This window comes from Myotis lucifugus, unplaced genomic scaffold (assembly GCF_000147115.1).
Source record: "Myotis lucifugus unplaced genomic scaffold, Myoluc2.0 scaffold_357, whole genome shotgun sequence".
Classification (NCBI taxonomy): Eukaryota; Metazoa; Chordata; class Mammalia; order Chiroptera; family Vespertilionidae; genus Myotis; species Myotis lucifugus.
Window position 1 is genome coordinate 467900 of NW_005871405.1, and position 144179 is coordinate 612078.

At 37.7% G+C, this 144179-nt stretch overlaps 1 protein-coding gene and 1 pseudogene across 1 annotated transcript; one reads left to right on the forward strand and one right to left on the reverse strand.

Moving 5' to 3' along the window:
• Nucleotides 1–22938: 22938 nt before the first annotated feature.
• LOC102421712 lies at nucleotides 22939–26318 on the forward strand (annotated as a pseudogene).
• Nucleotides 26319–26381: 63 nt separating this feature from the next.
• PTCHD3 (patched domain containing 3) lies at nucleotides 26382–110066 on the reverse strand. The gene is made up of 8 exons (XM_006101420.3): nucleotides 109982–110066; nucleotides 108327–108397; nucleotides 104484–104683; nucleotides 98546–98794; nucleotides 39575–40814; nucleotides 36518–36639; nucleotides 30902–31047; nucleotides 26382–27886 (listed from the first exon to the last, which is right to left on the reverse strand). Exons 1-8 carry the CDS (start codon nucleotides 110064–110066, stop codon nucleotides 26382–26384), a joined length of 3618 nt encoding a protein of 1205 aa, XP_006101482.1.
• Nucleotides 110067–144179: the final 34113 nt, after the last annotated feature.

Genomic DNA, 144179 nt, shown 5'->3' on the forward strand with positions numbered 1-144179 from the left:
AAAGAAAGGCTAGTCAACATTGTTTTGATCCCCACTGACAAAAGCAGCTTCTAGGAAATTTGTAAGAACAGCACCTGGTCATTTATTTTTATTTTTTTGACATTCAAAAACAGCCACACATAGAGGGCATATAGAAGGCCACTAGGCTTGCCCAGGGAAAGATTCAGGCTCAGAAATGACCAGAGGAAGCCTTAAGCTTTCTCCTGTGTTCAGTAACAAAAAGGCTTAACAATATTTCTCAAAGTGATCTACAGACTCAACGTAATCTATATCAAAATTCTAACCACCTTATCACAGAATTGCAAAAGCCAATACTCAAATTCATAAGGAATTGCAAGAAGTCCAGACTAGCCAAAATAACCTTGAAGAAGAATAAAGTTCGAGGACTCACATTTTTTGACTTTCAAACTTATAACAAAGCTACAGTAATTAAAATAGTATGTTACTGGCTGTGGACAGACATTTAGGCCAGTGAAATAGGGATTTCAGAATGAAACCCTCACATAAATGATCACCAGAGTGTCAAGACCATTCAATAGATAAAAGATAGTTTTTTCCAATAAATAGTGCTGAGAAAACTGGATATCCACATGAAAAATAATGAAGTTAGACCTTTACCTTGCAGTGTAGGCAAAAATTCATTCACAGTAGATTAAAGAAGAGCTCAATCTAGCCCTAGCTGGTTTGGCTCAGTGGATAGAGTGTCAGCTTGTGGACTGAAGGGTCCCAGGTTCGATTCCAACCAAGGGCACATGCCCGCGTTACGGGCTTAATCCCTAGTAGGGGACATGCAGAAGGCAGCCAATCAGTGATTCTCATCATTAATGTTTCTATCTCTCTTTCCCTCTCCCTTCCCTCTGAAATCAATAAATATATATATATGAAAATGACTTAAAAAAAAGCTAAATTTGTAAATCTCTTATGAGATAGTATATTGTAAATATTTTTTAATTTGTGTTTTTTATGCTTCTTTTTTGTTGTTGTTACTACTTTTTAAAAAAATATTTTTTTATTGTTGATAGTATTACAGGTATCTGCCATCCCTCCCCCTCTAGCTCCTACCCCCTCCCCCACCCAGGTCTTCACCACCCTATTGCCCCTTTCCATTGGCTATGCATGTAAGTATATGCCGCAAACTTTTACGGCTAGGGTTCAGGATCTGAAGAAGGGGCGCGCACAAATGAAAACACTAGACGAGAAATATGAATTTAGAATGCATGGGGGGCCAGGTGGAAACCTCTCTCTAGTGGAAAAGCTCACTGAACCTGGGTCCCATCTGCTGTTATTCACTTGAATACACATTTGCCCTTTAGGAATGCATACAGGCATATCAAAGGTAAAGTTTGGCAAATAGTAAAAGGATTATCAGGTTAGGCAATTGCCTTCAGCCATTGAGCCCACAGCAGGGTAATATTATGCTGATTTTCAGCCCTGCTGAATATCAAAGTATATTGGCTTTCCAAAGGTTCTTTTGCATTAATGCTAACTACTGTTGGTTTTAGCCTCCAGCAGTATATAAGTTTTTTGGTTTACCTCTTCTTGTCCCCCTAACCCCTCATTGAGGTATATTAGTCTGTTCCCTGTTTGGGGTCTTATTTTGTTGGTCAATTCATTTTGTTCATTAAATTCTACAAATAAGTGAGATCATGTGGTATTTGTTTTTCTCAGATTGGCTTATTTCACTTAGCATAATATTTTCCAGGTCCATCCATGCTGTCCCAAAGGGTAAGAGATCCCTCTTTTTTTACAGCTGCACAGTATTCTATAGTGTAAATGTCACACAGCTTTTTTATCCATTCATCTACTAATAGGCTGTTTCCAAATCTTAGCTATTATGAACAATGCTGCTATGAACATAGGGGTGCATATATTCTTTCTGGTTGGTGTTTTGGGGTTTTTAGGATATATTCCCAGAAGAGGGATCACTGGGTTAAATAGAAGTTCCATTTTTGATTTTTTGAGGAAACTCTGTACTGTTTTCCATAGTGGCTGCACCAATCTGCATTCCCACCAGCAGTGAACTACTGTTCCCTTTTCTCCACATTCTCACCAGTACTTGTTGTTTGTTGATTTTTTGATAGCCATTCTGACAGATGTGAGGTGATATCTCATTGTGGTTTTAATCTGAATTTCTCTGATGATTAGTGACTCGGAGCATTTTTTTCATGATAGTATTCTTTGATGAAAACATTTTGATTTTAATGAATTCCATTTACCTATATTATCTCTTTAAATTTAAAAACAAAAAAAACCACCCCAAACAAACCAATTTTTAAAAAATGGGCAAAGTTCTTACATAGAAATTTCTTATGGGTAGAATTATAGGCGGCCAATAAGCACATGAAAAGATGCTCAACATCATCAGTCATTAGGGAAATGAAAATAAAAAACATAATGAAATACCTACTAAAATAGCTACCATTTAAAAAAAGTGTTGGTAAGTTTGGGAGAAACTGGATCCTTGTGTTTTGGTGGTGGGAATATAAAATGGTACAGCTGCTGTGGAAAACAGTTTGGTGGTTTCTCAGATAGTTAAACATAGGACTAACATGACTCTGCAATTTCCCTTTTAAGTATATATCCAAAGAATTGAATGCAGAGACTCAAACAGATATTTGCACACCAATGTTCATGGCCAAAAAGGTGGAGACAACCCAAGTTGTCTACCAACAGATGAATATATAAACAAAATGTGTTATATACACTGAATGGGTTATTATTCAGCCATAAAAGGGAATGCAATTTTGATTTATGCTACAATATGAATGGACCTTCAAAATATCATATTTTTGTGTATGTGTGAAAAAAGCCAGAAACAGAGGACAAATATTGTATAATTCCACTTATGGAAGGTACCTAGAATGGGTAAATTCATAGTCAAAAATTAGAATAGAGAATAATATCAGGGATTGGGGAAATGGTCCAAGGGGGAATTATTATTTAATGGATACAGAGTTTTGTTGGGGATGTAGAAAAAGTTTTGGCCATAGGTAATGGTGATGGTTACACAACATTGTGAATTTATTTAATAACTGGAGGCCTGGTGCACAAATTTGTGCATGAGTGGGGTCCCTCCTGTCTGGGTCCGGGGTGCAGGTGAACTGGATTCAGGTCTGTCAGGGCCCCAGCAGCAAGTTCTGGGTCAGTGCGCGTCATAGCTACCGGGTGGTCAGCCGGTTGTTCCAGTCATAATGGTTGCTTAGGCTTTTATATATATAGATACCAAATTATGTTATTTAAAATAGTAAAAATTAACATTATGATATATATGTATTTTACTGCAGTGATTTTTTTAAAGGAACCCATCTGAAGTTAGCATTTGTGATTTTAGAGTGACCCCAGTAAGTACGGTTAAATATTTTTCTTCAGCATTGCAGGAGATGATTGACATGCCAATGGATAATTGAGATAATTTCCATAGGAAGAATAATTTGTAATAGGAATACACTCTACTATTCATATGAAAACAAGCTTTAGGAATTTAGAAAACAAAGAAATTAGAGTGAGTTACAGTTTTTAGAAAAACCTTTTTGAAAGATACCTTTCAAAAGAATTTACTAGTTGGATATATGAAAGAAGAAAAAATGAAATCTTAAGCAAAAATGTGACATAAGTCTTGGATTTTGTAATTAGCATATTCCATTACCCTATAGTCCAGGGTAATAATGCAGGCTGAATTTAAGAAAATATGAAGTGTTATGGGATTAGGACATGCAAAGTGGTGTAAAGCTAGATTTTAAATGGTCTTGAATACTAGGGTGAAGAGTTTGAGTATTTTACTCCAAGTTGGGAGCCAGTGCTATAAAACAGAGAAGTGATATGATATAATCACTATTTTAGGAAGGCAAATGAGCAGCACTACGTTGGGTTGATTAAAGTGAAGTCAGAAAATATTAAGCAAGAATTTTGAAGACATTATTTTTCTCATTCTAAATCTTATGTGACTATCTCTGTGACTGTGGGGAAGTCACTTAACCTCTTTAAGCTTCAGACTTATCATGTGTAAAACAAAGAGATTGTTTTGTTACGATGGAATAATAAAGCCATTTAGAGTACTTAGTTCTAAAGCACAGTTTGGATCTGCTGGTACCTTTAGTAAAATATTAATTGAAGAAAAATACCCTGATATGGAAGCATGTCAAATAAAGAAGTCAGTCTGACTGAAATAAGTGAGAAGAGAAGTGAGAGGCGAAATTAGAGACAATATGTGAGAACTAGGCTGTGAGTTATCTTGTGCATGGGAGAGAACAGATGATAGAATCACATACACGCCTACCTTGTCAGGCAGTTGAACCATCACTAGAAGCCATCTAACTCAGGATTTCTTGTTATTGTGAGAGAAATAATTACCCATTTGTTTAAGCCACTAGGTGACAAAATCATTCCTGACAACAGTGTTTAGTTTAATGGCTGTCACAGGCAAGTGGTCAAAGCACGTGGGCAAATATGGTTATGTGTGGGTGGCAAGACTAAGCAATACCTTTTAGTTAGAGGATAGCAGAACTTGAAAATAACAAGAGTAAAAGTTCCAATGGACATAGTAATGAGAAAATGAAATGGGATATTTTAGGAACTTATGGGTTAGTTCACCATTACTGTGAAAATTTGTGAAATATCTTAGGAATGCACAGAATTGAGGCTGCTGTGCCCTTTACCATACAAGGTAAATAAAAGTTTAGAAAGATTGCAGCAATCCCGTTAGTATAATTTGTTTAAGTCCTTTAGAGCCCTTGTTTTTATCCCGCTAATTATCATGGATAGCTTTATGATTTAGATGACTAGATTTTGAATATGAACTTGTCTCACATCTATTAAATCTGGACATAACCGTAACCTAGGACTTTGCTCTTTTATATGTGCTATATGGCTGAAATAAATCTAGTTCTCAATATTTTTCTTTGTGGATAAGTTTTTACACCTTCCGTTTCTGCCAATAAGAGAACTTACTGGAGAAGTTCAACTAAGTTAGATAATCACATTGCAAATATATTATAGAGGGGATCTAATTGGGTAAAGCCTAGAACTTTCATAGTACATAATTTCATAGTACTTTTAGCTATAAAAATATATGGATAGCCTGGCCGGTGTGGCTTAGTGGTTGAGCACTGACCCAGGAGACCACCAGTTTGATTCCTGGTCAGGGCATATGCTGGGGTTTTAGGCTCAATCCCCAGTAGGGGGTTTGGAGGAGGCAGCCAATCATGATGTTTCTCTCTCATCGATGTTTCTATCTCTCTATCCCTCTCCATTCCTCTCTCTCTAAAAAATCAATAAAAATATTTTTAAAAATCTATGGACATCTGTATGAATATCATTTTGAAACGGGAAAATTGAACTGGAACTCATGGTGTTCCTCTGGGCAGGATGGTTTCTGGGCTCTTGTCCGGTGGAGTTGAAGAATGAAACCACGGACGAAAGATGGTATAATAAAAGGTGGAAATTTATTGAGAAACAAGTACAGACTTCTACGTGGGGAGGGGGAAGGAATCCCACTACTAGTAAGTCTCTTTTTTCCATGGTTTATAAAGGCTGCAGTTCTTTGTGTCTTGACATCCCCTCTGATTGGTCACTATCCCTCCTGATTTGGTCACTATAGCAACTTCAGAGCTCAAACCTCAGGTGCGGTAAGTGAGGTTCTCCTCTTCTTCTCCCTTATTGTTTTCCTATTCCCTTTAGGCTTTCCTCTTCCCTCTCTGAATGAGGGGATTCCTTCCCTTTATTCTGTAAATGTATACCTTCTGCAGCTCCCATCTCCCTTATTCTATGGAAATGTACCTTCTGCTATTCCCAGCTCCCTTACTCTATGGAAATGGACCTTCTACAGCTCTTTAGCTCTGTGCTTTTTCCATGGACCCCTTAATTCCTAAACTTTTCTAAACCTGCCTATTTCACCCCTAAAAAATCCTTTCAATTTCTGCCAAGTTGTTATATATAGCTTTGTTTTAAAACATTTTTATGGTGTCCTTTAATTTAATTTGATAAATATACAAGTTGAGCCCTGACCGGTTTGGCTCAGTGGATAGAGCATTGGCCTGCAGACTGAAGGGTCCCAGGTTTGATTCTGGTCAGGGGCGTGTGCCTTGGTTGTGGGCACATCTCCAGTGGGGGGTGCAGGAGGCAGCTGATCGATGTTTCTCTCTATCCCTTTCCCTTCCTCTCTGTAAAAAACCAATAAAATATATTTTTAAAAAAGATACAAGTTGATACTATTTTATGTGTGACAATGTAACAAAATATATTGAAGGCTTAATGGTAAAGAAATGGTATGTATAATTCTCATGAATATGTTCATTTCATAACATTTTATTCAGCCACACTTTATCTGTCATTATCAAATGACCATCTGTATAAAGAAAACTAAATCTGTTTGTAAAGATTATAGTGTTACATAGAAATGGGCAATTGGAACATTCAAGAACTTTTAGAGAAACAGATGAGGTTCTTAAGCCCAAAAGATAAATTGGGTCAAATGACTCTCACAGTCTCATACTACATCTTACTTAGAAGGTTAGAAATCTAGATGTTAAGATTAACTCTTTATATTTTCAAACAAGTATTGAATTTAATGTTATTTAGAGAACTAGAAGGCCCGTGCACAAAAATTTGTGCACTGGCAGGGAAGGGGGGTCCCTCAGCCCAACCTGTGCCCTCTCACGGATCACGCTGCCGCTCGCCCTGCCAGCCCCGCCCACCCCGCCCAAGACACGGCAGGCCCAGATCCCCCACTGGGGCAGACAACAGCTCAGATCACACTGTCACCCGCCCCGCCCACCCCGCCCAAGACACAGCAGGCCCGGATCCCGGGCTGGGGCAGACAGCAGCTCGGATCATGCTGCCACCCGCCCCGCCCATCCCCCCACCCCAAGACAGGGCAGGCCAGGATCTCGCCTTGGGCTGCGCAGCGGGTTCTGCCTGCAGTATGCAAATTAGCTGCCATCTTTGTTGGCGGTTAATTTGCATATCTCACTGATTAGCCAATGGGAGGCGTAGCGAAGGTACGGTCAATTTCAATCTTTGTCTATTATTAGATTAGATGTTCATTTTGTTACTCTGAACAGCTGTTTGACTCAGAGAAACATTTTGTAAAGGTAAAATCTGCACATATGATATAACCTTTCTCAAATTATCTTAACTGATTTTAACCCAGGTTAATTGAACAATATAATCTCATGTAAATGAGTTTAAGGGTCTTTTATTTGTCCAAGATTTTGTAAATTCTAGTAGAACACATTGTGTTTTCCTATAGATATTAAGATAACAGCTTTTCTGACATTTCTTATGACAGCACAAATTTTACTAAAGATCTTTCATAAAAAATGTTTAATAAGATGTATCAAGCTATGATATTTTATAATTATAGCTTAGTTGAACAGACTTTTGAAAATATGAGATGAGTTCATGAAATCAATAGAGTAAGAGGAAAAAATGAGAAAAAACCTTTAGTTTTATCAAATATCTTTTGTATAGACATTAACATATAATTTCATAGATTGATTTAAAATGGAATAAATAAATATGCTATAAATCCTTTTCATGGATATGTATTTGATTTATTGGAGTAATTAAGGACTTTTTTTTCTGTACAATTGTATTTTAATTTTGTGCAATCAGCTCTGAATGAGAAGGTAAGGGTGACTTAAATTGGACTGAAAGCAGTTCTGGTGTAGGCCCTAGTTTTGAAGAGTCAATGCAAGTTCATAAATTATATCATGAGCATTTTCATAAATTTCTTCTTAAACCATTGGTAGCTTGTTTTTAGATGAAATGAATAGGCAATTTTATAAAGCACTATTACTGGAAATATCAACTCAGCATAACTAAGACAAAAAATCTCATTGCCACATTTAAAAGCACTGAATTTCTTTTTTATGTGAGGAACAGCTGGCAAAAAAGAAAGAATTTACTCTAGTTTTCCATTTGAACCTATAATTAGTTTTAATCTTCTGAATGCACTAATAATCAGCTCAAACAACTAAAACTATTAAATTATTAAAATAAAAAATGGACTATTTTATGTTTAATAAAACCAAAACAATATTTGTGGACATTGATTAATAAAGGGATACTATCATTCCTCTACTTTTATCTACCCCCCACCAATTAAAGAACCATTTGCTTTCAAGATAAAGCCACAAAATAAATTACCTATGGGCTTATCTTTGTTACAGCTTATCCTACACACTTTAGAGTAGTACATATTACATAGTCTGAGTAGTATAGATAAATTGTCAAGTTTACAGGAAATGATGTTACATAAAAATAAAAAGAATACCATCATCACAGAAGTCATTTTTTTGTGAACAATTAGCTTTAATTATAGTCTAGTAACTCACCTTGATCCTTAGTGAATATGAATTATTAACATTAGTTATGAATGACAACAAACACTGTGAACAGGAAGAATTTTCCAAATAAAAGTAAATGTAGGTAATCCCAAATGACCAAGGTGGAGACCAAGAGGTGAGGCAGCTGAGGTCTAGTAACTCACCTTGATCCTTAGTGAATATGAATTATTAACATTAGTTATGAATGACAACAAACACTGTGAACAGGAAGAATTTTCCAAATAAAAGTAAATGTAGGTAATCCCAAATGACCAAGGTGGAGACCAAGAGGTGAGGCAGCTGAGGTCTGGCAGTTGCCATCACACTATATCAATCCAAAAAGGTCTTCTCCAAGGCCCATTATAGGAGGAGCACAAAGCCACAAACATACCAGCTGGCCTCTCCCAGCTCACCCTACCCCACTCATTGGGGGTACTGCCAGCAGTGTCTGGTTTTAGGGGACAGTGCTGGGATTCCATGGGCTCGGAACCCCATGGCCTACTACAGAGGTCGTGCCCTGAGACTAAGGTGACTTGGTCACAGATGGGACACCCACCTTCTCAGGGAATACAGGGCATTTTCAAGTGCCGCGCAGAGATCAGGGAAACCATAGCAGTGCAAGAGAAACTAAAAAACTGACGCTTGAGTGCCACCTACTGAAAAACAAAGAAAGACTTCCTATCAATTGTACTAAATAGAGAAGTGCCATTCTTAAAAAGAAAAAAAAAGCAGATTTCATTCCCATACATACATAGGCAGAGAAAGAATCCATCAAATACCATGAATGACCAATGTAGCAAGGCAGCTTAGAAAGAAAATTAAAAAAAACTCCAGAAAATAAATGTCAAGACATGTACATATGTGATTAATTAATTAATTTATTTACATTTATTTTTATTGTTGAGAGTATTACAGATGTCCCCTTATAGCTCCCTTCCACCAGCTCTTGCCTTACCCTAGAAATCAAGATTTCAATTCTGAATAAAACTCAATGAGATATGAGAAGACACAGATAAGCAGTTTAATGAACTCCAAAATAAAATCAATGAACAAATGGAATACTTTACCAAATAACTAAAAAAACTTAAAAAAGAAATGAGTAGAAATTCTGGAACTGAAGAACTCAATAAAAGAGATGAAGAATGGACTAGCAAGCTTAGGAAATAGAGCTAAGCAGATGGAAAGAAGAATAAGTGATATTGAAGATAGAAATCTAGAAATGATGCAGATGAAAGAAGAGAGAAACTTGAGAGCAAAACATAAAAAAAAACTATGAGAACGATCTGTCTCCATCAAAAAGAGCAATATAAGAATAATGAGTATACCAGGAAGAGAAAAGAGGGAGAGGAAGCAAAGAGGCTATTCAAACAAATAGTTCATGAAAACTTCCCAGACCTATGGAAAGAGCTGGATCCCTGAATCTAAGAAGCAAAAAAGCCCCACCTAATTACGATACCGAATTTTTGGACTGGAACCCGGGTTCTTTGTCCACCGGAATCGAAAAATGAGTCCATGGACAGAAAGTGGTATAGCAAAGATGGAGATTTATTGAAGAACAAGTACAGACTCCCATGTAGGGAGGGGGAAAGGGTCCCACAGAACTGACTCCCAAGTAAGGAGGGGGAAAAGGGCCCCCCACTGAGTTCTTTTTTCCCATGGCTTATAAAGGCTGCAGTTCCTGTGTCCTGATATCCCCTCTGATTGGTCAATATTCCCCTTCGAATTGGTTACTATAGTGATTCCTGAGGCCCCCCTCCCTCATAGTCCTTCCATTTCTCTGGGCTTTCTTCTTTTCCATTTGAATGGAGGGCTTCCTTCTCTTTATTTTGTAAATATAGATCTTTCCTGGCTACTTCCAGTTCCCTTGTCTTATGAAAATGCAACTGTTGCTGCTCCCTTGTCTTATGGAGATGTAAATGCACCTGGCTTCCTTGTGTTATGGAGATGTACCTTCTCCCAGGCTGCAGCCCCAAGCTTTTCCATGGACCCCAATTCTAAGCCTGCCTATGTCACCCCAAAATTCCTGCTTCAATTATATCAATCCAAAAAAGGCCTTCTCCAAAGCACATTATATTAAAACTGTAAACAATTAATGACAATGAAAGAAATCTCAAGGCAGCCAGGAAAAAAAAAAAGATAACATAAAAAAATCCCCATTAGATTATCAGCGGATTTGTCAGTAGAAACCCTGCAAGTTATGAGAAACTGAAATCAAATATAGCAACTACTGAAAGAGAAATATAACCAGCCTAGAATAACATGTACAGCGACATTATTCTTTAGATATGAAGGAGAAATAAAGACCTTTTCAGACATACAGAAGCTGAGGGAATATACCACCTCAAGGACTCCATTACAGGAAATACAAATACTGAAGGGGCTTATTCTACATGAAACAAGAAAATAAAAGGATACAAAACTGTGAGTAAGGTGACTAACAGAGAGAGGCAGGAAATTGTAACTCTTTAAAAAAAACATAAAAGGGGAAGAGTAAAGTTCTGAAAATGCAAAAGGAAATGGAGAAAAGATATATTCAGAAGAAAAAGGACTAGTGTGTACATGAAACTTTCTTTTGTATAAATCTAATGGTAACCACATACATGAAATCCAGAACTGAGACACATAATGTAAAAAAAAGGAAATAGAGGAAAAAATTATAAGACCACCAAACTAAAACAACAGACACAAACTCAAGGGTAAAGAAACAATGGAGATACACAGCTACCAAAAAAACCCCCAAAAGATAAATGGCTATAGCAAATCCTCAGACATCAATAATAACCCTAAATGTAAATGGACTGAACTCATCAATAAAAAGGCATGGGGGAATGAAAGGGTGAGGGCTATGCGCTCACCTCCATCTTGCCTGCATCCTCCATGTTGGGGCCACGTGTAGCCTTCTTCCCGGAAGCCCAGGCCTCTGCTGGCCGCGCCCGGGATTTTAAACTAACCAATGACAATCAAGGGAAGTGCGCGCCATAGATATGACCACATCCTGTGTAACAAGACCCGGCTCACGCCTGGCCAATCGGCAGGGCCCACAATCCCCTTGCGTCACCCCCCTATTTAAGCCGGATTTTCCCATGGGAGGGCACCCTCTCTTCCTGTCGCCGGGGCTGGCCGGGAGCAGGGCCGGGCCGGCCGGGAACGGGGGTCGGTCTAGCTAGCCCAAAAATAAAAGGTCCTTCTGCTGTTGCATCGAACTAGCTCCCAGTGTGGAATTTTTGGGGATCTTGGAATCTGGGCATAACAGTAACATTGGATAAAACAAAACAAACAATTAGCCAACCACCTGCTGCATTCAGAAAACACAGCTGCAAGGACCAATACAGACTCAAAATTAAAGAATGGAAAATGATTCTCCAAATAAATGGTACCCATAGAAGAGCAGTGTAACTATACTTTTATCTCACAAAATAGATTTCAAAATAAAAAAGGTAACAAGAGGTACAGATGGACATTTTATAATGACAAAGAACACAATATATCAAAACGACATAACACTTATCAATGTACATGCACCCAATCAGGGAGGACCCAAACATATAAAGCAACTCGTAACAGAATAAAAGGGAGAAACTGACAAAAACACAATTATAGTAGGATACCTAAATACCCTATTGACAACTATGGACAGATCTTCCTAACAAAAAATCAATTAGAAAATATTGACCTTTAATGGCACATTAGACTAAATGGACATAATTGACATTTACAGAGTCTTTCATCCCAGAACATCAGATTATACATTCTTCTTTCTCTAATGCACATGGAACATTTTAAAGGATAGACCATATGTTGGGACACAAAATTAGCTTCAACAAATTTAAGAAGATTGAAATTATACCAAGGATAATGCTTCGAAATTGGAAATCAACTGCAAAAAGAAAATAGGGAAAACCAAAAATATGTGGAGGTTAAATAATGTGTTTCTAAGGAACAACTGGCTCAAAGAAGAAATAAAAGGGGAGATCAAAAGATACATAAAGACTAAAGAGAATGGCAATACAACATATCAAACCTTTTGGGATGCAGCAAAAGCAGTAATAAGAGGAAAGTTTATATCATTACAGGCCTATATCAAGAAACAAGAAAAATACCAAATAAACAATCTAACATTACATTTTAAAGAACTAGAAAAACAATAACAAATGCAGTCTTAAGTAAGTAAAAGGAAGAAAATAATAAAAAATTAGAGCAGAATTAAATGAAATAGAGAACAAAAATACAATGCAAAAATTATGCAGCAAAGAGTTGGTTCTTTGAAAAGATTAATAAAGTTGACAAAACTCTGTCTAGACTCACTAGGGAAAATAGGGAAAAGACTCAAATAAAAAAAACCAGAAATGAAAGAGATGTTACAACACAAACCACATATATACAAAAGATCAAACAAGAAAACTGTAAAAGATTATATGCCCCCAAATTCAATAACCCTGAAGAAATGGTCATGTTCTTAAAATATATATAAGCTTCCTAGACAGAATCACTTAGAAATAGAAAATCTAAACAAACTGATCAACAGTGAGAACTTGAAATAAGCATCAAAACCTCCCTAAAAGTAAAAGTCTAGGACCAGATGACTTCATTAGTGAATTCTATCATACATTCAACAAGATTTAATACCTATCCCTTCACAACTGTTCTAAAAACTCAAAGAAGAGGCAACATTTTCCTAACATATTTTATGAGGCCAACATTACCCTGATACCAAAATCTGGAAAGGGTAACACATAAAAATGAAACTACAGTCCAATATCTCTAATGCACACAAATACATAACTCCTAGACAAAATACTAGAGTAAATCAAATACAACAATCAATTGAAGATAACACATTACAAAGAAGTGGGTTCATTCTAGGGGAACAAGGATGTGTTCAACATACACAAATCAGTCAATCAATGTGATATACCACATTAACAAAATAAAGTATAAAAATCATATGATCATATAAATAGATGCAGAAAAAAAATCATTTGAAAAGATACATTCACTTATGACAAAAACACTCAATTAAATATGTATAGAAGGATGGTACATCAACATAAAGGCCATACATGAGAAACCCTCGGCTAATATACTCAATGTGAAAAACTAAAAACTTCCCTGTAAGAAAGAAGACAAGAACACCCACTCTCAAGAACCAAGATTGTGCCATAGGTAAACACCTGTACTTGCTGCCTCCCACAACCAGATCAAAATTACAAATAAAATACATAACAACTATCATCTAGAACCACGGGAAACCTGAGTGGAAGAACTACAACTAGAAAAGTGAAGAAGAAAGAGCATTGAGACTGGTAGGAGGTGCGGAGGCATGGAGGTGCAGATGTGTGTAAGGGGCTGGCACCTGGGTGTGCTGCTTTTTAATCCAGAGGGAGATACAAGCTCCCACGTGCTCTGAGCTCCAGTGTTGGGCAAGACTTTGGGGGACCCAGATACATACAGGGAGAAACTGGACTGTCTGGCATCAGGGCAGGAATGTGGGGGCAGCTTTCTTCCAGACAGAGGTGCACGCAGCAGCAGTCAGACCTCTCCAGTGCAGGACTGACTGGCAGCCATTGCTGTTTGCTCCATCCTGGAGACTCCCTGAGACTCCACTCCACCCAATTTACAACCCTACCCAAGCTATGAGCAGCAGCTTTTGCATATGAATGGCCTGTCCTTTCACAACCTAAAACCTGTCAAATGGCAGCTGCATCAGGGAGCCCCAAAGCTATCTAAAGAAGGCTCAAGGCCAGCACAGCAGCAGCCTGCCTTGCCTCACAGTTGGGCCTCCTCTGGGCGCTTCCAAACTCCATACAAAGAGGAGGAATCTGCAGGTCTCTCTGTAGCTCCTGCTGGGTGGCCCCAGGAAGTGGCTGACTTTGCACTTCCCTGGAGACTCGAGCCAGTGTACCAGTGGTAAGTGTGAGACCATCCAGATTACAACTCTTCACATCCATAAGCAACACACTCAAGGGGCAGACTCAGTGAGCACCAAAGCCCCAATGAAGCAAGTCCTGCCCCATAAGGGTGTCTCCTGCACATCAGCTCTCCTACTATAATTGTAGCTGGTCCCCACAGCCAATTGGCCCTGGAGGTCAATTCCTCCCGGTGACACCAACAGCAATCAAGGCTCAATTACAACAAAACTGCGCACACAGCCCACAAAAGAGTGCACCAAGGGTGTCCACCTCAGGTGATTGGGGAGCCTAAGCCTCTGGGCCCTATAAGACTCCTACTAAAGAAGGTTACTATATCAACTCAAGGAGACTTAGTAGCTACCCAATACATAGAAACAACTTTGCACTTCCCTGGAGACCCAAGAGCCAGTGTACCAGTGGTCAGTGTGAGACCATACCAGATTACAACTCATCACATCCATAAGCAACACACTAGAGGGGCAGAGTCAGTGAGCACCAAAGCCCCACTGAAGCAAGTCCTGTCCCATATGGGTTTCTCCTGCACAGCAGCTCTTCCATTATAGACATAGCTGGTCCTCACAGTTAATTGCCCTGGAGGTAAACAAACAGGGAAGCAGCCAAAATGCAGAGACAAAGAAATGTGTCACAAATGAAAGAAATGGAAGAAAGCAAACTACTGGATATAGAGTTAAGGTTACTTAAGAATCTTCTAGAAACCCCTGAGAAACTTAGTGAGACCTTTGAGGAACTTAGTGAGACCTTCAAGGATCTTAGTGAGAATGCCAAAAAAAATGGAAAAGGATAAGTCAGAAATTAAGCATACACTGACTGAAATAAAGAATAATACACAGAGATTCAACAGTAGAGTAGAGGATCCCAAGAATCAAGTCAAAGATTTGAAATACAAGGAAGCAGAAAACACTAACCGGCAGAGCAAAAAGAAAAAAGAATCCAAAAATATGAAGATAGTGTAAGGAGCCTTTGGGACAACTTCAAGTGTACCAACATTCAAGTTATGGGTGCCAGAAGAGGAGAGAACAAGATATTGAAACCCTATTTGAAGAAATAATGACAGAAAACTTCCCTTACCTGGTGAAAGAAATAGACTTCCAAGTCCAGGAAGCAGAAAGAGTCCCAAACAAGAAGAACCCAAAGAGGACCACACCAAGACACATCATAATTAAAATGCCAAAGGCAAAAGACAAAGAGATCATCTTAAAAGCAGCAAGAGAAAAACAGGTAGTTACTTACAAGGGAGTACCTATACGACTGTCAGCTGATTTCTCAACAGAAACTATGCAGGCCAGAAGGGAGTGGCAAGAAATATTCAAAGTGATGAATAGCAAGAACCTACAACCAAGATTACTCTACCCAGCAAAGATATCACGTAGAATTGAAGGTCAGATAAAGAGCTTCACAGACAAGAGAAAACTAAAGGACTTCATCACCACCAAACCAGTATTATATGAAATGCTGAAAGGTATTCTTTAAGAAGAGGAAGAAGAAGAAAAAGATAAAGATAACAATTATGAACAACAAAGTGACAACAAATACATATCAACAAGTGAATCTGAAAATCAAATGAATAAAAAATATGACGAACATAATAAACTGGTGAATGTAATAGAATTAGGGGCATGGAAATGGAGTGGACTCACAATTCTTGGGGGGAAAGGGAAGAGGGGAGTGTGGGAAGAGATGGAACAAAGATCTTATATGCATGTATGCTGTACCTATGGACATGGACAGTGGGATGGCGAGGACCTGGGTGGGGTGGGAACCGGGTGGCAGGGAGCTATGGGGGGAAAAAAGAGGGACATCTGTAATAATCTGAACAATAAAGATTATAAAAAAAGAGAATATTCATTCTCATCACTGATATTCAACATAGTACTAAAAGTCCCAGCCAGAGAAACCAGGCAAGATAAAAAATTTTAAAAAAGCATCCAAATTGGGAATGAAATAAAACTGTCACTTTTTTTCAGTTGACATGATTCTTTATATAAAAAACCCTAAAGACTCCACCAAAAAAATAATTAGAAATAATAAATACAGCAAAGTTGTCATATATAAAATCAATGTACAAAAATCTATGGTGTTCCTATATACTAACAATGAAATTTCAGGGAAGGAAATGAAAAACAAAACAATTCCTTTTGAAATTGCAACAAAAAGAATAAAATACTTGGGAATAAAAGCAACAAAAAATGTGAAGGACCTATACTGAGAACTTCAAGAAATTATTAAAAGAAAGTGAAGAAGACACAAAAATATGGAAAGATACTCTATGTTCATGGATTGGAAAAATCAACATAGTTAAAATGGACATATTATTGAAAGCAACATACAGATTTAAAGCAGTTAAAATCCCAGTGGCATTTTAAAGAAGAAATAGAACAAAGATTATATTTGTATGGAACTACAAAAGACTCTGAATAGCCAAAGGAATTCTGATAAAAAAGAACAAAGCTGAAAGTATCACACTCCTTAACTTCAAATTATACTGCAATGCAACAATCATCAAAACAGCATGGCATTGGCAGAAAATCAGACTCAGACTAATGGAAGAGAAATGAACCCACAAGTATGTGAGAAAATGATTTTCAACAAAGAAACCAAGTACATACAACAGGAAAAAAGAAAGCTTCTTAAATAAAGAGGGGAAATTGGAAAGCCATATGCAAAAATATGAAACTAGACTGCCATTTGTAACCATACACAAAAACTAAGTAAAAATGGATCTAACTATAAGACCTGAAACAATAAATTACATAGAAGAAAACACAGGTACTAAACTTATGGACTTTGGTCTTAGAGGGGATTTTATAAATTTAACCTCAAAGGCAAGGGAAATAAAGGCTAAATTAATGAATAGGACTATCTCAAGCTAAAAGGCTTCTGCACAGCAAATGAAACTGGCAGCAAAACAAAAATGCAGCAAATGGAATGGGAAAATATATTTGCAAATAACAGTTTTGACAAGGGTTAATATCCAAAATATATAAAGAACTCATACAACTCAACAACAACATAAACAAACATCCCATTAAAAAATGAGCAGAGGACATGAACAGACACATACAAATGGCCAAAAGATGTATGAAAAGATGCTAAACTTTACTAGCTATTACAGAAATACAAATCAAAACTACAATGAGATGCCACTTCACACCTGTTAGAATGTCTATTATCAACAAGACAAATAATAACAAATGCTGGAGAGGGTGTGGAGAAGAAGGAACCTTCATTTGCTGCTCCTGGGAATGTAAAGTGTTATAGCCACTATGAAAAACAGTATGGAGTTTCCTCAAAAATTAGTACCCAGCAATCCCTCTTGTGGATATCTACCTAAAAATTTAAAAAAATATATTTTTATTAATTTCAGAGAGGAAGTAAGAGGGAGAGAGAGATAGAAACATCAATGATGAGAGAGAATCATTGATTGGCTGCCTCCTGCATGCTCCCCACTGGGGATTGAGCCCGCAACCTGGGCATGTGCTCTTGACCAGAATTTAACCTGGAACCCTTTAGTCTGCAGGTCGACGCTCTATCTGCTGAGCCAAACTGGCTAGGGCTAACTAAAAATTTTTAAAGCATTAATTTGTAAAGATATATGTATTCCTATGTTCAATGTAGCATTATTCACAGTGTCCATGACATGGAAACAACTAAAGTGTCTTTTGATAGATGGTTGAATAATGTGGTACAAACAGGGTGTCCCAAAAAATGTATATACAGTTTAACAGCTGATAGCTCAATGGATGTTTTTTTCTTTTAAGATTTAACCCATTGGGATTAATAATTATTTAAAGTGTGCATATATTTTTGGACACCGTGAAATCCTGCCATTTGAGACAATATGAATGGAACTTGAGAATACCATGTTAAACAAAATAAGTCAGATGGAGGAAGTCAAGAACCATATGATTTCACTCATATGTGGGAAATAAAACAAAGCAACAAATGAACAAACAAAATAAACAAAAACATATAGGCACAAAAAACAGTATTATGGTTACGAAGGAAGAAGGTTTTGGAGGAGGTATTAAATGGTAAAAGGGGGTCACATATATGGTGATGGAAATAGATTTGACTTTCAGTGGAGAACATACAATGTAATTACATACAATGATCCTATATAATAAAGAGGTAATATGCAAATTGACCATCACTCCAACACACAAGATGGCCACCACAAGATGGCCAGCAGGGGAGGGCAGTTGTGGGCAGTCAGGCCAGCAGGAGAGGGCAGTTGGGGGCAATCGGGCATGCAGGGGAGGGCAGTTGTGGGGGACCAGGCCTGCAGGGGAGGACAGTTAGGGGTGACCAGGCCAGCAGAGGAGGGCAGTTAGGGGCAATCGGGCCAGCAGGGGAGCAGTTAGGCGTCAATCAGGCTGGCAGGGGAGTGGTTAGGGGGCTGGCAGGCAGAAGCAGTTAGGGGCAATCAGGCAATCAGGCAGGCGAGCAGTTGGGAGCCAGCAGTCCTGGATTGTGAGAGGGATGTCCAACTGCCCACTTAGGCCCTATCCCACTAAACCGGCAGTCGACATCCCTCAAGGGGTCCCAGATTGGAGAGGGTTCAGGCTGGGCTGAGGGACACACACACCCCTCCCCCCACCCCACCCCCCGCATGAATTTTGTGCACTGGGCCTCTAGTGTATTACATAATTGTGCACTTGAAACCTGTATTATCTTATTAACCAATGTCACTCTAACAAATTTAAATAAAAATAATTTAAATGTTAATAAGTGGGTGATCTCTTGGTGGAGGAATTATATGCAATTTTTATTTTGTGCTTTCTTCAATCCATATATTCTAAAAATTCTAGAATAGCCTGTTTGGCTTAGTGGATAGAGCATCAACCTGTGGTCTGAAGAGGCCCAGGTTTGATTCTAGTTAAGGGCACATGCCTGGGTTGCGGGCTTAATTTCCAGTAGGGGGCATGCCGGAGGCAGCCAATCAATGATTCTCTCTCTCTCCCCCTCTCCCTTCCTCTCTGAAATCAATAAAAATATATTTAAAAATTCTAAAATATACAGGTATTACTTTCAAATAAATAATTTAAGCCCAATAGGTATGCACAGTCTTGGAATACACATTTTATTATGAACAGAAATCACAACAGAAATACATTTGCCCTTCTCACAATCACCAACTCGATTTCATTTATCAATAAATGCTTTGAAATTTTACACTCCATTCTCTCTGATGGTGATTCTGTTTTCTTATTCACCTCTCCAGAAATTGTATGTCTCTTTAATAGGCATCCTAATAAAAGTGTGTAAACACATACTCATAAATACATACATTATTTCTCCTTAGCTTTTCTTTTAGTCTCTGATCCCACAAATTTTAATCATTTCTTTAAAGCTTCCTTTAATTACATTGTCCATAATTACAAGACATCAGATATTCCTTCCTTTTTAAGTTTCAGTAAATTGAATTACATTCTGTTAGGTTTGGTTCAAAAAATGGAATAGGTTCTATAACTATAATACTATAAACAAAAAGGTACTATAAAATTTCCAGATTATTTATCAGGTCAACTATTTTAATTTTCAAATTATATTATTTAAAATAAATGTGTTTTTCTTCAATATTATTAGCTAACCCATTTAAAACCTCCAAAATAGTTAATGATAATTCAGTGCAGAAATAAAATAAAGATCACACTTTTCCACCTCCCCTTTTATTCAAAATCCCTAGGAATGACAGGGAAAAAATTAAAATGTATAATTGTGCTGGAAAGCAAGAGAGGATACCATTGATGAACAAATACTTCTAATAAAGCCCTTAAGAGACAGAAAGCAGATAGAACTGGCGGAGGAAAAAGCCATACCAGAAATAACACAGAAAAGAGATGCTGTGAAAATTGAATGCTCTGAAACGATGGATACTAGGTGAACTGACCCTCCTCCTTCCCCAAAGATCCTCTCCCCCATTTGTCAAATAGAGGACAGCAGAGGCCTTTGCTCCAGGTTGTAAAAGTGAGGTTGGACAGGTAAGCCGGAGAGACAGGGCAGTGCCCTTTGCAAATGACGTCAACCAGTAACACATCTTGCTCCCAGTCCCCAACTTTGGAGAGTAACCTCAAAATCAGGACCCAAACCAAGAATTGCCAAATATGTGAGGAAATCCAGTATCACAAAACAGGTGTACTAAAGTCATCAACAGAACCTAAAACCTGAGAAAAAATGCTTAATGGAACAAATAAAAGGAGGCTTTAATAAAAATGAAATTAATATTCTCGATGATATAACAAATAAAAAAGAACAGCAATTACAACAAAGCAATTTTAGATCTTAGAAATAAAAAATACTACTATTAAAATAAAACTCAATACGTGGGCTGAATGATAGAATGGACACAATTGAAGAGTATGTTAATAAGCTGGAAATCACACTGACTAACTTACTCTAAATGCAGTGCAATAGACTACATGGGTTGGAAAATGAAATAAAAGTTAAGGCTAGAGAGAAAGTCCCAGAAAGTCTTGCATCCATGAAATGGAGTTCCAAGGAGAAAAAAGAGAGAGGCAGGGCTGGAAAAAACAAACAAATAAAAGTAATGATAGGAGAATTTTTCAAAAACATAAAAAAAAACAATTCTTCAGATTTAAAAGATTACTGAAAATTGAGCAATATGAAAAACAACCATAGATATCTATAATAATAAAAGAATAACATGCTAATTAGATTGGACAGCCGAAGACCTTTCAGACATGAGACTGTGGCAGGGGCCGAGGTAGAGGCGGTTAGAGGCAATCAGGCAGACAGGCAAGCAGTTAGGGATGATCAGGCAGGCAGGTGAGCAGTTAGGAGCAATGATGCAGGTAGGCAAAGTGGTTAGGGGTGATTAGGCAGGCAGGTGAGCTGTTAGGGGTGATCAGGCAGGTATGTGAGCAGGTTTGAGAGAGGGTGCAGGCCCCCTTCCGCTGTGCAGAATTTCATGCACTGGGCCTCTAGTGTTATTATAAATTATTAAAGAAGGATAATATCACAAAAGTTTTCAGAGAAGAAAATATCTGCCAAGGAAAAAGAATCTGATTGATATTAGATTTTATTATTGCAATGCTAGATGCAGGAAGTCAATAAAGCAAATTTTTAAAGTAGCAAGTAAAAATAAATCTAATCTAATTTAAATTTGAATTAATCTAAAAAAAACCTAAAATATTCACTAATAGCAGGACAATTATATGAAACATAGTATATCCATATTATATTATTCAGCAGATAAATATAATGCCATCTCTAAGACATATTGATGGGAAAAAAGTTACAGAAATATATACATATATATGTTATACTGAGATATACATATATATTAGTCATGCCTCAACCAGAGAAACGAAATCACTAGGAAATATACATTAAGAGCTTTATTGCAAAGAGTTGGTTTATACAATTGTCAGAATTGGCTAGGCAAGTCTGAAAATCATAGGGCAGACCATCAGGAAGGGAACTGTTTAAAACAGACACAAACAGAATTTACTATCCTCCAACAGACTTTTTTAAAAAATAATTTTTGTTTTTCAATTATAGTTAATATACAATAATATTGTAGTTTCAGATGTACAATGCAGTGATTAGACATTTCTATAACATAGTGATCACCCCAATAAACTTAGTACCTGCTGATACCATACATAGTTATTACAGTATTATAGACTATATTCTCTATGCTATACTTTACATCCCCATGACTATTTTGTAACTACCAATTTGTGCTCCTTAATCCTTTCCTCCTTTTCACCCATCCCCTTAACATCCCTCTTATCTGGCAAACTATCAAAATGTCCTCTGAATTTATGAGTTTGTTTCTGCTTTGTTTGCTCATTTGTTGTTTTGTGTGTGTGTGTTTTTTTTTAGATTCAGCATACAAAAGAAATCATGTGGTATTTGTCTTTTGTATGATTTATTTCACTTAACATAGTACCCTCCAGGTCCATGTTATTGCAAATGCAAGATTTCATTCTTTTTTTATGGCTAAGTCATATTCCATTGTATATATTCACCACTGCATTATTCATCTATTGATGGACACTTAAGTTGCTTCCATATCTTGGTTATTGTAAATAATATTGCAGTGAACATATGGATGCATATGTCTTTTTGAATTAATGTTTTGGGTTTTATCAGAAAACACCCAAAAGTGGAATTGCTGGGTCGTTCTTTGTCTCTTATTATAGCCTTTATTTCAAAGTCTATTTTTTCTAGTATAAGTAATCCTATCCCCGTTTCCATTTTCATATCTTTTTCTATCCCTTTACTTTCAGTCAGTGTATGTTTTTTAATCTGAAGTGAGTCTATTGTAAACAGCATATATGTAAGAATCTTGTTTTCTTATAAATTCATTTATCATACATAATTTGATAGGAGTATTTAATCCATTTAACATAACCTTTCAGCGAGTATTTTACCCTCCGGCCTCACGCAGAGTGTGCTATGGTTGCTGGGCGCCAGGGTGGAGCGTTATAGATCTAAAGGAATTATAGATCCTCAAAGATGATAATACTGGAGAAGACGAAGAAATGAAGGAAATGGTTTTCTCAGGAACAGAGAAAACAAAACCACAGGTAACAAAAAGTACTTGTCCTCCACAAGGACGATTGAAGAACTGTATTACCAATGGAGTTTTACTTTTTATCCTATGGTTTGCAATCTGGTCAATCTCAAGCCCTGACCATTACCCTGATGAAAATTAATTTGGACTATTCATTGTCTTTTTTTGTTCCCTAATTGGGGGCAAACTTTTGGAAGTCATTAGAATACCTTCAATGCCTCCACTTCCATCTCTTCTTGGGATGTTATTGTCTGGTTTTACCATTAGGAATGCTCCATATTCAGTGAGTGCATCCATATTAGTAACAAGTGGTCTTCAACTTTAAGAAATACTGCCCTTACCCTTTCCTAATAAAAGCTGGACTTGGACTCGATCCGCAGGCTTTGAAGTGTTTGAAGAGAGTTTGTTTAAGATTGTCTCATGGAGGCATGTTCGACTGCTGTTATTTTCCACTTCCTTATGAATTTTCCCTGGGAATGGGGATTTCTTTTAGGTTTTGTGGTAGGTGCTGTCTCTCCAGCTGTTGTTGTTCCTTCCATGCTACATTTGCAAGAAGAAGGATATGGCATTGAGAAAGGCATTCCAACCTTACTAGTGGCTGCTAGCAGTGTGGATGACATCGTCGCTATCACTGGATTTAGTACATTCATGAGCATATCTTCTCCACGGGTGGCATACTTCATAACAGGGGTCCTCAAACTTTTTAAACAGCAGGCCAGTTCACTGTCCCTCAGACCATTGGAGGGCCAGACTATAGTTTAAAAAAAAAACTAGTCGGCTGCTAAGCAACAGGCAGCGGCGGCAAAAACACCCGGAGGGCTGGATAAATGTTTTTGGCGGGCTGCATGTGGCCCGCGGTCCATAGTTTGAGGACCCCTGCTTCATAATTTCCTAACTTCTTTTCAGAATGTAATTATTGGTGCGCTACTAGGAACATTTTTGGGAATTTTTCTTTGATATTTTCCAAATGAAGATCAAACAAATCTTCCAATGAAGAGAGCATGCCTTATTTTGGGTTTGTGTGTTTCTGCCGTCTTAGTCAGCAATAGCATCAGTATACTCGGAGCTGGAGGATTATGTATACTAATGTTGACTTTCATTGGAGGAATGACCAAAGATAAGATTGGAGTCCAAAAAATTATTGCATTTGATTAGGATATTTTTCAACCCCTTCTTTTTGGTTTGGTTGGATTGGAAGTATCTATTGGAGCTCTTAAATCAGATGCTCTTGGTATTTCTATTGCTAGTATGAGTTTGGCATTATTGGTTCAAATTTCTTTTACATTTTTCTTGATGTCTTTTGCTGGTTTTAATTTTAAGAAAATATTTATTGCTCATTTTGGCCGCCTCTCTGCTTTTTTTTGTTTCTATGTATGAGGTAGAGCTGCTACATCTCCTAGGCTTAGCAGCATGGCCTAATGTAGTAGATGTCCTGTAGGGTCCTCCCTGATCACCCCAGCTGGGAATATGAGGTGTGCCCCTCTTGTGGGCTGTGTACCCTTCTGTTGTAATTGAGTCTTGATTGCTCTTGGCCCATCAAGGACTGGCTTTGATCACTGACCACCTACCTGTGACCACCTTGGAGGATCAGCTGTGCAGGGGCCCACCACACAAAGCAAGACTTACTGCAGTAGGGCTCTGGTAACCACTGAGTCCACCCCTTGAATGTGTCAGAGGTGGTTGAATGATGGTGCTTCAACATGGTCTGAAGTTTTCCACTGGTTGTACTGGCTCTGGGGCCTCCCAGAAGGTGCAGGCCAACATCAGTCACTGCCTGTGTTCTGCCTGGGGCCACCAGGCCTAAGTTACAAAGTGGTCTGTGGATGGCTACTTCTTGTGCTGGGCTTAGAGGTACCCAGGCAAGGCCAAGCTGTGAACCAAGGCTGGCTGCTGCTAGTGCCAGGCCTGGGACCACTTAATGAGAGGTATGGGGTTTGCTGAGGCCAGATGCTACTTGTCTGAGAGATTTTAGAAAAATCTGAAGCCTGAGCCAGGGTATTCCTATGATAAAGCCACTGGAAATAGCTTGGGTGGGCCTGAAAATTGGGTGGGGCAGGGTCTCAAAATTACTGGGGGGGGGGGAGATGGGTTGCAAACAGTATGAGCCATATTAATAGAGTCTCAGACATGGCACCCATCTGCTGGCTCTGAGGGTAAAGGGCTCAGAAAAAATAGCCTCTACAAGCACTCCTGTCTGGGAGAAGGCTGCCCCTCTAGCTTTCACCCTGATGCCAAACAATTCACTTCCTTCCCATATGTCTCTCATGCCTTTTAAGCTGCTGCCTTTGAGCTGGAGCTCAGAGGGAGTGAGTCCAAATAAGTCCATATGTGGACCCTTTAAGAGGAACTGCCTGGGATCCCAGCAGTCTCAGCCTCCCTCAGCTTCAATCCATGCTGGTTTTTACAACCACAAGTTATGGGACTTCTGTTCTTGGCACTGAAACCCTGTACTGAAACCCTGAGCTGTGGGGGGGGGGGGGGGCTTTACCCTCAGCAGGGACCTTCAGCAGGGACCTTCACAGCCAAGATATCCCTCAAGGTTATTACCTACCATGTGTGGGAGTGGGACCAGCCCGTCCGCGTCTCCGCCCCACCTACCAGATTTGATGTGGCTTCTTCTTTAATTTCATAGTTGTAGGACTTCCATTCAGCTTGATTTCAGGAGATTCTGAATGATGGTTGTTGTATAGTGTAGTTGTAATTTTGATGTGGTTGTGGGAGGAGGTGGAGCACCACCTTTACCTACGCCAGACAGATGAATATTTTCTAATCTTGGAATAAACAAACATTTCTTAGAGAGGACACTGAAAACACTAATCAAAAACATAAAAGAAGATAAATTGGATTTCAAAACTTTAAAAACTTCAGTTCATTATAATACCATTAAGAAAACACATAGAATAGCCCCAGACTTGGAGAATACGTAAATTAAACTTTTACATAATGATACATATAGGAAGTACAATAAAAATAATATTTCCCCAGCCGGTTTGGCTCAGTGGATAGAATGTCAGCCTGTGGACTGAGGGGTCCCGGGTTCCATTCCAGTCAAGGGCACATACCTAGGTTGCAGGCTCAATCCCTGGTCCTAGTCAGGACACATGTGGGAGGCAACCAATTGATGTGTCTCTTTCACATCAGTATTTCTCTCTTTCTGTCTCTCCCCCTCCCCCCCTTTCACTCTCTCTAAAAGTCAATGGAAAAAATATCCTCGGGTGAGGATTAAAAAAAAATTCCATTTATGATACAATATATAAAACACTTGAATTCCAAGCATGAACTTGTAATGATGAATAAATGGGAAAAAAAACCCTGGAAATTTATACTTTATACTTCATTGTGCATAGATTATAATAAAGATGACAACAATTTCTAATTTAGTAAAGATATTTTAATGAAAGACTAATGAATTTTTCTCAGGATATTTTAAATAACATTTTTAAATGGGATTTTCAATTCAAGGAAATGTGTCTTTGTTTTTAGTTTGTTGACTTTTGTTACTAGTGCATTTTATCAGATTGAGTTGGGGCAATCAGGAATTCTATAATTGGTCTTTAATTTGCTAGTGGATATTCAAACAAACCTTCAAATAAAGGTTAAGAATACTGGAATGAAAATTAGACCATGAGCAGCCCCAAATACCATAACAAGAAACATAATCTTAAAAAATGTCCTGAAGATGTATGCTTTGGCTGCAGATAAGACAGACACCCCTATTACTGTTGAAATTGCACTTTGTAACACAGGGTAGCCTAGCATATACAATGCCTCAATTGTTCTTAGATTTACTGAGGGCTGAGAACTGGAAACAAATGCATAGGAAATGTGTGCAGAGAAATCAAAAGAAAAGCCTATACAAATGACAAGATTAATCATGGATATGGAATCAAGATTGACCTTCCAGAATGCCATGAAACCTGTTACTCCTACAATAACAGAACCAATAGCAAAAGTTACCCACAAGGAGCACAGTGGGTGAGGAATTAACAATAAGGAAACAACAAACATAGCTGCTGATGCCACAATGACATTTCGAATAGTGTTTTCTATTATTGCAGTATACTGATCAAAATATATGAATGCTGGGTTATACACCATTAGGGGAATTTCACAATTTTTGGCCAAGTCTCGGAACTGGATTAACATCTTCTTCTTCTTGGTTGAAGTAGAAATATCCATGGTCTGAATGAAGGCACGGGAAGAAATGATTTCATGTGATGATGAAATATTAACATCATACTTAAAATGTGGAAAATCCACAAAAAAACTGGAAATACTCTTCATAAAAGTATTCTTATCATTTATATCTTGCTTTTTATCTTTCATATATTGCACATATTCTCGTAACCAAAACTCGGTAAGAGCTTTATCTACATAGCCATTGTTTTCAAAATCTACCAGACATTTTTCCAATTTTTGCCTAGCATTTTTATCCCAGTAGTCAAGAGTTTCAGTAACAATAACCATAACCTTGGGACCGTAACGTGGAAAATGACCTTCCTCTACATCAAAATATGGTGTAATGTAGGAATCGTCACTTGCCAAATTTCGAAGGTCTAAACCTTCCTGCACTTGGAAACATCCATATATACTACTTATGAGGTACGATATGTACAGAAGCACTACAAACAACTTGGTCTTAGTGCTTGTGAGAAAAGGACCAAAATAGTCTCTAAAGAACAAATTCATTGGATGAATATCAGTTTCCAGTTCATCTGGGAGAGAATCAAATGGGAGACAGCAGCATCTTTTTAATGAGGAACATTTCTTGTCAGCCATATCTGGCTTTTTTAACCAACGTAGACAGGCTACTTCTCTTTTACCATCCAGGGCCAAAACTGCTCCAAAACAGGTGATGGTATACAAATAACAAAAGAACAGGGTTGTTCCTGTATAGATGCAAAAGTACTGTATAGATCTGAAGGAGGTCATAATTCCCGTATAGAAGGCCAGGATGTTAGTGACAGTGGTGATTGTAATGGACACTGCCACTTTTGAATAGGTCCTGGACAAACGATGTCTTATGCTATTCACGAGTTTGGTCTTCTGCCAGCCGGAAATCATAATAAACATGTCATCGACCCCAACACCTGTTAATAAAAGAAACAATCATCATAAATATTAATTTCTATTAAAAAATTAAACAGATCACCCTGGCCCACGTGGCTTAGTTGGTTGAGTGTAATCCCGTGCACCTACAGGTCACTGGTTCGATTCCCTGTCAGGGCACATGCCTAGGTTACAGGCTGATCCCCAGTAGGAGGTGTGCAGGAGGTGATGGATCAATGTTGTGCTCTCACATCTCTCTCTCTCTCTCTCTCTCTCTCTCTCCCCCCTTCTCCTTTACTCTCTCTTTGAAGTCAATGAAAACTTATTTTAAAAATTCAAATAGATCAATAGATCAATTCAAACCATCTTATTTTTCCATTTCTTTCAGGTCTTATTTACCTTGCCCAATCTGTGCTTTGATGCTACTTTCTCTCATTGCCTCTGAATCCACAACAGAATTCATCACTCCTTCTTCTGTAATAACTCTGTGCTTTGTACATACTCCTATTCTTTGGACATAGCACAATATATTCTACTCCTAATCTTCATTTAAGGAGTTTCAATGATGAGTCAGGAAACCTGGTTGACTGGTTGTTAGTGGAAGCAGGGTTAGCAATGAATCTTTGATTTTGATAGATTACTTGAGAAACCATTTTCTCTCATAAGTCGTTTCAAACTAATGCACAAACACAATGAGCAATCATTCTGTTGCTTAAAATATAAGTTGGATTTACCTGTTCTACAGTAAGCATCTAGCTATCAATGTGGTATCATTTGAGAGGCACCACATAGTTTATAGACACACACACACAAACACACACACACAGTTTTCCTGCTGGTCTGTTTTTGATGGTCTGTTTTTGATAGACAGAATGCTATCATTCAAACTTCACTTGCCCAGTTTAAGGTCTTCTCTCATTAAAATGAAAGTACTGTCCCAAAATAAATATCAAGGATCCTTTACATATTAACGCCTACTAGGTGATTAGTTCTTTTCTACACTGACATTTCATGATTGGTTTGAAATAAAGGAGACTTTGAAATTGTCATTAAAGACTGGGAAAGCAGGACTATAAAGAAGAAAGGGGATTAGAAAGAAAGCATGAGCATGCTGCAGATACATTTTACTTCCTCACACTTTCTACTAGAGCAATCATACAGTCAGTTCTTGGAAGTAAAATGCTGATCTTAATTTAAATTTTGGGGGATCATCTCTATGGATTGCATGGATTGCAATGGAGATTGCAAGTCTGCCTCTAATTCAGATGTTCTATGGGTATAATCGAGGTAGAAGTACCTACATTAAAATAACCAAGAATGAACTCATTGATATTTATTAGGTATCTAAAATCTGGTTTTTGCCCAGCCACCATGGCTCAATGGTTGAGCGTCGACCTCTGAAACAGGAGGTCACAGTTTGATTCCCGGTCAGGGCACTTGCCTGGGTTGCAGGCCTGATCCCCCATGGGGAGTGTGCAGGAGGCAGCCAATCAATGATTCTCTCTCATTATTGATGTTTCTATCTCATTCTCCCTTCCTCTCTGAAATCAATAAAAAAAATAAAAGACAAAAACCAACAAACTAGTTTTATTATTTGTAGGACACTGTTAAGAAATTGTCCATATACAGTTTTTGAGTTGCTGCAATCACAAACACACTCACATACAAACACTCCTATGTACACACAGACTATACAAAAAATGGTTTATATTAAGTCAGTTATACACACTTTACTTATTTATGGCTGTGGGGAAGATTGAGAGATTAAATGTGGGTCTATAGGAAGAAGGTATGCACTGAAGAGCTAGAATAAATAAGCTGAATTCCGGTGTATAGCTAATCCACTATCTCCCCCAGGAAACCAAATATCATTTCTTTCAAGTTGCTTGTTTTCCAAAATATAAATACCTTTGTTTTCTCATGCTTACTCTAAAATAAATTCTGAAATTACAGAGAAATACAAACAAAAAATTTAAGCGACTGTAATTCCATCCTTGTGATAATTCCTGCTAACATTTTGATGTTTATCCATTCAGAATTTGCTCTATACAAATGTACCACTCTATTTCAAAATTTCATTTCATAACCAGTATTTTTTCATTTAATATTTCATTAAATGAAATATTTCATTTTTCATTTAATGTGTCTACTTCTTTTTAAAGACTGAAAATGATTTCAAAATTTTAATATGCTATATTTGAATTGACCAATCCCATCTTGATATGGGATTAGGTTGTTTTCAATATTTTCCTATTCTAAATCACACCAAAATGAACATGTTCTACTTTTCAAGCAATTGTTCAATTAACAGGACAAATTCCTAGCAGTGTAATTGATAGATCAAAGGTATTTCTTCTAAAATATTTATTAAAATATATTTTTATTGATTTCAGAGAGCAAGGGAGAAGGAGAAAGACATAGAAATATCAATGATGAGAGAGAATCATTGATCAGCTGCCTCCTACATGCCCCCTACTGGGGATCGAGCCTGCAACCCAGGCATGTGCCCTGACTGGGAATTGAACCATGACCTCCTGGTTCACAGGCTGATGCTCAACTGAGCCACACTGGCAGGGCCCCCTTTAAATTTTTAAGTATTTTTTATTTGTTGCAAAGTTGCACTAAAAGAAAGTGTGTCCCAATTTAAAATTTCCCCCAGCAAAATATGCGTGCTCATTTGTACACAATTTTACCCAAAACTTCAATCTTACTAATTTTTATTAATCTAATAAGAAAACGAGGTATCTCACTCTTGGTTCAATTTGAATCCCTTGATTAATGGAGAAATCAAATATTTTTTTCTTATATTTTCAATTTTTGGTGTGTATGTGTGTGTACAGCCTGTTCATGTTCCTTGTACTTCCACTTGGGGTGCTTGCTTTTTTCAACTCTAAAAATACATAATTCAATGTTATTTTCTTGTTTCTGGTACCTTATTTTGGATCTGTAGAGCAACTTAAACATAATTATTTTGCTTAATATAAAATAAGCTCCTTTCTTAGGTATCCTATAGCCCCAAATACTCAGTGTGTAGTCTCACATTTTGTTTTACTCACCTAGAACAAGAAATGGTGCATTTTTAATTATGGTCACAAATGGCACCCCAATGAACAACATCAGGCCAAAGCCGCTCAACACTGCGAAGGCAGTAGAAATCACTCCAAAAACTGCAACAAAAATTTTGTTTCGTACACAGTCACACCTGTAAATTTGGAGGGAAAAAATCATGGAATTTGTGATGGTACTAAAATTACATCAATTCATAACAGTCTTGACTTAGACATGTATTTAGAAACCTCTTGGGCAATAATTCCTAAACCTGTCTGCTGGAGACATTTAAGTTCCTGGCACTATGCAAGGGGAAAAAAGAGGAAGCAGAAAAGTTGGAAATCTTTACTTTTATCAAACTTCCCTGGGTGATTTTTATTTATTGATTGTAGCAGGAGAGAGGAAAGGAGGGAGGGAGGGCAAGAGAAAAAGAGAGAGAGAGAGAGAGAGAGAGAGAGAGAGAGAGAGAGAGAGAGAAAGAGAGAGAGAGATGGATTTGTTATTCTACCTACTTATTATGCAGTCATTGGTAGATTTTGTATGTGCCCAGACTAGGGATGGAACCTGCAACTTTGGCGTACTGGGACAATGCTTAACCAACTGAGCTACCTGACCAGGGTCCCTGGGTGATTCTTATATAGTTAGATAAGCACTCATCTACTGGCTGGCATCTTAGAACCTTAAAGTTACACCAAAACCCTGCAGGTGGTTCATTTCACTCTGTTTTTCAAGGGATGTGGATGGAATACAATAGAAGTGGAGGGCAAGCCTCACCTGTATCAGGTCTTAAATAGCTCCTGCATTTCAAAGCTAGGTCAATATATATTGTGGTTAACAAAGATTATGCAAAGCCTCCTTCTAAAACATTTTCATGATTGTCATCTATTGGTGAAGTGGGCTGTAGAAAAGTTGCTACTAAATGCAAAAAAATTTTTTTTTGAATCACACAACCAATGTCTGTTTTTTTTGTTGTTGGACAAACATAAATGGGGAGATATACACAGCAACTTGGGTTGCGGGAAAGGAGTTAAGTCGGCTCGCGTGAATTGCGCGTACTCCGCGGGAGCCGTCTTAAACTCGGTTCATATAGATTTGCGGTGGAGTGCGGGAAACGTGTAAACTCGGGCCGATTGTAACTGCGTATTACCAAATATTTCATTTCAATCGAACCCATACTTCAAAAGATATAGGCATTTTAACGCGCCATCTTATATTTTGGCGGGAAATTCACCCGACACCGAAGTGTTAAAGTATGGATTCAATACTTTACCTCTCCAACAACCACAACAGCATATTTTAATATATTGACAACAATCTCTGGTTTTATATTTTACTTGGTTGTTAACTGCTTCAAAACAAATGACTGATAACTGCCTCTAGATATCTTTAGTAGAAGAGAGAACTTACGTTTGAAAACTAGAAATGTCATCTATAGCAGTGGTTCTCAACCTGTGAGTCACGACCCCTTTGGGGGTCGAACGACCCTTTCACAGGGGTCGCCTAAGACCATCGGAAAACACATATATAATTACATATTGTTTCTGTGATTAATCACTATGCTTTAATTATGTTCAGTTTGTAACAATGAAATTGGGGGTCACCACAACATGAGGAACTGTATTAAAGGGTCGCGACATTAGGAAGGTTGAGAACCACTGATCTATAGAAATAGAGCCACTGATTCCAAAACAGCAAGAACATGATTAAAGACCTTCTTCTGGCAATACCACATTAAAATAGCTGAAATTTCTTATATTAAAAAACATTCTACAACATGGCTGTATTTTATTTTTCATTATATTTAAAAAAATTTTAAAATATATTTGACATACAAATATATTCATTTTAGGTGTAGAACCCAAATGATTAGACATTTATATAACTTACAAAGTGATCACCCATTAAATCTAGAACTCATCTCACACCATACATACTTATTACAATGTTATTGACTATATTCTCTATACTGTACTTAACATCCCCATGACTAGACTGTAACTATAAATTTATACTTCTTAATTCATTCACCTATTCCACCCATCCCCTTCACCTCCCACCCATCTGTCAATCATCAAAATGTTCTGTATCTATGAGTCTGATTCTGCTCTGCTTGTTCGTTTATTTTGTTTTTTAGATTCTACATGTAAGTGAAATCATATGGCATTTGTCTTTTCTTTCTCTGTATGACTTATTTCACTCAGCGCAATATCTTCTATGTCCATACGCGTTGTTACAGATGTCAAGATTTCATTATTTTTTACTAGAGGCCCGGTGCACGAATTCATGCACCAGTGGGGTCCCTCAGCCTGGCCTGTGGGGATCAGGCCAAAACCAGTTCTCTGACATCCCCCAGGGGTCCTGGATTGTGAGAGGATGCAGGCCAGGCCGAGGGACTCCACCAGTGCACGATTAGGGCTGGGGAGGGACTGTGGGTGAACTCCAGGGTGTGTCCAGCCTGTCTTGCCCAGTCCCGATCGGCCAGACCCCAGCAGCAAGCTAACCTACCGGTCAGAGTGTCTTCCTCTTGGTGGTCAGTACCCAACCAGTTGCGTGTTACGAACGGTTGAATGGTCGGACACTTAGCATATTAGGCTTTTATATATATAGATGGTTGGGTCATATTCCATTGTATAGATGCACCACTTGTTCTTTATATATTCATCTATTGATAGGCCCTTAGGTTGCTTCCATATTTTGGCTATTGTAAGTAATGCTTCAATGAACATATGGATGCATGTGCTTTTTGATTTAGTGTTTTGAGGACCCAGAAATGGAATTGCTGGGTTCTTTGTTTCTTTTTATAGTCTTTGTTTTAAAATCTATTTTGTCAGATATAAGTATTGCTACCTAAGCTTTTTTTATTTTGTTTCTATTTTCTTGAAATATCTTTTCCCACTGTTTTACTTTCAATCTGTGTATGTCTTTCAATTTGAAGTGAGTCTCTGATACACAGCATATGTTTTCTTATACATTTAGCTACCATATGTATTTTGATTGGAACATTTAATCCAAAGATATCACAAGAAAACTACATAGCAATATCTTTATGAATATAGACATAAAAGACCTCAACACAATTCTAGCAAGGCCAATTCAATAGCATGTTAAAAGGGTTATACACCTTATAGACCAAGTGGGATTTATCCCAGGAATGCAAGAGTAGTTCAACATAAGAAAATCAATGTAATACACCACACTAATAGAACAAAAAATAAAAACCATATGATCATCTCAATAGATGTAGAAAAGGCATTTGACAAAATCCAACACCCAAAACCAAGGAATAGAGAGGACTTCTTGTATAACTAACATCATACTAAATTGTGAAAAACTGAATGCTTTCCCTCTAAGACCAGAAACAAGGATGCCCATTGTCACCAATGATATTTAACATTGTGGTGTTAGCCAGCAATTAGACAAAAAATAGAAATAAAAGGAATCCAAATTGAAAACGAAAAAGAGTAACTAACTTTTCCCCCAGATTACACAATTCTATATGTGAAAATTCCAAAGAATCCATAAAAAAATGCTAGAGTAAACAAATTCAGCAAAGCTACAGGATACAAAATCAACACACAAAAATCAATTCTGTTGTTATCCATGTGCAATAAACAATCCCAAAAGCCAATTACAAAAGCAGTTCCATCTAAGTAGTGCCTAAAATAATACTTAGGGTCTAGCTGGTTTGGCTCAGTGCATAGAGCGTTGACCTGAGGACTGAAGGGTCCCAGGTTTGATTCTGATTAAGGGCACATGCCTGGTTCAGGTCTTGATCCCCAGTGGTGGGTGTGCAGGAGGCAGCCAATCAATGATTCGCTCTCATCATTAATGTTTCCATTTCTCTCTCCTTCTCCCTTCCTCTCTTAAATCAATAAAAATATATTTTTAAAAAATAGAATAATACTTAGGAATAAATTTGACCCAGGAGGTAAAAGGCTTGCACACTGAAAACTATAAAACATTGGTGAAAGAAACTAAAGAAGACCCAAATCAATGAAAATATTTCCTTAGTTCATGGGGAGGTAGATTTAATATTGTTAAAATGTCAATCTCATCTAAAGCAATTACAGATACAACATAATCTCTATTAAAATTCCAATGGCCTTTTTTTCTATTCATAAATGGAAAAGTCAGCCCTCAAATTTTATATGAAATTTTAAGGGGCCTTGGATATCCAAAATAATCTTGAAAAAGAAGAAGGTTGGAGGACTGAAATTTCCTGATTTAAAAACTTTTAACAAAGCTACAATAATCAAAATTGTGTGGTATTGGCATATGGAAAGACATATAGACCAATGCAATAAAATTAAGAGTGCACAAATAAACCCATGTATATATAGCTAATTGATTTTTTCTTCATCAAATGGCTCTTCTACAAGTACAAGAAAGGAGTTGAACCCTTACTTCACACCATATACAAAAATAATTTAAAATTGATCAACAACTTAAATATAAGAGCTAAAACCATAAACTCTTAGAAGAAAACATAGGATAAATGTGCATTACCTTGGACTTGCTAATGGATTCTTAGATATAGCAGCAAAAGCACAGTAGCAAAAGAAAAAATAGATAAATTGAACTTCATAAAAATTAAAAACTTTTGGGCATTAGAGGACAGTATCAAGAAAGTGAAGAGATAATTCACAGAGTGGCAGAATCATATATCTTTCTGTTAAGGGTTTAATATCTAAAATATATAAAGTATTCATCAATAACAGGACTCAACAACAGAAGGACAAATGACCCCATTAAAAAATGAGTATAGGCTTTGAATAGACATTTCTCCAAGGAAGATATACAAATGGCCAATAAACACATCAAAAGATACTTATCATTAGTAATTAGGGAATTGTGACTCAAAACCACAATGAGATAATATTTTATATCTACTTGAATGGCTATAATCCATAAAACAGAAAATGACAAGGTTGGTGAGGAAGTGGAGATGTTGCTGGTGGGATATAAAAAGGTGTTTTCTGTGGAAAACACTTTAGCAGTTCTCAAGAACTTAACCTGGACTTATCACACACCACCAATGCTACTTCTAGGTATATAATGAAAAAGAATTGAAAACTGGGGTTCAAATGGATATTTGTATACTAATGTTCATTGCAGCATTATTCATAATAGCCAAAAGGGAGAAATATTCCCAAGTGCCCATCAAAAGACAAGTGGCTAAATAAAATGTGGTGTATACATACAATGGAATATTATTAAGCAACAAAAATAAATGAAGTTCTGATACATGCTACACTATGGATGAACACTGAAAACACTGTGCTAAGTGAGGTAAACCAGTCACAAAAGGACAACTTTTATATGATCTCACTTATATGAAATCTGTAGAATAGGCAAATTCACAGAGACAAAGTAGATTGAAGGTTTACCAGGGCTGGGAGGAGGCACTGGGGTGTTATTGCTTAATATTACAGCATTTCTGTTCGGAGTGATGGAAAATATTTGGGAACAGAGAGTTGTACCGATTGCACGGCAGTGTGAATGTCATTAATACAACTGAATTGTAAACTCAAAATGGTTAAAATGACATTTTATATTACCTATATATATGTTTTACCTCAATAAATTTAAAAAAATAGTTTACAAAAACAAATAAAATATTTTACCTGTAGCATGATGCGATTGAAAATAATATGATTAGGAAGTATGCCACATAAAACAAAGGGATCACCGTCTTAGAAGTTGTCTCAAATTCCAGTTGTCTAGAAAGTGATGTAAAGTAGACCACCTGCCACAAAAATGTACTCAGATGAATAACTCTTAGTTATAATATTTGTGAATGAGTTACAAACACTATTAAAACACTCTACGCCTTAACCGGTTTGGCTCAGTGGATAGAGCATTGGCCTGTGGACTCAAGGGTCCCAGGTTCGATTCTGGTCAAGGGCATGTACCTTGCTTGCGGGCACATCCCCAGTGGGGAGTGTGCAGGAGGCAGCTGATCGATGCTTCTCTCTCATCGATGTTTTTAACTCTCTATCCCTCTCCCTTCCTCTCTGTAAAAAATCAATAAAATATATTTAAAAAAAAAACACTCTAGCCTATTGGTGAAAAAAATGTTCAAATTCATTAAAAGATCAAAATACATGAATTATCATTTTAGAATAAAGAATATGGATTTGCTCCCCCCCCCAAATCTCTGACATGCTCTCTAAAGTTTCTTACAAAAATCCAAAGTTTAAAATGTCTGAAAATACAAAATCTAAATTTTACATAAAACTGTGAAATCCTACATAAAACCCTAATATGCAAATCGACCAAACAGAGGAACAACAGGTCGCTATGATGTGCACTGAGCACCAGGAGGCAGACACTCAAAGCAGGAGCTGCCCCCTAGTGGTCAGTGCGCTCCCACAGGGGTGCCGCTTGGCCAGAAGCTGGGCTTACGGCTGGTGAGCACAGGGGCAGTGGCGGGAGCCTCTTCCACCTCCGCTGCAGGTGGGCAGTAAGAAGCAACGGGTCCCGGACTGTGAGAGGGTGCAGGCTGGGCTGAGGGACCTCCCTCTCCTGGTGCACAAATTTCGTGCATCGGGCCTCTAGTTATTAATAATTAAAGGACGTGTGGCTTTTTTCTAAAATTTTAGTAGGTTGTTATATTTTACTATTTTAATTGCATAAATATCCTTTCAGAAAGGCCTGGTATTCAAAGGCTTTTTCCAGTGGGTGACTCACTTTCACCAGGCTATTCAGAAATATTAGTAGGTTTCCTAGCCCGAGAATTACTGAACAGTTACCATGTTTCTGGCACTATAATATAATTTACTTGAAAAAAAATGCTGAGCTAGTTATCTTTTTTCAGTAATACTATGGAACATTTGTTTGAAGTTTTTTTGTTTGTTTCTTTTTATTCCAGTGAACTTCAAACAAATTTTAGGGTGCTCCTGGAAACAGCAAAGATTAACTTAAAGTAAGAATTAAAAATTATTTGAGCACATTTTTGTGGCAGGTGGTCTACTTTACATCACGTTTTAGACAACTGGAATTTGAGACAACTTCTACAACAGTGATCCCTTTGTTTTATTTGGCATATTTTCTAATCATATTATTTTCAATTGCATCATGCTACGGGTAAAATACTTTCATTTCATTTTTTTTTATAGCATGCTATGAGGTTGGCTGAAGCAAAATAAGCCAGTCAGAGAAAGACAAATATCACATGATCTCACTTATATGTGGAATATAATGATCACAATAAACTGATGAATAAAATAGAACCACAGGCTTGGAAACATGGAACAGACTGATGAATCTCAGAGGGAATGGGGGTAAGAAGAGTGGTGGCAGGAAGAGATTAACCAAAGAACTTACATGAATGTTTTCATTGCCCACGAATACAGACAATAGGGTGGTGAAGGTCTGGTGCAGGTGCAGGGTGGGAACTGGATGGAGGGGAGTAAGGGGAAAAGAAAAGAGGGGTGTATCTGTAATACTCTCAACAATAAAGATAAAAATAATTAGTTCATCTGAGCCAGTGGAGAGGAAGAAGTTCATAAATATCGTTGTTTGCTTTGTATTTTTCTTTAAATGATAGAGTCAGCCAACTTTATAGCATGCATAAAAAACAAGACAACAAATAAAAATATTTTACCTGGGCATGATGCGATTGAAAATAATGTGATTAGAAGGTATGCCACATAAAACAAAAAGGGCACCATCTTAGCAACTGCGTCAAATTCCAGTTGTCTAGAAAGTGACCACCTGCCACAAAAATGTACTCGGATGAATAACTCTTAATTACAATATTTGCGAATGAGTTACAAACACTATTGAAGCACTCTAGCTTATTGGTAAATAAAATGTTTAAATTCTTTAAAAGATCAAAATACATGAATTATCATTTTGGAATAAAGAATATAGTTTGCTTCTTTCCCTAAATCTCCAGCATGTTCTCCAAAATTTCTTACAAAAATCTAAAGTTTACAATTTCCAAAAAATACAAAATCTAAATTTTACATAAAACTGTGAAATTATTAATAACTAAAGAAATTGTGGCTTTTTCTAAATTTTTATTAGGTTGTTATATTTCACTATTTTAATTGCATAAATATCATTTCAGAAAGGCCTGGTATTCAAAGGCTTTTTCCAGTGGGTGACTCACTTTCACCAGGCTATTCAGAAGTATTAGTAGGTTTGCTGGCACAAGAATTACTGAACAGTTACCATGTTTCTGGCACTATGATATAATTTACTTGAAAAAAAAATGCTGAGCTAGTTATCTTTTTCAGTAACACTATGGAACATTTGCTTGAAGTTTTTTTGTTTGTTGCTTTGTATTCCAGTGAACTTCAAACAAATTTTAGGGTGCTCCTGGAAACAGCAAAGACTAACTAAAAGTAAGAATTCCCACGTAATTTGGCTGGAAAACCAATCCCCAAAACTAAGCCTGAAGATCAATGTCTGTACTGAACAGACCTACCTTGAGGATGTAGGATTTGTGTTTTCCACCCAAATGTTAACAAGGACCTAAGATTTGTGGCATCCTTCTGGGTGTTAAAGAAAGTTGGATTAAGTGCCAAATACAGTAGCACACGCTCAGCTTCAAATCAAGGACTCCATCACTCAGGGAGTGCTATTGCTACCTATGGATCTATGGTCCTTGGAACAAGTCGTCCTATCCCTCCCACTTTCTCCTGGCCTCCCTATCAACCCCAGCTGCCACGTACCCGGATCATCTTCAAGGCCAAACTCTCTTTAATATTGCTAAATTCGTCCAGGAAATGTACGAGCCACCTCTTGCTATGCTCACTATTCTCTTTTTCTTGGGTTCTCAGGTAATATTGCAGCCGCATGGCTTTGGCCTGCAGGAGTAAATAGTTTGTTCCCATCTGCTTGCCTAAGATGGTTCCACCAAGGGTGCCCGCCAGGGAGACAGGCTGGCTGTTTTGGATGTAGATGGGGAAGGTGATGCTTTTCAGGTCAAGCTTCTTATTCACCTGCCAGGCGAACAGGAGGGGGTTGGAGGGCACACAGATGCCCTGGTTCTTGGCACACACCTGACTGAAGAGGATCGGGGTTCCATCTTCCTGAGTCGCATTCAGAGCCTGCACCGCACTGTCTAATCTGCTAACTTCTGACAAGATTTCTTGTTTCAGCACGGTGTCAGAGTTTGACACCACTAGAATGGAAGCGAATTGGACCTCAGAGCTCATCCTGAAGATGGAGAAGTGAAAAGAGTCATTAGTGGTGAAATGTCCCTGCACAAAGCGCCGTTCTCCCTTGGCCGGGCTCCCGACGGGGGTGTACTGCTCCTCGAGGTCCTCTTCTTCATCCTTGGGCAGGTAAATGAAGCCAGTGGTCAGAGTAGTTGTCAGCAGAATGGGCACCAGCAGGAAGACCCAGGGGTGTGAGCCCACCTCCCACCCCAACCATCGGAAGGCCCGGGAGAGCGGAGCCTCCAGGCAGTTGGTGTGGCAGCGGTGCTTCTGAGACACTTCGGTTGAGGACCGTCGTAGAGGTGAATCCCACCCCACCGAACTTGACTCCTGCGACTCCATAGCTCCTGGTGGCTCTGCATGCTGCCCCGAAGCCCAGTCCAGCTCAGGTTTCTGTTCCAAGAGCAGCTCTGCCTTCTCAGCCGGGAGTGGTGCTGCCTGCAGATCTGCCCCTTCATCCGAGTCTGGTCCAGGCCCCGATGGCTTCGGCAGGGACTCTGGTTGTTGCTTCTCTGTGGGCTCGGGCTCCATACCTGGGCCAAGCTCAGCTGTGCTCAGACTCATTTCCATGAAGGAAAGGCTAGTAGCTGCTGGGTGAGCACCTATCTCTACCGCAGCCAACGGTTTCCCAACGGATTCCCAACGGTTTCCTGGAAATTCTAAGAAGTCTGAACATGGCTGCTCCTGCCTGGATGCTGGAGCTTCCACTGGGGACCACGTGTCTTGTAGCCCGACTAGCCCCAAATGTGTCCTCTCAGGATTTCGTTAATAGAAAAAAATACTTCAGTATTTTAGCGCTGCTCCCAGGGGCCTCAAGTTTTGGCTCCTCAGAGAGAGAGGGCTGAGTGATTTTTTAAAATTGAATTTATTGGGTGACATTGGTTAATAAAATTATATAGGTTTCAGGTGTACAGATCTATAATACATTGTCTGTATATTATATTGTGTGTTCACCACCCCAAGTCAAGTCTCCTTCCATCACCTTTTATCCCCCCTTTACCTTCTTCTACCTCATCCCACCTTTTTTCCCTCTAGTAATCACCATACTATTGTCTGTGTCTATGAGGTTTTTTTCTTAATCTCTTAAATGCTATGACAGAAGAGTAAACTGGTTAGTGGTGGTGTGTATGTATGTGTGTGTGCAAGCTAAGGAATCAGGACTTCTTTTTTTAGCAGCTCACAGAAGTCTTCTTAGGGCTGTTTATATTACTTTTCATGCATGTTTTGATCTATGAATTTATCTCTACTCCCTAATCTATTGAGGAAAACCCTACCATATTTTAGACCCTTAGCTTTTAGTAGTTCTCTTGCCACTTGGTAAGGAAAATGTAGAAGGTCAAGAAAAGAAGAAAAGGTTTGAGAATTTGTGTGGTAAGTAACATCTACTCATTTTTATTCCGTTGGGAGAATGACATTCACTTAATATACGCCAGTGATTCAAAACGGGTGGACACCGTGTTAGAAAATGGTAGGAATGTTAGACATTTGATTCTGATCACAAGTTGGCCCTCTCTGTGAAGTCAGTATCGACATCTGAGGGCACAGATGCATTTCCCTAGGAACTGGCTTGAATTTGGAGTTGGGAACAGGGGTTGAAAGATCAGGGTCAGCAACAGGAGAGGAAAGCAGAGAGTTGGGCCTGGAGCGGATTCTGAGGATGGCAGTGGTGAAAGCAAAGGCAGGCAAGGTGGACTCGAGGGTCTCCTGAATTAAAAGGCAGGGTGAGTGGGAGAGAGGGCACTGCTGGGAGGAAGGTATTTAATTAAACTGAATTCTACTGAAGCCAGCCCCTGGGCAGTGCTGACACAGATCAAAGCAGGACTGGCTCGGGGATACAAACTGCTGCATAAATTATACTAAATGAGTAACACATGGGAAAGGTCTCAGACCTGTTCCCTGACACATAATGAAAATTCAATTAGTATTTTTCATCCCCTTCCTGCTCTTTTAAAAAATAAAAAAAAATAAAAAATTATATATATATATATATATATATATATATATATATATATATAATTGATTTTAGAGAGGAAGGGAGAGGGAGAGAGAGATAGGAACATCAATGATGAGAGAGAATCACCAATCGGCTGCCTCCTGCAACCCCCCACACTGGGGATTGAGCCTGCACGCATGTGCCCTCACCAGGAATTGAACAGTAACCTCCTGGTTCATAGGTCAATGCTCAACCACGAAGCCATGCCTGCAGGGCCCTTCTTGCTCTTGATGATGCTACCAGGTAGCACATAAAACACACTGTGTTTGCTTGGGCCAAAAGCATCATTTCGACAATATTGTCTCAGCAGCATTTCCAGTGCAATTAAAAGTTGAACTCAATGTGTGAAATGGTGGAGAAAAATAGCAGTCACTGATCAGGAGAGAACACTTCAGCCTTAGCTGGAGTTGAGAAAGAAATAACAGGGGTCTCATTTACCCTGGGGGAAGCAGGAGTATCTGGAGGCCCAAAGCTAAGGGGCTTAGTGACCATGACTGTGAGAGGCCTAATAAGCCTGAATTCCCAGATCTCAGCATCAGACCTGAGGCCTAGGAGCTGGGCAAGCACATTTGTTGAAAGAATGAACAAAGGGCTCAAAAGTGGTCACTTTTCTCTTCCTCCTCCTTCTCCTCCTCCACCTCCTCTTTGTTCTCTACAATTCAGCATGGAATTGCTGACAGAGCACAGGATCGCTGGGAAGGAACCTGTGTTCCCTCTCAAATGCTAACTAGTTGGGTGGCCCTGGGCAGCAGCCTGCACTACATCCATGGCTTTCAAGTTTTTACCGTAAGGAACAGTAAGAAAATACATATTACATGGCTGTCCCAGTACATACCTATTTATGAAAGATAGAACATACTCTTATTATGTGTAATGGTATTTTTTATTTTATTTCATTTAAAAAATGCAAGCTTTGACTCAATACACCAATTCTTGGACCCATTAATTAGCAACCAACCTGCAGTTCCTCCTAAAGCCCCCTTCCCAAAGAATCGGGACCAAATAAAATGCGTGGACTTTGCAATCTCTGGTTTTATCTCTGTGCTCTTCAACTGCATATAAATATCTAGTTCATTGCTCCAGTGACTTAACAATGACAATTATTTTCCCTTTCCCTGGGGAATTCTTCTTCATCCCCATCTCCTCCAGTTGAAGGCCTGTAGAAAATGGCACAGGTTCACGAAGAGCTCTCTCTATTTTTTCTTTCCCAGTTAGCATGCAAACAAACAGGACTGCCTTCTTCCTCCTCTGAAATTTAAGGGCCCTATTCGATAGATTTATGTGGGCCTCATTTTATATGTTTTTGTGTTTATTGGTGCAGACCCGTGTTACACGAGCCCCACTGCCACCACGCGGCTTAAAACTCAAGAGAGTTGGGTTCTAACCTTCTCCAGCACAGTGAAGAATAGACCCCCACTGTGCTCCCCCCGTTCCTCAACACCAAACTGCCCTTTTCCTCCTCAATGTGCCAGTGAGATCCCTCGGGGTGGAGGGGTACGAGAATGGGAGAAAGATATAAAATCTCACAGCTCTGGAGAAACTGAGGAACAAAACAGAACCAGAGGCATGGAAGTATGGAACAGCTGGGGGGGGGGGGGAGGAAAAAGCATGTAATCGAAAGGCCAGGGGGAGAGCTTGGGTGATCAAGAGCGCTCCTTTCCCAAAGACCTTCTGATAAAAAGGAACTCTTAGTGATGGGCAGAGGGAGGGGGGCGGGGGCTGGGTAGAGGTGGGTAAAGCGGGGGGATTGGGGACATCTATAATAGTGTCAACAATTAAATAAATTTTTTAAGAAAACCTTTAGATGTTGAAGGAAGGTATCTTCTGTCCCTTGAAACTTGGCTCAGCATCACGTGAACTGGAGAACTGGATGCAAGTGATGGCTTCAGAGTCAGGGAAGAGGGGTCGCCAAGCTGCCTGCGGGTCACATTACCTTTCAGAAGGGCACAGGTGTGACAGAGGAGGGCCCAACCAGGGTAGGTGCGCCTGTTTGCGCCCTGGGCAAGAGCCTGCAGTGAAAACAAGGCTGGAGAGGTGAAGGAAAAGAACACCTCTCTGCAGTTTCTTCTTCCCCCACCCCGCACACCTGAAATAGAAATAGCAACACGGGACAAAATGCTTACAACCATGTTATCTCTGCACTTACCTTGCCTCCCTCTCAAAGCATATAGTTCATAAGGCGAATGGGCGCTTCCCCCCGATCTCTTTGGAAGCAAAGTCCGGCCTGAAATGGAGTGCGCGGCCGGTTCCTATCTTTAGAAAGGCAGCTTCTGGCCCTTCCCCCCAAGGGCGGAGTTGCCCCCCCCGCTCTCGCCTTTCTTCCCCCTTTTTCAACCTCCCCTGCAGAGTCCCCGGACCCCGTCCCCAGAGAGGAGCTGCCAGAGAAGCCCCCCTTAACTCTGTAGCCAGATCTGGTACCAGGGAGACTGGGCTTTGTCCTGTCTCCCCGCATCCGCAAGATCCGGTGAGCCCACCCAGCCCTGGAGGCCCTTGGGGCTTCTAGAAAGGGGCAACGTGGAGAACCCCCGAGGCACCCCACCATAGAAGAGACGTTTCGCACCCTGAAACATTGCCGACGCCGGGGAGGGGATAAGGATGCAGGCTAGAGCACAGGGGTACGTCGGGGAGGACGGGGAGGAGATTAGCATGACCCGGCTGTTCGCCCCCTTGCCCGCTGGGCGCCTGTCCCAAATTCAGGGCTCTGGTTCCGGAGCGTTGAGCCTGTGGACGCGGGCCCGCGTTCCGCTCCCTGGCTGGCGCCTTTTCGCGAGCTCCTGGAGGCGGGGAAGGCTACTTGATAAGGAGCTTGGTTAGGGGAGGAGGGAGAGCTCAACCCCGGGGGGTGGGGGCGGGGGGGGGCTTTCTCCGGGCGGGGGTCGTGGGGGGGGGGGGCTGTCTTGTTTTCTCACATTAAGAGCGCACATATACATGCATGCACTCCCTTTTTAAAAACCAAATGTAATTAAATTGCTACAATTCCTCCAGGATACAGTCCTCTTCCATTGACCCTTTGCCCCAAGTATAAATACAGATAATGTCTTAATTCTGCTCAGCAAGACTGAGACCAGGAGGCAATGGTTTTCTGAGCAATACTGGCATTCTGAGGCATAACTGGTAGGGATTACATCATAAAACAGACAAGAAATGGCACTAAAATAGGATATTGTACATGATCTCCCAGACTTAGACAGCCCAGGTTCATATCTTAGCTCTTCCACTCATTAATGATTTGACCTTGCAAGTACCTAGGCCTCTCAAAATCTCATCTGTGAAAAGGGGATAATAATAGTACCTACCTCATAAAGTTGTTCACAGGTTTATATTAAATACATGGAAAGAGCTCAGCATCATGCTGGGCAAAAGTGAGTGTTCAGCATGTATAGTTTCTGAAAATTCACGAGGCAGGAGTCAGTAAACTTTTCAGTAAAGGCCACATAGAGAATATTTTTGGCTTTGGGAGCCACGTGGTTTCTGTCAACTACTCAACTCCGCCCTGGGAGAAGCAGCCACAGACAATATGCATAGAAACCGGCATGGCCTGATTCAATAAACCTGTATTTGTGGACACTGACTCTTAAATTTCATAAAATTTTCATGTGTCATAACATGACATTCTTTTTTACTTATTTCTCAATTATTTTAATGTAAAAATCATTCTTAGCTCCTAGGCTATACAAAACCTGGTGGTGGGCTGAATTTGGCCTACAGGCTATAGTATTCTAACAATCCCCCACCCCCTGCCCCACCACCAGCCACCCCCACCACAGGGTGTCTCTTTCTGGCTGGTTCACATCTTCACTCTGCTACTAACAACCCTGCTTCTCGCTGGCTATCACAACTTCTGTGCATCCTCTCTCGGGCATCCTCTTCTTCAGGTCCCCAACTCCCTATCTCTCCATCTTTCCTCCACAGTAGAAAGCCAAAACTCAGTACTGACCTTTCCCCTTCATTATGACACAATAACCTTTCCACAGCATTAGGCATGTTCCCTCTCTGTCTCAGGTCCTATGCTCCAGATTGAGCTCTGGCCTCACCTTTACAAGTTAAGTGACCTGGGAAAATGGCCACATGCTTTGTAGCAGGAAGCCTAGCCTCTGGGAGATATACACATGTAAATGTGTATATTTATATGTGTATATTAATTGCCTCACAGTAGTCAATTGTTTGAATCTATCAATTTGTCTAACTTGTCCCTTATTAGGGAACTAGAGGCCCGGTGCATGAATTTGTGCATGGGTGGGGTCTGGCCGACCCATCCTGATTGGGGCCTATCGGGGCCAGCTGGCCGGGGGTAGGGGACGAGGGAGGTTGGCTGCCGGCCCTGGCCCCGATTGGAGTAGGGGGGCTGATCTGGGGCTGGGTAGCCAGGGGGAGGGGCCTCGGGATGTTGGCCGGCTGCCCCGCCCCCATCAGGCCTGTTGGCTGTCCACAGTGCATGTCATAGCAACCACTTGTTCCAGTCATTCTGGTCATTCTCATTGCTTGGCTTTTATATATATAGTCTAGCGGCCTGGTGCATGAAATTCATGCACAGGAGGGAGGGGGGTCCCTCAACCTGACCTTCCCCCTCTCGCAATCCAGGACCCTTTATAAATTTTGGAAATTAAGTCCTAATCAGATGTACTGGTATACATGTTTTCCTGTTCAGTGGGGTTTTTTCATTTTATTGATGGTTTCCTTTCCTGTGCAAAAATTTTTTAGTTTAATGTAGTCCTCCTACCTTTTGTGACAGTATAGGTTGACCTGGAGTACATTATGCTAAGTGAAATAAGTCAATTAGAAAAAGACAAATACCACATGATTTTACTTATATGTGGACTCTAGTGAACAGAATAAACTGATGAAAGAAATAAAATCAGAGGCAGGGATGGGTACATGGAATAGACTGAGATATCAGAGGAGGGGTGTTGGAGGAGGATGGGTGAAAAAGGTGAAGGGATTAAGAAAAAAAACCCTCACAGATAGAAAACAGCATGGTGATTACTAAAGAGAAAGGGGCATAGGGGATTTAGAAGAGGGTAAAGGGAAATAAATAGTGATGGAACCAGACTTGACTCAGTGTGGTGAACACACAATACAATATACAGATGATGTACTATAGATTATACTTGAAACCTATATAATTGTATTAACCAATGTCACCCCAATACATTCAATAAAAAAAGATGGATTGCATTGGTTCACACAAATCTGTCCCTGTCTCTGAAATGTAGCTGTTCCAAGGAAGCACAATATACTTTTGAGCACCTTGAAATTTTTCAATTATGATATAGCTTTAAAGAAACCAGCTATCAAAATAAACATGATTCAAATGTTCAGAAACTGATGTACATTTAAATAGATTTTGTTTTAAAATGGGGAAAGAAGTAAACATTAATTCAGGTTTAATACATAATTTTGAAAAAAGTATGTAATTTTATTTATAGGATATCAGTTTGTTTTCCCTGCCACTAAATAAATGTTAAACAAGCATTTTAAAAATCGTTACTCTGTGCAGGTTATAAAACGTGTGTCAGGTTGTCCCTAATGGCATATGAGCTCCTTTATCCCCGATTGTATCTATACATCATTGGTATTAGTCAATAAGTTTTCTTAAGTGCATGGATAAGTGAATTATTGAAATGAAATGGATCTATAGAACTTTAATATGTAGAGTTCCTCTCTCTAATTTGATTGGTTTTCTTTCCTGCCTGTGTTTGTCTTGGATGATTGAGTGCGTATATCATTTGAACAAATGATCTTAATTCCTGTTATACATTGTTATTTATCTCAAAAATTCATATGTTGAAGCCCTATCCTATCATTCCACAAAATGTGACATTATTTGGAAATAGGGCTGTTTTAGATTTTAGTTAATATGAAGGTGCATTAAAATAAGGAGGGCCCCAATCTAGTACAACCGGTGTCCTTATAAAAAGAGGAAACTTGGACATAGCCATGTACACAGTGAGAGTGCAATGGGAAGACAAGGCAGAGATCAGGATGATGTCAGAAGCCATTTTTATTTTTCATCCTATATAATAAAAGCCTAATTTGCAAATCGACCAAACAGCGAAACAGCTGGTGGAATGACCGTCACTGTGATGCACACTGACCACCAGGGGGCACATACTCAATGTAGGAGCTGCCCCAAGCCTGCAGGCCCCAGGCCAGCCAAGTCAGGTGCCAGGGGGGGCCCCAATTGCCCTGCAGATCGGCCCTGATTGCCGGCTAGGGTAGGCCCAGGAACCCTACCTGTGCATGAATTTTATGCACCACACCTCTAGTATATATGTAAGAATTTAAGAGTGGTTTAAGAATCTCCTAGAGCACAGCTCTGCTCATATTATTCCCAAGATCACCAACATTTCATAGCTTACCATTGACTATTATGTAAATGCAAAGACTTCAACTTAAATATTGTGGTCCCAGACTTTCCATTCTAGCCCTATCTTCTCTATTCTTCATCCCTCCCATTATTCTGTTTGTCTACTATATCATCTAATGAAATTACACTAGTCAATTCCCAAACCATGCCTTGTTTTGCTTTGTAAAGATTTTGTTTGCGTTGTTTCCTTCATCTAGGAATAGCTCATACCTATCCTATATAATAAAGAGCTAATATGCTAATGGTCATGACGCTCTCACGCCATAATGACTATTCAGCAGGAGGCTGTGTGTGCAGTGGGGCGGAGCCCCCCCAATTGCTCCAAAGATGGGGCAAAAGCAGGGAGGGCCCCGGAGGAGGGGGGGACCCATCCCCGGGGGGGGGAGGGGGGGGGAGAAAACCCCATAGGGCCCCTTTCACCAGGCCTTCGCCATCCACCGCTCGGACTCAGGGGGCCCACTGCCCACCTGCCAGGGGAAAGGGGCGCCGCCGGGCCTCCCCGGGAAGGAGCCTTAAAAATTTGGCGGGGGGGGGTTTCCGGGTTTCCCCCCGGCCCAGAGAAGAAAAGCCCCCCTTTTCCTTTGGAAAGGGAAATGGGGGGGGGCAGAGAGGTGCCCAGAGTAGGCGGGACCAGCCCGAGGTGACTCGCAGGACCTAGGGTGGGGGCAGGACCAGGTGCACTAGAGCTCTGGGTGGAGAGGTTAGGGTGTCAAGGTGGGGCGGTGGGCGGGTGGGTGGGGCTGTGTGATTTCCGTGCTGGGTCACTAGTTTCTCCAGTGCCATGATGAGAGAAGCGCCGCATGCTCTGAGATGGGCCGCGGGCCACATGCAAATACAAATATTGTATTTGTTCCCGTTTTGTCTTTTTACTTCAAAATAAGATATGCGCAGTGTGCATAGGAATTTGTTCATAGTGTCAAGGCGGGGCAGTGGGCGGGTGGGCAGGGCCGCGTGATTTCCCATGCCGGGTCACTAGTTTAACATAATTCTACTCTTTTTCTAGACAAATGTCTTCTTTTCTGTCTGCCAGCCAAATGAAATCTTTCCCTCTTTTAGAGCTCCATAGCACTAATCTTTTTCTATCTTACAATATAAGCATGCATGTATTTATCTTATGTCCCTTTCCACTGTACTAGAATTTCCTTGAGGTAGAACTAGATTATTTTTCTTCTTTGGATCTCCTGTAACACCAAAATGTTAAATGAATTAGCACCTATAAGATAGAAGATATAAGACAGAGAATCTTCTTTAAGGTCTGCGTGTACAGATGAGCCCTCCAGAATATAAAATGAAAAATCGACTATTAATGAGTGATTCAAGCTGTAATCGGGAATAAATGATCATACCTTTGGTTTATCATAGTCTTCCAGAATAATGAATTGAAAGTTAGATTTATTTGCTTGGTTGTGTAAATAAGAGGAAGTCTATGTAAATGAGACTTTGGTCAAGATGTAAACATTTCTCCAAAGCTTGGGACTGAGTGTATTTAATCTGATTTCATCCCTTTGTTTGCAACCACTCTGTTTAAATGCACAACACTAGGTGTGGAGGATAATAAACTAACCTTTTGGGCAACATCAATCTAAAAAATGACTATTGTTCAGAATACCACCAAATTGTAGCTATTAGCTTTTGGTACTTGCGTCCATACCTTAAAAAGAAACAAAACAATATAAGACTTAAAAATAAATTGGATAGCTTTCTTTATTATCTCTCTTTCCATCCATGCCTGAAACAAAAGCGACTTTAACATGAATTGGTTTTATGAAGGCTGTGTTTCCAGATGCGTGTTATACATTTTATTGGTCTTGTCTGTTTTCTCTAGTAATTTTCCTGTGGCCTTTTACCTGAATTCTTCTAGCCATGCTCCTTAGGAGGGCTTATGATGTTGCAGGCAACCTGGTTTTGAATCTTCCATCTGCAGATTAGTTCTAGTCCACCTCAGGCTGGAAAGACAGACTCTAGCCACTATGCTTCTTAGTTTGTTTTTGTTGTTTTTTGATTACAGGATAGAGAGGTTGGAGAGAATATAAATGAATAAGTTTCTTGCAGCTGTGATCAATTTTAGAAAATGTCTTCACCATTGATGTAATTCTTTGGTTCATACTTGATAGTTACCAGAAGATACTACGTGCTGAAACTGACAAAGCTATGGTGTGAGTAGATAATAATATGCATTGCTAACGGTGACTGATTATGCAAACTGAGGAGCACAGTTTTATAACATCCAAAATCAAAGATGATATGTGGGTTTTTAATGAGAACTATTTAATTTTCTTTGAATGTTTAAATAACAACAGAAAAAATTTATTCTAATTTAAATTATAATTGCAAAATTAAAATATTGAAAATTACTCTAGAAGTTGGAGAACTAAGGTGGCTATCCTAGAAATTTGCCAGAGTATGTTCCACAACATTACCTCTATGAGAAACTGAGGGGGGAAGGGGAGTTCATGATCGAGCGTGTGGTGGGACATGCACACATTGTATTACTCCTTTGTTATGTGAGAATTAGAATATCACAGGTGCTGCCATGACCACATTAGAGAAACCTGTTTTAACCTTGTTTAATCCAACTTTCCCTAAAATCACTTGTCTGGAGAGCATTTTATATGTATGACATCAATTAACATCTGCAAAACTGTAATTCTGCAGAAAAAACCTGGGGAAATATTGCTTTAATACTTAGAAAAGCAAAGGTTTCAGTTATTTTGCAAATTTAATAAAAGATAAAACATGAATTGTCAACTCTGCTTGACTTTAGCCTATTCATTTGGCAAACATATCACTTTTTCACTGAAACACAACAAAATCTATGCTGGAAAATTAGTTATAGGTGATCACACTCATAAAAGACATTTTATTTAAATTTCTCACTAATTTGTTAAGGAATATAAATATTTAAAAGGGTAAATGTAAAGCTAATATGGAACCATAAGATAGACACATTATTAACATAGAAATACATATGAATTAGGTGCATATTAGATCATAACTTTTTTATACAGTTATCTGGGACTTTAAATTATCTTTTAAAAAACATACATAACAAAATTTACCATCTTAATAATTTAAAGCTTTTATTGTTGAAAGTATTACATTATGTCCCCTTTCCCCCCCCAACCCCCCACCTTCACCACCCTATTGTCTGTGTCCATGGGTTATGCATATATGCATACAAGTTCTTTGGTTGATCTCTTCCCACCCACCCACCAAACCCCTGCCTTCCCTCTGAGGTTCAACACTCTGTTCCATGCTTCTGTGTTTCTGAATCTATTTTGCTCATCAATTTATTTTGTTCATTGGATTCCACATATGAGTGAGATCATGTGATACTTGTCTTTCTCTGATTGGCTTATCATTTTTAAGTGTACAGTTCAGTGGTATTAAGTACATTTACATTGTTGTACTACCATCACCACCACCATCCACAGAACTCTTTTCAATTTGCAAAGCTTGAAACTACCTATTAAACAATAATCCTTGCTGCCCCTGGCAACCACTATTTTACTTTCTCCATGATTTTGACAACTATAGGTACCTAATGTAGGTGGAATCATACACATTTTCTTTCTTTTCTTTTGAGTTGGTTATCCTTTTATCCACAGTGGGAGCTTCCTTGATCACTTTTAGTTTGCATTAGTTTTTCTTGAGGACTGATGCATGTTAGTCCTGGGCTTTCATTTTACTGCAGTGCTGCCAGCACTTTATGTTCCAAAGTGTCTTCATTTTTCTCCTGCATTTTCCTATCTGGCTTCATTGGCTTCTAATGTCCAGTTTTGCTGATGCAAATATAATCAGATGGCATTGTGTACATTTTTTTTCCTTTATAGGTGGCTTGTCTTCCTTTCTGTGGAAACACTCAAGATTTTCTTTTTATGCTCAATATTCTACCACTTTACAATGATATATTTATGGCTATTTTTTTTTATGGCTGAGTATTTTTTCTAAATTGCTGTAGTTGGGACCTTTATATTTTTAGAGTCCTTTTACATTTGAGAAATTCTTTTTCCTGTGGCTGTTTTTCTTGTCTCATTGAGCTTGCTATACCCACAGTTATGTGCTCTTAGAATAATTCTTGTCTCTGCTCTTTCTTTTATAGAGACAATATTATTATAAATGTTATTATTATTACAATTATAAAATTTAGCATGTTATTTGATTTTTTAAAGTCTATTTTTTCTAATCTATCTTTTTCCTGTAGGGTCAGTTTTTAAAATTTATTTTGGTCCTGGTCTTTCATGTTGCTAGCTCTTCTCATATGCCAGGTGATCTTTGGTGTTTGTTCACATGTTAAAAAAGACTATCTATTTGGGTGCTCTTTGGGTGCACTGACATAAGTGGTACTATTCTCTCCTTCTCTTAGCATCAGTTCTGATTTGCAACTCTGTCTTATTTGGCAAAGGCAGAGATTTGTTGAAGAGTGGGCTTTGCTTTAGGATGAGTAAGTAGAGCAGCTGACTTCCTTCCCACTATAATACTCTATACTCACTTCCAGGTGCTTTTTTTTTCTTAAATGCGGGTGTGAAGGATAATAGGGAGTGATGGGCAGAAGGACATTACATTGCATCTTAAATTGCTTAGTCATCAAGGAGCAAAGATCAATCAACACAATAGAGACAAGAAGAGTTTGGAAGCAGTGTGTTTTAAGGTGTTTTCACTTTTTTTGAATTGTATTATTTTAAGAAGTGCTTTAGTAAATTTTACAATGTCTAGTCACGGGAGTGTAAACCTGAAACTAATTTAGTGTTGTATGTATTCAAGTGTAATTGAAAAACAAAAAATGATTAATAATTAATTAAAACAAGAAAAGGAAAACGCAAATTCCCAAGAATTTAAGCAACTTTGAAATGGGAAGTTCAGCAGTTTCATTTGGTATAGTTCACAGAATGCATTTATTCTAGGCTGACCACTCCCCTCTGAAGGGAGTGCCTTTGGCATAAGTGTTATCTTGTGCATTAGGAACACAGTCTGCAGTTACTGCATAACCAATTCCCCCCGTGATACTTGAGCTAAAATGGTATCTCAGGGAGAAGGATTAAAAAAAAAAGAAAGAAAGAAAATAAAAAGTACTTTAATAAAGAGCTGCAGAAATAATATCTTTTAAATTTACATATTTGTGCTTAAAAATAAAAAATAAAAACTCAGAGAACTATAACTTGATAAAGATTATAAATTATGCACCAAACATTGTGCCTAAAGGAAGGAAGACAAGGACACTCACTGTTACCATATATTTGCAAATTATATTTCCAATAAGGATATCACAGAATATGCTGTTATACAGTGTGGAAAGCATAAAAATGGGGAGAAAACCCATAATCACACCTGTAAATGTTAAATGTTCAATCTATATAAAGAACTTATATAACTCAATAGCAAAAGAAATGAGTAGAGGAATGAGTATATGCTTTTTTCTTGGCTTATAAGCAACAGAAATTTATTTCACACAGTCTGAAGGCTAGAAGAACAGAGTAGGTGGTTCACATCGATACCTAAGAATAGAGTACTTACGAACATAGGAGAAGTGGAAGGATTGAAAGAGATAAAACTCCCTTTAATTTCTGATTAAAGCATCATATAGCAAAACAAATTTTTAAATGCAGAAATTACTAAAACTAATAAAAATATTCAGCACCCTTGCTAGAATTTGTAATTTATTAGAATTTGTAAATTCTAACAATCGTCTGAATAAAAGTTAATTCAAGGCTCTTGAATGCGATTACTTCATATAATAAATACATCAACTTTCCTTATTTTAATCTATAAATGTAATGCTACTTAGAATTCTAGTTACACTTTTTGAAGAAATTGAAAGACCCACTAAAATTTATGCAAAATAAAGGTACACGAATAAATGAATAAAAAGAAAAGTAATGAGAAACTCCCATACCATTTATCAAGACATATTGCAGGGCTATATTAAAAACATCATGGGTTTTGGCACAAAAATAAGATAAATGAATAATGAAACGAACAGCTCAGATCCATGCATATATACAGACAATTTATCATAAAGATGTCACTACAAATAAGAAAAAATTTAGTAGCACATACTAGGAAAACAAATACATGAATTAAAGAAAAATAAGGTTGAATCCTTACAAAATACCACATTCAATGATGGACTCCAGATGGATTAAAGACCTGAATAAAAAGGTAAAACTACAAAGTTAATAGAAGAAAATACAGAGAAAGACTTCTTAATAAAACTTCAAAAGTAAAAGCCACAAGGCAAAAAATTGTATGAACTTGATTATATCAAAACTAAGGATTTCAGTTCAACATTGGGCACCCTAGGCAAAGTTAAGTAGATGACAGAAGGAAAAAGATATCTACAATATTAAAAACTGTCAGAGATTCAAATCTCATCTGAACAGGGAATTTATAAACTTGAGAAGAACAAAACAAGAAACCCAAAGAGAAAAATAGGTAAAGCATATGAAATTATTTTATAGTCTCTATTGATTACTGCTTACTGTATTCCTTTCCATAGAAATGTAACTTATTTCAGAAAGACTCCTGTTCCTTCTTCTTAAAACTCATTTATTTTTATGTTAATGCGGTTAGAGTATAAAATACATGTTAGTATTTTAGAACCTCAGGGAATAACAATTATTGTAACTCCCTTAAAAAGTCTGGCAATTATACAACAAACACATAGGATTCTGACTTCAATAACAAAGTTCTCTAAAAAGACTCATTGGAGTTACAATTATCAAGTCATTTCAGAGGAAAGGATAAAATGCATTTTATAAAACAAATTGGCATGGGAAGTAATGCGGTATCCGTTTCATCTCCGTGTAGAACTCACCATTTCCCCTTGAGGCTTAGACACATATTACATGAGTGAGGGCTCTTGTAAAATATTATGTTTTGGAATAGATTTCATTAATGGCTTCTCGTGATAATTTATTTTTCCCTTTATGCACAAGTCTCTTCTCATACTAATAATGGATAGCTTATTTGCATATAAATAGATTTCAGTCGTTGCTGAAGCAGAGACTAAATATGTTTTTTTTTCCCCTCCCTCCTGGATATTGTTAAATAGGAAAAAAAAATAGAGGGGAGGGGATATTGCAATAATTAGCAATCAGGATTTGTAATAATTTTCTTTGGTGTTTTGTTGGTATACTTTATGTTAAGGTTTTGAGCTCTATTAAAGTCATTATGAGATGCACAGTTTGCTCAGTGATGCTTTTGGGTATACCTAGGGTTCAAACGCAAGGAAAACAGCAAAGCAGCTTCAATTGGTTATTGAAATGTTTATGTACTATCACCCTCTGGGTATCTTCTCTTAATTAGTTTTCCTGCTTCTGATAAGGTAGCATGTTCTGTTTTAGAGAAGGTAAATGTCATTTCTGTGACTATATTGCTTAATTAAATAAACCCTTTACTTTTTGGGGGGATACAACACGTCGTGCTCATAGAGGGAGATTTTGTTCTTTTCAGTTAAAAATATACAAATGCTAGTATTTCAGTTATCAAATATTTCAAAGCACCAAATCTCAAAATATTTATGATAGAATATATGTCTTTCCCAAATATGTCTTTTATTAAGAAGGCCTTGTGAGGCTACTTTCATTTCCACTGACAATGGTAATTAATAGAGAAGAACAATTAACTCAATGTTTTTTAAAGATACCCATTTGATATTTGCCTTTTGACTTTCAGTGTTTCAAATAGGATATGTAGCTGTATCATTGTTCTTTAAGGAACAGGGGGCATCATCTTATGGCCTAAGAAGAAAGAAGAAAAAATAAAAAATAAGGTTAGAACAATTGTTGATCAGTAATTCCTTCAGGAAATTAAAAAAACAACAACAAAAAACCAGCTGCTTTCTGGTAGGTACAATGTCTGTTGATAAGTGTGTCTTTCTGACCAGCAGAGGTCACTCAATATAAAGTGAATAATGACTTCAGCTTCCAAAAAAGACAGCCAACGGATGACTCTATTTCAGCACTTCTCTTTCACTTGATTTGTTACTTGCATAAACACTACTTTCATCTGTTGTGACACATGCTTGCCTGGTGAGGGGGACAATTCCTTGGGGCCCAAAGACCTTCCCAAACATGGAGCCAAAAAGACCCTGAAAGAAGAGGTAGAAACACTGTATTTAAATCTATGTATTTTTGGGTATTACACAGATCTTTTCTACCAGTTAAAAAAAAAAGTGAGAGAGAAAATTGTCCCAAATAGAACATGGCACATTGCATTCTGCCACAGAGAGGCAGCCTACACCAAAAGATGGGAGTTAGAGCGATTGGATTTCCAGGAAAATAACATTTCACCCTATATTTTTAAAACAACATTGTCTGTAACAGGTTGAGAAAACAGTAATATATGGCAGTTTTGACAACTAGCAGTGTGAAAACACGGAGATTTGAAAACTACTTGATTTTTGAGTTTGTGACATTATGTTTTTCTTAAATGTGCATGTGGTTATAAATTTAAAAGCATAGGTGTAAAACCAAAATTACATTCATGTTTGGTATGCTAATGAATTGTTAATCCAGGAATAAAATCTTCTAAACTTATTACATAGACCTCAGTTTATTCCATGTCTTAGACCTAATTTACCTGTTAGGGAAATGTCATGTTCAGGTAAAAGCATAACATTCTCATTTAATTAACATGATACTTGTTTGTGGCAAATTTGATGCTTTTGGAAGCTGCTAGAGATAGCTAAAGAAGATTAAGAAGGCTGTGTGAAATAGTAAAAAGAGTTGTTAAAACCACCGAGCCAGTCACAGCTCAACTATTAACTCATTTGCCTATAAAATTTAAATAGTTTTATTTTTTCTTCTGTCTTCTCAGGGATGAGACACGTATTAAAAGTGGTTAAATAATTTGGTCCTTACTCCTTGTATGACTTTGTGGAGGTTGCTTAACTTTTCTGGGCAATTTTATCTCCTTTATAAAAGGAACTAAAACTTAACAAGGTTTAGAGAATTTATGAAGGTTACATGGCTAGAAAATTTGGACTTGAACTTAGGTTTAAGGTTTATTTTGGAAAATAATAGACTACAGTGAAATAGAGGTGGTAATATACTTCAAAGAATTGCAGCTACCATGACCATAAAATAAGTTTTGCACATTTGGTTCAAAATTGAAATAGCATGACATGTCTGTGACAGAATTCATAATGGTTAAAGGATATGCACGCAGAAGTAAGTCTGTTTTCTATCTTAATAATGCCAGTCTCCTGCTAATCTCTTTTCTCAGGGAATAATTGTCCTAACCTTGTTCACAAACATTTCTGTGATATATCATCTAAACATCATTTTCACATTGTAAATAGGAATATGAATTCAAGGTGTCCATTTTTCCATAGACAATTACTGAAAAAGAAAGTATAATGAGAAGAAAATGATTAAAAAGCTTAAAGGTGCAGGTGTAGATTCTATTGGACTCTTAAATTGACTGTTCCTTCCTGTTTTGGTTCAGTTTAGCTCAACAGGATTGATTGAAGTTATACCACAGGCAGGCACAGAGAGAGGCACAGTGTTTCAGATATATTCGAGGAAATGGTAGTCTCATCCATCTTTTAAGGTTTATTCTCTAGATTACTAGTTATTGAGATTATTTGAGCAAGAAATGATTTAATGTTAAACTATAGCATTTGAGAATAGCTACATACTAAATTGTTGTAGTTAAGAGGTCTAAAGCAGTGGGTTTAGTTAAAATTATGTTCTCTTGATTCCACTTTCAGAGAATGCGATTTATATTTTTTGGTATGAATCCAAGGAATCTGCATTCTAACATTAATCTGGGTTATTCTGATGCCTGTGATTCATGAATCACACTTGGAGAAAGACTAGTTTAAAATATATAATGCTAAATAGGAGTTTTTTTGCTTTTTTAGTGTTGCTATTTCAAGCCATAGAACAAGTTCAGCCAGAGGCCAGTGGAGAAACATGTCCAAAGCCACAAAATGTCTGTGAATAGGCCTAGTGGGTCATGGGTATGAAGCCAGATGAAAAAACTCTTAACTATTTGGGAAAAAACCCCACATTATTAATATAAACAAATCCCACTGTGATTCGTCTTGGTTAAAATTAATAAGTGGTAGATGAGAAGGCTTGCAAGGGAAGATCCTGATGAATTCTCATAGTAAACTATTATTCTCATGTGAAGGTGTGGGAACAGAGTTAGAGAATATTTTATGTTATATGATCACAGGAAGGGAACACTGTTAAAGTAAAGAAAATATTCTTATTTTGGCTTAAATTTTTGTATATTTAAGTTACTGAAAATGAACAAGAAGTTTTCTGAGATATTCAGTGTTTAATAATTTTTGTTTAATCTCTGATGAATGTAAACAAAACATTTGTGCAACAAAGCAAGAAATTCCATTCTGTCATTCATTTACTCTATAAAATGTTTGTTTTAAGATGCAGAATTTATTTATTTAAGTCACAAATGAAAGCATTAACCTTTGTTTAATTGGCTTGTCACTATATAAATTACGCAGACTCTTTTTTCAAAAAATGCTAAACTCTGAGTTTAGCTTTATTGTAGTAATCCTAGTCAAAGAAAGATTCAAATAGAAACTCTTCTAGGAGCCTAACCATTTTCAGCAAGCTATGAAAATGGCAAATAGTTATTTTAAAAGTTTTCTTTAAATCACATATCATTTGCTATATAGCTTTCTTAAAGAACTTAGTTTGATTAATATTAATAGAATGTTTTAGTTATTTTAGAAATACAGTTGATATAAAAATACAGTTGATATATATTTAAATAACTGTACATAACTTGATCTATTACATATGTTTTATTAAAGGCATAATCCAATTTTTACATATATAATAGTTAACAGAAATAAGTGCCAGTCTTAAGAGGGAATATCTTACTAATTTAGCCCTAATTGAGTATTAATATAATGATGGTCTTAAGAGGGAATATCTTACTAATTCAGCCCTAATTGAGTATTAATATAATGATGGTGATCTAAGAGCACTTGGAATATATGTTGAGAATTCTGCTTTTTTGCTTGGATAAATTTCTTGGCATTCTGACTCCAAATCTTTAAATATGGACAGTGGAATATAAAAGCTAAAATTAAATTATAAAAGAAAAATTTATTGCTAATATGTAAAGCCAATTGTAAGGTATTTTATTTACCTTGATGACAATTTCATACTTTATTGATGTTTTGATAACTTTGTTCATTCATCAATAAAAATCATGCGTGTGTTACATTTTTATATACTACCTACTAAAAGTGGTATTAGAGGGAAGGTGATCATCCTTCCTTCCAGTTGGTTCTTATAATTTATACAGAAAACATGTTATACCTACAATTACAAGACTGATGAAAGTCATTCAAATTTGTACAATGTACTTTTTTAATCAGAGAGTGAAAGTACTTTTATAGGAGCAGTTTAAAGACTTTATTTGATAGGGCTTATGGATGCACATCTTGCTAAGTTTATACTTAGAGATACATGGATGAACAGACATTGCTGTCTGAAGATATATATCAGTCAAGCCAAGTCCATGTGATTCTGTATTTGTGTCATAAGAGTGACAGCCCTGTTGCTTTGTCAATGCTGAGAACACACGTTTCAACAGATGGATGATTTAGGTAGACTCCAATAGGTGAATTTCTTAGTCTACTGAGATTGGAGTGCATTATAATAGTCCATTGCTTAGAGACTGTGTTGGTAATAATTCCTAGATATTCCATAGTAACTTTAAGATATCATCCTTAGCTGAAGCCGGTTTGGCTCAGTGGATAGAGCGTCGGCCTGCGGACTGAAAGGTCCCAGGTTCGATTCCGGTCAAGGGCATGTACCTGGGTTGCGGGCACATCCCCAGTAGGAGATGTGCAGGAGGCAGCTGATGGATGTTTCTCTCTCGTCGATGTTTCTAACTCTCTATCTCTCTCCCTTCCTCTCTGTAAAAAATCAATAAAATATATTTAAAAAAAAAAAGATATCCTTAAGTATTTAAGACACTAGAGGCCTGGTGCGCAAAAATCATGCACTGGTAGGGTCCCTAGGCCTGGCTGGCAATCAGGGCTGGTGGGGGCCTCCCTTCCTCAGCTGCCAGCTGCTGGCTGGGGCCTTCCTTTGTTCCACGCCGCCCCCTGGTGGTCAGCGCATGTCATAGCGAGCAATTGGTCTACTGGTGGAACTCCTGCAGGGACAACTTGCATATTAGGCTTTTATATATATAATTTCTTAAAATATATAATACCCATTTTGTTTTTGGACAGAGAAGTTAACAGGATGGTAAAAAGTACATGGAACTTTTGGTTAGAAGTTTATGCATTAGGTGGGCTCTATTTTTTCTCATCACATATACACTACATTTAATAGTCTGTGCGTTCTGTGGTCATAATCTGAAATGCCACTTAATCAAATCAAGTCTTAGAAGCAGGAGAAAAATATTAAACCTAAATATAGCCTTGACATTGATTATAATACTTCCTTGTGTACTAATCTTGTTTTTGCTATTATTTTATTGGTAGAGCTGAAGCATAAAATAAGTGTGAGGAAATGTGTTCCATAAAAATTTAAATTCTCTAAATGACATTTTAAAGCCATGTAGTCCATTTTAATGAAGAATTTCATAGATCCTTTTTAATTTTTAAAGGTGTGCTCACACATGGGATATTTACTTTTCTGTAGCTATCTGAGTATTTATAAGCACAATTGACTACATGATTTATAAATTTTAGCACATTATGAAAACAGCCATACTTTAATCTGAGGTTTTGCAGCTTTATTTATAGAAGTAGCTATTTCTGAGTCCATTCTAATGTATCAAAATGAATTTTATTTTATGCATTGCTCCTGTTCTATCCCATTTTTTTTGCCCTGTAGCATTGGTTGACATTTCATAGAGTTGGCATAGGGCTGGGAAATATGTAATTATAAGAATCACCTGCTTTTGAATTTCCCATTATGTAGTAGCCCTGATTCAAGCAGACTTTTCATAGGTGTTTGACTTGGAGTGAGAAGTTTTCTTCTTTCATGACCAGTGATTAAAATGTGGCATTTTGGTAAATAAATAAAAGATAGCTTCTGCATAATAACAGCTGTGAATCAGAGCTCGTGAAACAATGTAAATCTTTATCATATAAGCAGTAGCATATGTAATTGGAGATATATTTTAAGAATAAGACCATTAATTTTTTTTGAATGCTCTGTAGCTTAAAGCAAGCTAAGTGCTAAAATACAGACGATGCATATTTTGCTTCACTTAATGCTTCTCAAAGGAATTCTAATAAAGGGAATCCACTACAACTACATGTGAATATTTTCTTTTTTTTAATGAGTTATAACCATGAGTATAAATATTTATCAGTTACTGTAGCATGGTGGTAAAGGCAGGGTATAGACTATATTTCTTCATAATTGAAAATGAAACTTACCGTTACAATAGTATCTGGATTTTAGCCTTACCTGTTATATTAAGCTTTATAAACCTTTGTGGTTAAAGTTGCAATTTTCAATAAATTGTGGAATTATGCGCCCTGTTCCTGATTATGATTTGTATTCTTTTTTTGGATACTGAAGTAGCTGGTATAATCCCCCATACATGGTTTAGTTTGTATACTTAATTCTCTCTGTAAATATATTATGAGTGCATAGCCACATTATCTCTCTCTACTATAAATTATATTATCCGAAGTCATACATGCTCTTGTTTTACATGTCACTTAGTAGGTGAAAACACACTAGCTCCTGTCTTACTCAATTTGGGCTGCTATAACAAAAACACCACAGACTGGGAGGATGAAACAATAGAAATGCATTTTCACAGTCTGGAGTCTGGGAAGTTCCGGATCCAGGTGCCCAATGTGCTGACCAATTTGATTCCTAATGAGAGACCGCCTCCTGGTTTCCAGATAAACATCTTGTTATCCTCACATAGAGGAGGGAGGGAGTGTGTGTGGGGGGAGAGGGAGAGAGAGAGAGAGAGAGAGAGAGAGAGAGAGAGAGAGAGAGAGAGAGAGAATAAGTTCTAATGTCTCTTCTTATATGGACACTAATCTCATCATGAAGACTCCACTCTTGAGACCTAATCACAGGCACCATCTCCAATTACTATCCCTTTGGGGATTAGGGTTTGAACATACGAATTTTGGGGGAACACAAGCATTCAGCCCATAGCGACTTCCTACAAGGGCTTTATAGCTTTGGATATCTATCATATTAATTGAATTGGTATTAGAATGATTAAACTAGAGCCAAATGTCACCTTCTATTTTAATTTTGAAATGTCCTATGTGAATAAAGTGAAAGTATTAAATTATGTTAGATGAACATATCAATTCTATAATAGCTTAGATATTTTAAAAACATCAAAATTCTTCAAAGTAGATGGTTTCAAATTGTGTGTTTACTAGGGAGATAGAGGCATTGATTTTGTGTTCTTTTAATACCTTTACATTTAGTCTACTATTTCACTATTCAATATTCTTTTTTTTAATTAAATCTTTACTGTTCAGATTATTACATTGGTTCCTCTTTTTTCCCACCATAACTCCCCTCCACCTGGTTCCCACCCCACCCTCCGCCCTCACTCCACACCCACTGTCCTCATCCATAGGTGCACGATTATTGTCCAGTCTCTTCCCGCATCCTCCACACCCCTTTCCCCCCCAAGAATAGACAGTCCATTCCCTTTCTATGTCCCTGATTCTATTATAATCACCAGTTCATACTGTTCATCCGATTATTTATTCACTTGATTTTTAGATTCACTTGTTGATAGATGTGTATTTGTTGTTCATAATTTGTATCTTTACCTTTTTCTTCTTCTTCCTCTTCTTAAAGGATACCTTTCAGCATTTCATATAATACTGGTTTGGTGGTGATGAACTCCTTTAGCTTTTCCTTATCTGTGAAGCTCTTTATCTGACCTTCACTTCTGAATGATAGCTATGCTGGATAAAGTAATCTTGATTGAAGGTTCTTGCTATTCATCACTTTGAATATTTCTTGCCACTCCCTTCTGGCCTGCAAAGTTTCTGTTGAGAAATCAGCTGACAGTCATATGGGTACTCCCTTGTAGGTAATTGACTTTCTTTCTCTTGCTGCTTTTAGGATACTCTCTTTGTCTTTTGCTCTTGGCATTTTAATTATGATGTGTCTTGGTGTGGTCCTCTTTGGATTCCTTTTGTTTGGGGTTCTCTGCGCTTCCTGGACCTGTAAGTCTATTTCTTTCACCAGGTGGGGGAAGTTTTCTGTCATTATTTCTTCAAATAGGTTTTCAATATCTTGCTCTCTCTCTTCTTCTGGCACCCCTATAATTCGGATGTTGGTACGCTTGAAGCTGTCCCAGAGGCTCCTTACACTATCTTCGTATTTTCGGATTCTTTTTTCATTTTGCTTTTCCGGTTGGGTGTTTCTTGCTTCCTTGTATTTCAAATCTTTGACTTGATTCTTGTGATCCTCTGGTCTGCTGTTGGGAGTCTGTATAATATTCTTTATTTCAGTCAGTGTATGCTTAATTTCTAGTTGGTCCTTTATCACAACATCGAGGGTCTCACTAGATTTCTTGAGGATCTCACTACATTTATCGGCGGTCTCACCAGTCTTTTCGAGGATCTCACTACATTTATCGGCGGTCTCACCAGTCTTTTCGAGGGCCTTACTCAATTTATCGGCAGCTTCTAAACAGTTCTTTAAAGACCTTAAAAGTGTGGTTTTGAACTCTATATCCAGCATTTTGCTTTCCTCCATTTCTGTCATTTGTGTCCTGTTTCTTTGCGCATTTTTTATGCTTCCCTGTGTCGGTAGAGTGGTTTTGTGTGCTAAGTGTCCCAATTACCTGAGGTGGACACTCTTGGTGCACACCCTTGTGGGCTTTGTGCACAGTCTTGTTGTAGTTAAGCCTCGATTGTTGTAGGTATCACTGGGAGGAATTGACCTCCAATTGATTCTCCAATTGGCTGTGAGAATCAGCTGTGTCTGCAGTGGGAGAACTTCTGTGCTGGAGACACCCCTCTGGGGCTAGACTTGCTTCGATGGGGCTTTGGTGCTCACTGAGTCTGCCCCTGAGTGTGTCTTTTATGGTTCCATGGAGCTGCAAACTGGATGGTCCCACTCTGACCTCTGGGCTTCCTGGCTCCTGGATCTCTAGGGAGGTGCTAATCTAGCCTTTGCCTAAGGCTATCCAGCAAATGCCTCCCTGCAGGGCTTGGGCGGGGCAGGTTCCACAGGATCAACAGGGCGGGGCTAGCAGTTATAGCTGCTCTCAGTCTTGCCCTCAGAGGCTCTGCTTCTCAGTGTCCCAGTAATCGCTGCAAGCCCCTCGGAGAGAAAGCTGCCCTCGGGTTCCGACCAATGCCAGACAGTCCCGCTTCTCCCATATGAGTCTGGGTCCCTAGAGACTCACCCAGAACTGGAGCTCAGAGTCTGAGACTCCCTCCCGATCGAAAACGACAACCGCACCCTCAGCCGCCAGCCCACTCCATATGCACCTCCACACCTCAGTATTTTACTTCCGCACTGCGCCTCCTCTGAGTCTCGGTATGCTTTTCTCTTTCCTTCTAGTTGTAGAATTTCCACTCAGCCAGCCTTCCTGTGGTTCTGGATGATGTCCGTTCCGTCTTTTAGTTGTATTTTTGAAGTGGTTGTTCGAGGCAGCAAACTCCGGTGTTTACCTATGTCGCCATCTTGGTTTCTTCTGTCTCACTATTCAATATTCTATGCTCAAAGTTTTTATTTTCTTCTCTCCACATAGTGTCTCTTCAGTGCCCTCTAATTTAGTTTTATTCATCACCACTCTACTAAAGTTCTATTCTACATGCTCAACAGTAACCTCATTATAAGTCTCCTCTTGAAATAGTTGATATAGTAGACATACCTTTAACACTCTTAAAATACTAGTACAGGGCTTAGCATGTGATAGACACTCAATACGTATTGGTAAATACGTAAATAGAGAAAAAAAGTAACTCATTTTCTCTCTAAAGTGATGAGAAATAAAGTACTAGCTTTATTTCTCGAGAATAAACTTTATTTCTCGAGTACTTTTATTCACGAGACTGTCTTCTTCTTTTACTCTTCTCTTCCCTGTCTATATGCAGCCCCCCAAGTTTCAGTTCTCAGTTATTTCGTCTTCTCTCTTCATACACTTTTGCTTCGAGAAAGCTCAGCTATTGCCTCTGCATGTCTAACTCCATACTTTTTCTCGAGACCGGCTTTCTCGTGAGCTTCAGTTACCTGTCCACAGTTGTCCTCTGGACATTTCCGTTTGGATATCTTGCCACCTTTTAAAACATTACTGGCTGGAACACATGATGTTTTTCTTTAATGATATCATCTTCCTGTGTTTCCAATTCCTGTCACAGTATTACCTTTTTCATAGCTGCTCTTCATTTTTATCTTTTTCCAGTCAATGTTTGTTGCATATCTTAGAAAATATTCTGAATCGTTCTTCACTGTTAGTAAATAACTTGTTTGTTTCCTGGAAACACACCATCTCCAAGGCATTCCATCCTATAAATTACTGCTGGAGTTTATTTTCTAAGCTATCTCTGTTTTCATGAGTCTCCTTTCGTCTAAAACCTTCAAGAGTTGTCCACTGACTATGGAACTGGTTTACAAAAGATTTTTTTTTAAATTACTGGGCAGTGTTGTTCAAATAAAATTTTACATGAGACCCAAATAAATAAAACTAAATCTAGAGTTGTTTTGACTGATAAGTCATGCCTCTACTTAGGCGTTGCCTACATATTGTCCTCTAGGCACTTCTGTGGAATTTTGGGACAATTTAGAATACAATTGGAAACCCTTTGACACTAGTACAAAATCTTTATTTAGGAACTAGAGGCCTGTTGCATGAAAAGATTCGTGCAATAGGCCTTCCCTTCCCCTGGCTGCTGGCACCGGTTTTTTTCCGGCAACTGGGACCCAGGCCTTTGCTCCGGCCGGAGCCGCCTTCAAGCCTTCGCTGCCCTGCCCGGCCACCCCGGGTCGGGTCGCACACAGGACGCCCAGATGGGCTGGCCGATTGCTGCTGCCCCGCCCGGCCGCCCCGGGTCTGGTCGTACATGGGACGCCCGCTGCCCCGGGTTGCACATAGCAGGTCTGGATGGCGGCAGGGCAGGCGGGATGGCGCTGTCCCGCCCCACCGCCCTGGGTGGCAAATAGCAGGCCTGGATGGCAGCGAGGCAGGCGGGATGGCGCTGTTCCACCCTGCCTGCAGTATGCAAATTAGCAGCCATCTTTGTTGGCAGTTAATTTGCATATCATGCTGATTAGCCAATGGGAGGCGTAGCAAAGGTATGGTCAATTACCATGTTTGTCTATTATTAGATAGGATAGGCCTTGTTACATTCAACCAATCTCTTTACTACCTCAATTGATCCATGTAAATTCCATCTTTGTGTCTTGGTTTCTATCATGTTTAGTGCCCAGAATACTATTAAACCAACTTCCTGCTTCTTTAAGTCTTATTCATATCTCTAAATGCAGCTCAGTCACTACCTCGTCACTGGACATCTGAACGAATATTAGAAATTTAAAAGAGTTGAGTATCTTTTTCCTGATGTATATGTAGCTTGAAAGGTACTGTTTTCTTTTCTTTGAAATTACTTCTACATTACATTTAATTATTGGATAAACAAATGTCACTATTTTATGCTTATCATATTTCAAAGCCCTGAACTGAATGATTTTAAGCACTTAAAAAGATTGTGTCCAAGATTGTTTGATGCTAAATTTATATACTAGGAGAACAAATCTAAGAATAATATCCGTGTGACCAAAATTTTTACATTTGTTTTCTCCTAGGACCTGCAATGGCCAGTCCGCTTTATAGAAATCTTGCTCCATAACCTTATTTGTTGAAGCATCAAATTGTTTTAAGGTTTCCAAAGAAATTACTCCTGGTCCAGTGACAGAAGAGGTTTGTCAATGATATTTATTTTTATGAATAACATAAGAATAGAATAGTTTCCAGAAAGTACTGAAAATGTCTACATTAAATTCCTTTTCATATATTTTATTCATATTAGTCACTAATCAAAATATTTTCACTAAGGGAGGATTTTTAAAAGACATATTATGATATCTTTAAAGAACTATTTAAGAATTATTTAATAATTTATTTGTCTATAGGCATCCCTGCAACTTTAAGTATTTATTTGTTTATATACACAAACTAAAATTCCCATGTGTTTATTGAAATTATGAATTTATTAGAAGGCTCAGAAAAAGCCCTGTTGTGTTTAGTAAAATCAAGGTTTGATCTTTTATTTTCTTTGAATAAATGTAGACACTGTATTTATAATAAATAAAAAGTTCTTTTAAGCTATAGGCCTCCTTATTGTAAGGAGATGTTTTAGAAATGGTGTTCACTATAGGCCTTAATTCCCCATTTGGAATGAAATACTGTAACTCCCCATTCCCACCCTGCTAACTACTGAGAGTCAAATATTTTATGGTGGCTGATAGCAATTAATTTAATTAATCCTCAGTGCAAATGACAGTGAATGTTCCTTTCCTCAGTAGTTAATGACAAGTTTATTTTTATTGAATGTATGCTTTTCTACTTACTTAAAATGTTACAATCTAAATGATATTTTAGCACTGTAAAAAGCAGGTCAGCATTATAATATCAGAAAAAAAGAAAAGCAAATGAATAATGAAATAGTTGCTGACTTTACTTGTTGGCTGTTGATTCCCCCAAAAGACCACTGCTGATGCCTACTGAAAAAGCAAAGGTACTTTTCCTAGACTTACTTCAGAAAGAAAGAATCTACTAGGCAATCTTGGCAGTGTTTCAGAAGATAGAGGCAAGGGAGGATATTTACAATATTTTAGGACTTGGGCCGTGTAATGTAAGGTAAGTCTTGAAAATGGGGAACTGGTTGGGATTTGGCAAAGTTTAGAACATATCTATGTTGGATTTTTGGTTATAATGAGGAAGGGTCTTGAAGCAATTATCGAACAGTAAGCTGTTAGTCTTCATAAATTAGGTATTATAGCTGTTTATAGTCTGATCATATTAAATCTTTAGCTGAATGATTTCCCTCCTCCTTTTAAAAACTAATTTTAGTGTTGTCCACAAAAAATAAATACCAGTAAACCTAATCGTTATCCCTCTTCATTGTGATACACTTGTCATAGGATATGTACAAACTAGTCTTCCTAGTATTTAAAGATGTTCTTTTTTTTCTTTCCTTAAGATTTAAAAATTATATTTATACTAGAGGCCCAGTACATGAAATTTGTGCATGGGTCGGGGGGTCCCCTCAGCCCGCCTGCACCCTCTCCAATCTGGGACCCCTTGGGGGATGTCTGACTGCTGGTTGGACATCCCTCTCACAATCTGGGACCACAGGCTCCTAACTGCTCACCTGCCTGCCTGCCTGATCACCCCTAACTGCCCCCCCTGATGGCCTGGTCACCCCCAAATGTCCCTCCTGCTGGCCTGGTCGCCCACCCACTGGCCTGGTCGCTCCTAACTCCCCCCCCATCCAGCCTGCTCCCCCCATACTGAACCACCCCTGCCAGCCTGGTCACCCCGCACTGCCCAGCCCCCCACTGGCCTGGTCACCCCTAACTGGCCCTCCTGCCAGCCTGGTCGCCCCATGCAGCCTGCTGCTCAGTTGTTTGGTCGTCCCTCACTAACTGCCCTGCCAGCCTGGTTGCCCCACGCAGCCTGCTGCTCAGTCGTTTGGTTGGCCCTCACTAAACCCCCTGCCAGCCTGGTCGGCCCATGCAGCTTGTTTGGTCATCTGTTCGGTTGTTTTGGTTGCGACAGTCGCTTAGGCTTTTATTTATATAGATTTTATCATAGTCGTTTATTGTGGAATATTATTTTCCATGTCAGGAGAAAACATTTATGAATTAAATAATGATATTTTTAAGGTATTGCCTGAAATTGCAAACTAATGTATCCTCTGTATAATATGCTGCAAGGTAAGTTTTCTGTTGAGAACTGAGTGCAACTTTTTTGGTCTCCCAATACCATTTGTTTCCTTTAATAATTGAAAACACTTTTGAATAAATAATTTTTTAAAATAATTTTTCTTCTTTAAAGCAAAATTTACTTTTAAGCTGATAGACTTATAAATTACTAGGTCCTGTATTATAACTTGCTCTTATTTTTAAATTTAATGCTTCTTTCTTTCTTTATCATGTTTAATAAGATTAAGTTGGTCAATCTTAAGAAAATGTTTGCCTTAAACATTTTACATTTTTTTTTACAGAAAAAGACATTTGTAACATTGTTTTAAGAGTGAAATATTGTTTTCTATTTAAAAAGTACTTAGTTATGACCTCTGCCATCCAGATGGTTATTGGCTCTTTAGTGTTTCATGTTTACACCAGATTCCAAATTGTCCAATGCTGGTGGTCTTAACGCTAATACTTATAATGACTATAGCTCTTTTAATTTTCACATCTGCATTTGTGAAGTCTCCTTGACATTTTCATTCTTTTATGAACTCTTGAGTTTCATAGATAGAATTAGTTTTCCCTTTTTTTTGGTCAGTGCTGTCATTAGACCATAATTTTACTTTGCCCGTTATATTTCAACTAGAGGCCCGGTGCACGAATTCATGCACTGGTGGGGTCCAGCTGGCCTGCCCCAATGGCAGCTAGCAGGGGCGGGCTGGCTGGGGTGAGGGGCCATGGGCGGTTTTCCAGCTACCCCCACCCCCAAGCGGGGTGGAGGTGCCCGCTCCGGGGTGGGGCTGGCTGGGGTGAGGGGCCACAGACAATCCGGTTGTTCTGCTGTTCAGTCGATTTTCATATTACCCTTTTATTATATAGGATTACAAGCTAATCTGTTTCTTTTTTGTTTCTTCTAGTTGTAGATATTTATTGGGTGACTATCATGAACCCTTTAAAATGTCTATTGAAAGCTAGGGAAATTTAATTTGTGGGAAAATGCATGTATGCTTATAACAAAAACTGTGCATACAATTTTAGATGGATTATCAATCCACAAAAGTTCACTTACGGTTCTCATCAAGAACTCCCAACAGTGAATTCTGAGCTCCATGAGGGCAAGGACTCATTTAGCTTTATATGATTAGGGTTTCAACCACAGACCCTAACACATAGCAGTATACCAATAAATGTTATTGTAGAAATTAGCAAAATGAATATTTCTAGGATTTTTATCGTATGACTAAATCACTAATCTTTACCTAGAAATATTTACTCATTGATTTAGTTCTCAGTGGGAAGAATATATATGTTCTTTTAAAATAGCAGCGGGCACTGACTGGTTTGGCTTAGTGGATAGATCATTGGCCTGTGTACTAAAGGGTTCCGGATTTGATTCTGGTTAAGGACACATACCTTGGTTGCAGGCTCATTCCTGACTCTGGTTCGAGGTGCATGATGTGTCTCTTTCACATCGATGTTTCTTTCTCTCTGTCTCTCTACCTCCCTTCCACTATCTCTAGGAATCAATGGAAAAATATCCTTGGGTGAGGATTAACAACAACAACAAAAAATTAGCAGTGGATATTTTTTTAAATTTAAATTATTTATTGTTGAATGTATTACATATGTTTCCTTTTTTTCTTCATTAACCTCTCCATAGTGACTCCCACTCCTAGCACATGCCCTCACCCCCATACTGTCTGTGTCCATTGGTTATGCTTCTATACATCCATACAAGTTCTTTGGTGGATCTCTTCCTCCCCTTCGTCGCCCACCCCGCCCCACCTTCCCTCTGAGGTTTGATGGTCTGTTTATGTTTCTATGTCTCTGGATCTATTTTTGTTCATCAGTTTATTTTGTTCATTATATTCTGCAACTAGAAGCCCAGTGCACAAATATTTGTGCACTCTGGTGGGTCCCTTAGCCTGGCTATGCCCTCTTGCAGTCTGAGACCCCTCAAAGAATGTCCACCTGCTGGCTTAGGCCTGCTCCCTGGGGGATCGGGTCAAAGCTGGCAGTCAGACATCCCTCTGGCAGCCCGGAAGCCCTAGGGGGATGCCCGCTTGCCAGCAAGGAGCAGGCCTAAGCTGCAGTCGGACATCCTTAGTGCTGCTGAGGAGGTGGGAGAGGCTCCCGCCACCACCGCTGTGCTGGCAGCCATCAGCCCGGCTTGTGGCTGAGCAGAGCTCCCCCTATGGGAGCACACTGACCACCAGGGGACAGCTCCTGCATTGAGCATCTGCCCCCTGGTGGTCAGTGTGTGTCATAGTGACCAGTCATTCCCAGTTGTTCTGCTGTTAGGGTCAATTTGCATATTACCCTTTTATTTTATAGGATAGAGGCCTGGTGCACGGGTGGGGGCCGGCTGGTTTGCCCTAAAGGGTGTCCCAGATCAGGGTGGGGGTCCCGCTGGGGTGCCTGGCCAGCCTGGGTGAGGGGCTGATGGCTGCTTGCAGCTGGTCACACCCCCTTCAGGGTGGGGGTCCCCACTGGGATGCCTGGCCAGCCTGGGTGAGTGGCTGATGGAGGTTTTCAGGCTGGTCACACCCTCTTTAGTGTAGGGGTCCCCACTGGGGTGCCTGGCCAGTCTGGGTGAGGGGCTGAGGGCCGTTTTCAGGCTGGCCAAGCCCCCAGATGATGGAAGCTCCCAGCCTCTTCTTTTTTTCTTTTTTTTTTTATTCTGGGATTTATTTACCTTCTATAATTGAAACTTTGTAGCCTTGAGTGGAGCTTAGAGCTGGCCAGGGCGGGCGGGAAGCTTGACTTCCTCCATCGCCGGGGGCAACCCAAGCCTCCTGCTCGTTCCAGCTCCATGGCCACGGCCGGCTGAAAGCAGGTATCTGGGGTTTATTTATCTTCTATAATTGAAACTTTGTTGCCTTGATTGGAGCTCAGAGCTGGCCGCAGTAGGCGGGAAGCTTGGTTTCCTCCATCACTGGGGCAACCAAGCCTCCTGCTTGCTCCAGCTCCATGGCTGCCGGCCGCCATCATGGTTGGGTTAATTTGCATATAGTCACTCTGATTGGCTGGTGGGCATGGCTTAAGGCATAGTGAAGGTACGGTCAATTTGCATGTTTGTCTTTTATTAGTGTAGATGAGTGAGATCATGTTATACTTATCCTTCTCTGACTGGCTTATTTCGCTTAGCATAATGCTCTCCAGGTCCATTCATGTTGTTGCGAATGATAAGAATTCCTTTTTTTTTTTTTTACAGCAGCATAGTATTCAATTGTGTAGATGCACCATAGCTTTTTAATCCACTCATCTGCTGATGGGCACTTAGGCTGTTTCCAAATCTTAGCTATGGTGAATTGTGCTGCTATGAACATAGGGGTGCATATATCCTTTCTGATTGGTGTTTCTGGTTTCTTGGGATATATTCCTAGAAGTGGGATCACTGGGTCAACAGTGGGTTTTATTGATTGATTCACATTCTCTTGTTGAGTAAGTCTCTGACCAAAAACATGCATTTTTCAGTATTATATAAGACTGCATTTTTTCCTAGAATTTAAAATTGTTGATTATATGAGAATATTTTTTAAAATAGTTAAAGACAACTTTAATATATTTAACTTTAAAAATCCTTTTTTTAAATATTACAGAAAAATTTAAATACACTCCCTTTAATAAAGCAAATTCTACTGAAGTTGATTGAAGTTCTATAATACAATTTATTTTTAATATATTTTTATATTTTATTGAGAAGTGATTGATATATAACATTATATAAGTTTAAGGTGTATAACATGATGATTTTGTGGTCATATAGATTGTGAAATGCTTGCCTGTGGGGTGAAAGCTGGTGAGCTCTGCAAGGAAAGGATGAGTGGCTGTGCTGGACATTGGCTTCATCAGTGGTGAAATGCTGAGGCTGGCTGCAGATCAGCCTTTGTGAACTGCAGTTGCTCCTACTGCATATCCTATATAATGAAGAGGTAATATGCAAATTGACTGTCACATAAGATGGCCACCCCCATGTTGTCACAAGATGGCGCCACAAGATGGCTGGCAGGGGAGGGCAGTTGGGGGCGAACAGGCCTGCAGGGGAGTGGTTAGGGGTGATCAGGCTGGCATGCAGACGCAGTTAGGGGCAATAAGGTAGGCAGGCAGGCGAGCAGTTGGGAGCCAGTAGTCCCAGATTGTGAGAGGATGTCCGATTGCTGTTTTGTGGGATGGGGCCTAAACCAGCAGTTGGACATTCCCCCGAGGGGTCCCAGTTTGGAGAGGGTGCAGACTAGGTAGAAGGACACCCCTCCCCAGTGCATGCATTTCGTGCACCGGGCCTCTAGTCTATAATAATAAAAGTGTAATATGCTAATTAGACTGGACATCCTTCCGGATGACTTTCTGGATGAAGCCAGGGCTGCGAGCGGGAAGCCTTTGCCAACAGCTGGAGGAAGGAGGGCCTACTCTTGCATAAATTTCGTGCATTGGGCCTCTAGTTTTCTAATAATAGCTTCTGATTTTCTTCCTTGATTTTAGGCAGCTTTATACATCTCCAATTTGTCAGTCTGGGTGGGGTGAAACCAAACTTTCTGCCGAGCTGGGAGAGGCTGGAGAAGGTGGTCACGCATCCACTCTTCCTTTCCTGTGCTACTCTCTCTAGCTTGAAATTCCTTCTTGGTGCTGAACAATGCCATCTGGGTGATAGGATGATGTAGGCACCATTGTTGTCTTTTGTCTCTTCTTGTGCAATTATTCTCAGCTCTTTTGTTCCCCTGTGCTACTAAAGCTTCCTAAGTAGACGAGAGAGGTCTCCCAGAGCTGTGTTGTTGTGGGGTTTTTTTCTTGTGGATCACTGTCTCATCATTGGTTTTTGTAAGGGGGGATAGGGAAACTGGTTTTTCCCACTTTACCAGTTTTTTTTTTCTCTCCAAAATATCAGCAGGTTTTTCTTGCAGCACTTCAAATATATTATCCCACTCCCTTTGGGCCTGCAAGGTTTCTGATGAAAAATCCACTAGTACTTTTGTAATGTTTTCTTGTACATGACAAGTCACTTTTCTCTTGCTTTGTTCAAAATTCTCTCTTTGTGTCTGACTTTTGATAATTTGGTTACAATGTATCTTGGTGACTATGTTAAACAATATGCAGAGTTTTTGTTTTCTTCACTGTAGATAGACACTCAAGATTTCTGAGAAGTGTACTGTTACATATTAATAGAAATTAAGCAAATTTCAGTTCTTTTCTTTTTAAATGTATTTTTTTTTTTACTGTTGATAGTATTACAGATATCTCCTATAGTCTCCCTTTTGCCCCCCCACCTACTAGCCCCTACCCACCCCCCAGGTCTTCACTATCCTACTGCCCATGTCCATGGGCTATGCATATCAGTATATAAGTTCTTTGGTTTAGCTCTTCTCTCCCCCCACAGTTCTAAATTTTAATATTTAAAAATATTATTTTCTTTTTTGATAAATTGATAATAGAGAATTATAAGGTTGATTTAAAGTATATAGGTTTTATTGATGGTTAGTTTCTATTTTCACTTTCAAATGCTCACATTATCTTTGTAGAAAATATATGGTTGTACCTATAAAATATATTTATTTTTAAGTGTGCCTTAAAATTCTGCTTTTAAAAAATCAATTTTATGCCTTAGTTTTAAAGTTTGTGGGATAGTAATTCATATCCTTTGGAAATGTGACTTAAACTTTTCTTGCAGAAATCAGTTTTGCACTTCAATTGTAAAGGTCATGGCACATTACTTTAAAACCCCAAAGTGAGTGCTTAAAAGCTACTTGTCATTTGCCATTGCATAAAAAGGTCTTTGAGTCTCCCTGGACTACAACCTTAGTTTAATTTCCCCCTTCCTTTCTGCTTATAGAGCTCTTGATATTGCTATGAACTTCCTCAATCACTAAGTTTTGGAAGACTGTGAAGGTCTGTCCTGGAAAATCTGTTTTCAGCCTATTGTATTAGTTCTTGAGATGCCTATCAAAGGTATGCTCTGCTCTATGATGTGCCGAAAGGATTCAGGTTAATTGTGTTACTAGGTATTACATTGGAATAGAGATGAATCTCTGCACCTTAAGGACTAGTTTCAACCTAGAAAGATTTATTATGAATTATTTTCATGGTATCCATAAACCCTTTAAGAGAAAAGAAAAATATTGTTTGCTCATACATTTGTGTATTTTCCTGTCAGTAGTTTTCATAATATACTCAAAAGGAACTGTACAAATCACTGTTTTTTACCAAAAGAATAACTTTAGCTATTGATAATTTAGAGAAAGAGAAGATAATTAAAATTTATATCTTACATGAGGTAGTGCTGTCAAGGAAAAAACTAAGTTCTGCCCATGCTAGTTGTTATAACTGCAAACATTTTCATTGCTTTCCTATCTATGTATACTCAATTTAACACAGAACTTATTTATGGAATTACCTGTATTAAATATTATTTAAACACATGATATTTTACATAGACAATAGAGTACTATGATTTTTGCAGTGGCATTGGGTGATAACTTGAATGTAACAATATCAAAAATAGGGAGAGTGGAAAGGAATCAGGCTCATATCCGTTTAACCTATTTTTAATTTAAAACAGCATTATTTCAATGGGTTACATTGAAATACATTCAGTTTTTGTGTGTTTCAACATGTAGAAACTTATCTATGACATCACTATTTTTATTATGAAAAAGAGCTTTTACATAAAATATAATTTTAGTTTGAGCTATAAAGGCATGGAAAATCTTACCCACATGAAAATTGTGTTTTTCTACTCTGTTCTGATTACGATTTAGAAATTTTATTATTTGTTAAAATTAGTATTTTAACATTTTGATAAAGAATTATGCTTGCAACCAAAGAAAATATTTTTTATAAACAATTACCAAATTCTTATCTCTGGTTATTATAACTCATGTTTACTTTTTATATAAATAAATAAACATTGGTTTACCAGTCTAAAGACTCTGGTTTGTAAGTTGTGGTTTGTTGATTAGAATTGTTAGAGGAGAGTCAGTAATAATAAAGGTAATAAGGAAAATTTAAATTCCCAGCAGTAAGCTTATTAGAAATATCAACTATGTATTTTCTTCTCCAAGAAAGTCAGAGATTGTTCTTTTTTTTTAATTTAAGCCTTTTTTTATTTATTATTAAATTGTTCCCCCTTTTCCCCCCATAACTCCCCTCCACCCAGTTCCCACCCCACCCTCCGCCCTCACTCCCCACCCACTGTCCTCATTCATAGGTGCGCGATTTTTGTCCAGTCTCTTCCCGCATCGCCCACACCCCGTTCCCCCCCAAGAATAGTCAGTCCACTCCCTTTCTATGCCCCTGATTCTATTATAATCACCGGTTCATTCTGTTCATCAAATTATTTATTCACTTGATTTTTAGATTCACTCGTTGATAGATGTGTATTTGTTGTTCATAATTTGTATCTTTACCTTTTTCTTCTTCTTCCTCTTCTTAAAGGATACCTTTCAGCATTTCATATAATACTGGTTTGATGGTGATGAACTCCTTTAGCTTTTTATTATCTGTGAAGCTCTTTATCTGACCTTCAATTCTGAATGATAGCTTTGCTGGATAAAGTAATCTTGGTTGTAGGTTCTTGGCATTCATCACTTTGAATATTTCTTGCCACTCCCTTCTGGCCTGCAAAGTTTCTGTTGAGAAATCAGCTGACAGTCGTATGGGTACTTCCTTGTAGGTAACTGACTTTCTTTCTCTTGCTGCTTTTAAGATTCTCTTTGTCTTTTGCTCTTGGCATTTTAATTATGATGTGTCTTGGTGTGGTCCTCTTTGGATTCCTTTTGTTTGGGGTTCTCTGCGCTTCCTGGACCTGTAAGTCTATTTCTTTCACCAGGTGGGGGAAGTTTTCTGTCATTATTTCTTCAAATAGGTTTTCAATATCTTGCTCGCTCTTTTCTTCTGGCACCCCTATAATTTGGATGTTGGTACGCTTGAAGCTGTCCCAGAGGCTCCTTACACTATCTTCGTATTTTTGGATTCGTTTTTCATTTTGCTTTTCCAGTTGGGTGTTTTTTGCTTCTTCGTATTTCAAATCTTTGACTTGATTCTTGCGATCCTCTGGTCTGCTGTTGGGAGTCCGTTCAATATTCTTTATTTCAGTCAGTGTATGCTTAATTTCTAGTTGGTCCTTTATCACAACATCGAGGGTCTCACTAGATTTCTTGAGGATCTCACTACATTTATTGGTGGTCTCACCAGTCTTTTCGAGGGTCTTACTAAATTTATTGGCAGCTTCTAGACAGTTCTTGAAAAACCTTAAAAGTGAGGTTTTGAACTCTATATCCAGCAGTTTACTTTCCTCCATTTCTGTCATTTGTGTCCTGTTTCTTTGTCTCCGCATTTTTTATGCTTCCTTGTGTTGATAAAGTGGTTTTCTGTGCTAACTGTCCTCTAGGGTCCAGTGGTTCAGCCTCCCCAATTACCTGAGGAGGGCACTCTTGGTGCACCCCCTTGTGGTCTTTGTGCACAGACTTGTTGTAGTTAAGCCTTGATTGTTGTATATAACACTGGGAGGGATTGGCCTCCAGGCCAATTGGCTGTGAGAATCAGCTGTGTCTACGGTGGGAGAACTTCTGTCCTGAAGCTCTAGGGAGGTGCTAATCTAGCCTTTGCCTAAGGCTATCCAGAAAACGCCTCCATACAAGGCTTGGGCGGGGTGGGTCCCAGGGGATCAACAGGGCGGGCGGAGTGAGCAGTTATGGCTGCTCTCAGTCCTGCCTTCAGAAGCCCCACTTCTCAGTATCCCAGCAATTGCTGCAAGTACCTCTGAGAGAAAGCTGCCCTCGAGTTCCGACCAATGCCAGACAGTCCCGCTTCTCCCATATGAATCTGGGTCCCCAGAGACTCGCCCAGAACTGGAGCTCAGAGCCTGAGACTCCCTCCTGATTGAAAAAGACAACCGCGCCCTCAGCCGCCAGCCCGCTCCGCGTGTGCCTCTGTATCTTAGTATTTTACTTCAGCACCGCACCTCCTCTGAGTCTCGGTATGCTTTTCTCTTTCCTTCTAGTTGTAGAATTTCCACTCAGCCAGCCTTCCTGTGGTTCTGGGTGATGTCTGTTCCGTCTTTTAGTTGTATTTTTGAAGTGGTTGTGCGAGGCAGCAAACTCCAGTGTTTACCTATGCCGCCATCTTGGTTTTTTTTTTTAGAGATTGTTCTTTTTGACAATGAAAAATTTATTTCATGATAAATGCCAAAATGTACTCCCTCTGGCCCTCTCATTTTCCTGATCCTCCTGGTTCCAAGGATGATGCTTCTGAATGTTCAGTGTGTTCCTTCCCTTAGCCTTTCCTGTGCTAACACATTCTGACTAGAGATGGGCACTTTAGTGCAGTAATGTTTCATCTTCACTGATCCTGTCATTGATGTTGACCTAGTCATTCCTGAGGCTATTGATATTGACCTACTTATGTTCCTGATCAGTAAGTAGTTCCACTCTAGAAGAAGAGAGGGTATGGCTACAAAAGAATATATCTTTTCATTCACAGTTTTTAGAGTCCCAGTTATGCTATTTTCCTTGATCATTGTTTTTCCCCTAGCATCTTTGTTTAGAAGTTGGAAGAATGAAATATTGAGATCATATAAATGAATAGCCACATGTATGAACAAATGCCATAAGGGTTGTTTTAATAAGCTAGGGTGCCTTAAACTCTTTCTTCCTTCAAGTGAACTCTCTGCTCACCAGGTATTTTATGGAGAGAGATATTAAATGGTTGGTTTCTTCAACATAGGTTACAAATATTAGACCTTGGAGAAGATAATTTATATCAGTTTGTATAATCATTACACATCAAAGTTGGTCCTTTCAAAAATGGAAATGGGACTACCTATTGAGTACTCTTGGTGGTTAGTCTGATGTGCCCAAATGGATTCATATTTTTGCCCTGAGAATTAGAATAGGCCATCTTCTGTCTTTTTTTTGTATCGGTGGTGTTAAAATTTTATAATGTAGTCAATTTATGTCCTGAAAAATATTTTCTTCATAATTGACTCTGATATGGTAGGTCAAGCCTAATTATCATGAATCTGAAATATATTCTGAGTAGCTGTTGTCAGTAAAATGTAAAAAAATCAATTATTCTAATTTAGTTAGATAAAGGCAATGATCTTATTCACCTTGTAAAAGTGGTGTTACTTTTGTATTCCTAATTACTGTCTATCTACTTTTTATTTGAAAGTTACTAATTGTTTTTCTATACAAAATAGCAAGTATCACAACCACCATCAATTATTGCAACATTTCCCCTTTGCAATAATAAACATTACACTTGAGAGAGAAGAAGAGAGAGAAGTCTCCTAAATGTACTTTTCCTATATAAACAACTGTTAAATAGGATGTGTTTTTTTATGTGTGACACATACTGCTTTATATTTTATCAAAATATTTATCAGTTTCTTAATGTGATAAAAAGAAAAACAGGAATATAGTTTTCTATGAATACAAAGAATTTCATTTTTTTTTTAAAGCCCTAGCTGGTTTGGCTCAGTGGATAGAGTGTCGTCCTATGGACTGAAGGGTCCCAGGTTTGATTCCGGTCAAGGGCGCATGCCTGGGTTGCTGGCTCGATCCCCAGTGGGAGGTGTGCAAGAGGCAGCTGATCAACGATTCTCTCTCATCATTGATGTTTCTAACTCTCCCTCTCCCTTCTTCTTTGAAATCAATAAAAATATATTTAAAAAAACAACAACAAAACAAAACAAACAAAAAACACCATGTCATTTATTTTAAATTCTCAGATGCTTTGCTCTCAATCTTGTATTACTTCCTTTGTGGTGGCCAAAAAGTGGACTAGAAAAGTAAAACCAATATCCGACATATTCAATTGTGTGTAAAAGCTGTTTATTTAGCTTCTTTTGAAAGGAAAGTATAGAGCTCAGTGCTGCACAAATTAGCAGCCGAGCTTTAAAATTATGTTTTACTAGAAGTCTCTCAGCCTGGCCTGTGGACATCTCCTGAGGGGTCCCAGATTGTGAGAGAGTGCAGGCCAGGTTGAGGGACCCCACTGGTGCACAACCGGGTGTGGAGGGGGACCACGGGAGGGCTCCAGGGCATGTCTGGACCATCTTGCCCAGTCCCGATTGCCTGGACCCCAGCAGCAAGCTAACCTACCAGTCAGAGCGTCTGTCCCCTGATGGTCAGTGTGCGTCATAGTGACTGGTCGAACAGTCGAATGAACAGTCGGACACATAGCATATTAGGCTTTTATTATATAGGAGTTTTGTAGTAGAAATAGATGAATTGATAAGGTTGATGATTTATTTTTTATCAATCTCTAAATATCATATATATATATATATATATATATATACACACACACACACACACACACACACACACACACACACACACACATCTGATCTCTGTCCAGAGTGAAAGATCTTAAGATATATTTTCTGTGGTATAATAGCTAATGATTATTTGTTGAATTAGGAAATATAATGACAGGTTATTCTGTAATATTAAATCCTTATTTTCTTCACTCTTCATAAGAATATTACTCTCTTCATTTATGTATATTCAGTCATTTTAGTTGACCACTGAAAGATCAGAGACATATATGGCTTTCATTTTTAAATAATAGAATATCTCTTAGTTATAAATCAGACTTTATCTTGTCTTATGAAAAACATTGGCATCATTGTAATTTTCAAGAAAATCTGAATTGTTTTATTTTATTGGAAATCTAGCATTTTTCTATTATTTATTTATTTATTTATTTATTTATTTATTTATACAGTCCTTCAGATGTTTGAAAGAAACCTTTATCTACTTTTAGAGTAATTTCCAGGCCACACTTAAAGAATTTCAACTAAAAAGAATTTTTGTCTTTCTTTTACACCAAGCAACAGACATGGTTCTACATTTATTTTCTTAATGTGCCTTTGCCTTAATTGAACTTAATTATTTTAATATCTTTATGAATATTTATAATTCCAATTATATTTTATATAATCTACTTAATACCTTGGTACAAATAGCAAATAAACAAGCAAATTTTCAAAATGCTTAATTTCAATATTTTGGCTAACCTAACTTTTAGAAATTTATTAAAGATTTTCCTCATTTGGGTGCTCATTTGGGTGTTAAGTGAATATTTACTCAAATTATATCCTAATACTTCAATAAAGGTTACAAGTTAAATCTAGAAGTTATAGATTTCTAACGTGAACAGCTTAATGATTATGTACATATCATAAGAAGATTGCTTTTGGATCATAAAATTTGGGATTAATTTTATTAATTTTATTCTTTTATTAAACAAATATAGCACACAAAGAGTTAAGCTTGGTACTCTGTAGCATTCATGAGAAGATTAATCTCTAGGTATTCACAACTGAATTGGGGGATAAAAATACAGCACATAATTAAAAATTAATTTCAGAACATATACCAATTTTTTCTTTACCTGTGATATACATGTTATAATATATTCAAATGATCCCTTATGAATCCTGGCTTTGTTACTACAAATTTTTTAAGAGGCAGACTCACCTCCAAATTTCTTTTCCACTCCTCATACACAATTGGAAGAAAAAGGCTGAGAATCTCAAGATTCTGTGCACATACTTTAATTTTTACTCTTTTTTCTGGATTTAAATTAAAAATAATATTAAAATGTTAAATATGTAATTAGAGAGAAAATGAAAATTTTCATTTAGAAAATTAGTCATCTATAATAATAAAAGCATTTTATGCTAATTAGACCGGACATCCTTCCAGATAACTTTCTGGATGAAGCCGGGGCTGTGAGGGAAGCCTGGGTCCCAGGTGCCAGAGGGAAGCCAGTGCTGGAAGCCGGGGAAAGGAAAGCCTACTCTTGCATGAATTTCATGCATCAGACCTTTAGTCTATATATATATAAAAGCCTAAGCGAATGGTCGACTGGACGACCAGCCGACCAACTGACTGGCTGGTAGTTATGATGTGCACTGACCACCAGGGTGCAGACGCTCAATGCAGCAGCTGCCCCCTGGAGGTCACTGCGCTCCCACAGTGGGAGCGCCACTCAGCTGACAGGGCACCAGACCCTGGGCTCACGGCTGGCGAGTGCAGCAGTGGCAGTGCAAGCTTTTCCCACCTCTGTGGTAGCGCTACTGAGTGGCAGCAGGCACAGCAGGGCTGGATGAGTGAGAGTGGTGCCCTGGCCACCTGCCGCTTCACTCACTACTACATTCCTTGAGGGGTCCCGGATTGTGAGAGGGAGCAGACTGGGCTGAGGGACCACACCAGTGCATGAATCCATGCACTGGGCCTCTAGTCCTATATAATAAAGAGGTAATATGCAAATTAACCCTCATGCCATCAAAAGATGGCTGCCTACAACCAGGCCGGCAAGGGGGTTAGTGAGGGACGACCAAACGACTGAACAAGCAGGCTGCGTGGGGCAACCAGGCCAGTGGGGGGGCTGTGAAGGGTGACCAGGCCTGTGGGGGTGGCAGTTAGGGATGACCAGGCTAGCAGGGGGGGCAGTTGGGGGTGACCAGGTTGGCAGGGGGATGCTGTTAGGGGTGACCAGGCCAGCAGGGGGGGCAGTAAGAGGTGACCAGGCCGGCATGGGGGGCAGTAGGGGGGCAATTAGGCTGGCAGGAGGGGCAGTGAGGGGCGACTAGGCCAGTGAGGGGGGCAGTTAGGGGCAACCGGATAGGCAGGCAGGTGAGCAATTAGGAGCCAGTGGTCCAGGATTGTGAGAGGTATGTCTGACTGTCGGTTTAGGGCCAAATCCCCAGGATCAGTCCTAAACTGGCAGTTGGACATCCCCCAAGGGGTTCTGAATTGAAGAAGGTGCAGGCTGGGTTGAGGGAACCCCCGCCCCCCGTGCCCGAATTTTGTACACCGGGCCTCTAGTATCAAATAATTTTAGAGAAAAAGTAAATATCAATTTATAAATCTAAGTGCAATATATTACCATTCTGATATATTTCATCTAATAGGGAAAAAACAACCTTAGCTAACTAAAAAATGATTTACTGTCATGATTTAAAAATCATTAAGAAATAAAAATATTTGCCAACCACTGAATGTGTTAAAAGGGGTGGAGTCATATAATAAGTGAATAAATATTTACTGCGTCTTAAGACTAACTGCCTTCTTCTCTCAGCTTACTTCTACAAGATCGGCATCTAGGATTTGAAATTTTAGGCAGGCAATTAGAAGGTTCTTTTCTGAATTACAGATTAATATTAAAGAAACAGCAAAAACAAAAGCAACTTAAAGGTACTAACACAGGGGTGGGCAAACTTTTTGACTCGAGGGCCACAATGGGTTCTTAAACTGGACCGGAGGGCCGGAACAAAAGCATGGATGGAGTGTTTGTGTGAACTAATATAAATTCAAAGTAAACATCATTTCATAAAAGGGTACGTTCTTTTTTTTTTTTTAGTTTTATTCATTTCAAACGGGCCGGATCCGGCCCGCGGGCCGTAGTTTGCCCACGGCTGTACTAACATCAAGGTTTTGCTAAGGAAATGTCTGAGCCATATCACCATGGACACAAATTCACAAATTAGGTTGACAAGCCCCAGCTACCCCAGAGAACTTCTAATCAACTTTTAGTGCCCTAAGTATGGGTCAAAATATGAATGAGAAACAACATTTGAGTCCAATGCCTTTGATGTGATAAAGGAAAGAAAGAAATGAATGAAGGAAGGAAGGAAGGAAGGAAGGAAGGAAGGAAGGAAGGAAGGAAGGAAGGAAGGAAGGAAGGAAAGAAGGAAGGAAGGAAGGGAGGAAGGGAAAAAAAGATAAAGAAAGAGAGAAAAGAAAAAAAGAAGAACAGAAAAAGAGGAAAAGAACATCTTTGAAGAAACCCATATCTTGCAAGGAGAAGAAAACCTTAAACAATCTGACATTAATGATTTTCATACAAGACACTATATCCATGCCATGACAGCACTCAGTGGACTTTTATTTTGTCAGGAGTGCCTGTGAGGACTGTTATCTGAAATAAATAACATGCTTTTTCTTCCATTCTTTCCCCCAAACAATCTGGTCTCTGACCTCATAAACAATTCAAGTTGAACCATATTGAATTACAAATCCTGTAGGTCAACAGTGGTTGAATATTGGCAATTTCATATGGTTTGACCTAATACTATTCTTTGTTGTGTATGCCATACACTATCAGCCAGACTATTCTCCTTGCCTTTTTTTAAAATAAGGATTTTATATTTTTAGAGCAGGTTTAGATGTTTACAGGAAAATTGTGCTGTAAGTACAGAGAGTATTTATCATTTTTTTCTCATAGATTGTGCTGTAGGTGTTGTGTCTAAAATTATTGCCAAATGCATGATCACCTCAATTTTCTTCCTATATTATTTTCTAGAAGTTGTATAGTTTTTGTTTTTCACATTAAGGTCTATGATCCATTTCAAGTTAGTTTTTGTAAAAGATGTATGGTCTCTGTCTAGATTGCTTTTGTTTTTTGCATGTGGATGTCTACTTGTTCCAACATTATTTGTTGAAAAGACTATCCTTTTTCCTTGAGTTGTCTTCATTCCTTTCTCAAAGATCAGTAGTTTCTATTTGTGCCTGTCTCGCTCAGTTCTGTTCTGTTCCATTGATCTGCAAGCAAACCTACTGTTCGGAGCATCTGGCCCCGGTGGTCAGTACACATCATAGTGACTGGTCAACTGGTCAACAGCCCCCTGGTGGTCAGTGCATGTCATAATGAGCGGTTGAGCTACCTTAGCATATCATTAGCATATTACACTTTGATTGGTTGAATGGTCAACTGGATGACTGGACACTTAGCATATTAGGCTTTTATTATATAGGATACAACTTACACCATACATAATAATAAACTCAAAATGGATAAAAGACTTAAATGTAAGTCATGAAACAATAACAATCCTAGAAGAAACCATAGGCTACAAAGTCTCAGACATATCTCATATCAATATGTTTGCTGACATATCCCCTAGGCCAGTGGTCAGCAAACTGCGGCTTGTGAGCTACATGCGGCTCTTTGGCCCCTTGAGTGTGGCTCTTCCACAAAATACCACGTGCAGGCGCACACGTACAGTGCGATTGAAACTTTGTGGCCTATATGCAGAAGTCGATATTTTGTGGAAGAGCCACATTCAAGGGGCCAAAGAGCCGCATGTGGCTTGCGAGCTGCAGTTTGCCGACCACTGCCCTAGGCCAAGGGAAACAAAGGAGAAAATAAACAAATGGGACTACATCAAAATAAAAAGCCTCTGCACAGCAAAAGAAACCATCAACAAAACAAAAAGGTGACCTTCTATATGGGAGAACATATTGCCCATGCTATATCTGACAAGGGGTTAATTTCCAAAATACATAAAGAACTCATACAATTAAACAAAAGGAAGACAAAAAATCCATTTTTTAAAATGGGCATAATACCTAAACAGACACTTCTCCAAAGTGGACATACAGATGGCCAAGAGACATATGAAAAAAATGCTCAAAGTCACTGGTCATCAGAGAATTGCAAATTAAAATGACAATGAGGTATCACCTCACACCTGTCAGAATGGCTATCATCAACAAATCAATAAATGACAAGTGCTGGCGAGGATATGGAGAAAAGGGAACCCTCCTGCACTGCTGATGGGAATGTAGACTGCTGCAGCCACTGTGGAAGACAGTATCGAGTTTCCTCAAAAATTAAAAATGGGACTGCCATTTGATCCCATTTCTAGGAATATATCCTAAGAATCCCGAAACACCAATCAAAAAGAATATATGCACCCCTATGTTCATAGCAATGCCATTTACAATAGCTAAGATATAGAAACAACCCAAGTGCCTATCAGTAGATGAGTGGATAAAAAGGCTGTGGTACATTTATACAATGGAATATTATGTAGCTGTAAAAAGGATCTCTTACCCTTTGAAACAGCATGAACAGACCTGGAGAGTATTATGCTAAGCGAAATAAGCCAGTCAGAGACAGACAAGTATCACATGATCTCACTCATAAGTGGAATCTAATGAACAAAATAAATTGATGGACAAAGTAGATCAGAGACATCATAGTATGGAACAGACTGATGAAGAGATTGACCAAAGAATTTTTAAGTGTATATGCATAACCTATGGATACAGACAATAGTGTGATAAAAGCCTGGGAGAGTGGTGTGGGGTAGAAGGGGTAAATGAGGAAAAAAGGGGGGGGCATCTGTAATACTTTCAACAATAAAAATAATTTTTTAAAATTTAAGAGATTAAAACATACAACTAGTCAGAAAAAAAAGATTTAAATTCAACATATAGTGGTTCCTCAACTCATTCTTTTTTTTCTTTCAATTTTATTTTTTATTGTTTTCAGGTATACAGTTTAGTGGTTAAACAATCATATTCTTTACATACTGTTCCCATAGATATTTTCAGCATCCCCCCTGGCATTATACATAGTTATCACAATATTATTGACTATATTTCTTATGCTACACTTAACATCTCTTCTTAATCCCTTCACCTCTTTCATCCAGTCACCCAACCCCCTCCCCTCTGGCAACCACCAGTTTGCTCTTTGTATCTATAAGTCTGTTTCAATTTTGTTTGTACTGTTATTTTGTTCTTTAGATTCGACATAGAAGTGAAATCATATGGTATTTGTCTTCCTCTGACTGACTTATTTCAATGAGCATAATGCCCTCTAGGCCCATCCATTCTGTTACAAATAATAAGATTTCATAATTTTTGAATGGCAAAGTAATATTATACTGTATACATGATCCACTGCATTTTTATCCACTCATCTATTGATGGATACGTGGGTTGCTTTCATATCTTGGTTATTGAGAATAATGCTACAATGCAGATAGGGGTGCATATATTCTTTTGAATTAGTATTTTGTGTTTCTTTGGGTAAATTCCCAGTAGTGGAGTCACTGGGCCATAAGGCAGTTCCTTTTTTAATTAAAAAACACACACAAAAAAACAACCCTCCATATTGTTTTCCATAGTGGGTGCATCAGTCTTCATCCCCACCAACAGTGCATGAGTGTTCTCTTTTTTCCAAATCCCCACCAAAACTTGTTATTTGTGAATTTATTGATGCTAGCCATTTTGTGAGGTGTGAAGTGATATCTCATTGTGATTTTAATTTGCATTTCTCTGACAATTATAATTAAAGTCTGATAGCATTGTTCCTCTGACTTTGTTCTTCTTCCGTATTGTCTGGGCTATTCTGGGTCTTTTGTTTTTCCATATAAACTTTAGGATTAGTTTTTCAACATCCATAAAATACTGTTCTGAGATTGTGATTGGAAGTGCATTCAATCTTTAAATCATTTTGGAAAAATTAAAATCTTAACAATATTAAATCCTTTTATTCATTAATTTGGAATACTTCTTTATTTATTTATTAGTAGAGGCACTATGCACGAAATTCATGCAAGAGTAGGCCTTTGCAGCCCCAGCTGCCTCGACTCCTTGCAGCCCCGCCCTGGCTTCATCCAGAAGGTTATCCGGGAGGATGTCCGGAAGGTCATTCTGCTGTTTGGCCATTGGGCCTATTTTGCATATTACATTTTTATTATTATAAATAACTTTGATTTCTTTCATTATAATTTTGTACTTTCCTTTGTAGAGTTCTTGTACATATTTGTATCTAAGTAGTTCATTTTGGCAAGTAATTGTAAGTAGCATTGTGTTTTTAATTTTTAATTCAGTTGTTCACTCCTTATCTATGAGAAAGCAATAGTTTTTTTTAAAATTTAAATTCTGTATCTTGAAACCTTGCTATATTATAACTTATTAGTTTCAGAAGATTTTTATTGTTGATTCTTTGGGATATTTTACATAGGTAAGTATGTTCCAACAAAGATAATTTTATTTCCTTCATCCCAATCAGTATTCCTTTACTTACTTTTATTTTTTAATTTCCTTAGCTATGACTGTTGGTGTGCACTATTGGTGGGGATGCAGATTGGTGCACCCACTGTGGAAAACAGTATGAATGAGTGGTGAGTAGAAACGTTTATCTCTTGTTCCCGATGTTAGGGAAAAAGGTTTTAGTGTCTCACCATTACGTATGAAGTTAGCTGTAGGTATCTTTGTAGATGTTCTTTGTCAAGTTGAAGAACCTTCTGTTTATTTCTAGTATGCTGAGAGTTTTTGCCATGCATGGATATTGGGTTTTGACACATGCTTTTTCTGCATCTATTAACGTGAATATGTGATTTTCCTTCCAATTAACATGTAAACATGCTAACAGCAAACATCCTTGCATCACCTAGCAGCATTTTCCAGTGACAGAGTTCTCAGCTGTGGAGAGCTGCCACAGCAGAACCTACCTGGTCCGTCAGGGTTGCTGATCGTAAATAAGTCTGAAATTTATGGATTTATAAGGCATGACTTTCTGGAAAATGTCACTTCATTTATGCAATTTTAGGAGTACAAAGTGGAGATCTTTAATGACTGAATAGTTTCCTTTTGTATAAGTAGTTATGCATGCACCATTTAGAAACCACACATGTTAAATCTGGGCCAGGACACAACCTAATGAAACAGGAAGGGGAACTGACAAAAATATGCTAATAATTATGCTGCTTGCTGTGCCTTGAGTAATACAATTCTTTGTCTCTGACCCAGAAATCTCGCTGTATTTGCCAGAATCATGAAATACTAACTGGCTAGTTTATTAGCTTGTAAATAGGGTAAAATGACAACATTTCTATCTTACAGTTAGCTGGAGCTACTTAGCTGCTGCCCCTTTCAGTGAATTATATTTTCTCCAGTTAGCTGTGGTCCTCACTACTGTGGTTCACTGGCAGTTGCCTCATTTTATAATTGAGTTTTTATTTTCTTGTTGCAAAATTAAGAGTAGCAGTTAGCACAAGGATCCAAACTGTGGTTCCTGTATTCAAATATGAGTTTCACTACATAAACCTGTATGGCTTGAGTCAAGTTTACCCATCTGATAATGATGGTGAAGACAATACTAATGCTTATACAGTGGGGCCTTGACTTACGAGTTTAATTCGTTCTATGACGGAGCTTGTAACTCAAATTACTCGTATGTCAAATCAAAAAGTGAACGAGTGAGACACATGATGCTGGGCTGATGTTGTGGCGTTCACTGTGACGTTCGCTGCGCCAACTAGCGGTGGGGTATCTGAAGCTGGCTCGTAACCCGAATTTTAGCTCTCAACTCAAAGCAAAATATCGGCCGAGAGACGGCTCATATCTCGAAAAACTCGTTAGTCAAGGCCCCACTGTATGTTGGTTGTGAAGATCCAGTGACTTAGTTACTAAATTCTGCAAATTTAGTTCACTGAGTTAATATGCTTAAAGTACTTAGAATTGTACTGACTGTATAGTAAGTGTTAGTTGTTACTATTAAAAGCCATGTCTCTATTAAAAATGAAAAAGTTAAAGAGTGATATTTATGTCAAAAAATGAGACTAGATTATTATTCTATTGAATAGGTTATTGTATCAGTATCAGATAATTAGTTTAATAATAGTACTTGTGGTTATAGGAAGCTGGAAATATTACATGGTTGTCTTTGTGATCCACTTTTTGGTTTTATGGAAGTTTATATTAGAAATCTAAAATTTGGAAAAAAGTAAAAAGTAACAGAAACTTAGATATAATCTCAACAAGGAGAAAGGAGCATCTCATAGAACATGCTAAGCTTTCAGAGTATAAAGAGAACCTCCAAAGATTATCAGAACATCTATTGATCATTAAATGATATAAGAATAGTACTAATGCTCAGTATATTCAATTCAGATGTTAAAAACAAAAAAGCTAAATATGGTTTGATAGTTCCTCATAAATAAAGGATGCTCAAGATATTTTCCATCTGTCAATTCGTGGTTGTGATAGAGGTGGATTAATCATTCACTTTTTTGAGGCTGTAATTTCAACTCTCTTGGCCACATTCTTTTGTAAATGGCATATATTTTGAAATTACAGCTTTTTTGCCTACTTGGTAGAAAGCTTACTATGGCCTAAATAATTTGCAAAATGTGGTAAAATGAACTTTCTGCGTTTAATAGTAACCTAAAAGAAAAATCCACAGAGTAGACACATATCTTCATTATAAAGACATTGGGGATTTGATCCTGAACATTTTCTATAGCATTGTATGAACAAGTGTTTTATTATTATTTAGAACAATAGCATTTGATTTAAATGGTTCAGTTGGTTGCTTGATTCACGTTAGCAAGTTGATAATATCAGTACAACCAATACTGTCTGCAAATGTGAAATTGGCAATGACGCTACAGATTGCTATTTGATTGTATTGTTATATCACAAAAGAAATTAAACAGGTATGTAAACAGAAAAAAATACATTAAATAACATTAGAACAGCTCTGTCACACCTAGAAATCTCTAAATAATTCTCATATAAGGCTGGTTCAACACAGAGGTAGGTTTTCTAAAATGAAGATGATACCTAGTAAAGGTCTGGCTTCTGATTTAATTTAAAAAATAGTCACGCTCTTTGTAAAGTACTGAATTCATAGACAGTAAGTTTCAATTCACTAGAAACATGCAGAAAGGATGTATGTTACCATTTCCATAAAAATAGAGACTTCACAAATTCAATCCTAAACTTAGAATCCCAATTTATGGAATAACCAGGGAACCTAGTGACATCAGCCACACTTAATTTAAGAAAACAAAATTTACTGTATTCTGGGCAGCTAAAATGGTTATAAAATCAAGTTTCACTGATCCCCATCATAGCATATAATTTCTCCCATAAAAGTTATTTTTTTTGCACTGGCTAGAACACTTCCTGAAACATTTTAATAAATTTCCTTTTCTTGTTTCTATATAGAGCATAAAATGAACCCATTCCATCAGAGGTCTGAGAGGCCCTGCTCAATTCAACATTCTACACATTATCTAACTTATATTTTCTACTTAAGAATGACAATTTTCTTAGACCTTTCACTTCCTTTTTACTTCCATCAGCACTAATGGGTTTCTCTGTGGGCCCATATTTCTCCAGGAAATACAGGTGTAATAGTTACTGTGTTACTGCAAATGCAGAGGCAAGAAGAAAATAAGTAGTTTGAATTGAAATGCAGATGCCAACATCCTCACAATGGGTAATGCAAATATATATCCTTAAGCAAACTCACAAATCATAGATTTTTAAGAATTCTTACATTAATTGAAACTTTATATGGTAAATTCATTAAAGCCAAATTCCTATTATAGTTGTGATTATAGTTTCTATTTATGTATTAGTTAAGTGCAAGATGATCTTAGAGGTGGGGAAGGACTAAGAGGAAAATGATATATATTATATCTTCTTATTAACATCTTTGTTGGTAGCATAGCCTAATGATTAGGAGTTCACCTTTTCTGATAAGAGACTTAGGCGCTCCACTGGCTGTTCTGCTCCCTCCCACTTCACTTAGTCAGAGAATTTGAGAACTGAGCCCCAGATTCTTCATCTCTAAAATGGGATTATAATAGGATTTACTTGATAGGATATTTTAAGGGTGATAAAAAGAGTATGTATGCTGCCTGGCACAGAGTAACTGCTAATTATATTATTTATACTTAAAAAAAGCATTAGTAGGTACTATTTTTAAAAAAGATACTTTATATGTATAATTTAATCTATTAGTAAATATTTAATTTGAATTCTGTTATACTTAAATATAAATCATTTAAAAATGTTTGTGTATTGACTTTCTTTTAAGTGGATCTTTCTTAAATTTCTCTTCTATGTTAGCAGATAAATCTTTAGTTAAGGTTACAGTTATTACTTAGCTCTATATGTTCGTCAATGGCATAATTTTATAGTGGTTTAAATTAGAAAACTAAAAAAAGAGTTATTCACTCTAAGTATGAGTTCTAAATTATGTGTTAAATATATAGCATTAAAATGAACTGGATGTTTTTTTGTTGAAGTACATGCTTCCTGCAATACCTAGCATTTCCATTTATTAGTTTTTGCTGCCAGTATATTCCCACATAAATCATGACATCCACACAAAATTTAAAGAAACAGTTACATAGTTTTTCCAAAAGGATAATTTATAATGGTATAAATATATTGACTTTTTATGATTCTTTAAGAAATTTTATACATACAGTTAATGAGAACTAAAGCAACTTCCTAATCTTAAAAAAGTGCTTATGTTAAGACTAGGCTCAGTTGCATATACAAGAAAACTTAAAAAATAACTATAGAAATATCCTCCTTAAAGCAGTAGGCAGCTTAAGGCTCATACAGAGGCTCTGTGAAGTCATCAGGAACCTGGGCTCCAACCAGCTTACCACTGAGCAGTCCTGACCAGGTGGTCTGCACCCTCCTGGTTTAAGAGTGCTGTTCACATCCAAGTTCCAGGTACCAGAGGTAGGGAAAAGAAAGGGTCTCACCTCTCCTTTTCAAGTAAATACCCCCGAATTTGCCACCCAAATTTACTTTAGTAAATGGATAACAATTCTCTTTATGTTAATAGCCAGTACCTACAGATACATGGCCACATCTGTATATCAGAGGCCCAGCTGAAAATGGAGCTATTAAAACCAATTAGCAGTCTTTGCAACACCATCTTTTGTAGAATACAGGGGTGCACTCAAAGTGTTAGAGACACTATTAAGTCTGGTTTTGTAAAATCATAGAAAATTGGCCAGGCCACTACCACTTAGTCATTTATTTTTCATGAGTATATTGTTATAATAACTATAATTGGTTCTGCATCATCTGCTAAGAAAATGGTAGTGTTATTAAAACATGGTAAAGGCCATGTCATACTACTCAACTGTTCAGTACATCAAACCATTTCAGAATTACTTTACTAAGTAGGTAACAATCTTTAGTTGCAAAGATCATTTTATGGTTTTTGAGCAGATAGTACCTGTCTGTTAGGAGGACTGAGTTAGGATAATATTCATATTTATTAAAATGCTTCAGTAATTGACTTTCAATAATTTTTTTTTACCTTATACTTCTAATTTTTAAAAAACCTAGAAAACTACTAATCTCACTTTGTTAAGCATTTAAACAGAAATAGCTATCCTTATTCAAAGTAGCACTGCCTGTTCTTGCTTTCTAATGAACCTTCTAAGATATGAGGGAAAAAAGAAAATTTAAAGATGCAGATTTTTGTCTTTTCTGTTATAAGGAAAACAAGTCATTTGCCTTAGATTCAAAAACCGTGTGATTTAACTTTAATTAATTTCTCATGGCATAGAATTTTAGAACTTGTGGAAAACTGAGGATATATCCTTTAATGCTATCGTTTTATGTTGAGACACTAAGTCTGGAAAGTCTAAGTGACTTGGCTAAAAAATATTAATATCTTACTGACAGTGCTAAAACCAGGTCTGCAGTTTTATTGCCTTTTAATCTGTTGCATTCTATCTCCCCTCTCTTTCTTCTCCCTCCCTTCCTTTTTTTGCTTTCTATATTTTACTAGGATTAGCATTACATTCCTATATAATAAAAGGCTAATATGCAAATCGACCAAACGGTGGAACAACCAATTGCTATGATGCACACTGACCACCAGGGGGCAGATACTCAATGCTGGAGCTGCTCCCTGCTGGTCATTGCGCTCCCACAGGGGGAGTGCTGCTCAGCCAGAAGCCCTGAGCTGGACTCACAGCTGGCGAGTGCAGCAGCGGTGGCGGGAGCCTCTCCTGCCTCTGCAGCAGCACTAAGGATGTCTGACTGCTGGCTTAGGCTCACTCCTCCGGGCCTAAGCTGGCAGTTGGACATCCCCCCGAGGGCTCCTGGACTGTGAGAGGGCACAGGCCGGGCTGAGGGACCCTTGCGAGTGCAGGAATTTTGTGCACCGGGCCTCTAGTATTTATATAACAGATTCAGATGTAAAAAAAGGGAATCAATTTCGTTTGGCAAAAAATAGTTTAACACAGGGACTAAGGTGTTTATAACATTGTTGGAAAAATTGGTGGGGGGAACTCTAAGCTGGGCTTCTGGAAATGACTTGCAGAATACCTTGGGGAAGAAGGGGTCCTGCCACACATTTCTCTCCATATCCATAAAACTAGAGACTGGCATCTGGAACACTGATAAGGAAGCTGTACTAACTCCATAACTGCCACTCGACAGGCATGAAGCTATGGAATGGTCCTTGGAATATTGTAGCAGAAGACCCCATATATTAGCTATGTCTGTCCCAGAGCTAAGCACAAAATAATAGCCTTCACTTCAGTGTTCCTACCATCCCATATGTGTGCATTTCATTGCTGGGACCCAATTTACATCAGAACCCCAACTGTCTGATAGATGTTGTCTTTAGTTTTCAGGCTCTCTAGTGTGAAGAAGCCACCCCAAACGGGTACTTAGAGGGAGACTGGCTTTATGTACTAGACATAAACAAACACATCTATACACAGAGATGAGACAGAACAAAGGAGAAGGTACTGCTGTGGCTTCAGTACCTTCTCTCATTCCGGGTGTACTCATTACAGCAGCGCAAGGCAGCATGTCCCAGTGTGGGATATGCTGCTCCAAAGCCCATGGAGGCCTGAAAAGATATGAATCCTCTTTCTTAATGGCAGGGAGTACAGAGTGTTTTGTTTGTTTTTTACTTTCCTTTGACTGCATCTGTGTAGTAGCACCCAGAGCTTTCATAAAGATGGCAGGACTTTGAATTTTCAAGTTGCTCCCAGGCTTGTAAATATAGTTAATTCATGGAAACTTAGACTTCATAGAAACCTTGGAGAATGTACACTTCAATGCTATCAATATGCAGTTGGGACAGCTGAAGTCAAAAGAGGTTGAGTGACTTTACCTTAGGTCATGACGGTTAGTTAGGGGCAATACTGAGGGAAAAACTACAGATCTCTTACTATAATCTAACGCTTTCTACTGTGCTCTGTTTCCCTTAACTATATTATCAACGTTAATAAATCGAGAATTGTTGTAACATTCTAATGTTAAGATTTAGATCACAATCATTGGGAAAATAAATATTTTTAATATGAGAATGAATGAAAACCTACTTGGGTTAATTTCTTCAAAACTGGCAATAATGTCAATCAATAGCAATGCAAGATTTTGCAGCATAAAGCAGTCTGTGTTAAAAGGACAGAATTGATCACGTGAAGTTGGGGAAAACTCATTCTAGAGCTCAGGACACGTGTAGGGATTGATTGCAGAGCATTCAGCACTATCCTTTCCATTACACTACTCTCAGTTTGGACTCCAGAAAAGTGTATGTAGAACAAACATACCCATGTAAATATGATTATTGCTTTAGCAGTTTGGGCTATTTTGACCAATTTACTGCTGTATTATATCACCTTTCCAAAGTAACCAAGCACAGCCCCACTTTCCCACGCTCTGAGTATTATGATCCACATTTTGAATTTTCAGTATCCTAGAATAATACATTTTCTAGATTTCTGCATCTGCCCCTTTCCTTCTCTTTCTTCTATTTCTTTTCTTTTTTCATTATCATTGAATCTTACAAAATAACCCCCTAACCACTCAATGAACCCCTGTTATGTAAATGACCTGTTCTACCGATACGTGGGAATTTGAAAAGTTAAGACACTCTTGCCCTCAAAGCACTTCTGGTCTGGTTAGAGCAGTGGTTCTCAACCTTCCTAATGCCGCGACCCTTTAATAAAGTTCCTCATGTTGTGGTGACCCCCAACCATAAAATTATTTTTGTTGCTACTTCATAACTGTAATTTTGCTACTGTTATGAATCATAATGTAAATATCTGATATGCGGGTTGTATTTTCATTGTTACAAATTGAACATAATTAAAGCATAGTGATTAATCGCAAAAACAATATGTAATTATATATGTGTTTTCTGATGGTCTTAGGCGACCCCTGTGAAAGGGTCATTCGACCCCCAAAGGGGTCACGACCCACAGGTTGAGAACCGCTGGGTTAGAGGGACAGGACCTATCTTAGAAATTTATGGGTTAACCTTTAAAAAAATGGCATGAATGATAAGCATCAGAGAAGAGCAGAGAAGGAAGAGGTCACCAGTGAGTGGCCAAGCCAATGAACAGAAACTTCAGAGGAGAATATCTGTTTTAGACTTGAAGGATTTAATCAGGATGCATTAAAATATGCATAAATTGGGCCAGTGTTAGGACATTATGGACATTTTGAATAAATTTGTGATAAACTTACTTTATGTTTTAAATTTATGATGAACTAAATCATCTTCTCAAGTAAATTTAAATTTAAAAACACAGAATGAGAAATTTAATTTAGATGACATAAACCAATTACAAAAATTTACTTTAAAATATGCGTGTGTATATTACAAAATGCCAGAAATATTTTATAGACTGCAGATAAAGAGATAGGATGTGATAGAAACATCACATGTATTTCTACATTGTAACTTTTTGCACTACTTATGGGACCCTATCAATGTGGAAAGAAAAACAATATAAATCCTCATATTCTTTAATTTAATCCTAGTAAAAAATATTACTGAAGCCAGAGGCTAAAAGCCTCAGTTGACAGTTTAATGAAGACTCTAGAAAGAAGGGGAGGTTCTGTGTGTTTTAAGACAAGCCCTGAGCAAGTCACTACATATGTATAAACAAAAAACCAAAAAAGATTAGTGAATATTTACACATCATTACAAAAATATTTAAGTTAAATACATGTTTATTTTTTATCTACTTATCATAAATTTGCATTTTTCTTCAAATCTATTGGCTATCAAGGCCAAAGATCTTTCCAGTAATATTGAATCATTTGTTTATAAAGTCCCAAGGGCTATTGACTTGTGACTGTGAAACTATAAATATTCATTATAGAAGACCACACATTAAAATGTTTGTTGTGAAATACCTGCCCTTTCATTTAAAAGTGTAAATTATAAAATTCATTTAAAGTTGATTTTACCTACTTTACTGTAATATCAACTATGCAGTTTCTCACATTTTCCCCTGTACCTTTCCTGTATAAGTGGCTTGAGCTTGCTTGTTTAGATAGAATGCACCAGGGTCCTTTTTCCCTGCAGGCTTACTTACAATAAACCTTGGCACTATAGTCCACTTATTTCTGGAAAGCATCACAAGTGTGAATTTTTATAAGATATTAAGATGTATTGTACACAGCCTGGACAGCATGGCTCAGAGTGTCAACCTATGAACCAGGGGACCCCGGTTCATAGGTTGAGCCCAAGTTGCAGGCTCGATCCCCAGTGTGGGGCATGCAGGAGGCAAGCCAATCAATAAGTCTCTCTCAGCATTGATATTTCCACCTTTCCCTCCCTCTCTTCTCTGAAATCAATAAAAATATATTTTTAAAAAGACTTGAAACTTTACCAAAAAAGATGTATTGTATACAGTGTAAATTTTTTTTTTTTAATCAGGCTCAGGTTCTGAAACCAATGCAAATATCGAGGTAACTGGGGAAGTTAAAAAAGCAGTGGTTGCCTGCATCTGAACACCACTAGCACAGTAGAACCCAGTAACAATTTGTCTTCCCCATCCCCACCAGTGGATTTGAACATGAATTTTACAGTCGGTTAGTGTCTTACGCATATAATTCTCACATGCCTTCCTATGACAAGAGAAGATAACTCTCTTCTTGCTCCAGGCAGTTCAAATGCATACCGAACTCCTTCAGATAAACTCAGTTAGTTCTAGATCTACCTCTAAAATTGCTTTCCTTTGACTATTACGTTTATACCCCTCTTCAAACGTTTATTACATTATTACCTTATAGCTAATTGTAGACATATTTTGTATTGCTTATTCCCCTTACTGTGTTGTAACTTGCAAGAAACAGGTGTACAAGCATACCTCGGAGATCCTGTGGGTTTGGTTCCAGACCACCACAAAACAATGAATATCGGTAAAGTGAGTCACACAAATTTTTGTTTTCTCAGTGTATATAAAAGTTATGTTTACACTACACTGTAGTATATTATGTGTGCAATAGCATTACATATAAAATGCTTTAATGAAAAAAATACTTTATTACTAAAAATTCTCACCATTATCTGAGCCTTCAGAGTCATAATCTTTTCACTGGTGGAGGGTTTTGCCTCAGTGTTGATGGCTGTTGATTGATAAGGGTGGTGTTTGGTGAAGGTTGGGGTGGTTGTGACAATTTCTCAAAATAAGACAACAATGAAGTTTGTCACATTGATTGACTCTTCGTTTTAGGAACAATTCCTCTGTGGAATGTGATGCTGTTTGATAGCATTTTACCCACAGTAAAACTTTTCTTAAAATTGGAGTCAATAATCTAAACCCATACCGCTGTTTTATCAACTAAATTGTAATTTTCTAAGGCCTTTGTTGTCATTCAACAATCTTCACAGCATCTTCACCAGAAATAGACTTCATGTCAAGAAATTACTTTCTTTGCTCATCCATAAGAAGTAACTTTTCATTTGTTAAAGTTTTATCAAGAGATTGTAGCAGTTCAATCACATTTTTAGGCTCCGCTTGTAATTCTAGTTTTCTTGCTATTTCCATCACATTTGCAGTTACTTCCTCCACTGAAGTCTTTAATTCCTTAAAGTCATCCATGAAGTTCAGAATCAACTTCTTCCAAACTCCTGTTATTGTTGATATTTTGACATTTTCCCATGAATAACGAATGTCCCTAATGGCATCTAGAATGGTGAACCCTTTCAGAAGGTTTTCAACTTACTTTGCCCAGATCCATCAGAATCACTGTCCCTGGCAGTTATAGCCTTATACAGTGCGTTTCTTAAATAATAAGGCTTGGAAGTCAAAATTAGTCTTGATCCATGGGCTGCAGCATGGGTGTTGTGTTAGCAGGCATGAAAATTACATTAATCTAGTTGTACTTCTCTGTTAGAGCTTTTGTTTGACAAAGGTACATTGCAAATGAGCAGTAAATATTTTGAAATAAATCATTTTTTTCTGAGTAGTAGTCTCAAAAGTGGGCTTAAAATACTCATTAAACCAATTATAAGTAGATGTGCTGTCATCCATTTGTTGTCCTATTTATAGAGTACAGGCAGTATAGATTTAGCGTAACTCTTAAGGGTCCTAGAATTTTTGGAATGGTAAATGAGCATTGGCGTTAACTTAAAGTCACCAACTGCATTAGCCCCTAGTAAGAGAGATAGCCTATTCTTTGAGGCTTTGAAGCCAGGCATTGACTTCTCCTTTCTAGCTATGAAAGTCCTAGATGGCATATATTTCCAGTATAAGGCTATTTCATCTACATTAAAAGTCTGTTGTGTAGTGTAGCCATCTTCATTAATTACCTTGTTTCATGTAAGAAATGATTTTTTAGTAGTCTTAACATGGCTAACAGCTGCTCAAGGCCTAGCTTTTGGCCCCTCTTGGCTTTTAACATACCTTCACTTAACTTAATCATTTCTAGCTTTTGAATAAAGTGGAGACATGTGACTCTTTCCTTCACTTGAATATTTAGAGGCCATTGCACAGTTATCAACTTGCCTAATTCCAATATTGTGTCTCAAGGAATAGGGAGGTTCAAGGAGAGGGAGAGATACGGGAAAACAGCTGATCAGTGGAGTTGTTAGAATACACACATTTACCAATTAAGTATAATCAATGCCATATCTTCAAAGTGCAACACAGTGAAGTGCAATAGAAGGAGGTATGCCTGTATCAATTTTGGCATCCCCTAACATTTCTAATACTAATGTAAAGAGAAGACTTTGGAATTACTAATCATGTAAATAATTTAGCTTCTTTGAGACTCATTTTCTTATTCTGTAAAATTGAGATAACAACCAGCTACTGCTCTATATTTTGTGGCAATTAAAATAACTCCAAGTGCCTAATAGTGCCTGGCATGTAGCTACAGCAGCAGCAGTAGCAATAGAAGTAGTTACTGAATATTAGTAGAACAAAAAGTGTTATGAATATCTAGATATCTAAATTTGTATGTATGTAGTGTTAACCGAAAAATAAAAAGCCAATGCGAGAGGCAAAGAGCATTTATTTAAGATTACAGAATTGCAATCAAAGTACAGATTCAGGCAGAAACTCAAATGTGCCCCAATTACAGGGTAAAGGTAAGGGGTTTTTTATTTTATTTTTTTATGAGAAAAGAGAAAGAAAATACATGAATAAAAAAAGGGTTTTTTTATTGGTGTTAACAAATGGAGTTATTCTTTAGCTATACAAGTCTGGTTACTGATTCTATATTCAGAAAGAGAGTCCATAATCATTAGTCCTTGTGGTGGATGTCTGCTTTGCTTGTTGGCTTTGCAAGACAATTGTTTGTAAGACGATGTTGGTTTGGCTCAATCAAAAGGTTATTTTGCTCAGTTTAAAAAATTCCCAGTTTTCAGGAGCAAGATATGCAGGTACAGTGGGGCCTTGACTTATGAGTGTCCCGACTAAGGAGTTTTTTGAGATACCAGCTGTCTCTCGGCCGATTTTTTGCATTGAGTTGACAGAGTAATTTGAGCTCAGTCTCAGAACGAATTAAACTCGTAAGTCAAGGCCCCACTGTAGTTCCTCTGGAATGACTTCTCTGGCTCTATTTCAAAAGGACTCCACTTTTGTCAGGTTACTATATACTGTTGCTGTATAATCTACACAAGAAATTCAGTCCCATTACTTTTTAGTCACATTTTCCATCTGAATATTGATAGATATCTAGGCCGTGAACTACAGGAGCAAATTTAGTGAGATGGTACAAAACTATTTGCCTTTCCAGTGCTGTCTTTTGAGCTTTTTTTTGGGTCTCAATTGAGCCCATTTTCACAGAAGCTGAATATAAGGGCTTTGGATATCGTATCTATTGTTTGGTCTCATTACAGTCATTAACTGCAGTCAAGGTGCCTTTCAGGAAGAAAGGATGATGGATAGGCTGCATTCTCATGATCACATTTGCTGTCATGGGGAACAAAAGTCAGGAAGGCAGGAGGTTGCAGAAGACGGAGTGCAGGGGGATACAGGTGCACCGTTTCCAGAGAAGAGCAAGATGAATGTTCCCATTGTCACTGCTCCCCGCATTTCCTTAGTCATTAGTATGACAGGTCTGCAATTGATGACATGACATGGGACCTGTTCTGAAGCTCCTTTCCCCTCCTTTGAAACTGCTTCTGTGTCCTTTCAGCAGTATATGGTTATCTAAAGTGTCAGTGCATCTGCCTTCGTATCTCCATCTCAGCTTCCTTGGTAATGACAGAAAATCATACCACTTGTAACCAGGGAAGATGATGTTACATTTTCATAGCTGTGTTAACTGCAATTCTCGGCAGTGGTTTCTTATGTAATAATGGGCAAGGGCAAGAATAAATTTTCAGAGTAAGAGAGAATAGCATAATGTGAGCTCTCCATCTGCTTCAGAAGAATGCTTGGTAGTCTCAAGTCACTGTTTTACTTATATGCTTCTTGCTAGCACTATTTAGATGAAGAGATTTAAAGTTCTACTTCAAGGAACTTGAGTATAGATCATTTGAGTGAATTATTTAAATACTTGAGCAAAATAACTGAATGTGCAAATCATGACTAGCCACTTTAATTCCTTTTTTATGTTTGAAAATAATGGAATCTTTCAACAACTGTGGGAAAATATATTTAATTATATATTTATGCTTATTTTATAATTACTAATTAATTAAATCAATATTATCCATCTGGGGTATTACTGAGAAAATAAGTGTGAGAAAGCACAGAGTTGAAACATATGTGCTGCTATAGTAAATGCATGTTTAAATATTTTTTAAATGAATCCTTAAGATTAGAACTTCATTACTCATCAAAAAATGTTACCAACAATTTAATGAAATTTGTTTCTCTTGGATAGGGTTTGTTTTTTAATGTTATAAAAGGTATGGTTTTCCCTCTCACTTTTAAAGAATATAGCAATAATAAAAATGTACTTTTTATAAAAATTATCTATGAGATGCCCTGCAAGTGTTGGGGAAACATCCATTTTATATATTAACTGGTTATTGCACATGTGGAGTTGCTTTACTATAACTCTTAATATTTGTAACCTCATTAGCATTGTCATGACTTAAACTTCCAAATGAAAATTATAATGAAAATTAGAAGGAGCATCAGTGATGATACAAGTCAAAACTAAATTTTATTAATATATTTCTGGTTTCCTTATTATTCTCTGAACTATACTCCTAGGTCTGATTCTACAAGATTATATCTTTAACCAAAGTATTATTAGTCAGCTCCTTCAGACATATACCTTACATTTAATACATTGTACATGAGACCATAACCTACTTCATTCTGGTGACGTTGAACAGTCCATGAAACAAAATATATGAGTATACTTTTTTGGTTGACTAGCTAAGTCAGAGTATTTGAAGTATATTCTTCACTAAAAATCTACTTAGATAGCTGCCATCAAAATGTCTGGAAAGATCCTGAAAGTACATTTAGCTAGTCTCTTCTTTATTTGCTAAACAACATTTTCATTTTCTTTGTTTCTGAAATAAGACTTCCTCCGGGTTTTCTTTCACCTTTTGGATCATGATGTCTCTTCCTTCTTTGCCTGCTGTTGAAATGTCAGTCTGTAGATGTTTGCCAGAGTTCTGTCCTGCCCTATTTCCTTCTCAGGCACCATAAATTTATTCTCAATTTATAACACTTAAAAACAAAATTTTTATAATTCCCTTTTCTTATGAGGATTGAGTACATGCTTCTAGTCTTCTATGACCTGCTGATAATGCAAACTCTGCTTTCCTATCAGGTCCCACCTGTCATTTCAAAGTAGAAATCTTGATGCCATCTTGAATCATCGTTCTTCCTTCCTCATTCTTCAATTCTGTGAATTTGTAAGCTTGTAAATTTGCTCTTCATAACTGTTCCTAAATTCATGCCATTCTTTCTATTCTCGAGAGAGTCACTTATTATCTTTTACCTGAATTATTGCAATAGTTACTTAACTCTGTTACCAGCTCTTCCATGTGATAGTTACAGTTATCTTCCTAAGGCATAGATCTGATCACTTCACCCTCCTATTAAATCACTTTTCTGGTTCTCCATTTCCAACATAGTAAAGTCCAAATTCCTTAGCATAGCCATCAGAATGTTTCACAATCTGGCTACTGTCTATCTTTCCAGCCTCATTGCCTGATAATTTCTTATGGAGGACTGCTGCTTATTCCCAGAACACGGCATCCATTTCTGTGTCACGCTTCCTTTACTTTGTTTTGACCCCTGCCTTGAATGTCTTACCAAGTTTTTCCTCCTGATACCCTCTTCCTTATTTTTAAATTCAGTCACTAAATATCCATTATATATTACTCTTTTATATGTTTAATTTTTTACATGATTGATTCATACTATATATTAACTTTTGTAGCTGGTTCTTTTGACTCAGTTGTTTTTGAGATTTTTTTTTTCAAGCTTAAAACACGTAGATTTTGTTTATTACTTTTAACTGCTGATAACATCCTGTAGTATGAATACACTACTGTTTTCCATTCTTTTAGTGAGGGACAAATTGTTTTGCTTTTTCCCCTTTGCACAAAAAAATTGCCACAGAGAATAATCTTGCCTTTGTATCTCTGAGCATATGTGCACAATTCATTAAGTAAGTAATGAATTAGTTTAAAATGGCTAGTCTGGGGACCTGTGGAGAGTAATGAGAGGGTGGTGGAATGTAGACACCTGCCATCATTTTCCAAATTTTCTTCACTTGAAATGTCCTTGTATGAAGTATGACAGTGTCAGAATGCCCATGTTATGCTTGGTTTGGCATGTAGTTATATGATGCAAATAAATGTAAAGAATGGAAGGTTTGAAAATACTTATTAACCTAAGTTTTTTCTGTGCCCTGTCAAGGTGTGATCCCATTTTACCTAATAAGGCTCTCATTAATATACCTTCACTGCAGGAACAAATGCAAAATGTTGAAAGTCAATTATTATTGCATTGTTTTCTTTGACCTAAATTATGCAAATAGATCAATACTTTGGAAATCATGTATTCCTTATAAATCTAATTGCTTTATTTAACAGTGAAGTCTTATTATATACTTGCTTGAAAATTACACTAGGTCATACTGTTCCAAATACCACAGAATAAAAAAAGATAAATGATTGCATTTTTACTTAAAATATTTTTCCATTTACACTTCTATTAATATTTTGCAGCCTTAAAAATGTTTATTAATGTATTTTAATAATTGAAATACTCCCATGTAAATTGAATCACTATTGCATATTATTGTTTTAATGGTCCTTTCATTTTGCTTTGTGTAAGAATTGCCTGAGAGTGTACTGAGATATATATCTTTAGTTTCCACTATGGAATATTTGGATTAAATAGTTTTAGGGTCTGTATTTTGAATTTTAACTCCCTGTCCTTACCATACTGCCACTACTCCAATTGTACTCTGGAGACACACTTCTTCAGAAACACAGGGTGAAGCAAAACATGGGGAGGTGGTGGTCCTGGTGATAGTTGTGGTGATGGTGGCAGTAACGGCAGTGGTGGTAGTGGTGGTGGGAGTGGTGCTGGCTGTGGTGATGTTGGAGGTGGTAGTGGTGATGGTGGTGAAGGAATGGAGCTGGCACAATTCAGGCCTTTGGAATATAATGATCCAGGTTGGAATCCCAGCTCTGATACTATCTTTATCTTCATGGTCTGGTTGGTTAACGTTTCTGACCCTGAGGTTTCTAATTTATAAAACATCTAATCTAATAAAAGAGAAACATGCAAATTGACCGCACCTCCGCTACGCCCCAAGCCATGCCCACCAGCCAATCAGAGTTAGTATATGCAAATTAACCCAACCAAGATGCCGGACAGCAGCCACAGAGCTGGAGCAAGCAGGAGGCTTGGTTGCCCCGGCAATGGAGGACGCCAAGCTTTCTGCCTGCCCTGGCCAGCTGTGGCCTCCACTCAAGGCAACAAAGTTCCAATTATAGAAGATAAATAAATCCCAGATACTTGCTTCCAGCCAGCCTCCACTGGGAGCTTGGGTGGATGGGGGCCATGGCCAGCCTGCAAACAGCCATCATCCCCTCACCCAGGATGGCCACACCCTCATGGGGTGAGGGTCCCTGCTGGGGGCCTTAGCCAGCCTGCAAACAGCCATCAGCCACTCACCCAGGCTGGCCAGGCACCCCAGCGGGGACCCCCACCATGAAGGGGCTGTGGCCAGCCTGCAAATGACCCTCAGCCCCTCAACCAGGCTGGCCAGGCACCCCAGCGGGGACCCTCCTCCCTGAAGGGGGTGTAGCCAGCCTGAAAATGGCCCTCAGCCCCTCACCCAGGCTGGCCAGGCACTCCAGTGGGGACCCCCACACTGAAGGGGCTGTGGCCAGTCTGAAAACGGCCCTCAGCCCCTTACCCAGGCTGGCCAGGCACCCCAGCAGGACCCCCACCCTGATCCGGGATACCCTTCAGGGCAAACCAGCTGGCCCCCACCCGTGCACCAGGCCTCTATCCTATAAAATAAAAGGGTAATATGCAAATTGACCCTAACAGCAGAATGACTGGGAATGACTGGTCACTATGACACACACTGACCACCAGGGGGCAGATGCTCAATGCAGGAGCTCCCCCCTGGTAGTCAGTGCGCTCCCACAGGGTGAGCTCTGCTCAGCCACAAGCCAGGCTGATGGCTGCCAGTACAGCGGTGGTGGTGGGAGCCTCTACTGCCTCCTCAGCAGCACTAAGGATGTCCGACTGCAGCTTAGGCCTGCTCCCTGCTGGCAAGTGGACATTCCCCTAGGGCTCCCAGGCTGCCAGAGGGATGTCTGACTGCCAGCTTAGGCCCGATCCCCCTGGGAGCAGGCCTAAGCCAGCAGGTGGACATTCCCCCGAGGGGTCCCAGACTGCAAGAGGGCACAGGCCAGGCTGAGGGACCCCCCCGAGTGCACAAATTTTTGTGCACCGGGCCTCTAGTATATATATTTTCTTATCAACACTGTATCAACAAAATTCAGCCACATTTATGCAAAATGGTCATGGAAAATTTCAACAAAAGAGTGGGTATGTGCCAGCAAAGCCGTGGAGGCCATTTACCCCATATGCTATTCCGTACATAACCCTATACTGTATACTTTATGAATCAATAAAAAATTTACAATTTTTAATTATAAACCTGTGTTTTCTATCAAAATTACTTCTTGCGTGAATTTTGGGACATGCTTTATATGTAGAGAGTGGGGCAAAAATAGGTTTACAGTTGTTCGTATGGAAAATACAATAATAAATAATAATAAATAATAAACTCTGTGTTTCATGTAGCCACAATTGTAAAACTCCTTTTGCATATATATATATATTTAAGAGCATTACTGTATAAAACATTTTACAGAGAGGTAGAGAGGTAGAGAGAAGTGTGACAGAGGTGGTAGTTGGTGCTCTGAGAATCAATGAAAATATAAGAGAAAGAAAGAAGAGCTGAGCCCTGGTGGGTTTAGTTCAATGGATAGAGCCTCAGCCTGCAGACTGAAGGTTCCTGGGTTCGATTATGATCTAGGGTCTGTACCTCAGTTGCAGGCATGATCCCTGGCCCTGGATTAACAACAAAAACAAAGGAAGAAAGAAAGGAAGGAAGGCAGGAAGGAAGGAAAAAAAGAGCTGAAAGGTCAGCCTTAGAATGCAAGTCTCATCAAGTCCACTAGAATAAGGATGGGGAGAAGCACTATGGTCACCTGGGAAATTTAGGAATTTATGAAATTATTATAGTATTTGTCAAATACAATTTAATGATTATAACTAAAATATTACTTAAATTTATATTACTGTGTATTAATGGAATGCTGAGGAGAGAAGTAATTATTATGATGATGGGATAGTGATCAAAGTAATCAATTTAGTTCCCTAGGTGAGAGTGTAATGGGAGTTAGAAGTGACACTATGGCCATCCCTGCACATCTTGAATCTTCTTTCCTCTACTTTTTAATAAACTATTTTTTGGAGCGGTTTTAGTTTCAGAGCAAAATTGCTCTGACAGTTCAGGTATTTTCTATAGATCTTTTGCCTCAACACATACATAATCTTCCTTATTATCAGCATCCCCACCAGAGTGGTAAATTTTTATAATTGATGAACTTCCATTGACACATTGTTATCATCCAGAGTCACAATTTAAATTAGGGTTTACTCTCAGTGTTGTGCATTCTATGGGTTTGGATAAACTTATAATTGCATATACCCACCATTATAGTACCATATCGAGTATTTTCACTGCCCTAAAATCCTCTGTGCTTTCCTTGTTTATCCCTCTATCCCACCCTCCTGCCAAACTCCTGTCAGCAACATATCTTTCTACTGCCTCTAGAATTTTGATTTTTTCAGAATGTCAAATAGTTAGAATCATTCAATATATGTAGTCTTTTCACATCCCCTCTACTTTTTTTGTGTGACGTCTCATTCACAGTTCTCAACCTAAATATAAAATCCTTTCAACAAAAAGCCTTTTTAAATCCACAATTTGTTAATTTTTCACATTGTAGTCTTATTTTTTCTTTGCAGTATTTATCATAGTTTATGTAATTAATAAACTGACAAAGCTCATAATAAACTATAATATAAGTTCAAATTCCAATGGTTTAACATATTTTATACTTGCAGGGGTGGTCTAAAAATACGTAATTTTGTCTTATATTTTAGTTTTTTAAATTTATTTTTAAAGTCTTTTTATTGATTTCAGAGAAGAAGGGAAAGGGAAAGAGAGATAGAAACATCAATGATGAGAGAGAATCATTGGTAGGCTGCCTCCTGCACACCCCACATTGGGGATTGAGGCTACAACCCGGGCATGTACCTTGACCAGGAATTGAACCTTGACCTCCTGGTTCATAGGTTGAAACTCAACCCCTGAGCCAAGCTGGCTGGGCTTTATTTAATCTGGTATAGTTTATTTTATTTTTTATTTCGTTTTAAAAATACCTAAAATTGTTATGAACAAAGTTGGGTGTAATTTCTATATGCCAAATAATGTTCCAGTTTATGCAGTATATTTTGGAATAGCCTTCAAACGCTTTAGTAGCCATCTTTCACTTATCTCCTACTGAAATCTATTTGGTGACAGTTACTAAAATTAGCAGTATGTAATTAATGGGCTTCATAGCTGGAAGAAACTGGAAAATTAGTGCAAATACTCTAAGCACTCATTTTACAGAAGAATTATCTTAGAATCCATTCATTTATCTAGGATTGCAGAGCTACACAGGGTTGGAACCTCATTATCTAACCTTGAATTCAAGATTTCTTAGTCCATTACTCAGGGCCACTACTTCCAAAAGTCCTTCTTGGTCAATGAAGCCTAGAAAAAGTATCAGAGTGTTGGAAAAATTAAGTCTAGAGTGTAACCCTAGAATTGAAAAGTTCCTTTTTTCTCCTTTCTTATATATGGTCTTTCCCTCCCAGTAATAAAACTTTTCATGAAAAGTGCATATTGTGGATAGCATTTTTCTTTTAGTTATTAGTATTCTAAGAAGCACAAAAAAACTTGGACTTCAGCCCTTTCATCTACATTTTAAAGAACATTTGATAGCAGATACCACTGTCTTCTAATTCAGTGTTTCCAAATCTATTAAAATCCTGGCTTTTTCCCCTCTTACATGCATATTCTCAGCACCAGACAGTAAACACATTCTTTTGATATAATTTACTCTAGGGAATGATATAATGCATATGGATTGTGGAAGAACCACTATGGCACAATGGCCTTAGTATACAACCACTAATTCTAACACTAGCCATGCCATGCAGTTCCAGAGATTCTCATTTTATTGATGAGGACACTGATTCAAAGAGGAGAGGTTAAGTAATTTCCCAGATTTACACAGTTCATTAGCAGTAAAGCCAAGTGTGTCTAGTCTAAAGTGTATGTTTGTACTTGTTTTGTTGTGCATTCACCACACTAAATTCCCTCTATTATTGTAAACTAGAGGCTCGGTGCATGAAATTCATGCATGAGTACGGTCCCTAGGCCTGGCCAGTGATCGAAGTGTGAGCGTTTGGCATGGAAGGGCAGGTCCCAGCTGACCTCTGGGCCCTTGGCAGCACTTAGGCCCCCAGACCCCTGTGCGCCACCCTCCGCCTGAGTCACAGTGCCCGAGACCCCACGCAGAGTGTGGTGAGCACAGCTGGACACTGTGGGCCTGGGCGCAGCGTGGGCATCTGGGCCGCCTAGCAGTGCCACATGGAAGCTGGGCAGGCAGCATGCTCTCTTCCAGTCAGCCTTGCAGACCAGCTCCTGGGCAAACCCACAGGATGTCTGACCGGCCCCTGTGGTCCCGGTGGCTGCTGCCCAGCTCACACAGAAGAGGCCGTGTGGGTGTGGGGCAGGCTCCTTGTGGGCGCTCGGCACCTGAGCGCCTGCTGCCAGCACCACATCGCCGACACCTGCCATGTTCCGCGCTGCCGCCTGGTGGTCAGCACACATCATAGTGAGTGGTCAAACTCAGTCTCCCAGTCAAATTCCCAGTCGAGCCCTGACCAGTTTGGTTCAGTGGATAGAGCATCGGCCTGCGGACTGAAGGGTCCCAGGTTTGATTCCAGTCAAGGGCATGTACCTTGGTTGTGGGAACATCCCCAGTAAGGGGTGTGCAGGAGGCAGCTGATCAATGTTTCTCTCTCATCGATGTTTCTAACTCTCTATCCCTCTCCCTTCCTCTCTGTAAAAAAATCAATAAATATTAAAAAAAAAAATTCCCAGTTGAACGACCCCCTGAAGGGATGATTTGCATATTAGGCTTTTATTATACAGGATTGTTTTCCTCAACTATGAAGAATAAATCCGTATTAACCGTGGGGTTATTGCTATATTTGTGCTAGCTATAAGATTTTATCTAGGACTTCTTTCACCATTTTAACAATAATTTGTCATCTAAGTCATTTTCACCTTCATAGAAATATTTTGTGAATATCAGTTTCATAGAATAATCTTTCCATCCAAATGTGTCTGGTTTTGCTTTAAGTTGCTTCATGGTTCTTACCAGGAATGTGAACCTCTAATCCAAACAAATCTCAGTAGTCAAAATACAGTTAATGAATTAATATAGACATTGCCTAATCCATGGCATCTTCAATTGTAACTGAAAATCTTAACAACCTAACTTCATCCTTTACTCAGTTTGTGATTTAGGGAAATTATTTAACCTTTTTGAACCTCAGTTTTCTAACCTATAATACTGGGATGATGGTGTTAACCATTATAAGACATTTTGGGGATCACCAGAAAAAATGCATGTCAAACACTTGGCACCCTGCCTAAAAGAGTACGTGCTCAACACATATTTTCATCAGATCTTACTTGTCCCGTCTGAGGATTGAACAGTTAGAGAAATATCCCAGGATCCTGGAATGTTGCCACTATATAGTTGGTGTATTTCAGAAAAGCATTATGAATAAAAGACACCGTTTTTCATCCATGCTGGGAGGTGTTTAAAAGGTCCCTAATCCCATGTGTCACACCCCTCTTTAATTCTGTTAGGATCTTGGAGTGTTCTAATTCGGGCGGTTGTAATGTGATGAAGCACACAAAAGCTCTTGTTAGGATGTGGTGGGGAATCTCAGCAGCCCAATTGCTCAATAGCTACAAGGTAAAACCTAATTTAACAGATCCATCAATATGAAGCCTCATCTACAAATGTTTGGCTCCCTTCGGAGGATCGTGTCCAAATGACTGGTCAAAGGCTGAAAGGAACCAAATTATGATGAATTATTGTTGGGATATGATAGATGTTTCTGTCTCAAGTTGACAGAACATGCCCTCATGTGCAATAGTTTACTTTTCCAAGTTTTTTAAATGTGTGTTCACTAGGTCAGCTAAGCTTTTGCAACTCTCCCCCTCTCCCCTACTTACTATTTATTATGTAACAAAAGGGAGTCATGTCTAATAATCTAGAAATACTGTTCAGAAGCCAAAAATAGTCATTATTATATCACTAAACTGGCATTAAAACCCATAAGGTATTTGTAGAATGCCAAGAACTTTACTTTTTTCTCTCCTTATTGTGCAGATAAAGCTTCCTCTGAAATAACTGCTTCAAAAATAAAAAGGTCATTCACTCCATGCTTTCGTGCAAGTTTCATGAGCTGACATGAAGCCTGAGAGGGTATAAGGAATCGCTGCCATGGGAGAATCATCCTATAAAAGACAGCTTTCCTTCTTTTATGTGGTAGGTCCCTCTCCCTTCCTGTAGAGATATTTTCTTTCTGAACAGTCTACTTTTGTAAATGAAGTAATAGGCCCTAGAATTAAGCTGTAAACCTGTCTTTAAATGATTTGCAGCAGTTAGTCCTGAGCCTGAATATGTTCCATCCAAATATCAATTAAAATGTCACATGTGTGCTGAAATTATTTTGTTGTTTGTTATACACATATAAATAGTAAATAAATTTATAGTTTTTGAAGGGAGTTCTCTAACAGGCCTTCTTCAGGTCCACTTATGTAGAGAGATGGAAACAACCTGGTTCCTAGCTGTGAGTCTCAAATATTTTGATCACAGAACCACTTTACACTCTTAAAATCCATTGAGGACTTCAAAGAGCTTTTCTTTATGTGGATTATACCTTCCAATATTTACTGCAGAAATAAAAACAGATAATTTCTTTCAGTATTTATTAATTCATTGTTTTTTGCTGGTTCCTTCCTTAAGGAACACAGAATGTCAAATCAAATGAGTTGGGGAGGAGCACATGGGTCAAGGATGATAATCAGGACAGAAACTCTAGGGTTTATGTTTTTAAAGTGTTATTCTTGCAGTATTATATGTTTACTAGAGGCCCAGTGCACAAATTCATGCACCAGTGGGGTTCCTCGGCCTGGCCTGTGGGATCGGGCCGAAACCGGCTCTCTGACATCCCCTGAAGGTTCACAGATTGCGAGAGGGCCCAGGCCAGGCTGAGGGACCCAACCGGTGCAGGCTCGGGGCCGGGGAGGGACGCAGGAGGTTGGCCAGCCGGGGAGGTACCACAGGAGGGCTCCAGGGCGCGTCCAGCCCATCTCACTCAGTCCTGATCAGCCGGACTCCAGCAGCAAGCTAACCTACCAGTCGGAGTGTCTACCTCCTGGTGGTCAGTGCACACCATAGCGACTGGTCATCCAGTCGACTGTCTTCCCCCTGGTGGTCAGTGCACATCATAGCGAGCGGTTGAGCAGCCTTAGCATATCATTAGCATATTACTCTTTGATTGGTTGAACGGCCGATTGGTTGACTGGACACTTAGCATATTAGGCTTTTATTATATAGGATTTGTGGATGTTTGTATATACAGGGCGGGGCAAAAGTAGGTTTACAGTTGTTCATATGGAAAATAATACAATAATTAATGAATAATACAAGAATAAACTATGTTTCATGTACTCATGTATAAACCTACTTTTGCCCCAACATGTATTTCCTTAGTACTCCCAGTGGCGACAATAGTCTCTGCTGTTTTAGAGTTTAAATCGAGTACAGATATTCATACATAGGTATGTGTACTCAATAATATCTGATCTGGTGATTTTTTAAAGAAAATTTAATTTCTTAGAAAAAGCAATTTTCTATGCAGTCTACTGGTCAAGTGCTCCTTGCAATACAAACTATCCCATATTCTTAGTCAAGCTTGGTAGCCAGCCTCTTTGACATCTCTCTGTTTTCAGGTTATACAACTGGTCCTGAGTTACCCTTTTCTATTTCATAGTCCATAAAAGGTTAGACTTCCTTTCATGGTAACAGCTGGTACAGTTACCCTACAACTCACCCCACCATGAGCGGTGGTTCAGAGTCTATTTCCAGGGACTTACCTTTCCACCTATGCTCTATTTCCCTGCAGTTTACCTGGCCATGCTGTTTCTTACAGACATATAACACAGTATTTCCTGCATACTGGCACAAGCATGGATGATTCTGTCTGATATTGCTTTTCTCAGTAGTTTTGAGTTCAACCTAATTACTGGCACTAGTTTTGTAAAGTTATTAATTATTCATATATTTGAAGACAATGGGTGAAATTTATTATACGTTTTTCCTTGAAAACAAAATACCAAATTTAAATATGGTAGGCATATTTCATATTTAGTATTGACACAACAATCAAAGCATGTTATAGTAAATATCTTCTGTTGGTCATCATTGCAAAATATCAGCATTCTAATTGTTGAAAAAGATGTCTATGAAATGTGATAAAATCTGAACAATAGAACAATCTAGCATCATGGAATTATCTATCTTGGAAAGGAAAGAGTCATGTATGATATGTACTTTGTGTAGAATTTCATCATGTTGCACATCTCTGGAGAAGAAGCCTGTTTGACCACATTTCTTCCAAAATATAACTACCAAACATTTGTGTATTTTTAATGTAAATTACCAAGTTCATTTTACCATTAGAATTCCTATTATTTTTTTCCTTGTAGCAGAGGCTATAGAAACTCTGCCATTTCTCTGGAGACTATTCCAATGAGTGCCAGCCATCTTCCAGCTTCTGCATCTGATTCTTTGAGAGTGTTCTCCAAAGCCACAGAGGCCATGCTGACCTTCAACATAGCAGACCACAGGTGTTAGAGTTAACACTCTCAGGACAGCTTTGCACCAGTGGCTGGCAGGAATTGGTGGTAAATAACCCACCTGCCTCACCCTTGGGTTTATAACTCGGAGAATTGTTATATGCCATTTCCCTGGGTTTCCTGTAGGATTAACTATTGTCACCCACAGTGGTAGTATGATAATGCCCCTCTTCACTTCCTTGTCTCATCCCCTCTCCTGCCATTGCTTCCAGCACCTTCCACATAAATTATTCACATGTGAATTCTTTTCTTAGGATCAGCGTGGGGACAGTGAACACCATTCTCAGAAAAGACTTGTTCTACTCCTTAATTGCTGCAAGATTTAAATGATCAATAACATAAGCATTTATCAGTTACATAGCTTAGAGATAGTTTTTTAGTTTGTGTGTTTTTATAGTATTCTCAGAGAAAAAATTTCCATTTTTATTAGATAAAATGTATCCAATTGTTTTCTTTATCATTTCTGGCTTTAGAGCCACATTATTTTTTTTCTAACCTCACTCTAAAACGTAAAAAAACCCACAAAATACAAAAACCAAAAAAACCTCTTACTGTTTTTTCTTTTCACTTTTGATAGCAGATGAGAAAGGTGTAGATTAAACGTTTGTTTTTTTATGTCAGTAGCTCTTTTTCCCAATACTATTCAGATATTATATTACTTGAAATCAAAACTTGCATTTGGCTATGTTAAGTAACATTTTTTCTTCAAAAAAACTTTTCTTTCTTTTCCATTCTGTGCTTCTGTGTGGTCCCCTGACTCAAAACCTGCATTTAGGAGTGATTCTGGTAATATATATATTTATTAGAGGCCCAGTGCATGAAATTTGTGCACTGGGTGGGGGAAGTCCCTCAGCCTGGCCTCTGCTCTCTCACAGTCTGAGAGCCCTTGGGGATGTCTGACTGACGGCATAGGCCCACTCCCCACAGGGCGTGGGCCTAAGCCAGCAGTCGACATCCTTAGTGCTGCTGTGGAGGCGGGAAGGCGGGAGAGGGTCCTGCCACCGTCACTGTGCTCGCCAGCCGTGAGCCAGGCTTCTGGCACACTGACCACCAAGGGGCAGCTCCTGTGTTGAGCGCCTGCCCCCTGGTGGTCAGTGTGCATCATAGCGACTGGTGGTTCTGCCGTTTGGTCAATTTGCATATTAGCCTTTTATTATATAGGATATCACATTGTGAATTTAAGTTACCATATTAATAAGGCCACCAGTTTACATATTTAAATTTAACTCTTAGTGTGAAAAAATTTGGTCTTCTACTAAATGTGTATAAGGTATTGTATTAAATTTAGACAAAAAGCCCTCTCTTAGCACCAATCATAGAAAGTGCTGATCACTTAGTAAATCTTGAGTTTTGATTTAGGATAACCTTTGTAATATTAGTAAGATGAGTTATTGAATAATCTACTTAGTATGGCTGACCTCATCCTTGATTATTTTATTGGCTTTTAATGTGCTCATGCTCTTATGAAACTTCATTTCTTGTCTATATCATTCATTTAGTTTTAATGATATAATAATTTCTACTGTTATATTTTATTATTTTACATATGTATACATTATCTATCCATAGGTCTTCTACTATTCTTTAAGGCATAGATTTAATTTTATTTATAATTACCTCCCCAATGTACAGAGCTGCAAATGAGGTAGGGAAATTATTCTATACATGTTGGATAAAAAATGTAAATTTAAAAGATTTAAAAGCATATGTTTTATTTTATAAAATATCATACATTCCAATATAAATAGCTTATGAATAAGTGTGAAACTAGCCTTTTTTATGTAGGAATATATACTATCAACTTCCTGTATTTATCCTCTTAAAATCTTGAGTAGAGCATTCAGTGATCAGAAACAAAGAAGGTTGATGCCAAAGATGTACTCTATACAGAAAAAGACATGTTTGATTTTTGTTTATAGCTTCATCATATTTTAATTTCTCAAAAATTAAAGAATAGTTATGAAATAGAATGGTAAGAAAATTCTTTATTTTTAAAAAATATTATAATTCTATCAGAAAAAGACTGATAAATCAATGCATTTGTAGGACATGGTAGAGGATATTTGTGGAACCATGCCAGAGAGCCCGGATAGACAAGGCCCTGTTGTCAGTATGCCAGAATGGCCAAGGCTACTCTGAACATGAAAATTCTAATCAGAATGTTCAGAGCTAAGATACCATAAGCAGGTGCAAGGTCACAGCAATCTCACGGTATACGGCGCACGCGTGCCCTTCTGTAACCCAAATGATTGATGTCATTGTTGGCTAGAGGCCTATTTTGTCTAAGTGGTATAATACATGGTACTGACTAGCTAGAGTATACTGGAGAAGCTGAGGCAGGCTCAGAGGATGTAGCTCTTATGTGTGTATATCTAAGTGGTATAATACATGGTACTGACTAGCTAGGCAGTGGTTCTCAACCTTCCTAATGCCGAGACCCTTTAAAACAGTTCCTCATGTTGTAGTGACCCTCAATGTCATTGTTACAAATTGAACATAATTAAAGCATAGTGATTAATCACAAAAACAATATGTAATTATATATGTGTTTTCCGATGTTCTTAGGCGACCCCTGTGAAAGGGTCGTTCGACCCCCATAGGGGTCTCGACCCACAGGTTGAGAACCGCTGAGCTAGAGTATGCTGGAGAAGCTGAGGCAGGCTCAGAGGATGTAGCTCTTATGTGTGCAGGAAAGGCTGGAGAGGTTGGAGAAGCTGCTGAGGCAAGCGCTCAGGTGCTGCTATTATGTGAGGCTGTGAGTCTTGGGGCAGCGTGTGGCTGCTCAGATAATAACTGTGGGTATAGAGACTGATGCTGCTTGATGGGAAAGATATTTAGTTTCTCAGCTGGTGTGCAGCCACCTGTATAGGACTTTGCTGTGAAGGACTGTTTTGTCTAATGGCTATATGGCCACTGGCTTCCACAATAAAGACTCATTCTTATACACCTACAACTTCTCATGGCTTCTCTATGACCTGATGTCCAAGAAGGTCCAGTCCCTGGAGAGGGGCTTGGACCCAACAGTTAGTGCCATGGGTGGGGTTTGTTTATCACTGTATGTAAATTAAAATATTTGTCATAAATCCCATAAAACTTTTATCACAAAGAACATCTCAAAGCCTTTAGATACTCATTTGAGCTTGTGCAAACCTGTGCTAGTAATATTACTACCAGAGTATCCATTTATCTACTCAAGATTATTTGTGTTTTATTATGTTAGGCAATATATTTCATATTAATAATCATCAAATTTTTCACTCATGGTATTTTTAGCATAACTGTATTTATAAAATATGAGTCCTTTCATATGGCTAAAGTAGTTTCCCAAGAATTTACTAAGCGTCAGTGAAGAAACTTCAAATATATTTCACATTACAAATGGCCAATATTTTTTAAAATGTGAAAATTATTTTAAATAATGCGAACCTGTTTTTCTTTTCTTCTTTATTTACTTTTCAAATTCAGCTTACTCTTTCTTAGTTCATGCAGCCACCATCAATTTTCCTCTAATTATATCTCATCTATTACCCATCTTCTTTGCTTTCAAGCATTACCTATAAAATAATAAAAGAGAGGATTTGGTTTCTTAATTTTTTGCTAGTTAAAAAATGAAGAACTTACAACAAAGTCTAAAATATAAGTTTATCTGACCAAAGTATATTATCATTCTGATTTTTAATTTTTTGTTTTCAAGTATTTGTCTACATCATTTAGGATTTTATATTTAATTCAACTTCTACCTTGATTTTAATTTAAAATGTCCCAGGTAGCCTAATGACAAATACAAATATATAAAGATATAGCAACATAATTTATAAAAATGTTCTTCATGATATTAAGTTTGGAGCTATTTTATACTCTAGATTGATCTTTATAACAGTGTTCTCTAATGCTGAGCATTTATAATGCGTTCCCTTTCATTGATGAGTTTTCTTCATATTTTTAGATTTAGAAATAGTTTGTTTTATAAATAGGGAGATATAAACAATAATTTCTGCTTTTTATTGGGAAATTATGTTGTCTAAGAGGAATCATAACTATATAAGAAAGTTATTGAAATATGCAAGATTTAAAAATTGAATGGTTTTGCCCTAGCTGGTTTGGCTCAGTAGATAGAGTGTTGGCCTGCAGACTGAAGGGTCCCGGGTTCCATTCCAGCAAGGGCACATGCCCAGGTTATGAGCTTAATCCTTAGTAGGGGGTGTGCAGGAAACAGTTGATCAATAATTCTCTCTCATAATTGATGTTTCTCTCTCTCTCTTTCTCTCTCTCTCCCTCTCCCTTCCTCTCTGATTTGAATTAAAAAAAATTTGAATCGTTTTAAGGGCTCAGTAACTTTACTTTCATTCTTAAGGCAAAATGATGGAAGTATCTTGTGCTTTTCTCACAATCTTTTACATACACATACATACCATGCATGTTTTTCTCCCCTTGGTTCTCTAGAAGGAGCAAATGACACTGAGATACAACTGAACTAGACTGTTCAAACTATTTTTAATTTCAAATGGTTATCTTGGTTAAGTTCCTATCTCAAAACATGCCAAACTATGTATTGAAACATCTGCATTAAGCTTCTTCACTCTCATTGGTGGCCCATCCATCTGCAGATAAAGTGCCATGACTTCTGCTACTTCCAGCTCCTACTGGATATGGAATAATCTTCCAACTTTGATAATATGTCTCTTATACATACCACCAGTGCCCTCAGTCAAATGAAATCAAATCAAAAATCAAAAATCTTTTAAACTATTATTTATTCCTGAAAATAGCATGATAGGACTATTTGAAATGAAAGCCAAACCAATATCTAGAAATAGAGAAATGCTTTACAAAGAAGACTGTTAGAATACCTGTTTTTTTTTTTAAATAAGTGCATTTATATGATTATAGAAACAAAATAACCTTTACTTGAGCTTTGACCTTGACTCTGGTTCACAGGTCCACAGAAATTATTATTTCATTTCTAGAGAAGTGCTATACATAATTAAGATAATAAGTGTTAATACTCTGTAGTGATAAGAATGGTCATGGATGCTTGGCAGATAAGCAGGGTATAATTCAGAAAACATATTTTTACTGGATTCAAAGCATTTTATGACAATTAATGGAGAATTATTTTATTATATCTAGATTTTAATGAAAAAGAAGTCATGTTATGTGTTCTGAATTATTACATAAACAGATTTGGTTTCTAAGTATGCAGCAAATCTATACTTGCATGTATAGGATGGAAAAGAACCATAATATAGCTAATTGAAGTCATGGGAGGTTGACCTGAATAATATGAAATCCCTTCCTAGACTAGGGAAGGCCAACAGTCTAATGCAGTGGTTCTCAACCTGTGGGTCGCGACCCCTTTGGGGGTCGAACGACCCTTTCACAGGGGTCGCCTAAGACCATCGGAAAACACATATATAATTACACATAATTTTTGTGATTAATCACTATGCTTTAATTATGTTCAATTGGTAACAATGAAATTGGGGTCACCACAACATGAGGAACTGTATTAAAGGGTCGCGGCATTAGGAAGGTTGAGAACCACTGGTCTAATGCATACAGTATGTTCATAACCACACCATATACAACAATAACAATGGGTATTACTTATTTATTTTTTCTAGGTACTAGATATATATACTTTATATACATTCCCTTAATGTCCTAACAGGCTTATAAAGTAGACATTATCTTTAGTAATGTTAAAATTATTGTATTGTAGAGCAGAATGATTTGTCTATGATCACTAAAGATGGTAGGGACAAAACTGGGATTTGAATTATAATGTATCTAACTTCAAAGCCTATGATCATTTCATGAGTCCTCTATTTCACTGTTGGTAAGAGCGTGTTCAACACACCTTAAGCATAAGATCTATTCAAGTATTGTGATCAAACTTTTCAGGGAGGTAAAATAAGGCACATTGTCTTTCTATAGGCACATTCATTCATCCTGTCACTCATTCAGTAAATATCTATCGAGTACGTTCTATGTGGCAAGCTATACTCAAGGACAGATAGATATAAGCATAAGGATGATTTGAGGTTCCCATATTGCACATCCTATCCATGCCTGAGGGATGGGAGAGTAGTGGAAATCCCATTGTTAGTTTAGATAGAAATAATATTTAGCCAACACACATTGGGATGGCTTTACCTGTTGTCGAAATATGTTTGTATCTGTTGACAAATAGCCTTTGTTTCAAACTCCTCCCCAACCCAGGGCCTTTCAAATGCCCAGCCCTTTTCTGGGACCACTGCAGACCTTCCCAGCAACTAAAGGGTCAGTGTCTAATGAGGGCCTTCAAGATTCTGCTTTTCCTCTAAGGTGGGCAGCTGTTAGGATTGGTTAGTGCCATATTATCACGTCAGCCTTTTGGCAACAAAATGGGCTCCCTACCTAATATTGTCCAAGGGGTCTCCCTTTTCCCATCCAGTCCCTTCTTTAGTAAATATCTATTGAATCCATCCTATGTCTCATGTTATAGGGACCTCATAGTAGATACTAGGGCCATACTGGCCCCAGCCAATCTGCTGGACCTCCAGATGACTCACTGAATTGACTGCAACTCTTGAACTGGTCCATTTACTCATATTTCCCTCTATCCAGAGCAGGTCCAAATACCAGAAGAAAAGGGTGGCAACTATGTGGAGGAAAGGTGCCCATATGCCCCCATGAGGTTGTAGCCACATACCACTGTTTCTGTCTCAGTCATCATCAGATAGTGCTTAGGTAGACTCTAGCCTCACTAGGACTCTGAGAAAGCAGACAGACATGAAAGAGCCGATAGATAGTGGGTAGTGTGGACAGCCTCAGGCAAAGACTGCTGACTCTTCTGGCAGAGTGGGGATTTTTGCAAAGGAAGCAGAAGCAGAAGATGAAAGAGGCCTGTGGAGTAATACGGGGCTGGAGATGCCAGGAGTGCAAATCCTTGTTTTCAATCTTCTCAGGTAAACATTACCTCTAAGTCATTGCATGACAGCTAGTCATAGGTGTTAATAGCATCAATCATAACAATAAATCAAGGGCCTTACACAATTCCAGCACACTTGAGTGTTCCTCATTCAATAGGCAAGGAAACCGAGGCATTGAAAGCAATTTAAAACTTAAATAGAAGGCAGGGCCAGGATATTAACTAGGGTAGCCTGGCAACAGGCTCATGTTCCATCACCACTTTATGCCACTTCTCACCTGACCTGAAGGATTAGTTTAATCCTATTAAGATGATATTCAGATTCATTGTTGTCATGTTTCAATTGATAATAGAAAATTTAATCTACAAGGATCTCAGAAACGGGCTAGAAAATATTTAAATGGATTTGCTATTAATTTAATGGAAGTTGAGGGAGGAATCAGCACCATGAACAGTGTTGATATGATGAGAAATCCTTTACTTATTATTACACCTCATGACTATCAATTAAATGGGAGAAATTTTTAAAAGTTGGATGCAGTTCTCTATGTCAAATCATGGATTAGGCAGAGGCATTACTTAGTGATAGTCTTTCTCAATAAGATATTATATCAAGCATTTCCAAAGATCAATAAATGATTTTGAAATTATTAGAATAATTTGCGCTATGATTTGTCACTTATTAAGCAGTTTTATAATATATAATTTTATTAACTTAGAGAATAAACATGAATAAATTTTAGATGGCATATAGATATATTGAATTACATAAACCATCAAAGCTTTGGGAATCTGTGGTACTTTAGATAGATAAGTTAGGAAATGGTGATTTGAATTGAAAGTATAAAGGCATATGGGACTTTGTCATAAGTTCTCCTGCTTCTAGTTTTCATTATAGAGCTATGCTTAGTTATTTTGATGTATAACTCAAGTTTTATAAAAAAGATTAGTTTTTCAAATTAATGACATATATCACATTATAATTTTCCTTCATAAAATGAAACAAGTTATACTAAAAAAACCCCAATTAAATTATCCCTTTAGATTCTTATTGAGAATGATAAGAAGATAACATGAGACTTCATTGAGATACAAATGATAGGTGGAGGGCTAGATTTTGTTATAATAAATCTCACTCCTTCCTACATATAGCCTTGCAGTGTGTGCAAATAAAATTTGTTCCTCAGCAAAATTAAAATTGCTTCTTGTCATAGAAATTCAAGGACTCTCACAAATCTTCAAAACCACACATTTTAATTTGAGGAAGCCAAGCAGGGGTCTACTTGAAGTAGCATAAAGTTTGTGATTGATGACATACAGAAAGCCCCACAGAACATGGACTTTTCCAGTGAGACAGGATCAGGTCATTCAGCCCAATGCCTCATAACAAAGATGCAGCTACTGAACCCTACGTCCCTGGGCTTCAGAGCCTGTTTGTGGCAGGGCTGGGATGGAATTTATGTTTAGTGACAACACTGTTTTCCAATATCTTGGGTTGCCTCCTCACTAAGTTTCACTATGATGAAAAAAAAAATTCAACTATTTATAGTAATCATTTTTACCGCAATGACATTTTAGAGGGGTCCAGAAACAATCTGTGTACCTATAGCAAATTAAGTAAAACTGTAACTAATTGATCTTCTGCAGGAGTCATGAGGTTGGCCAAAAAGGCTTTGAAAGTGTCCTAAAAAAGGATGGCTTCCACGTTACAGTGTGTGGGTAGGACATACCATCTGGCCTATTTCTCAAAGCCTGGAATGGAAGCCATTAAAGGTTGCCAACCCCCCATGATCAGAAATGAGAGTCTCTGACAATACCCATTAATTATGTCTTAACACTAAACTAGCCACATTCACATGCCGCACAGCCAAGGTTAAAGCGCAACTCGTGAAGTTGAAGAATGCTAGAGTATTTGGCACGTGGATAGTTGGGAATCAGGAGCAGAATAAAAAGGCTTTTTAAAAATATTATTTTATGAATTCTATCTTTAAAATCCAAGTTTCAAGCCCTTCCCGTGGAGAAGACTGTAGCGCTGACTCACATTGTTGTGCTGCTGGTTTCTTTGTTTTTCGGGCAGGATGGTTTCAGCTCACTCTCGTCAACAGCTGCCAAGTAGCAGCGGCTCTTTCTTTGAACCACGGCTACATGAAACAATAGGCCACAGTTAGCTCTTCACATGTCTTTTCTATCCCTTTAGATTGCTTGAAGACATGACTGTTTATTTATAATCCCCATTATGCGCTCAATACTATTTAATGAAGGCTAGTTTTTAAGGTTTTCAGAGAAATCACATAATTCTACCGTTAGGACATGAGAAAAAGCACAATGCAGTTTCCCGCAATTTTCCCGACCCTGCTGAGGCATGCGTTTTGCTCATACACTTTATCCAATTTTGACCATGACATTGCGAGGAACAAAAGATGACAGCGGTTCATCCAAAATCTAATGCTGTTACTGACAAAAAGCTAAAACGTGTCTAAAACAGTGCCTGAGAGGAGAAAAGCAAAGTCCATTGACATATCTTGACCAAAGGTTCAAAATAAAGAGACTTCAGAGAACTAGAATCCAAAAAAAAAACCATATTACCGATCTGTTAATTATGATCTGGTAAATCCCTTTGAGAGCTCCTCGACTGAGAGTGTATTGAACATCATTGCACTCCTTCCAAGTGAGATCTGCTTAAGTGAAAAATAAATCATATTATGTTCAGGGTTTCCAACCTCCTGTCACATTCAGTCCAGAAGGTTTCGCAAGTGGTTAGAGAGCCATGTAATATTTGCTTTCTTTCTGATTCTTTCAATTTGGTATTAAAAGGTAGGGACATATCAACAAGTTGGGATCAGATAATACACATTCCTCAGGCACAATTTCCCGACAGTTTGTCAGAGGTAATAATTCATTTATAGAATGTTTATTTGTTCATTTTAAGGTGCTTATTTGCTTGGCTGGGGACTAATGTAAGGTCATTCTTTTATCAAAAGCAGTGATGCAAGGCCCAGCTGGTATGACTTAGTGGTTGAGCATTGACCTATGAACCAGAAGGTCACAGTTCTATTCCCAGTCAGGGCACATGCCTGGGTTGTAGCATGCAGGAGGCAGCTGATCAATGATGGTCTCTCATCATTGATGTGTCTATCTTTCTTTCTCCCTTACTCTCTGAAATCAGTAATATATATATATATATATATATATATATATATATATATATATATAATTTAAAAAGCAGTGATGCAGGCAGAGAGAATGCTTATTGTTTTCTTCCTGAGTTCTTGTGACGATTTGTGTTTTATTTTTTTAGAAAGGAAAGGAACTAATGTATCCTGATACCTTATGTGTTCTAGATGCTTTAAAAGGAAATATGTGAATCCAGTACTATTCTTAAATAATGGATATGAATGCCATATTAAAATGAAAGATTTTACTAAACTTATGTTTTTATTTCAAAGACTTTTGTAAATCCAAAGCTCAAAGGTCACATCAAATAAAAATCACAGCCTCTTGAATTTCATTCTCTAAAATTGCAGGGTGCCAAGATGTGAACTTTGGTATATCAGTTCAAGCTGAGATTTTCAGATTTTAAAAGCCTTGACATTGGAAAAATTGGAAAAGACTTTTTAAGGATAGTCCTCCACAGTGTTTGAGGTAAATTCAATTTCTCTCATTTTGTAGTGATTCCCAATTTCTGTGGCCCAGTGTTCAGCCTACAAATATTGTTAGAAAAGTAAATACGACTGAAAATAAGGTGAATTTTACCAAAATTATCTTTGAAATAAAGGGAATCATCTCATATTCTCTTACAATATCAGACACTCTTGAAACAAAGTCCCGTTTGGAAAAGACACGTTAATCTGTTACAACTTTAATCACAGCTAGATATGGATGCTGATAGAAGTCAACTAAAAGAGTTTCATTAAGAAAGAGGCAATGAAATTTTACCATCAAGCTAAAAAGCTTCTACACAACAAAAGAAGCAATCAATAAAAAGAAAAGGCAACCTATAGAAGGAAAGAGATATTTATAAGTCATATATCTGATAAAGGGTTATAACCAAAATATATAAGAAACTGCTCCAATTCAACAGCAAAAACCAAACCTAATTTAAAAATGGGCAAAATAACTGATTAGACATTTTTTCCAAAGAATACATTACAAATGGCAAACAGATATATAAAAATATATAATGAGATATCATCTGATACATTTAGAATGGTTTTTATTAAACGGCAAGATAACTAGTGCTGGCAAGGGTGTGGAGAAAATGGGTCGCTTGTACACTCTTGGTGGGATGTAAAATGATATAGCCATATGCAATAACTAGAGGCCCAGTACACAGAATTTGTGCACTTGGCGGGGGGGGGGGGGGGGGGGGGGTCCCTTAACCTGGCCTGCGCCCTCTTGCAGTACAGGAGCCCTCAGGGGATATCCGACTCTCGTGGAGGCGGGAGAGGCTCCAGCCACCACCTCTGCGCTTGCCAGCTTTGAGCCTGGCTTCTGGCTGAGCGGCATTCCCCTGTGGGAGTGCACTGACCACCAGGGGGCAGCTTCTGAGTAGAGCATTTGCCCCCTGGTGGTCAGTGTGCATCATAGCGACCAGTTACTCTGCCGTGGGGCTGAAACTGGCTCTCTGACATCCCCTAAGGGGTCCCAGATTGTGAGAGGGTGCAGGTCAGACCAAGGGACCCCACTGGTGCATGATCAGGGCCGGGGAGGGCTATGGGAGGTTGGCCAGCTGGGGAGGGACCGCGGGAGGGCTCTAGGGCGTGTCCGGCCTGTCTCGCTCAGTCCTGACCAGCTGGACTCCAGCAGCAAGCTAACCTACTGGTCAGAGTGTCTGCCCCCTGGTGGTCAGTGCATGTCATAGCGAGTGGTTGAGGGCCTTAGCATATCATAAGCATATTATGCTTTGATTGGTTGAACGGCCCACCAGATGATCAGACACTTAGCATATTAGGCTTTTATTATATAGGATAAACTTACCATTTGATCCAGCAATCCCACTTCTGGGTGTTTATCCAAAGGAAATGAAATTAGGATCTTGAAAAGATATCTGCACACCTATGTTTATTACACCATCATTTATAATATTTAAGATATGGCAACAAAATAACTTAAATATCTGTCAATGAAAAAATGGCTAAAAAAATCATGCACCTATGGATGAACTCAGTGGGTGGGGAGTGAGGGTGGAGGGTGGGGTGGGAGCTGGAAGGAGGGGAGTTATGGGGGGAAAAAAGAGGAACAAATGTAATAATCTGAACAATAAAGATTTTAAAAAAAAATTATACCTTAGTAAAGCTGTGGAGTGGGAAAGAAAAAAATGAGAAAGTCTGAAGGAACAATCATTATTATGGTTTTAAGTGTAATCATCAGTGTTAAAATATAAAGACTGCTTAAACCCCAAAATAGCTATTTAACTTTCTATTTTATATTTCAGAAAAAAAATCATTCTGCTTTCTTTCCCTTTGGTCCTTAAAAATCATACATTGATATTTCAATTAAAGTTCTCACTCCGATGACCAGGTAAATCTAGAAAAGTGATAGTAACACAAACCTTAAAAAAGTGAGATCGTTGAATAATTCATAAAATAGGAAGACAAGAAAATGAATTTGCTACTTCAGATTCTAAATGAAATTTCACAGTTACAGTTTAAAAATATAGCATCTGGTCTTGAGAATTGAGAAGTTATTGACATTACTTCATAATAGTAAGTGTATGTTAAATATATACTTGTTAAAAAATTCCTCACTTAAAAAATCTACATATATGCAACATTATTTAAAAATTGTGTATATATTATATGTATAATTATTGAATTGTTAATATTTTCTTACTATGTGGAAGAAAGACCCATATCTATCTATCATCTATCTACCTACCTATTTATCTAATCTACCTACATAACCACCTATCAATCCTCCTCTTTTAAATATAATTAGAACAGTGCCTGGAATATAATACACATTCATTTAAATTGTTGTTGAATGAGTAACTGACAATCTCTTCTGATCACTCCAGCATTTAGCTCTATGTTACTGCTACAGCATTTATCCTATTTCCACATTCCTTCCTAGACTTGGGAGCATTGCGCACATGCTCTGTATCTTTCTGCATTTTTAGCAAAGTTTGCACTTATTGTTGGCTCATATTACTTATGATATGACTTTGTGAAAGATATTGGTTCTTATGAGTCAATAAATATATAGCATTGTTGCCCTTGAAAACTGAATTTTTTGGTATACATTGTGTTTAAGAGCAAGAACTCAGGATCATAAAGATGTCATTTTACTGACACATGTAAGTAAGGCAAAGAGTCCTATAAGGTGATTAGATTTCACCCACAAATTATGAGTAAATATCAGTACTAATTCATGACTTTATTAGATTTTTTCACTTTTATATGAACATTAACTTTTATTTAGTCATTATCTTGCTAGAGCAACTTTCCAAAATATAGCCATCATACATTTTACTTTTCCCATGCCATTGGGAAACTCAGAAATAAATAAAAACTAAAAACCTATAAGCCTGTTAAAGTTTCTATGAAATTTTAGTAAATCCAAAAAAAAGTGCTGTTATTGCTTGTATACTTTAAGCTTAATAGTGATTTTTAACAATGAACTAGGGTTTATTGTCATAACATACTTAGTTTTAATAATTTTTTTGATAGGAGTACAAGTCAAGGTGTCAATAAGGAAAGATAGATTTTGTTGTTCTTACATTACTAGATATAAGTAAGAACTATATTAGTGTTTATCTCCTTTAAATATAGACAAAAATTATGTGATAATTTACTAATATATTCTGATTTGGGTTGTGCTTTTACATATAATGGAAAGCATTTATTATTCAAGGTAGGCTTCTTCTGATCTGTTCTGAAATGTTCATTAAAACATTTCATGGATCTTTTCTTATTTCTATTATAAACTGAGGAATAGCAAAGAGAAAATATGGTCTATTTTTCTCATAGCACCTAGCTTTGCACTGTCAGAAATGTCACAGGTTAATGGTACAGCTCTGCTCCATTTATCTTATTCTGACAACTCAACCAAGCTAGCACAATCTAGCAAAAATATTCTTCCTAGACCAGGTGACATTCTCGGCCTTTGTTCCTTTCATATGGTGGCTGTGAGAGCCTTTATTGTGCAATAACTTTGTACAGAAACTTTTTGCTTTAGGTTGTTGTTTTTTTTGTAATTAGGGGAAAGAGTTTTTAGAATTTAAAATCATGTCTCAAATATAAATATACAGAGTATTCTTTTACTTTCAAGCAAACTCAGATTATCTAAAAACGTAGGTATCTTTAAAATATTTATCATTTAAGAGCTGTAAAAATTAGAGAATCTAACTTTTTGATTGCATAAACAGTTACTTTTTAATGCTGAAAAGCTAAATTTAACATCAGGATTGCTATAATATTTCAGAAGCATTGGTCAGGTCACTTGGTAAATGAGTCTGAATATCTGTGGAATATTTCTCAATATGTTGATGGAAATTTAAACAAGTTATGACACCTGAATATTTCTAAGTCCATTTCTTTGTTCTGAATTTGATATTGAGTAATATCTTGCCTCTCTGTCAAGGAAATAATCATATTAAAATAGTGACTCTGTAATACTTTTCTCTGCTTTTGATTGGTCAGATTTAATAATATATCTTTTCAACTGTAATAGAAAATCAATTAAAATGGAAAGTAATTTTTTTTTTAGGAACAATAGATACATAAATATATGTGTATATACCTTACTGTCATTTTCAGAGTAGTTTTTCACATTTTAAAAATAAATTAAAAATGTAGTCCATAGAAATCTTTGCCTCTTGCCTAATCACAAAACCATAAACATTCTGCATTTATTATTTGCATATAGTCAACTAGAGGCCTGATACACAAAATTCATGCAAGGGGCTCGGCCCTCACAGCCGCGGTGGCTGCCTCGGCCCTCATAGCCCCTGCTTCATTCGGGAGGTGGTCCAGAAGGTCATTCCATGGTCATTCGCTATTGGGCCAACCGGTCTAATTAGCATATTATGCTTTTATTATTATAGATGTTCTAAATGTTTCATATTTAATTTTTATACTTATAATGTAGTCTATTGTCTCTGGAAATGATGAGTTTTTAAAAATAAATTTCATGTTATTTTTCATTATATTTTATAAGAATTTTTAGGATTAGTAATATAAAAATGATTAGCCATCTTCAAGTTTGAATAAAACCTCCTCTAATAACTGTAATATTCTTATAATATACTTAATTATTTTGATATTTCTGCTTTTGATAATTAGTATTATAGGGAAAACTAATATTTAATTTTGCTGAAGGACAAATGTGTTTTATTTACATCTAATCTGAATTTCAGATTAATATTCTGATAAAATGCATATGAGCAAGATGTAATTGTAATTTAAATCTTTTTTAATTGGCAATCCTAATTCCTTTTATTCCATTACTCTTGTCTCCTATCTCATTTCAATATGTTGCTCCTATTCTCAGATCTTACAGATGAAATTATTTTTTAGCCAAATGTATCTGTATTGTTTTCAAGATTATTATTCCTTGTAACCCTTTCAGTGTTTCAGGCTTTCATTCAAGCAATGTTTATGGAATACCTACTTGGTGGAAATTAATGTGCTCATGAATTCACTTCATCAGCTTAAATCATTCTTGGATTTTTTTTCCCTGTCATTGACATTCTTAAAGTGTAAGTACAAGGTTCACAACTAACTTTTGGAACAAAGCCACTCTTTTTTAATGTCTTTATCTTGTTTTGCTCCTCAAGGAATTCACACCTCTCTGTCAAACTTTCTATAGCATGTAGGTTTTTTTTCCACAATCAATTTTTTATCTCAACATTTACCAGTAATATGAATATGCTTAAAGCAGCAAAAACGGTAAACGGATAAGCAAGCAAATCCCCCTTTTTTCATTATTGGTGAATCATTACTTGTATGTGTCATTTGCTCAAAATTATTACTAATGCTACCTTCATAAAATAGTTTGCTTTTTTAATAAAATTCACATTTTAAAATCATTATTTGGCTATTTTACTACTACATGTTATTGATGGTTTTTCAAGGCTACTTGTTATTATTACTACTAGTGGCCCGGTGCATGGATTTGTGCACATTGAAAGGAAAGTAATTAGAAGAAATATTTTAATGTTGCTATTTGCCCTTTCTTTATAATAGAAGTGTCAGAGATGAAAGAAAGTAGTAAAATGTATATGAAAATAATATATAAATTGATTAATAAACAATAACAACATGATATAACAACAAAGATATGATATAAAAACAACATTGATAAAAACAATGACTGATAAATTGATTAAACTCATTCTAATATCTCCCTGTATACCACATTAAGAGTAAAAATACTTTCAGAGTGCTTGACTAATTTCCCTTGTGATGAAGTATTTACAACTTTAACTTTAATGTCACATGCTCTTCGAACTTGAGAAAAAGCAACATATAACTCACCATGTCCTAAAATGGGTTCAGGTAGGAATATTTTTTGTCTAGATTGGTGCCAGCGAGAGCTTTATGTGTATTGCACATGCGCGAGTCAAAGTTTATTTTTAAATTGCCAGTGCACATCATATGTACTGTTCGGTCAGTCGGATGGATGGTCACTTAGTCTTTTATATATATAATTATTACAATTACTACTATCAACTTCTGACTCTAAATTCATTTTTAGTCCCTTTGTACTCTGTGCTATACATACAGGGTGGGGCAAAACTAGATTTACAGTTGTATGTAAAGCACAGACTTATTCTTGTATTCTTGTATTAAAAACATTATTTTAATATTACGCCAAAGATGAATGTATTATAGAGTAGAGAATAACATTTATGAGATTTCAAATAAATAGTCCATTTGGGAATAACCACTTTTTTCATAGGATTAACTTCAGCTCCCATGAATAAAGATGAATTGTCCTCAGCAGTTATGAATATGTTGCCATCAAACTTTAAAAATATAAATGTAGGTGATTATTCACTTTCCAAGTATTATAAAATCATAATTTCACCCCAAATCAGTAATATCTATGGGATAGAATTTGGAAAGGGGTATCTAGAGAATGTCTGAAAATACCTTAAAGGTTAATGTTTCAGGCTACTGGGATGCCCCATGTGCACACATCTTTGCCATTTATATGTCATCATAGAGATAGCGTTGTAGACCACATTTATCCTCAATAGTGACTGCCAAATGCAGTCACAGCCTGTGCCCAAGAAAAAAAGGAAAAATAGATTTTGGTGGATAGCTTTATATTCATTTACCTCTAAATGATGCAATTACAAAAATTTTTGGTTGAACATTTTACTTTAAGTCTAAAAATCACCATTTATTATAGCCAATTTCACTGTTTATTACAGCAAAATTTCCTATTAAAAGATATCAAGTTGCATTTTCTAAGGTGGAAATTGTATTAGTTTATTTTGGCTGTCATAACAATATATCATAGATTTCATGACTTAAACAACATAAATTTATTTTCTCAGTTTTAGAGGCTAGAAGTATAAGATTAATGTTCCAGCCAATTCAGATTCTGATGAGCGCTTTCTTCAAGGTTTGCAGTGGCCACCTTCACACTGTCCTTACATTGCTTTTTCCTCATGCATGCACATGGAGATAAAAGTGGTGACTTCTCTCTCTCCCTTCTTATAAAAAAAACCAGTCTTATGGGGGCAGGGGGAGGGAAGGAGACATATGTAATACTTTCAACAATAAGGAATTTAAAATAAAGTAAACACACCAGCCTTGTCTACTTAGGGCTCTATCCTTATGACTTCATTTAACCTTTATTACCTCTTAAAGACCCTATCTCCAAATACAGTCACATTGGAGGTCAGAGCTTCAAAATATGAATTTGAGGAGGACACAAATCAGTCCATAAAACCTATATTTCATTGTCTTTATCCATCTAGAATGGACTTCTCCCCTCAATTCCCCATAATTACTCTAATAACTGTATTTTAAAATCTATTTTTAGTGGAAAAATAGCTGCACTTAAGTTAGCCACTGTAAGTAATTCTTGAGAATAGAAAGGACAACTTTTAAGTCTTACGATGAGCCAAATGGGTAGGGAGAGTCTTTCTGGAAATAGAATGAGAAACCTAAATATCGGGGCCTTGTCTTTTTTTACTCATTAAGTTTTCCTAGCACTGCATAATTTTAGATCAGTGCTCAAGAATAATTTCTTTGAAAATTCAGCCAAATATAACACAAAGAAGGAAATTTTCCTGTAACTTCTACAACTCTTCTTTCAACAAATATTCATTAAGACTTTTTCACATGCCAATTATCATCCTAAGCATTGAGAATACAACTTCAAAACCTGCCTTTAGGTTAAAGTATAGTGGGTGAAATGGCATGTGAACAGGAAGTTACAATAATGTGAAGAGGACAGGGCACTTTAGGAGAACTTAGGAAGGAGAAAAGAGCAGAACTTGAAAGATCAGAGAGGGCTTCCTTGATTGGCCGGCAGCTCCAGAAGGAGAAATACTTGACCTGTGAGTACTGTATGCGTATGTCCCTACATTTTGCATATTGGGAAAAAAGGATGGGGTAACATCGTTCCAGTCAGAGAACAATGGGAAGGCTCTGGAGGTGAGAAAGAACACGGCAATCGTGTCAAAGTATTATCTTCCTGTCAGCTCTCAAGAAGAAAACATGTAATATTCCTCTAGTGACTAGCGCCCCAGGTATGCATTCTTCAAACATTTGAAACCCTCTACAATCTTAAGAACTGCAAAGAGTTTGTTATTTTATTCTACTGGCAAGCTAAAAAATTAGCCGGCCCCAGTTCATGGATGCTGGCAGAAGGTCGGAGACACCTGGATCTGAGACAGGGCTCTTTTATTACTTGCAGCCGTAGCAGTAACCAGAGCGTAAGCATTTGCATCGTTTCCCCAAGACCCAATTCCTTTAGGTGGAATGAAGGAGGCCAGGTGATGCCTGCACACACGGTGTGTTGCATTACAGGAGAGGACTATCCAGCATCGGGAATGTGAATATTTTATAAGGTGCGGTAAGCCTGCCTGAAATTTGTGCAAGAAGGAGACGTTATCTTTATTACACAGAAAAGTAAACAACGTGTCCTTTGCTCTGGAAGGATCGACTATGTCTTTCGAGGCTGTTCACTTTATACACATCCTTGAAAAGTTAAACAAAAACAATCAGTGTCTCTGCTTGTAAGACCTTTAAGGGACGCAGAGAGGATTGTTTCTCAACAATTTTAAAACTTAACCTTATTTTCTCTGAATATGCAATTTTCTTTCTTGTTATTCTTCCAAAAGCCTTCCACTTGGCTCAGTTTGCCGGTCTAGAAACCCCCTGCCTCTCCTCCGCTTATCTATGAGCTGCTAAAACGGGCAGGGCCAAGCAAAGCTCCCCTCCGTGTGTCAGGAACTGTGCACCGCCTCAGATTTTCCCACACTCGCTGGGTAACATTTCAGCTTGCTCCTGCATCGTGGATGCCAGGAACAGACAGGAGACTCCTGGGTCAGTGACAAAGGACTTTGTTACTCCCAGCAAAGGCAAAAGCAATAGCCAGAGCTTCCTGTTTGTTTTGTTGGTTCCCATGCGCCCCACGTACCATAGAAGTAGACTCGCCACATTAGCAAATAAAAAATACTGGATATTAGTTCAATGTGAATTTTAGTTACATGTTTTTTTTTCATTGTATGTATGTCTCATGTAGTATTTGAGGCACACATGAAAATAGCCCATTGGTTAGCCAAAATTAACATTTAACGGGGCATCCTCTGTTTTATGTGCAGGGCCAGTGCTGGGTGCCCGCACTTGCAGTGAGTTATGTGGCAGGAGAGAGAAGGGAGAACCCGAGATTGAGAGATTCACTGCTTGTTCATAGTGAGTGGAAGGAAGGCTGTTTGTTCTGTGAGGAAGACATGTTATTTCATCTCTCAGTGTTGCTCACTGAAGAAAAAAACACACACCTGTACATGGGCCTGGTAAAGAATAACCAGCCCCTGGCATGTTTTGCCTACTTAGCAAGAACGTGCAGGATCCTCAGGGCCCATAGCGGCTTGTCTCCTCCAGCATTTAAGCACCCTCAATTGCCATCTCAAAACCTGTGCTTGGATACAGCACTCTAACTTCCTTCACTTTCTGTTGCAGCGTGAACATGAAATAATTTGTCTAATAAGCCTTATAAGCCAATGTATTAAAATAAGATAGTACTTAACTTCTTTAATCTGAGGAAGTTTGATAGGATTAATTGTTTTTATAATGCTGTGAAGCTTCATGCATTTAAAGTGGTATGTCCCTTCTTTTCCTGCAAACAAAATCACTCTGAGCTCTCACTCATTTTATAAGTTAATAAGTCTTCAGAAGGCACATGTGAATTGACACAAACTGGTCAAGCTTTTGCTGAGAAATAATTCCCTAAAAGCTGTCTTTTTTTTTTAAATAAAATTTAGTGGTAACACATACTTGAGCCTAAATGAGCAAATGCGATTTCTCAAACCATTCTTCTATTACCACTGGTGGTGTTTTTGACAAAGAACGAATTAAGTTCTCATGCAGTTTGTGCTCAGAAATAAATGGAGTAGAAACAAATCAATAATGCCAAACAGAGAAAAGACAAAAGCAATAATAAAATAAAAATGATTTTCTAGTCTCCAAGAGTTTGTTACAAATAATGGAAAGAAAATGTAAAAGTATGACTCTAAAGCCTTCTGCTGCTAAATAGGTGGAAAATCGTGTTATCTCTCAAAATTTGTTATGGAGAGTTGTGTTCTAATGCTACTTTGCCTGTGAATATAAGGCTATAAAATCCAGAGCTTTACTAAGAAGAGAAAATGAAAAGCAAAGTATTGGTCCCATTCCTTTTCTTGCTAATTGATATTATTTTCTTTGTTGATTTAATGAATTAATTAATTTTTAAAATCTTTATTGTTGAAAATATTACATATACCCCCGTTTTCCCCATTGAACTCTCCCACCCCTCCCCTGTCCCCCACCCCAGGCCTTCACTACCCTGTGTCCATGGGTTATGCATGTACACATATGAGTTCATTGGTTGGTCTGTTCACCCACTCCACCCTCCCCTGCCTTCCCTCTGAAAGCTCTCATTTTATATCACCTTCTGTTAAAACTGCACATAATATGGGTTGATTTTATCTTACTATTGAAAGCAGCTAAATGGTACAGAGCATGTCATTATATATCTTACTAGCTATTCCAACATTTCCTTAATATGTAGCCTGAGGCATTTGAGATGTTAATAAAAATATATATTTCATCTAGCATATGGTATACCATGGTCAGGTTAGTGATTTAAAAGATATTGTGATTAAAATAAAGAACAAGAAAGAATAATAAATGAAACTAGTTTACTACCAATATATAATCAAATAAAGGCTTAATTCTTTTTTATTTTATGCTCACCCGAGGATATATTTCTTATTGATTTTAGAGCGAGAGGAAGAGAAAGAGAGACAAACATCGATCTGTTGCCTCCTGTATGTGCCCCAACTGGGGTTTGAACCCACAACCTAGGTATGTGCCCTGGTTGGGAATTGAACTGAGAACTTTTTTGGTGTATACATATCAATACATACACACACAACACATTCATTTCAGACTAATTTACAATCTTTGATGTTGCATTTATGTCACCGTAAGTACAACCAATAAGCATCCATTAATGGTAGCTGTAAACACAGTCAGACCAGGACCCAGATCTTGGTTTCTAAATACCAATTTTCAATAAAGTAAACCAGATTTCCTTGGAAAAGTGATCAATTCTAATAATTGGGCAAGGAAAATACACACTGGAAAGGAAAAGTGCTGGGGGAAAAAGGGGTGGGGGTACCTCAATGGCCAAAGCTGAAACAATTTGAGCATAAAATAAGTAATGTAGTACTGGACTATAGCCCAAAGTACAAAATTAAAATACAGATTTACATAAATTAATGATTGAATAAGTGAGAAAGAAGGGACATATCTTCCTTAGAGAAAAATTTAAAATAATCTGTCACTACTTTCCCTCTGAGAGGTGAAATACAATCCTCCTTCCCAATCTACCTTAGCCAAGAGATCAAGGTTAGTATCTCTAATAGTGAGTTATGTTAATATCATGTACTTTCTGAGATTATGTGACTAGAAGGGCATTTCACCTTTTTGATATTCTTCCTCCAAACCCATTACTTTAGTCAAATCATGACAATGTCATACAATCACATACTCCAGGACATTCTACAAAATTTGCGACCAGTGCTCTTCAAAACTGTCAATGGCATGAAAAACAAGGATACTGTTAGTATCATAAAACAATTGATCATTGTTACTTCAAAGTTTTTTTTTCTCCCCATTATTTTTTGTTTTCCTATCTATTTGCATCTATTCTTGACTAGTTATAATTGGAAAATACGGTGTGGCAGATTTTCATCTGTGTTAATTAAAACCTGTGTTAGTTTTTTGTTCCCTTCACCTGGGCACAGAATGGGCCATATTTCCCAGCCTTCCTTGAGGTTAGATGTGGTCACATGACTGACTTCTAGCCAATGCAAGGTGATAGGAGGTAATGGAATGCCATTGTCAGACCAAGACCATAAAAACTTCCCCACAAATGCTCATCATTCTTTCCCCTCAACTGGCTGAAGAGAGAGGACACCAAAGATTCAGAACTATTTGATTCCTTAGTACAGCTTAATTTGGGAATTATCATGCAAACAGTATCAGTATTTACAAAGTAATTTACATATATTGCCAAACTATTTTCTAGAATGATATACCAATTACACTCTGGCCAGAATTGTCCCATTTAACAAAATCTTTAGTGTTGTTGAAAATTCTGTTTTCCTTTTTGTTTTTGTTTATTATTTTGATAAGCAAAATATGTCTGGTTATAGTCTATCAGATTTGATAAATAATGATGATAATATTCTTAGATATTTATTAACTTATTTTATTTTTATATGTGAATGTGTCTAGTCATGCATCAGTGCATTTTTTCAGTTGGTATTTTATTCTTTTCTTGATTTTAAAGATTTTTAGATATATTAAACATATTATACCATTTTTTGTCATATCTTTTGCAAATATTTGATAATTTATTATTTGTAGTGTATTTTATATATAATGTCAGATATTCACTCTTACTCTTTGGGAATGATTCCTGTATTTTTGTTCTTATGAAAAACATGAAATTCATAACCTGAAATTCAATAAATATTCTATTATGTTTTTCCATTTATATTACTCATTTTTTAAAAATATTTTTATTGATTTCAGAGAGGAAGGGAGAGAGAGAGATAGAAAACATCAATGATGAGAAAGAATCATGGATCAGCTGCCTCCTGCATGCCCCCCACTGGGGATTAAGCCTGCAACCCAGGCATGTGCCCTTGGTCAGAATCAAACCTGGGACCCTTCATTCTGCAGGCCGATGCTCTATCCACTGAGCCAAACCAGCTAGGGCTAGTTATTTTTTAAATCCTCACCTGAGGACATGGCTCAGTGGATAGAGCATCGGCCTGCGGACTGAAGGGTCCCAGGTTTGATCTATTTAATCTAATTTTTGAAATACCCAGTTTTTATATTACTTTTTGAACCCTTATTTTTGAAAATTCTAGATAATTTTAGAAAATTATCCTCTATTCTTCTCATTGTTATTGTGTATTTAGTTTGGCCAAAGGTACATTTTGCTATATTTGACTAATCACATGGTTTACCAATTTTAATCTAATTATTTAATATATTTCTAATATTATATCAAAACTTTATTGGATTAAGTCAAACTTGTCCATTTTGTTATGAAAGACTAGGTATTGTTTACTAGCATTTTCTTAATTTAGCATTTTGTTCATTTTTTTGTGTGTTGTGTGTGTGTGTGTATGTGTTAATATCATCAGGTTTTTATATCATGGTTATAGAAGTAAAAACATTTGAAGTTTTCTATATTTTTCTGTGTTCTGGATACATGGTTTCTCTACACTAGAGTTTAAGCTCTATGAGGACAGGGCCATGATGATTTTCTTGCCCATCACTTTATTCTTGGTGCATAACAGCTTATTAGCACATGATAGGTAACACTGGATGAATAAGTTTACTGAGTTTGTACTTTATCTGTGATATGAAAGATTAAAAACATACATGGTTAAAATTCTTCTGAGCTAAGAGCTGGCAGAAATTCTGTGACAATTTAAAAAAGATTCTTTCATGATTTTTAAGAATTTTAACAACTGATCATTTTCTCTGGAAAATATTTTATTTAATTCAAATTTTAAAATGTATTAGTATAAATTTCTAGATAGTATTATCTTAGAAATATAGAAACATTTCACTGATCTCTTTCTAAAATTTACTTTTATTTATTATAGTTCATATTATTTAAGAATGATTTTTTTTATTCCTGTAACCAAGTACATTTTTTTTCTCTTTGTTTTATATCTTGATTGGCATATTATTGTTTTTGTGTTCACCATTTAATGAGAAGAGTCATACCAATGATCAAATATACTACCTCACTACTACCGGTTGGTCTGAAATCTTACTGCCACATCTAAAATTAAAAAGTTCTTTTCTATTTAGTCATCAATCTAGTGAGCTATGCTGGATGGGGACTTCTGCTTTCACTGTCTGGTTAGCTATGTCATTTGTAGATAGGAATTAATTTGGGTATAATTTGAAGCAATCATGCAGACAGTGTTACTCTTCCCAGGTTATTCTTGCGTTCATCTCCCTCTGCTTCTGATTTCTTTCTGCAATGTAATTTGTTATTTCTAGTCCAGTTTTGTCATGGGATCTGCTGATTATTGGATTTGCAGTCCCCGTTGTAGTAATGGAGGGCAACAGAGGATGGCTTTGAGTTGCATAGAAAACTGTTCTTACTCATTGAAAATTCTGTTTTCCTTTCAAAGCAGGAAAAATGACTCCTTTTGCTTTATTCAGTGATGGTACCATGTCTCTGAGGTAAGAATATGCATTAAGGTTTGATGGACATAATTTATTATCTTACCCTAAATGATTCTGCTTAATGACTCCATCTAACCTTTACTTATTAGAAATTCCCTCTGGAGTCAGGCAGATACTTGGCGATTTATCCTGATTTTCACTGCTTTAGTGGCTTTGATTTATTTCTTAGTTTTTAAATACCTTTCTATGGAAAACTTGGAGAAGAAAAATTAGGACCTCTTAGCTAGCTAACATTTTAACCTCAACCTAATCAGGAAATTATTATTTTTTCAACTGAAGGAAATGTTCTGGGTGATTATATCAACAATGCATATAAATGTTTTACATGTACATTTTTCAGTGATGATAAATCAAGATGGAAATAAATTATTTATGATCTTTAAATAAACCCACTTAGGGACAGAGAGCAAACATTTGGCTATGAAATTAATTCAAGGTATATAAGATTAGTTCAAATATAAATTCTAACATGATATAATCTGAATTATATTTCTGATCCTTTATATTTTTAGAGACCCCTTGGTAATAAAGAAAATGTTGATTTTAATATAGGAAAACATGGACATCATAAGTAACTTTATTAAATGTACTATTTTATAAATTACTACAAACATTTCAGTAGGCATTTGTCTTGTAGAAGAAAGACCGTAGAAGCAGAGCATGATATTATCTTCTTTTACTTGTTAACTGTAGAACTCTTGAACATCTCATCACCGATACACTCAGAATATTATGATGATATTTATTCTAAAGGACATTTGAAATTTTGGTATGTTTTTCACTTTTCCCATGTTTCTTATGACAAGAGTCCATTTTCCTAAGTGAATGGGAAAATAATCCATGTCTGTTCTGAGTACTATAATCCCTTGGCCAGATCAATTGATTTGGGGATGACCTCTGACTCAGAAGGACCTTTCAGACACTACCCCAGAATTTTCTACCTAAGACATTAAGGGATAATGCCTATTTTTAACTGGATAGTAGGTAAACCAAAATATCCATGTGCCTAATGTGCTGAGTAAGCACAAGTGTGAGTTTTATATTTACCGTCCCTTTAAAGTTTAATCAGGTGCAACATATCCTTGTCTTTGGTTTAAAAACTCAAGGAGGCTCATGACTTTTCTGTCCACTTAGAAAATAGACACAATGCTATACTATAGTCACTTTAACCTGAAAGAAGTCTCAAGTAAGAAATTTAAATATCCCAGATCCATTTTTAATCCCCAAACTTCAAAATTCACTGGGTTGTAATTGTTTTTCCTTCCTTTCTCCAGCTTGCACCGCAGTGTGAAAGAGGACATAGTGTGGTTGACATCTCTTTTTCTTTTATATGAGCTTTTTTTCCCCCTCTCTTTGATTTGCCCCCACTTTCTAGCTGTGGTTTTGGACTTCACAGGAATTGACTTTATATTTCTTACCTAAACTGGATAATATGTTGACAAAGCCCTCTGGGATGACAGGTGAACAAAGGCGAATCTCATGCACACTTTGTGAGATCTAGAAGTCCTCTCCTGGACCCATCTCTCTTTATTTTCTTTATCCAGGCAGATACCTTTGAATTTTGGGTGGTCCACTTATCCTCCTTTTGCAGCCACTGGGTAACCTGTAGACTCTTTCGCTGATGTTCTCTTGCCATTCTAGGTGGTTCTGTTAGACAGGACTCAACATAACTTCAATATGATTTTCCCTCTCTTGTAACGCAAACCTGATTTATGAGGAAAAACTCAGGCATTTTTAGCCCCTTCCAAGTTTGATCGTATGGTCTGAACCAAATAGCCTAGGCAGAGGTCTAATTAGTTCAGGAAATGCATTTCAAAAACCTTTAAGTGTTTGTTTGTTTGTTTGTACCCTTTCTAGACTTGTTAAAAGGATGCACTCTACCTCTCCCCCAAAAATGGATGGGGTGGGAGATTCATAGCACAGTGACAGTGACAGCTCTTTCCACCAATTTTGTCTTCTCTGCAATGCCTTCTAGAATTCTTGCTTTGGGTGGTGAATCCAAGAACAAGTTCTTCATCATTGTACTTGCAAATTGCTCATATTTCCAATAAAGCGCCAGGAAAAGCCCCCCTGATCCCACTACCTTATATAATCTGGACTGTTGAAGAGAGAAGGAGGGAAGGATGGAGGGAGGAAGCTATGGTAAAATGTTCTGAGGTACAAAATTCTGCAGCTGCTGAAGCATTTGATCTTACCATTGCTGCTGCTACTGCTGCCACTACTATTGCAGTAGCTGCTGTACATAAAAAAAAATGAGTATCAAACTGTGGGCAAAATCAATACCTTAAATATCTTATTGAAGTTATTCAGTGAAGATGTTTTTTTCTGTTGCAAGCAAAACCATAAATGTATCCTTAAAACTTGTTGATGCTGTAAACACTTCTTTGTTATTTTTTTTATCATGTAGAAGGGAGATAACTGCAGTTCTGTATCATTTTTGATACTAATTTTAGCCCATAAATACCAGTACTTTTGAAATCTAATTTTAAAAGTCGCACAATGATTTCTTATTTCTCTTAGATCTATCTTTGTAAACTACACTTCTAGAATTATAGGCATAACAGAAAGAATGGAAACATCTGAAAAAGTGCAGGTACTTAAAAACACGTATTTTCAAAGGTGAAAGACAAAATAATATATATACTTTAAAAATTAAATTGTCACATTCTTTCAGTGGATGATCAAAATGTATATTATATTTAATCAGTCCTTTTGTTGAAGTACATCTATAAGAGAAAATAACCACAAGTCTGTCTGTCTGTATGTGTGTCTGAACTTGACCTTTGTATTTATGATTTTTTTTTACTTTTCCCAATAAAATATTTGTATACTTTATCTTTGGCAAAATGAAGCTCCTTGATAAAGAATTTTGCTTATGGGATTTGCAGAAAATTTTCAGTCTTGAGGGAGTTGGCTCCTAAGTGCTCACTGGTTATGTTTATGTTCAGTAACAGTATCAGTTGAGGGCTAAAATAAAATTTAAAGAAACCTACAAAAAAACCTCACTTTAAAATAAGAATATTTAACAGTGTTTATTTAGAGAACAGTGTCCATCTGAAAAACATTGCTTCCTTTAAGAACACATACCGTGGTGCAAAGGCCAAGAACTCAAATCACAAACCAAGAATACTATGCCTCAAGAGGAAACATTTAAAAATAGACCTCATCAACATCCTGTATTACGGGAGGTCCTAGACCATTTCAAATCATTCCAAAGAAGGAGGATAGAACTGAGCTGTTGCTGGAAAGAAATTCATCGTTCAGTTCTTATCTAGGAAAGAAAATTAGATCAAAAAATTCCATAGCAGGCAGTTTTATGACACATATAAAACTCACAGCAGTGAAATTGCCATGGCACTGAACTAGTTTTTCAAATTATTCTTTCTGGAATGTTTTGAGATGATATTGAGGAATAAGTACTGGCATTTCTTCCTTTTTCCTTATTTTTTTCTTTCAACATGGAATTCAGTTTTCTTTTCTTTTTTAAATAATAGAAGTCAAATTTTAAAAGCTGATTTCCTTGGGATAAATGTATGCATTATCTAATAGGTATTGAAGCCATCTAAGTTTATAAATACATTATCTCATTACAGTGTAACATTCATAATGATTCTATTATATTTGGAAAGAACCAGAGTAGATCAGGATCTTTTCCTGTGAACAGCAGATGAGAAGGGGAGAGCTCAAAGAGGATTAAGTTGATATTTTGACTTGGAATCAAGTAGTGGTTCAGGAGGGACATCATAGCATTCAACACATTTGTTTCTAAGAATGTTCAGGCTGTGCCCTGGAACTAGGGATTGAAAACTAGGAAAGTAAATTTTCAGTGCTGCCACATCTTTGTCTTTCAGTAGCATATTTAAATGTCTATTTAGACATATGTTCTCTTTTAGATACTGATTGTTAGGAGTCCTCATTCAGTCCAATGTGGATATGGTAGAAAATATTTTTTTTATATGTTGTTTCCCTCTGGTCAAATTTCTCCCACAAACTCAGGATTTTCAAGATATTAGGCTCTCCTTTCAGAATTTGAATTACTAGATTCATGTTTAGAATATGGTACTACCCTAGAGTAAAACTGAGTCCAAAGGTCAATATAATGGCATACCCAGATTCCTAGCTTCAGGATCAGATCTTTTTTACTGTGACAAAGATTTTCCCATATAAAGTATTTAAGACTGAATAATATCTCTTAAGTTTAATTGTGATAATCTATAATAATAAAAGCATAATATGCTAATTAGACTATACGTCCTTCCAGACGAAGCCGGGGCTGTGAGGGAAGCTAGGGAAGCCTGGGTCCCGGGTGCCAGAGGCAAGCTGGTGCTGGCAGCCTGGGGAAGGAAGGCCTACTCTTGCACGAATTTCATACATCAAGATTCTAGTATATACAGTACATAAAATGTAACCATTTTAAGTGCATAATTCTATAGTGTTAAGTACATTCAACTTATTGTGCAACCAATCTCCAAATTTTTTTCATCTTGCAAAACTGAAATTTTATATCCATTTAATAACAATTCAGTATTTCCCTCCCCATCAGCCCCTGACAATCACCATTGTTCTTTGTGTCTGTATTAATTTGACTACTCGAGGTACCTCATATAAGTGGAATGATAGAGTATTTGTCTTTTTGTGATTGGCTTATTAGCATGATATTCTCAATGTACATTCATATTGTAGCACGTGTCATTATTTCCTTTCTTTTTAAGGCTGAATAATGTTAAGTTGTATACATATAACACATTTTATTTATCCATTCACCCATCAATGGACACTTGGCTTGCTTTACCTTTTGGCTATTGTGAATAATGCTATGAACATGGTCTCTTGAAGATTCTGCTTTCAGTTTTTTTGGGTGTACACCCAGAAGTGGAATTCTTGTTCATATGATAATTATATTTTTAATTTTTTTAAGGAAAACTAAAGTGTTCTCCATAGTGATTACACTTTCCTACATTTCTAACAACTGGTACTCCAATTGCTCCACATCTTTCCCAACACTTGTTATTTTCTGATTTTTTAATGATAGCCATCCTCTTGGGTGTGAAATAATATCTCATGATTTTGATGTGTGTTTCTCTCATGATTAGTGATGTTGAGCATCCTTTCATGTGCTTGTTGGTAATTTGTATATTTTTTTTGGTAACTGTCTATTTAAGTTCTTTACCCATTTTTAAACTGGATTTTGTTGTTGTTGAGATATAGGAGTACTTTTTATATGCCAAATATCTATATATATATAGATAAATGTATATCTATATATAGATATATGAAAACATAGTATGCTAATTAGACTGGACATCCTTCCGGAAATCCTTCTGTCCTTCCAGACAAAGCCGGGGCTGCTAGGGAAGCCCAGGTCCCAGATGCCTGCCAGCGGCCAGAGGGAAGCCCAGGTTCCGGGTGCCAGAGGGAAGCTGGTGCCGGCAGCCAGGGGTAGGAAGGCCTACTCTTGCATGAATTTTGTGCATCGGGCCTCTAATATATATATATTTGGCATATAAAAAGTACTCTTATATGGGAGAGGAAGGGAGAGATAGGAACGTCAATGGTGAGAGAGAATCATCCATTGGCTGCCTCCTGCATGCCCCCTACTGGGGATCAAGCCTGCAATCTGGGCATGTGCCCTGACCTGGAATTGAACTGTGACCTCCTGGTTCATAGGTTGACACTCAAGCACTGA

Bases quoted from the DNA above. Each gene is read 5' to 3' on its own strand.
- PTCHD3 (XM_006101420.3), bottom strand. From the start codon at position 110,066: ATGAAGCAACTTAAAGCAAAACCAGACACATTTGGATGGAAAGATTAT. The intron at 108,398-109,981 runs GTGAAAATGACT...TACTTTTTCTAG, and splicing joins CACAAAATATTTCTATGAAG to GCTTCATTGACCAAGAAGGA. The intron at 40,815-98,545 runs GTAATTTCTTGA...AAATCCTGAGAG, and splicing joins CTTATGGATGAGCAAAGAAA to GACACATTTGGGGCTAGTCG.